Source organism: Equus quagga, chromosome 1, assembly GCF_021613505.1.
Source record: "Equus quagga isolate Etosha38 chromosome 1, UCLA_HA_Equagga_1.0, whole genome shotgun sequence".
Classification (NCBI taxonomy): domain Eukaryota; kingdom Metazoa; phylum Chordata; class Mammalia; order Perissodactyla; family Equidae; genus Equus; species Equus quagga.
This window is the reverse complement of record NC_060267.1, coordinates 118657717-118801895: the sequence shown is the minus strand read 5'-3', so window position 1 is coordinate 118801895 and position 144179 is coordinate 118657717. Positions and strand designations below refer to the sequence as shown.

The window sequence follows — 144179 nt, the reverse complement described above, 5'->3', positions numbered from 1 at the left end:
ACTACATGTAGTACCAATGTTTTGGCGTCCGTAATAGGGGAGGCTCCCTCTTCTAAAATGTCCATAAGAAGAGAAATGTACATGCTTCTGGAACTTGGGAAGCATGGAAGGAAAGCAGGTGGCCAGTCGCTGTCCCCCTGAAGGCCACATAGATCAAATCGCCAAGAAGATGGAATTGTGTGAATGAATACTTAATTTCTTGAGTCAAACCAGACTTGGAAATGTGACTTTCTGTACAGGTTATTGGATTGACAGAAATGTACGTACAGATAAGTGCTTCTTATTTATAGTTAACATAGCTGTACTAGTCAGGGTCCGTCAGGGAAACAGACCCACTTCCAGTATCTCAACAGAGAAAATTTCATGAAGAGAATTGGTTAAGCAAATACAAGAGGAATCCAAAAACAAAATGGGGAAACTGAGGTAACAGAACTAACTACAGGAAGCAGCTGCCCCCCCCTAAGTTTGGAGCAACAAGGGGAAGAAGTTGAGGTTCTCAAAGCCAGAAGCTTGGAGGAGGGACCCCCTGGAGCTAGAGCTCAGATCTCAGAGGAGAGGTGGGGCTGTTTGGGGTGCTAACACCTCTCAGTGCTCTTCCGTGAAGCTGGTCCTGGGAGTGTGGAAAGAAGCTGGATGCTAGAAACGATTGCTGCTGCCAAGGTGAAGAGCCCTATTATTCTGAGTTATGGTCCAATCGGGATTCCCACTGAAACCATTTATGGGTATTTGTCCTTCGAGTTGAGATGCTATATGGATGTGTTTACCTCCTTGCTTTGTCTCAGTCTCTAAGAACTTTGTTGTCCTCATCCATAAAATGGAACTAATAATGTTTGCTCTGCCCATCTTGACGGTATCTTTGGAAAATAAAGGAATATTAAAACACTTGATAAATGATAAAGCAGCAAATAAATTCACAGTATTCTTATTTTTTTAAGTATTACTTTACTTCAAGATGTAATATTGAAATAAGAGAAATCTAAGACAAAATTGCTTATAATCCCATCATCTAACCAAGTAAATGGTTTCTTTTTTTTTTCACATACTCATTGCTTTATTTACTTCCTGATATTATTTTCATTTAAAACTTGAAGGCCTAGACATTTTGTCTTTGAGGACATGAGTGAACTATTTCTCAATTTCACTAAAATAGATACAAATAAGTTTTTTTTTTAAGAAATAGATATACAGAAGGAAGGAAGCAATTTTAAATAAAATCAGACTATTAACAAATAGTGTTAAGGATATTTTAAAGCTGCAGATCACAGCACTGAAAGGAAAGCATACTGTGTTTATAAAATTGTCAACAGAAATATAATTCCATGCTCCTTGAGCCTTTCCTCCCAATTATACAGCTTTTATGCAGGTGAAAGTGAAAATATTTATAAAATAAGATATGGTTATGGTACCTGATGCAGAAATACGTTTATCCTTCAAATTTTATAATACTTCTATGTTGAAATTGAGCTCTTGGTTTGTAATACCATTAAGAAAAAATGTCATCAAACAATGTGGAGTGGGTTTTAAAGTCACCATTTCAAGTATTTGGTTTTGAGCATTGACAGTCCCTGAAAGTATGGATAGGTTGTGTTCTCTGGATAACAAAGTGTCATTTTGATGCCCTTTTTGCTTTTGGATTTTCATTTAGTAAAGCAATGTATAAATTCAGTGACGTATCTATTACCAATGGATCTTTTTTCCCAAGTCTCTTCTAATCAGAAGTGACAGTGGGTGCCTTCTTCTATATTTCCTAAAAAGGCACACTTTTCATGATACTGTTTTTAATTTGTTCATCAAAACATAGAGCGTTGGCGTATTATCTTCTGTAGACCCCAAGGTGTTTTATTCGCTAAGCTTCTCTATCCCCATCACCAAAAGTGGGTGGTAATACACTATTTTGCCCTTGGGATAGCGTTGGAATAGGCGGCCTTTATGTGTATTATTTTCTTAGTCAATGAGCTTCGGAAGACAAAAGCTATCAGTCTGCTACTCAGTGACTTACTCCGACACAAAAATACCCTTAGGGGAACCACAGTGACTGGTGGAGTAGAAGGTATTACTTCATGTTTAGACTTTTCCAGTGAAAAGGAATTGAAAAGTTAAAGCTGTTGTAGCATGGGGGCGTTCCAGGGGGAGTGCCACGATCAATTGGAAAAGGGAAATGTGAATTTGAAATAGCTATTTGGCTTTCCCACTCCAGTAACAGAAAATGTTAAAATTGTATCTGGTCTGAAGCATTCACAGTCACAATTGAATTTCGGTAGAGGTGTCTCACACAGTGCACAAATGTAGGCAGTGTCGTCATTCCACCAGCCCTTTAATGAATCTGAAGGAGTTTCAGGGGCAACATATTGTCCCTAGAACGTGTATATAGATATATATATCTATACCCACACATATTTTTTTCCTCCCAAGGAAATGATCCCAAAGTGAGGGTCATTATTTTGTCAATATAAGTGCCCTTGGGATGTCAATGAAGTATTTTTTAATCCTCATCCCACTCCCTAATTTTTTTTTAAATGACTTTACAAAGTCAAAAGCAGTCTCTAATATGGTTGCACTGACAGTGTATAAGATTTGAAAAAGCTGTCACAGCATCAATCAAACGTCAACTCTACAGAAACTTTTCCATGTCAGTGAAAAGTTACCCATTAAGGCTCAGGATTTTCTGTTTGGGGAAAGCCTACAAGTCACATGGCATTCTCTATAGCTCCAATTCACTGTAATGGAGATCACTGAGGGATATTTTTGTCGTTGGGTCAATTTCCCATTGTACCTATTAAAAGTGAAGTCATAAATTTTTAAAAAAAGTTATTGGAATATGGCCGTCGCCTGCGGAACATGAAGGAGAAGAAAGGATACAAATGGATTTTTAAGAGATTGAAGATAATCTTATAATCAAGAAAAACAATGTATATTCTATATTTCTGTGATTTTTCTTTTACTCTTTTGTTATTTTTTTATTTTATTTATTTATTTTTTTGAGGAAGATTAGCCCTGAGATAACTGCTGCCAATCCTCCTCATTTTGCTGAGGAAGACTGGCCCTGAGCTAACATCCATGCCCATCTTCCTCTGCTTTATGTGTGGGATGCCTACCACAGCATGGCTTGCCAAGCGGTGCTGTGTCTGCACCCAGGATCTGAACCAGCGAACCCTGGGCCACCGAAACGGAACGTGTGCATTTAACCGCTGTGCCACCAGGCGGCCCCTGGAATTTTTTTAATGGTGGTAAATATCATAACATGAAATGTAACATTTTCACCGTGTAATGTGTACAATTCAGTGGCATTAAATACATTCACATTGTTGGGCAACCGTCCATCCATGGAGCTCTTTCATCTTTCCAGTTTGAAACTCTGTTTCCATAAAGAACTCTTCGTTCCTCCCTCTGCTCAGCCCCTGGCAACCACGTTTCTAATTTCTGTCTATAAATTTGACTACTCAAGGAACCTCCTATAAATGGAACCACATTTTTTGTCCTTTGGCATCTGACTTATTTCACTTAGCATAATATCTTGAAGTTTCATCCATCTTGTGATTTTTTTCAAGATATTTGTTCTCAGTACTAAATGGTGAAGATTTTGCGATACAAAAACTCTTCTTGAAACTGACTTTTTTCCCCAAGGCAGTTTTAGAGGTTATTTAAGGCAATATTCAGTTAAATTTAAATCAGAAAAATTTATTAATCCCTACAGACAAATCACTGTCCTACGCCTTCCAGTATAGTAATAATAGCAAGACTCCTTAGGGCTTTCTATGTGCTAGGCATAATTCTATTCAAACAAACTCTGCCTGGATTCGTTTATTTAATTCTTACAATATCCCTACAAAAGTAGTCGATTATTTTCCTCCTTTTGTAGAGAGTAAACTGAGGCACAGGAAGGTTAAGTAACTTGCCTATGAGCCTACAACAAGTCAGTAGTATAGCCAAGTGTTAAGCTCAGGCTGTCTGGTTCCAGAGACTGTGGCTTAATCACTGTATTACGCTTCTTCTCATGCACCCTTGCACCAACAGGAGATGATACTTGAATTGGTTTGAGATGAGGTCTGAGCACTCACAGTGCTATAAAGCTCCTCAAATGATTCCAGCGTATAGTCAAGTTGAGAACTCCTGGAATAGAGCATAGGGAAATAATAGAAAACGAGCCTTGCCACCTGGCTGAATGGCCTTGAACATTAGTCTCCTCAGCGAAGCTTGGCCTTAATTTAGTTAGCAGTGGAGGAATCACGACCATTGAGGGGCGTTATATAAACAGGGTTTGTTTGAAGAAAGTTAATCTGGTAAAGTTCTCGGTTGCCAATTATCTCGTGGAACCTTATGGGAAGTCTTGCTGTTCTTGTTGACTTCGATCCGTGGAGAAGGCGCACCCTAACAGGGGAAAGTATGCACCAAAAAGGGAGATTTAAATATAGAACGGAGGGAATGATGCAGGGGAGAGACGATATCCAAAGCATAGGGCGTCATGGCATGAGCCAGAATGGTGTTTCAGGACCATCCAAGAGGCAACAGAATGTATGAGAGGCATGGACCAATCAGATCAATTGACGAAATTCCTTGATTAATTCTTTAAAATTTATTTTTATGTTTTTGCAACTCAAATAAATTCTGGTGACTATCTTGTTTATATTATTCACTTTCTTCTCTCTCAAAATGCTATACTAAGTATCAGTATCTACAATCTCAGACATGTCACCTGTCTCATTTTCCTCCTTTGTAAAGTATGAAGTCTCAAGGGTCTCTAAGGGCATTTCTGCATTGACTTTATGCCTCTGAGATTTGGGGTTTATTCCTCTGGATTTTTAAACCCCTTACCTCGATGCAGAGCTCCAGGGGGCCTAAGGCCTGAGGAAGGGAGCTTTTTCAGAAGATAATGTTAGCACGTTAGAATTGGACAATAATGGAAGATAGAATCCTCGTTTCTCTTCTTGGTGAGACAGGCCTTGGTGATCTATCTTTTCCCTCTGTCACCCTAATTTAGGTCATTCCTATTGTGAGGCTTCTCAAATAGTACCTGTCTGGATACAAAATTTATGTTGAAGAAGCATTAATGCAAGCTCTTAATAAGATGAAGAACTTAACAGTATGCTGTTATCTGGGGATGATATATTTTATATACTCAAGACATGTTTAATTAGCTTTGCAAGAGTCAAATTGGCTTGGGCAATAACGAAGCTTTCTTTTTACGCCTTTCTATGAAATCTGCTATAATAACAGGCAATATATTCAAGAAATCTCGTTTCAGTTTTGGTGTATTTGTAAATCAGTCTCTCTCTCTCTCTCTGTTTCTGCAAAACTAATGTGTTTTGAAAATTCAGTTTTTGCTAAGGGTGGAAGGCAGGGGAGAGCTCCTTGAGAACTACACAATGAAAAAAATAATAGACCTGAGAGGTGTTAGAGCTCCTCAAATATTGAACATGCATCCTTTTGAAACAGAGTTACTAAATATTTAATATGCATTTACATCTACCAGCACTCACGGGTTTTAAGACCTTTGATACTCACTCCCATTTTGCAGATGAGGACACTGACCAGAGTTCGAGTAATTTGCCCAAAGCTTTAAGTATTGGAGCCAAGACTCAAAATAAACCTTCTGCCCCAAATCTCTGCCTCCTTCCAACAGAAAGATCAAGTTTAATTTATGAAGGCCATTCCCCTACATAATGCATAAAGGAAAGGATGAAATCCACCAAGCCAGCAATACCTTTGAACTTCAGGGGGCGGATGGGGATTGTTTCTGGTGGGTCTACCCATCCAGAGCCGAGGAAGAAATGTAATGAGCATGAGGATTTTTAATTTTATCCCAAATCACTGAGATGTTTTCATGTTTGTGGTCTCACTTATTCTCTCAACATGCCTTTGAGGCAGGTGGGTTGGCCTTTTGATCTCAGTGTATTTTTGAGAGACTCTTGTTGAAGATCACACACAGAGTCAGTGTTGATGCACGGCCAGGAAAATGCTGCTCCCAACGTCCAACCAGGGCAAACAAGAAGTTTTATCAAAATCTTCAATAACTGATATTTTGATGGAGACAAGACTAACGAATGAAGCAGAAAAATGATGATTTGATCAAAAGTGGCAAAAAACGGAATGATGTTATCTGTTGTAACGTATTTTTAAAAAAAGGAAGGGAGCAATTTAGAAATCATTGGAAGAATAAAAATCTTAGCAAGAACAGTTATTTCCTTTGATAAAGACAGGTCTTTGTGTTGAAATTTTGATGTCTAAACTCCTGGAAAATGTCTGGTTTTTTTTTTGTTTGTTTGAAAGAACTACAGGAGGTAAAATATGGGGAAAATCTCTTACAATGCATATTTCTATTTTAAGATATAGAGAGTTGCTACGTTGTTCATAAGGAAGACTAATTGGGATTACAGGAATGCATTGCTTCATTCACAAAGTGCCGCCAAATGTCTGCAGTGTAGTGAGAGAATTCAAGAATAGCGGGCTCAGAATTCCTTTACAAGTTAGGTATTTGACACACGTAAACTTATTTTCTTGCCTATTCCTGCTGAGTTCATTTCCTGGGTGTTTGAGCCTTTAGAAAGCTGAGTAAGCAGAAATAGGCTCAAATCTCTTTGTCTAGCAGTGAAAAACGATAGAGTAGTCTCCCCTTATCCACGGTTTCACTTCCCGTAGTTTCAGTTACCCGCGGTCAACAGTGGTCCAAAAACATTAAATGGAAAATTCCAGAAATAAACAATTCAGAAGTTTTAAGTTGTGCACCGTTGTGAGTAGCGTGACGAAATCTCTCGCCATCCTTCTCTGTCTGGCCCAGGACGTGAATCATCCCTTTGTCCAGTGTATCCGCACTGTATTCGTGACCCCCTCATTAGTCACTTAGCCATCTTGGTGATCAGATCGACTGTCGTGGTATTGCAGTGCTTGTGTTCAAGTAACCCTTGTCTTTCTTAATGGCTCTAAAGTGCAAGAGTAGTGATGCTGGCAATCTGGATACACCAAAGAGAAGCCGTAAAGTGTTTCCTCTAAATGAAAAGCTGAAAGTTCTTGGCTTGATAAGGAAAGAAAAAAAAATTATATGCTGTGGTTGCTAAGATCTATGGTAACTTTTATTACAGCATATTGTTACAATTGTTCTATTTTATTATTAGTTACAATTGTTAGTCTCTTGCTGGGCCTAATTTATAAATTAAACTTTATCGTAGGTATGTACGTATAGGAAAAAACATAGCCTATATAGGGTTCAGTACTACCCGTGTTTTCAGGCATCCATTGGGAGTCTTGGAACGTATCCCCAGTGGATGAGGGGGCACTACTGTGTAACAATAATTTGGGTACGTTTTTAGAATGTATTCTATAGGCCTTTTACCTTTTCCAAAACATTTTTATTTATTTATTCCACAATCATTGAGCATTTCTCAGTGCAAACGCATTCCCATCAAGATTTAATCTAGATGCGGGGACAATAAACAATTGTCAAAGCACATACCAGTCTGGCTACCTGGAATGGTGGCATAGAAGGATTTAGAAGTTACATCTGAGCTTTCTAGGCAAGAGTCCCTCAATATGATACCTTCCATGGCCTCATGCATGGGGGGCACGGGGTAGCACATGAGTCAAATTATACCCTCAAGAAAATGTAGATGGAATAATGTGGTTGTGTGCTTATGAATCACGAGTGATATGAATGTAGTAATTTATAGAGGAGGTTAGAAGAGAAGCGTCTTTAATGGGATGAAATGCTCTGAAGAGATTAGTGGAGCTTGAAGAATAAGGAGTTTTGATGAGCAGGAGGGGTAGAGACCTTTAGTAAAGAGAATGCTAGTACAATATGCCAAATTAGGAACGTCTGCGGCAGTAACTTAACCAAAATAACTGAAGCCGAGCTCATTTTGGAAAAGCCTGGAAGTAATTTGGAAATGTAGCTAATAATTCTAGCTACCAACCAGTGAGCGCTGACTCTATGCCTAGCTTTCCTCAGTGTTTTGCACGCCCTGCCTCTGATTCTCAGGATGATCTTGCAGGAGACACCATTATTAACCCTATCTTACAGTCGAAGACTGTAAATCTCCAAGAGGTGATATCACTCACCCGAGTCACACAGCTGGTAAGTGATAGAGTCAGATTTGAAGCCAGATCATTTTGACTCCAGAGTCCACACTCTTATACCCTCATGGGTTTTTTTGTTGTTGTTGTGGGAGGATGAAACCAGACTTTGTAAGGTCTTAAATGTATGATTGTAAGGGTTTTTTTCAATTTTATTTGGCGTATCAGATAATTCATCTTTTTTTTTTTTTTTTTAAAGATTTTATTTTTTCCTTTTTCTCCCCAAAGCCCCCCGGTACATAGTTGTGTATTCTTCGTTGTGGGTTCTTCTAGTTGTGGCATGTGGGACGCTGCCTCAGCGTGGTCTGACGAGCAGTGCCATGTCCGCGCCCAGGATTCGAACCAACGCGAAACACTGGGCCGCCTGCAGCGGAGCGCGCGAACTTAACCACTCGGCCACGGGGCCAGCCCCATCTTTTTTTTTTTTTTTGATGAGGAAGACTGGCCCTGAGCTAAGATCTGTTGCCAATCCTCCTCTTTTTGCTTCAGAAAGATTATCCTTGAGCTAACATCTGTCCCAATCTTCCTCCATTTTGTATGTGGGATGTTGCCACAGCCTGGCTGGATGAGTGGTGTGTAGGTTTGTGCCTGGGATCCAAATCTACAAGCCCTGGGCCACCGAAGCAGAGCATGCAAACTTAACCACTATACCACCAGGCTGGCCCCCTAATTCACCTTTTTCAAGTGTACAATTCCAAAAGTTTTTAGTAAACTTACCAAGCTGTGCAAACATCACTCTAAACCAGTTTTAGAACATTTTTATCATCCCAATATGATTGCTCATGTACATATTTACTTTTAATTCCTTTCGCCTGCCCCCATTCCCATTCCCACCAACTACTAATCTACTTCCTGTTGTTATAGTTCTGTCTTTTCTGGGTACTTCCTGTAAATGGAATCATATAATATAATCCTACAACATGTAGTCTTTTGTATCAGATTTCTTTTATTGATCATCATATTTTTGAGGTTCATCAGTGTTGTGACATGTGTCCATAGTTCACGCCTTTTTATTGCTAAATAGTATTCCATTGTAAGGATATACCACATTTTGCTTATCCATTCACCAGTTGATGCACATTTAGATTGTTTCCAGTTTCTGGCTCTTATGAATAATGCTGCTGAGAACATTCATGTCCAAATCTTTGTGTATACATATGTTGTTTTATTTTTTAAAATTTTTTTATTTATTTATTGTTTTTGAGATTAGCCCTGAGCTAACTACTGCCAGTCCTCCTCTTTTTGCTGAGGAAGCCTGGCCCTGAGCTAACATCCGTGCCCATCTTCCTCTACTTTATATGTGGGACGCCTAGCACAGCATGGTGTGCCAAGCGGTGCCATGTCTGCACCTGGGATCTGAACTGGTGAACCCTGGGCTGCCGAGAAGCAGAACATGTGAACTTAACCACTGCACCACTGGGCCAGCCCATATGTTGTTTTTATTTTTCTTGGGTATATACCTAGAAGTGAAATTGCTGGGTTAAAAATTGTATTGTTTTATCTCTTGCATTTAAGTTTATGATACATTTTGAACTAATTTTTGTAATATATTATGAGGTAAGTGTCTATGTTCTTTCCTTTTTGGTTGTTTTTCTTTTTTTGCATATAGATCGCTTATTGTACTGTTTGTTAAAAAGGCTATCATTTCTCCAGTGAACTTCCTTGGTATGTTTGTTGAGTATCAATTAACCATAAATATAAGGATTCATTTCTGGATTCAGCTCTGTTCCTTTGATCTGTGTGTCTATCCTTATGCCAATACCACACGGTCTTGATAACTGTAGCTTTTTAGTAAATTTCAAAATTGGGAAGCAAAAGTCCTCCAACTTGGTCTTCTTTTCCAAAATTCCTTCACTATTCTAGATCTTTTCCATTTCCATATAGATTTTAGCATCAGCTAGTCAATTTTCAAAAACAAAAAAAGCTTGATGGAAATTTGAAAGAGATTGCATTGACTCATACGGTATTTGACTTTCTCCCTCTGACTTATTTCACTCAGCATAATACCCTCAAGGACCATCCATGTTGTCACAAATGGCCGTATTTCATCATTTCTTATGGCTGAGTAGTATTCCATTGTGTATATATACCACATCTTCTTTATCCATTCGTCCCTTGATGGGCACCTAGGTTGCTTCCAAATCTTGGCTATTGTGTATAATGCTGCAGTGAACATAAGGGTGGATGTGTCTTTCTGCTTTTACGTTTTCAAATTCTTTGGATAAATACCAAGCAGTTGGATAGCTGGAACATATGGTAGATCTATTCTCAGTTTTCTGAGGCTACTCCATATTGCTTTCCATAGTGGCTGCACCAGTTTGCACTCGCACCAGCAGTGAACAAGGGTTGCCATCTCTCCACATGTGAAAGGCATTCTTAATTTTATTTTTGGATTGTTCATTATTTGTATGATGAAACAAAATTGATTTTTGTATATTAATCTTATATTTTGTGACTTTGCTGTACTTGTTTGTTAGTTCTAAATTTTTTGTGTATATGTAGATTCCTTAAGATTTTCTAAACACAGGACGTGTCATCTGCAAACACAGACAATTTTACTTCTTTCCAATCTGGATGCCTTTTATTTCTTTTTCTTGACTGATTGCACTGGCTAGAACTTCCAGTACAACATTGAAAAGAAGTTGTGAGAAGGCATTTGTACCTTGTTCCCAATTTTAGGGCACTTCCTTCAGTCGTTCACCATCAAGTTTGATATTCATTGTAGGTTTTTCAAAGATTCCCTTTGTCATATTAAGAAAGTTTCATTCTATTCCAGACTTGTCAAAGTTGCCTGTGGCAATTTAAAAAGTGACAATTTTCTTTTAGACTCTTCTACACTGAGTACTCACCTAGAACAAAAATTTAGTAAGTTCTGTATCATTGGGATTCAGAATTTGTACAAGTCTCTTAAGAGATTTTCTCTTCCTTCTCCTCCAGTGAAAGAGAATATTGGAAATAGGTAACTAGATATTATTGTATTTTGTGGATACTATTTGCTCTAGTTGACTTCTGAGCTAGCCTTATCTTACATATCAGCACTGTCCAACAGAAATATGAGATGAGTCTCAAATGTGAACTATGTAGGTAATCTCAAATTTTCTAGTAGTTAACATTAAAAAGGTAAAAAATGCAGGTAAAATTATTTTTAATAATATATTTTATTTAACCCAATATATCCAAAATATTATCATTTCCAATGTCATCAACATAAACATTCTTTCTTTTTTTGTACTCAGTCTTTGAAATCTGGTGTGTGTTTTACACTTACGGCCTATCTTAGTTTGGAATAGCCATGCTTCCAGTGCTCAATAGTCACATGTGGCTAGCAGCTACTGTATTCATTGGACAGTACAGCTCTATATACTTGCATATTAAACTGTAGTTAGCTAACAAATAAAATAAGTAGATCAGTGGAAACATAAATGGCTTGTTATTTGCTGCGTCGTAATAGGTACAGAATATACAGTCTGTGATTTTTGTATTTAAGTAACACTTGAGCACAACTCTAGCATCTTCTAATAGATGATCTTCTTGTGAAATGCCATAAACGACAATAAAGACCATGTTTTAATGCAGTATTTTCCAAAATGCAACTTAGTCCATATTTTCACAGCCTTTGGACACGATGAGCAATATACGGTCTTTTGAACAATACAAATCTAGTAAGATGCCTATGAGAACGTGGTGACTGAGAGATTGAGCTGAGAAAAATATGGCGGGAGTACTCCTTTCAACTTCCTCTTAGGAAACTCTGGATTTTCTCCTGCTAGGAGATCTATATCTCTTGGATATTTGTTCAACGAAATGCATCAGCTTTCTTGCCAGCATAAAGAGTGTTAGGGGAACAAATGGGCATCACAGAACCAGATGAACATCAGCACCGACTGCACTATGACACTCTAGCTGCTAAATCTTTCATGGTAATGGGCTGTGCTGGAGATGGCTGCTGCGATAGACTTCATGCTGGAGGACGTCTGTGGTCATTGCAGGTGGTGCTAATGTCGTCTTATCACTGAATTTGAAGGATCACTGGTAATGAGAGTGGTTAGAGCTATTGATTTTGGACTACATCTGAATGTGAAAAAGACGATGGTTTTGAATCTGGGAGAGCCACTCTCTCAGGGAACAATACCACCCTCAAAGAAGCAGTTTTAAGCAGTGAAAAATAAAGCATTGTTTCTGTGCTCAAAGATGCGCTCCATGAAAGACCCATGTATTCTGAGTCAAGGGTAAAGAGTGCTCTCCTCATGCTTTTGTATTTCATCTTTGCGTGTCTTGGTTAGAGTACTAGTTCGCAGGCTAGAAGAGTTCAAGGGCACAGGTTCAGTCATCACACAGACCAGTGAACTTCAGTATTTCCCAGCCACAGATGCTTTTCCTTCATCCAGCAGCTGTCTTGAATGAGTGCGTAGTTGGTCCCAAGGGAATTAAAGGAGACAGGGGTGATAGATAAGAACCATCCATCACCCCTATTGGCAAAACAACTCATAACCTATGAAGTGTGGGCCAGAAGTGGTACCTTTTAAAGAAAAACAGCACATAGAGCTTATGCCATCAGGAAGAGTCATATGCTTCTAAATTGGATCATGGTGAATTTTAAATGAAAGCATTCCTTGGCGCTAAGGCTGAGAGTGGATGCAAAGCCAGTAAACAAGGCAGCAGAAAAGATTAGCTCTTTGAAATATGGGACCATCAGTAGATCCTAAAAGAATACAAGCCGGTGTGATCAATGAGTGCAGATAAGAATGCTGTTAGACTTAGCATTGGTAGCCAACATCAGCACTAATGTTTCCATATCAATACTTATTTATAGCCCCTCTTTTTAACATTAGGCTTACTTAGAGTGTTCCCAATAGATAGCATCATTTCTGCTTGTACATCAATTTATTAGCACATTTCTTGTTATGTTTACAGTGAATTTTAATTTCCTGTACTATTCTAAAGGGGGTTGTTGATTATATTTTACCAAAAAACAACGGGTACACGTGGCACTCAAACCAATGTCTTTGCTGATTCTTGATTGAAGTTCTCCAGCTGTTTTCTGTGTTTGCTAGTTTCCAATTCAATAGCTGTGTGTTTATCACTGACTATGCTAAAATTGCTCTAGTAACAGAAACCTTGTAGCAACAAGGTGCAGACATCAAGGTCCCTGTCCAGAAAGAGCTCAGTATCTAGCTGGCGAGGAAAACTCATTAAACAACTAAAATATAAAAGGAAAGTTGCTATCATGAAAAGTGGTTTTGCACACGTGTTTAATGTCAGAGATGTGGCGGAGAAAAGAAATTTTGGATAAACTTTTGGTTTTGCTTATATCGCTACCTATGAATAATCTTTCAAGGCAAAAATCCTTCTCAGTTTTTAAGATAGAAAATATCATTTGAAGAAGCTTAAAATAAACATAAGTATCAAATACACTATGAAGTCATTGAGTGAAGGCTATTCAGGCACAGCTTACAGGATATCAAAAAAAGCATACGATGTTTTATACAAGGAGAATTTGTGCCTTGTACTTCAAAAACTTCATGGATTTCAGAAAATGTTTGTATTTCTTATTTGGTATGATTTAGGGAAATATTTCTTTAACATCTCCTTTTCATATTGTGCAATTCACACTAGAGACACGACTATGAAATATTTACACATGATTTTTATTTGAAAAGAAGTAGCTGGTTGCCGCAGGAAAGCTTCATGGCGAAGATTCCTCGCTCTCAAAAGAAAACTGAAGTGAAATAAAAAGATTTCAAGGAGAGTTTAGAGAGGTTTTTTTTTTTTTTCCTTTTTCAAGAGGTAATTGATTTGCTCCCCCAAAGGGTCTTTCTAGAACTCTAGGTAGACAATGCTCTAACCTTGTCAGAAGAGGATAATAAATTTAGAGGTAGACTGGTTTGGAAGGAAAGGCTTAGAATGAACTACATTTTATAGAAACAGAGCGCCGAGGGTCTGTTGTTAGTTTATAGGGCCTTGATTGGATACGTTATTGATTTTGGCTGCTGGCCATACGGTTCATGTTCAGAAGGTATCAAACTCGTGCTGAATAAAATAGAAGCAAACGCTTTAAAAAAAAGAAAACCCAGAAAGTAGCGAGACACTGGCTCGCAGAGCAGTTGTAGTTTTTCAAATGGAACGGGCAGCTGTGCCTTACTGCCTTTAGCCCTCTGGAAGCGGTTATGTGTATTAAATACTGGAATAACTTGATATTTTAAAAGCTTATATGCTCATCCAAGTAAAATGGTTTTAGAAGACTACCGGGAGTTTTTGTGATTTTATAGTTAAATCAATACCCAGATTTATGCCTTTTGGACAGAGAAACTTGAATTTAATTGAGAAAATGGATCTAATGAGGATAGACATATTTTGTGCAGATGTAAGAGAGTTTTTTTCCCCCTTATTATCTGAAAAATGAAACAGGTACTTTTGGTATGAAGATGAATACAGCTTTACAGGAAAAATGACAAATGTTCAGAAACTTTAAAAGAAGATTTGTGATATTATATAGAGGTTGCTTATTGTCTGGAATCTGAAGGAATAATTTTTTGTCTCCTTTAAATTTTTGAATTTAAGATTCATTAATTATACAGAAAAGCACATAATATTTTACTTTGTGCTGCACAATTAATGGCCATATGGTATTAAATTGGCAACCAGACTTTCAAAAATAACAATTTTAAGCAGAATCACTTGCAGTCTAGATTTTACCTTTTCTTATTATGTATTTATTGTGCTTTACACAGACATTTGTATTTTATTCACTAGCTAAACAGAGATAAAATTTAAAAAATTTAAAGGACATTGTTAATTTTTTTAGAGCTGGCTATAAATAAAAATTCTCTAGATATTACTTTCTGTGTTCTCAGAAGTCTTCTTGGCATTTTCCAAGTGGAAGGAGAAACCCTATAAGAAAAATTAGCAACTGCAGAGATGTTTTGCTGATCTGCAATTTATTTTCCACTCACCCTGACTCTCCACAGTCTTTGACCACATTTTGCTTTGGGAAATATTCAAATTCACCATTCTTACACAAACAAAAATTCAATTTCATGGCGATTCTGTCTGTGTAATAAGTACGAGATTAGACCTTGAAATGCAATGAAGCAAATTCAACTTCTAGAAACATATGGACTCAAGTAACTTTAAGAAAAATCATTGGAGGGCAGAATTTGGCTCTGTGATATTTTAATGCAATGAAAGAGTTCCAGAAATAACTGCCTGCTTTCCTGCTGTCCAGAAAACATACATTTAAAAAAAAAAATTTCCCATGTTACTTTTCTCTATACTCCTTACAAATTAAGGAGTCTCTTCTCTCAGGATACTCTACGAACATTATAATTTTAAAAGTGGAATTTGTATATCAAAGCGTCAACGATGGACTCTCCTATGTTTTTCACAAGTGTCGAAAGCTGATCACTGGTAAATTTGGGTGTACCTAAGAGTTATCTCTCGAAGGTTAGCGGAAGCTTTACTTCATTGCTATATATTTCTGCTGGAAGATATTGTGAATAGAAGCTAAAAAAAATCTTCAGACATATCAAACCCATACTGTTCAGAGCATTTACAGGTTTTATGTATAATGCTATAAATAAAAATACACTTTCAAAATGGGCACTGAAGAAAATGGAAAATCTGAGTATTACTTTTGGCTGAAATAATTTTGAAAAAGCACCAAAAAACTGGACACTGGTGTAACTTAAAAGCCACAGTCTTTGGGGGAGTTTTACTCCTAGTTTTTTACTCGAATATGAATGATCTTCATGAAAAAAAGAAAACATGAGAGATATTTATATTCTTCTACTATAACTTCATGTAGCGTATTAAGATTTTTATATCTGTTGTCCTTTGAACCTTTTCTATTCTTTTCAAAGAACATAATCGCTATCCCAGAAAATCAAAATAAGAATCAGTGGATATTCAAAATGAACGAATTTCCCACCCTCCACCATGAATTTTAGGAAGGCACGTGGCATGTTAGACAGAGATACAGAATTAAGTTGAAGACACTTCAAGTTGCAAGTTTCTGTATTTTAAAGCTCTATTGGAAGTAATTTGGTTTGTGCCAACAAGTGATTTGAAAAGGAAGCAACGACTTGGTCATTTTGTCTCCAGAAAGTAACCTGACCAGTTTACCATCTAAATGACAATGATTTAATCTGGACAGCTGATCTGATCCCTTAGAACTACGCTTACCATTACAGAGAGCTTTCTATTGTTTTGTTCAACTCAATTTTATTTTTTACATATTTTGCCTTTATTCAATAGGTAACCACAGGACAAGTGAAATATTCTTAAATTCCTTATATGCTAGTTAGTTATTGGAACTCAAACAGATTTTCTCCCGTAAGTTGTGACTTTGTTTCATGAATGGTCTTTTTTTTTTTTAGGTGACAGTCTCCTGTTGGCCATGGGGAGTTTTCTGCGTCATGCTGGAAAGATTTTATGGTCCCACCTGCATCCATGAGAAAGAGAAAACAAAGCTTCATTTTTAATTCCTTGGAAATTTCGTGCCATTAAGGAAACTGCTATTGCCAGCTTTCTCATGTTATTTAAAGGGGTAAAAATTTCGTTACACTAGTTTGCTTGTACGTGCTATTTTATTTTCTGGTAATTTGAAGAGATATACTATTTAATAACAATAAATTGCTTAGAAGATGTCAGACTCATGTTTGGGTGAGTGATGGCTTTGGGCTGAAGTAAGGAATCTCAAATAAGAATGGCTTACATATAAAGAAGGAGGAAGGGCTAAAGATAAAGGCATACGCCTGTGGGAACTGTCCCTTATAAAGAAAACCAGGTTTTCCCTAAAAGCTCATTGAACAGAACCGTTTCTCATGGCCTATCACAGCCCAAAGGGCACCTGGGAAATTCAGAATTTGAACTAGGCACATTTACGATGCTGAACAAAATCTGAGGTCTTAATCTAAGGAAGGGAAGACTATCAGGGAGATGTATTCTCCATAGTAGTTATTTACTTGTTTATCTGTAATAAACATCAGTTCAGGTCAAATATTAGTTTTATGTCTAAGTTGTGTTTTTCTTTATTGGAACTTGATAAAAGTTCTAAGAATTTTCTATTTTTAGTTAAGTTCGCCTCATAGCATCCTCAGGAATTAATTTCATATTGGTTCTCTCCTACTGAAGATGATCCAGTGCTAGGCAGGGATTAGGAGGGTATATAAATTATTGCTTGCATACTTAACCACTAACAGTCTACTGCATTTTTCTTCTTGGATAAATATAAGCAGCTTAAATTTAGACTGATAGAGACATTATTACCCTATAGTATTAATGCATTGAGAGTTTAATAGATTGTAATACAAGCTACTGTTTCTTCAGCCATTTATTTTTCAGCATGAATTCCCCTTAAAATAGTCTCTGTTCTCTTTGTCACATGGCCTGTGTGATGCCGCATTAATCAATTCAGTTTAATTCTTAAAAACATTTATCGAATGCCTACAATTTGCTGTGGCTTTTCAAAATCCATTTTTAAAAATGGCTTTTGAATATTTCAAGGAATGGTGTAAAATTTGCCCAAATTTTTCACAGCAGTAAAAAACAAAATCCACTTTAACTAAAAAAGCAAATATATGTCATAACTTGTAAGTCACTTTGTGTAGGCATTGTATTATCTTTGACACCCCTGCTCCTAACCCTACTGCTGTGTGTGCTCTTAACACATAGTAGAATTTATATATGCTCAAATGGAATGATTCTTGCAAAACATTTTAAAATATTTTTCTATGAGTTGTTGTTGATTGCTCACAGTAATCATATGCCAAAATGACAAAGCCTGATACTTCTTAAAATTTGGCCTAATGTGTTTTCACTGTCTTGTTAATCACATTTGCCAGGTAAAAACTATATCTCTGTTTAATTTTGTTCTCTAAACAGAATACAAAAGAGGGTTATTATCCTGAATACTCATAAAGCTTTCTCCTTGAAGTGATATTTCCTTACTCTTTTTTCCTTCTTTCTTAAAGCCTCTACTTTAAGACACGGAGAAAAATCTTACAGGTACATGTGGAAAAGTAAGACACGATCACAGTTGAAAGTCAAAATAAGAAACAATTTTAGGCATTTGAGGTTCTAGGGAAATAATCTAACCGTATCCTAACATGTTAGCAAGTTCTGCAGTTATGTATCTGGGAATGCAGAATGGCTGGAAATTAGAATGGCTGATTTAAAAATTACAACAACAAAAGAAAAAAACAAAAAACAACACGAACTCCCCAGGAATGTTACTCAAGGCAAGAACCCCAAACAACAGCCTCCGTTTGATTATTTGGGCCTTGTTTTTGTGAGTAAGATTGGCTCTGAGCTAACGTCTGTGCCAATCTTCCTCTGTTTTATGTTGGATGCCACCACAGTGTGGCTTGACAAGCAGTGCCAGGTCCGCGCCCAGGATCCAAACCTGCGAACTTGGGACCACTAAAGCAGAGCATGCAAACTTAATCACTACGCCACTGGGCCAGCCCCTGGGTATTCTTTTTTATGAGGTGCCCCATCCAGTTTAATCTCTCACATATTTCCTAGGTGATGAGTAGGTGCTGTTTTCTTTTTACTGAATTTCATATTTTTGGAGGAATTATATTAATTTGTGTTTGTTCTCCGGCTTAACCCAAACACCTGTACACCTGAGTGTTTATAAAGATGGTATAGAGCATGGTGAAAACAGAAATTGTTTATGGTAGGAAACTGAATTATTTCATCTTTTGGAAAAAGTCTAAATGGTAAATTTAATCAAATTTTATATCTTTTTAAGTATGTTTTAAAGAACTTAGGTGGCTGAATAGGGAAAGAAAAGTGTTAGTTGCCTTATGAAGCAGTTGTATCTGAAATCCAGGCTCAGACTCAAGCCAAAATGTACAGCATGTGCTTGTACAGCCTTGGAGAATGTACAGGAAGGCATGCAGAGGAGAGGAGCTGAGAAAGATACAACGTGGAGATAAGGAATCTTGGAAGTGGCTACAGATATTTAATAACTCTAGATTTAGGTAAATAGCCATTAATTGTAAGAAAAACAATTATGTGAGTTAGAGGTACTTCATGGTATCTAAAAAGAATTATTTTTTTCAACTCTTCTCAATAGCATATCTATTTTTCTTATAGAACCTAGTTTCATTGTGTTCATAAGCCTACAAATGAAAAATCTAGAAAAGGTTAATCCTCTATCCTTTCAATTATCTACTCAATTAGTATCAATGAGGTCTAAGATTTTTTAGGCTGCCATCTATGAAGAAGTAGCCACTGAACTGGAACCACTTTTAATTATAGATCATAAATCCTAAGTGGACATTCTAATTTCAAATCATGAACCAGGCCAATTCTAACATATTTTTGTATTATAGCTTATTTCCCAAATTCTACACCCCCCCTTTCCTATATATATTATAATGTTTTTAAATTGAAATACATCTTAAAATCAATAGGGACACTTAATGCAGTAGTTTTCCTTTTATATCACAAAAGCTGGTGTTTAATTGGCTTAAGTATAAGGAAATTTGTTATCTCACTTAGAGAGTCTAGAGATGAATAGATTTGCTTTTTAGTTGACACAGTGGTTTAACAATATTAGAGACCTTAGTTCTTTTCATCTCTTCTCTGCCAATGCCATGAATATAGATAGGCATTGATTTAATCATGGCCATCAATTGGCTGTCAATAACAACCAAGACACCTTACTTCCTGATTCATGCCAAATGAAAGTGAGAAAGAGTACTTCTCCCCTTAGCCTAATAGGTATGTCCTTTCTTTCAGTCTGACTGGGTCAGTTGAGATCACCTGGCCACCCTTGGACCAATTAGAGTTACCAGGGAAATGCCTCACATTGATTGGCTCATGCTTATCAGGCTCTAGACCTGAAGCTTCACCTGAGTCCCATGGATCACGTGACCCATATGAGAGACAAGAGGACGATGACTGAAATTAGAGTTCAAGGAGAGAGGTGGAAAGAAGAGATCTGGAAAGACAACTCATAGTGTCCACCTTAGGGAAGTGGATATTTGGGAGCCAACCCTGATCCACAAATGTAGTGCACTTAAGTAAATAAGTAATAAATAAATAAAGGCTGAGACCTCATAGATATTATCCAAGGATTTGGATTTATCCTTTCTTTAGCCCCACTCCCTCTGCAATCTCCTCCAGAAACTCTGCCAAATGACTGGATAATGAATTTCTGATGAGGTGATAATGGTTTGGAAAGACAATATGATAGCCTTCTTCGGATTACTGCATTGTAATAAGGAACTCTTGGCATAAAACTCCCTTCTGATAGTGGTAAAAATTTGGGTCCTGGGTCCCGCTAGGAGAAAGTTAGTTTGAAGATGGGGTGCCTTGATGATTCATGGTTGCTCCTTACATGGGCCCCCAAAACACCTTTGCACATAGTAATTAGGCTTGACTTTTTATTGTTTGCCATTCAAGAGCACATTTCATCCAGAGACATTCCTGTCCCTGCTCCAAGACTCAAATTCAGCATAGTCCTCATACCCTCGTGCATTAGGGATTCACACTTCAGGTAAGAATTTGAGTTCACCGAATTCACCAAGACACAAAATATTTACAAATGGAATGGAAAAGACGTTCATTGCTTTCATCATGCCTTAATATATTTCCTTAGGTGAAATTTAGGAGTAGGCAAATCAGGGAGGTAGAGTTGGGGGTGTAGGGATCTTCAAACCATTTGCACTTCGCAGCACTATACCTACAAGAGGCCATTTGGTAAAATTCTCATTGCTCAGGGGGAACTGGGGAGATGTGCTGGAAGGGAACCCTGTAAGTCTTGGTTATGCCCAAGTCATCAGAGAAGGAAGAAAAGCAGAAGTATCTTGTGTGGGTAACATGGTCTCACTGTATATGATGATATCACCCTTTGAGAATTTAGCCTTAGCAATTGTTCATCAATGCCTTGGCCTGAAATGATTTAAAAAATATTTCTGTAATGTGAAATTTGGAATTTTCTGCTTCTTTCCAACTCCCCCCAAAAGAGATGTTTTATGAATTGTCCTAAAGATAATTAAACAAAAGCTTTCATATCTGACCCCGACTTAAGCAACCTTCCAGACTAGTAATTCTCTATTTCTTCTGGAAAACATAACTCTGGTCACTTGGAATGACGAAGCTATTCTAATACCCCTCTCATTTAATATGTATATTAACAAGAGTCAGAATCAGCTGACTACATTCCCAAATCTGTTAGTGCCTAAGGTACTTGTTATATACGTAACTAATTAAATATTACATAAACTGATAAAATAAAAGCATGAAAAGATTTTTTTTTCCTAAAAACAAAGTTACATATTATGGAAAGGTTTGCTAAGGGCTTAAATTTAAAATTTCTCTCCAATTAGGTGGACAAGAAGACTAAAAAGGCCTGGGGGTTTGAGTACCATAAATATGTAGAAGAATTCTTCACACAGGTTTTTTTAAAGGATCTATAAGATCCTTGCTTTGAGAGCTAAGGCTGAAAACTTTAGGTTATGCACTAAGGAGGCAGGAAATGCAAGTAAAATGATGCCAGACTTCAACAAACAGCCACTTGTCCTTTGGCATTATCCTAAAAGATTAGGGAAAATATGGACATCTATGTATTCTCAGTGAAAAAAGTGTCTAAAGGGAATATGTCTTTTCTTCCACTCTTTTGCTTTTTCTGGACTTCTTTGTTTAAGAGATCAGCTTTTACTGTGATAATTTATATTTGTACATCTCTCTGACTAACCAAATCTCGCACTTCCCACTGGCAGTTCTTTCTGCATAGGGGGTGTCATCATTCACAATAGTTTGTTCAATCAGCATTTATTAAGCACCTACAAGGAACCAGTCTCTGGTCCAGAAGATGGGCAGACAAAGATGAAAAATACATTGTTCTTGACTTCAAGAAGGTCATAGTCTAATGAAGAGAGAGATCTACAATAGGGTAAGTACAATGATAGATGTGTGCCTGCGGTGTAGTGAGACGTACAGGAGGGACACTAAGTTGTCGAAGGCTCCAGATGGACACTGTATAATATCTTGCCATTTGTTTTGACCCCTCTTGGATCTGAAAGAGTTTTGGTGGTCACAACCTGGTACGGTATCTGGTATTAACAATACTAACATTTATTGAGAGTTTCCCTTGCCCTTGACCATGTGCTAAGTGCTTTGCATGCATAATCCCATGTAGTCCTCACAGTTACACCATGAGGAAGACCCCAGTATTATTCCCACTGTATAGAAGAAGTCACATAGGCAGAAAAGGTAATGCTGGAATTCACACCCACTTCTGTTTGTCTTTAAAATGTGTGCTCTAAAGTATCTACTATGGCACCTTGAGCAACTTTTAGTAGAAAGAGATCCTTATTTGTTCATGCTATAGCTTAAAAATTGTTTGAACATATGGACAATATATGTGCGTGTTTGTATGTCTGCAAAATATACAGTTGGATGGTCTCTATATGTACTTGCTGTGAAAAATGTATGGTGTATGTATATATCTATAAACACTCCCTCCCCATATGCTGAGCTTTATAGTTAGCAAGATGAACCAGTTGGCCGGTACACATGCTGGCAGGGCCATCCTAGGAGCAGTTGCTGGGATGGATAGCACCCCCAATTGTCCTATTGTCTTATGAGGGCTCTTCAAAAACAGTTCCAGGCGCTTCTCCAATGCCAGCATTTTCGTAGCCAAAGGATATTTTCTGCTCTTCTCTTATGCTGGGGATGTGTGGAGGGAGGAGGGGGTATTAAAATAATTTTCTGCCCTAGGCTCTGATACACTTAAGACAGCCCTCTTCCTGGAATATATAAATGCCAGCAAATCAGCATTTCTTAAGCTGCAGTATCCTTCCTGGAAATCCTGTTAAAGGACATACCCTGGCTACTTGTCTCGGACTGAATGAGAATATAGTGAGCCTCATGATTTCCACGGCTGAGATATTAGCATAAATCTCCCACTAATGCACCTCTGCCTGTTAGTGGAAGAGTCACTGCAACCCAAAGAAATACATTACATCGAGAAGGGGCTGATGTTTCGCCACTGGGCCATGGCACCGTGCAGGAAGCATTTGCCGAGAGTTTCCAGCTCTGCAAATATGACTGGGGAGGCCTTTAGAATTCTTCCCTAATTGCGTCATGTGAAAAGATTAGATGCCTCCCTACGAAAAATGATTTTTGAGTCGCTCATGGAGCGATGATAAGAACTTGACAGCAGATAGAGCAGTTTCATCTGATGTTTTTTCTTCTGACACCACACATCACAACAAGCTCATGAAGAAGGCAGGGTAATTACTCCCATTTTAAAGATGGGGATATTGAGGTACAGGAGATTAAGTGAGGATGAAATTTAGAACGTCTAAACTGGAAGGATTATCCGAATTCTTCTAGACCCATGGTGCCCACCCTTGCGGCTGCTCTCTGTTTTCTTTCCTTTCTCTCTTTCTCCCTCTCCCTTCCCAAACCCTCGCTCCCCTTCTTTTTAGAAGGGACATTTTTAGGCACGTAAATGTTGTCTGCAGCATTGTACTCAATACACTGTACTTTTGGTGTGTGTTGAGTGAATGTTAAGATGAATGGAAATGAGGTCATATGTGGGACCACGGTACCTAAGACAGAGAGAAGGAGAGTTGCTGGGGCTGCAAGGGAAGGGCTGCCCAGTATCTTGTCCACTCAACTGCCCTTGGCTGCCGCCCTGTCTCCACCAACCGGCCAAAACACCATCCTGAGTACCCGCCTAATGGCATCCAATACCTCGGTTTATTGAGGCCAACTTATTTGCTGAAGGCCAGTATCACTAGGACCTTTACCCACCAGCTCAGGGCTTTGCTTTTAAGCAAGTCTCTACTTGTAAATGAGAAGGACTGTGTCTCAGAGCTGGAGGAAAACTTAGAGCTCACTGAACCGCCTGGTGCATGTTGGAATACCCTCTGTTATCTCTGAATGGGGCTAATGGGCTTCTGCTTGAACTCTTGGGCTAAAGCGACAGGCTGGCTATGTCCAGAAGTTTTTAGGGAAAAGCTCAAATCACAAGGAAGATGTACTTCTGGAGTGGATGGATGGCTATGGCAACAAGATGCTCAGCGGACCGTTTCAACAGTACTGAGGCCTTCATCGTCCTGCTTTTTGTTTTTCTCTCATCATGGAACAGATTTTTGTTGTTTTACTTAAGTTTGGTGTATGTGTGTGTGTATGTGCATGCAAGAAGAGAAAAGATGGATAAAGAGGAGAGAGTTTTGTATTTTGCTTTCTTTTGAGGGTCTGAGTGATGGAATAACGAACTGGAAGTCAATTGTCTTTGATGATAAATGATTTTGAATAAACTTAGATTTTAATCTTGGGTCTAAGAAATCTCAGTCAGATATCGTAACTGTTCTAAGCCCTAATTCTTCATATGTAAAATGAGAGCAGTAATACCTTTTAATGTATTTTTTTAATGAAGATTGAACTAAACAATATATATGAATTCCTTAGGCCAGTGCCTAGCACATAACAAGTTCTCAGGTCAATGGGGACTACTCCAATAACAGTAATAAAAAAATTATAACAAAATAATAATCAAGTTGATAGTTATTAATATATATGTATATATTACATATAACATACACACTATATATAGGCAGTATATATAACACCTATATACATACTAATATAGGTGTTATATATACATATATATGTTATATAACAACTGGGCCTTAGAAAATAGATATCTAATACCTTAGCCTTTTTACAGTCCAGACTCTCCTTTACATACCTTTTATATACCTAAAAGGTGCTAAGAGAAAGAGAAACAAAGGCCTCCTCATCTAAATGGAGGTTTCAGGGGGGAAGAGACCCAAATCAGTGAGTTGAAGAGTGATTTGCAGCTAGCCAGACGAAGGAACAGCAAAAGCAAACGGCCTGCGGTAGAAAAGAACTCCTTGTGTTGGGGGAACTGACTGTGGTCCTGCTAAGGCTGGAAGCTTTGTGCAAAGATCATGGTGCAAATCATGGTGAAGAGCTTGGAACTCATCAGGGGAACAATGCATGAACCTTGAGGTATTAAGCAAGGAGGTGACAAGTTGCAGTTTACATTTTTAGGACTTCGTTGGCACCATGATCCCACCAGCAGCTGCTGTCCTCTTGTTCCATTCCAATATGTAGAAGCCCAACGATGCTTCTGCCCTCTCTATCTATTGAAACACTCCCAGAGAGAAGGACTCCATTTTTTCACTCCTGATAAGGTAAAGTGGCTGATGAAGCTGTATATTTTGTCTTAAGAGAACATTTATATCTTAACAGAGATCCAAGTTGATGCCAAAGGAATGAATCTCTAAGTGTGATTTTTTCTTGCATCAACCACTGTAAGAGCTGAAGGGGCTTCTCTTGGAGAGGAACATGGCCAGCCTAACAGTGTTTGAGAGCTGAAAGACAAGGAGACCAGGGATCACATCCAAGCCCTGCCTCCTAGGAGTGTGACTTGATTATACTTAACCTTCTTAACCCTCAGTTTTCTTGTCTATAAATAGGGACAATAAGAAACCTCACACCCCTACCTTGTCGAATTAACTGAGATGGCGCATGGGAGGAAACACACTCCTGTGCAACTCTTTATATTCAATACCACCGTGCAGGGTCCGAGGGGGAGCTCCCTTCCCATGAATTCTCCTTCTTTTGAAAACATTGTCGCAAGGTTCCAGGATAATTTCAAATTGACTTTCTCATGATCTGTATCATGTCATCTATGTTTAGACATTTTCACACTTTCATCCGAAAACATTTTGGGTGTTCTTCCCTTAAGAAACATATACTTTCTTCCACACATATTTTTGCATGTTACAAACTGTCTCAACGTGCAAATTATTTCCTTGAAATAATTGGCAATTTGGTGTCGACGATGGGCAGGGGTGATTCATCTGAGAGTTCAAGAAAGAGAGACGAGACAGATAGCCGGGATGGGGCAGGGGAGGAGGTGGGCTTCAGAATCCACGGTGACGGACGATGGGATGAGATGAATGTCAAGGAGGCTCAGATGCTCCGAATTTCACTATCAAGATTGGCTAGAGGTCCTCATTTTGCCTTCAGAAGGGGGCCTGGGCAGGAACGAGTGTCTAATGGCGGTAACAAGTTTTTCAATTCCCATGGCATATGCCCTCAGAAAGCTTGCTTATCTCCCCAACACCCGCCCCGCACCCCCCTTCAAAAGGAAGGGGTAGGGGAGCTGAAAAACACTTGGCACAGGTGCAAGAAAGCTGAAAACGTCTGGCAGAGCTCACAGGCGTCTTTTTCCACTCGGCACCAAATGTTTTACAGTCTTCGTGAGCCCATATAGATCCTGGCTTCTGCCCAGTCGTTTGTTTGAAACTGTAGGCTCCGAGAAAAGGCTCCACACTGCAGCTGGCCTTTAAACCGTATTTTACGGCGGAGAGCGTTCAGGGTACAATTGGAATGCGGAGAGCTTGCCTTTGACGTTGGACGTAAAAGTAACAGATTGGAAAGGGGCGGAGCTAACGCTAAGGAATTGTTGGTCTGTTCATTTTCCCCACGAAGACTAAGCTTTTGGAAATTTCACCTCCATCTCAATGATTTCACAGGCTAATTTATAGTGAGGCCCCCAAATGTGACTTTAGCCCAATTTAGCTCAATTTTACTCAAACATAAATCTAACAGTTCCAAGTAATGGAGATGGCAGAGTGGTTCTCAGTGATGTAAATTTCTCGCTAATTTAGGACAATTGTGGCTTAACTCCCACCTACATACAAGTTCATTATGAATGAACATTTAATAGTTAACGATTCGTCTTTCTCCCTCTCTGTAGCCTTTTTTGGTTCCTTATCAGGCTATGGCTCATAATTTCAAAGGACTAATAACTAATTGGTAACTATATATTAATGATGCAAAAGAAAAAGACTCCAACATGAAAGTTAATCAAAACTGAAACTTGAACATGAAAAGTCCATCTTACTCTGACAGTTTAGGGAAAAGCGGGGTTGAGTCCTCCTCAGGCCTCTGGATTTAAATAATGGTTATTCTTTATTGAATACTCGCTATGTGTCAGTCACTCTCCTAAACGCTTCCCACGCACTTTTTCATTTTATTATAACTATGAGGGATGAGTATGATCTCCATGTTCCTGGTGAGCAAACTGAGGCTTAGAAAATTTAAATGACTTGCCCAAAGAGATTATTATGAACATGCATTATAGATTTATTTGTCTGGTCCTCTTTAGTTTTTGGAAACCATGAACAAAATGTTCCACAATTCCCAGAGTGAGTGTGGCACCCACTTCTCTGTTCTCCGCGTTTACCCTGGAATGAAATTGCAAACAATCCCGATACCCCAGGGGTGAGGTGCTTCTCAGAGGTCAAGACTAATTTCTTTTTCAAACAGATGAATTATTGAATATGCGACTGAATCTCTGACAACGAATTAGCTAATATGGAAGTTTACAGGTTCTTTATTATTTGGAGAGCAGCTTTCTCTGAAAGCCAGCAGGTATCCAGTATACCCTAGGATGTCGGGATTGTGTGAAAAGCCGGGGGGCCATCTTGAAACAAGCTAGTTATTACGTAAGTGGCATAATGTGAATGAAACTCCCCAAAGCTGTGACTCCATTCTATTCTTACGAATTACATTAGTAAATAAATGAGCATTTTGCCAATTCTTAAATTGAGAGCAGTTAAAAGAAAAAATAATAAGAGCGTAGATATATACTTAGAGGCATGGAGAGGCTGAGGAGGGGAGAGCAAGTTGCATACCATGAAACAAAGAGAAAGATAAGAAAAGAGAGTGTCACTATTTCCCCGTGGCAGAATCAAAATCTTCTTTTGGATGTCATATTGAAAAGATTCCCAAATTTTAGTTCTGTGAGCTAAAGCAGATGGATGCTCCATGTTGGTGCAGATTCCTATTTGAAGCAGTGTGGTTACAAAGATGGGGTGGGTCATTTGATTTTCTCTGAAAAACTGTCTTGTACAATTATCTAAAAGAATTGCAATACCCAATGAAGTGCATCATCTGTATGCTTTAAAAACATTAAATAAATACTTCAACCAATGTTTCAAATACATTTGCCCTTAATAATAGGCAGGCTTCTTTATTTAATATATGTTTGGAAAATGCTGAGTTAAGTATATTTATACAGATTATTTTTACTGCAGGACTTCTCAGAGCCTTTAGTATGCCCTATGAGCCTCCAAGCAGGAGCAATATTATACCATTGATCTTAGAATGCTTCTTCTGCAAAGCATCTGCTTGAAATTCCTGTGCTGCCAAACAGCCTTAGGGAGATGCTGGAATACTATCGCTTAGCTAAAGAAGGGTTTCACTTTTTAAATTGTATTTAGAGTAATTGTGGCTAAGCCCCCACCTCTGTAGAAGTTCACTATGAATGAATTTTTCACAGTTGACTCTTCTTCTTTTTTCCTCTCTTTAGTCCTCTTTGGTTTCTTATCATGCTTGTAGCACATAATTCCTAAGGATTAATAACTAATTAGATTTTTAGACAACCATAAATTAAAGATGGAAAAGAAGAAATGAAAACGGTAGGGTAAGTTAAAACTGAAATTTGGAGTCTCAGCTCCCACTGAATAATTTAGCTGTAAGCACTTGCTGGAATAACTATGTGCAATTATGTCACCTTTATGGGGAATCCTTGGGAAGAATCCTGAACAGGAGCCGGAGACACCTCTCGGCGCATTGTATTTTACTTCTCAAGTTGTCAGATGGGACTGATGCCTGGGGTCCTGTTCTGAAGCACGATGTGCCAGGTTTGCTGTGCCCTTGTCCTGGAGGACAGGACTGTCTACGCCAAAGGAGAATGGGAACACGTGCAGATCCCCTGCTGAAGTCCTTTCTGATTCGACATCTCCATCAATAAATGGCAGGAAAATTTGTTCTATTGTCTTCCAAACAGAAGTTATTTACTTTGAAGCTAATGAAACTTAAGCTTCCAGGATCCTTGCTTGTGCTGAGCCACTTTCAACCTGCTAATATGTTTTTGTAAAATTGCAAGGCCAGGATATTTTTGTATTCATGATTCTTAAAGAGGTTGTCCCAAGTTTTAAACATCAAGCCCCACAAATGTGGATCTGCCTTCGTCCCAAAGAAAGCCTTAATTGGATTTTACCACCAAAGGGGGGGGCCATATTGAAATTTCACCCATGGCACACACCTAACCACAGGGAACATAATGAAAAGGCTCAGAACACCCCTTCCACCTGCTGGAAGGTTCACTTAAAGGTTTCATACAGTTGGTCAGCTGTAGCTGTGAATGTTCATTTTGTCTTTTCTCCCCTCTAATTATGGGGCCACACAATCTTCAGAGCCTAGAACTCTCCAGTAATTGAAATTTCCCACCCACCTCTAGACAGAGGATTGAAAACCTTGTAGAGATATCTAGAGATAGTATAAGCTTTACAGGACAACAGAAAGCATGAAGAACCTCTGGGTTGTCTCTGGCACCTGCTTTTTGAAAACTCCCTTTTCGTGGCAAGTAAAAGAATCAAGTTTTGAGTCAGCCCTGATGGTCTAGTGGTTAAAGTTCGGCATGTTACACTGCGGCAGCCTGGGTTGAGTTCCCAGGCGTGGAACCACACCGCTCATCTGTCAGTAGCCATGCTGTGGTAGCAACTCACATAGAAGAACTAGAAGGACTTACAACTAGAATATATACAACTATGTGCTGGGACACTGGGGAGGAAAAAAGAGAGAGAAGATGGGCAACAGATGTTAGCTCAGGGTGAATGTTTCTCAGCAAAAAAATCCCAAAAAAGAATCAATTCTGGCAGATCCAGAACATAGCACCGAAAGTCAACTTACTTCTATTTTAAACTCTTCCATGGGACATTCAAGTAGGTGGTGCCATAGTCCTGACTCAATGATGCCAGGAGCTTGTGATATCACCTGCAGAGGCCCCTTCACTCCATCATCATCTCAGTACTCCCACCTGAAACACAGATAGATCCTTTCCTCATCACAAGGTATGTTATACAAAGCTTCGTATACTCTAATAAGCAGAGGATTTGTTAATACTATAGTTTTGCTTACCTCGTATGACCATATGTTCATCCATTGGAAAAGAAAAATCCTGATAATGTTCTCCTCGTATTCAATAATAAAATTTTTATTTGAAAAATAATAGTTTATTTTGACGAAACTAATAGTTTCCTAATAGTCAGAAGAGATTAAATTGGCAGTAGCGAGTTAGAGGATGGCTAGGAAGAAAATCAGAAACTGAACCTCTTGGCCCTTTCTTGGCTGAGTTGTGACATGATCGACACAGAAGAGCCCCTACGAAGCTTTCATGGGGTTATAAGAAACAAATATCACCAATATGTTGAGCAAGTAGTATTTACGGCACACAATCATAAAAGCAACTTTATATTTGTCTCTCACCATCCTTTACATTTATTCCACAGAGTGAGTTCTTCCCTGGCCCTTGGATGTAAACTCAGGGAGGCCCCATGACATCCTGTTTACTGTTCAGAACTAGACAACCTGTAAGTCATAAACACAGTCTCAATTCATAACTTTGTTTGACCAATAATACATAGTTCTGGTTCATTCAGCCAATGTCTTCTCCCGCTCTAGTTGATGACTGCCGTGTGAACTGGCTGCTGGAGGAGAGGTATGTGGACCTTTTCTCTTTCTCTGGCTACCATTTTTCCTTCTGAACTCCTTTGCTCACCGTGGTTGCTGACTCTCCCCAGGCTGAACAGGTTGAAGTGAGAGAGGAGGGGAAAGAAGATAAAAAGCTCCTAATTTGATTGATACCCTTGCAAGCTAGTGTCATCTCTGGATCTGGCATATATGTAAGGTGCCAGTTTCATTCATAGTGTCTTTTGTGGGTTCTTCAGAGACCCCATCATAGGGAATGTTTTCCCACCTGTAGTTTCTTTGACCTGGAAAAATTAACCCTATTTCTCCAGGATGTGGTGTTGCACACCTAATTTTGTTTTTGCTGAAGTCTCATACACACTTTGGGTGGCCCTATGAGACAGGACATGAGGTAGCTCTTGGACCAACTCTCTCCCATGTGCCTCACTCACATCTGAAACACCCACACAAATCCTTGCTCATGCTGACTTGGGAGGGCAGGCTTTCTCTGGGTGAAGGCCACTCTCCCTCACTCTGCTGCCCAAACGGCTCACCCTTCTGATTTCCTGAGTGGGAGTTGGTGCAGTCCATCTCTTTCCCATAAGACAAGGGGCACATGTCAAGCTCTCTGAGCGTTCACACTGATGCCCCTCTGATCAGGTTGAGGAGAAGGGCAGGCACTCCCACTGCCCTCCCTTTTTCAATCCCCAAAGTCTTGAATTGGCCAACCTGGCCTTCAACCACGGTCGTCTTATGGCTTAAGTGGTTAAGAACCAGGGCTTTGGAATCAGATAAACTCCTAAGTTCAAATCTCCACTCTGCCTCCTGTGACCTTGGCATTAGAAAGTTATTTAAATACTGCAAGTCTCACTTTCCTCATGAGAAAAATGGGCATGGTAATACCTTCCTCAGAGATTGTTGAGGAAATTCGATGAGATAATGCATGAAAGACTGCTCATACAGGGCTTGGCACAAAGTAAGTGCTGGTTAAATTTACCTACTGCAGTAAGTATTATCCTAATCTTGAAAGAGAAGGGTACAGTATCACAAGAGAAGGAAAAATAAAGAGATCCGGGAATTAGAGGTGCACACTGGCTGGAGAGTAACCAGGGAATAACGAAAAAGGTTGTCTTAAAAACTGGCTATGATGTGGAGCATTGCAGAGGTAAAGCACAGACATTCCTCATGTGTTATAGAAACAAATGAAGTGGGTAGTGATACTAATAATAATTATAGCTGAGATTTAGTGAAATTTACTGCATGTACTAAACCCACATTAAAGGTTTTGCTGAATTCTCTCTTTTACTTCTCACAAGGATCCATAGGGTAGGTATTATTAACCACATTTTATTGATGAGGGACCTGAGGCTCAGAGTGGTATAGTCAGGAACTCAACGCATTTAGGTAGTAAATACTTGGAGGCAGGATTTGAACTCATGAGGGTTTGTAGGCCTTGACCTTCTTGTCTACTGTGACAGGCTAACATGAAGTCTTTTCATGGAATATACTTGCATTATAATAGTGTATTCTGGAGCAGGCATCTCCTAATAGCACAAACACCCCAAAGACTAGAAGGGAGAGTGCTTGAGACCATTTAGGATGCTCCTCTCGTCCAGAGTGCCTAGGAACTATTCGGCCCCCACTCACAGAGAAGCTAACCCTTCTAAGATAACATTAAACCAAAGGATGTCCTCTACTCTCCCACCTCCCTCTGCCCCTAGGGGGAACTTGAATGACTAATAGTTGCTGCATTTATGACAGATAAAACCAAAGAACTGACAGGGATTTTCCCTGTATAAATGGTATTAGTTATAAAATTTCTGCTCACTTGCTCTAGTGTTTCAAGGGGAATCCTGATCATGGCATTGGTCTCCCTCATGCAGAAAACCCTCAGCAAGGGCAGAGAGCGAAATTTCAGCCATGACCAATAATATATAGACTGGGTTCTAAGCCAATGCAAATGTGCTGAAAGTTCATCAGATGAATTTTCCCTGATTATTCCTATAGGACCAATCCAGCTATTGAGAAGTCAGTTTCCATTATTCTTCTCCATGCAGCAGAACTTGCCAGAGGCCTGGAATACAATTTAGGCTATAGTCTGATGGGATTTGCACTTCGTCCAACCCTGCAAAGTCACTCCTTGGCTATTATTTTTCACTCTATTGCAAATAGCAAGAGGCAGATGAAAAGGTAAAAAATATGTTGGTTGGAAGATACTTATTCTTGCCTACCTAGGTAATCAAGGGGAGACATCAGCTCCAGATTTGGTAAGTGATAACTCACATTTGACTTTAATACACTGTGATAAACTTTGAGGAATATATCTTTTAAAGCATAAAATGCTTTACCTCTGATTTAAAGTTTGGGGGATTGGTCCTGTACCACAGGCAAGTTAGATTTAGCATCTCTGGAAATTCCAGAGCAATTTTAAACCACTCTTTTTGATCACTTGCTGCAGCTCCAGCTTTCAAAGAGAATGAGATGTTTTGGGAATGAATTGTGATGGACTTATATGAAAATTTATATGACCGAGAATTGGATTTGTTCCCCTGGAATATTATAGATTATGTTTTATGTTGGAATTACATCAGTGTGCAGAGCAGCAGAAGGCTGGCTTAATGTAGCTAAAAATATACCTTGACTTTCCACTTGGAATAGAACTCCCCCCCTCCCCAACTCATTTCTTCCCTAATGAAAATAATGGCTTCATGACTCATATATGTGATAGACAGTAGGGAATATTTGAGTCTTAAAATAAGAAGAGTTTGAGAAGGACTAATGGTCCTTTTCTAATTTCTTTCCCATCCATCTCTTTCCTCCTGTTTTCGCTGTCACCATCCTATTTCAGGCCTTCATCACCCCATGCCTTATTGCAAATGCTCCTTTGTCAGTCTCCAGTCTCTCCTTGCCTTAATTTGTCTTGTGCGCTGCTGCATGGTCAGTCTTTCTCCCACACAACTTTAATCGTATAATCCCCTGCTACTCCTCAGTGTCTTTTCATCTGCTCCTAAATCAACAGCAAACTAGCATTCAAGGCCCTTTCTAGATATGACTATTGCCTCTTCTTTCTCCCCCACAACCACTCACTCCACAACCACCACCTTAGTCCAGGCCTCTGCTAGGTCTTGCCTGGAGTTGGTCAATAGCCTTCTGACTGGCCACCTAATTGGTCTCCCTCTTGCTTTCATCTAACCTAGCGTTTCCTGGTATATTGTGCAAGTATCATTGGTAGCTGATCACAGTGTTGATCAAGTATCACAGTGGCTTTTGGTGCTACGTAGACTCCTTTATTCTCCAAATTATTTCTAATACATTGCTGGTACCTTATTGTAAAAATGTGACTAGTAGATAAAAACTATGAATTTAGGCATATTACTGCTTAAAATGAGAGTCATCAAAAATGTGAGCTAAGAGACAATTTCATGAGGTCTGTGGATCTGTTGAGCTCCTTCTCCAACATGTAGAACCCGGTCTCCACCTCACCTCCCAGGGGTAGTTCCCTAAATCACCTCCTGAGCTGAGTGGTTTACTGCCCTGCCCACATCAGCAATTATTTGACTGTAACAATGGCAGAGTGACAGCACTGGCACCATCCTGCCTTCTTGCCTTCCTCCCCCATTGCAGGGACCTGCACCCAGTATTGCAAAGCTGTGCAGAAGTGATTCGAAACGTTAATGCAGCTTTCCGAAGAGCCTCAATTACAAATGATGAGTAGCTTAGCTATTCGGAGACCCGTGTTCAATATTCTTATTTTATTTTTTTAAAAATTTACGGGAACTTGATATTAAATGAGGACTACATAGGCAGAAAGTGCTGAAAGAGGAAACAAAGAGGATGTTGGAGAGTGCTGAACCTAGTGAAAGCTCTGTATCCACAAAATAAGTTGTGGCTTTGTAAATTCACTCTAAGTACATTTGAGGAACAATAAACCATAAAAGAGGTTACTGTGACCTTGGTTTCTGCATAGCTTTTGAGATAAAAGGTCTAAGTATCAGAATGCATTTCGTTGACTGTAGTGTTGTTGACTGATTAAAAACAACTTACGCTCCTAGAACCTCTCGCGGAATGCTGATGAGGGGCTGGCCTGGGTGCTGTGTGCGGGATGGACTTTGAGGCAGAGATCAAAGTGGCTCTGCTAAAATGGAATGCTAAAAGGTAAGCCTTCAGAACCATAGATGAATGGGGCAAAGCTAGTGACATAAAGATTAAATTGCAATACATTGACTTTGCATTTATTACTTATCGGCTACATATCTTAAAAGCATTTTGAAGATGTTTCCAATTCTAATCATTGCCCAGGATAACAACTTTTAAAACATTTGCTATCAGTGAGTGGTTTCCTTTGAATATAGTCATTATATTTTTCTGATTACTTTTGCTTTAGAAATGAATACTTGAACTTTATCTTGATTTGATCATTTTTCGTGCGTACAACTTTTAGACTTTGTGATTCAAAGCACGGGCTTTGGATTGTACAGATCTGAGTTCAAACCTTGTGACAATTGCTTATTTGGTGTGTGACCTTGGGCAAGTGATTTAATTTCTCTGTCTCTATTTCTCCTAGGAAGAGAGGAATAGTAATAGAACCTATTTCACAGGACTGTTTAGAGAATTGCAATAATGTATCTAAAGTACTTAATCAAATATTTTGTACTTGATATTTTTCTCATCTGTAAAATAAATAAGAATAATTTGGTGAAGGGTAGATGTCGGGTTCTCTGGTTCACTCCTAACAGTGTAACAAGAGTGCACGGTGAAGTTGAGTGTTAGGAGGTGGTACTGCAATCCAGGTCCAAGAAATGCTCAGTCTGACCCTCCTACTCACCCCTTTTCCCCACAGAGCTTTGACAGAGGGAGCTTTATGGAAAGGAAAGTAGCTAGATAAGGGAAAATTCTCCCTTATAGCTGTGCCAGCACCAACCAAGATGGGTCTTTCTGACCAAGACTGAATCAGAAAATGTGGTTTAGATGTCAAGGCCTAAGTGAGGACTTCTGCTGTCTACCCCTTGAATCAAGATAGCCCTTGGCTGAGGGGCCTCCTCAGTTGCCAACAGAGATGTGAAGCGGAGAGAAGGAGCCGTGGCCAACTTAGTCTAAGGCAGTAGGCCCTCTGTAAGCCTGGGGCAGAAGGGAAAGTGAGAGCATCCTGCTTCAGAGCTGCTGTTGAAGCCAGGCTCCCCCGACCTAAATTACACTGCACTAAAATGTAGGGCAATGAACATCCTGACCTCTGAACAAAGAGATAAACAACTCCTCCTCTCTTGGAGGCAGGGAGGGAGTTGAAGGGTCGCCACTTCCATAAACTCCTTCTCAAATTGTGGAGTCTTTTGAACAAGGGCTGCTAGACTTAGCAAATAGAAATGTAGGACAACCAGCTCAATTTGAATTTCAGATAAGAGAGGAATCATTTTTGTAGCATCAGTATGTCACAGGCGATGGTTGAGACATGCTTATATTAAAATGTTATTTGTCGTTTATCTGAAATTCAAAGTTACCTGGGCATCCTTTATTTTATCTATTGATAAGGCAACCCTGTTGCCAACAGTTTTTTAAGGTCAGTTTGGTGATGGTTCATGGAGACTAATAGAAATACTTTCAGAACTCTTTCTTTGTTGTTAGAGGTTGTCCTGGGTATTGTAGGATGTTTAGTAGCATTCCTAGCTTCTACTCACTCAATGCTACTAGCATCCTCCCTCCTTCCATTGTGACAACCAAATATGTCTCCAGACATTGCCAAATGTCCCCACCAGGTGGGAGTGGGCAAAATCACCCCTAATTGAGAACCATTACTTTAGACATAGTGGCAAAAGCAGGACTGTGAAGTCTATCAAGATGGTAGACCAGAAGGTGGCACTTTTATGCAAATAATGATGCAGGTCCTGCCCCTACCTCCACTCCTCACCCCCTCCCTACAGTCTGGGTTCCTTCCCAGTAATGTGAGGAGCTGTCTTCCTCTGTAGAGGAGCCCAATGATACAATTTTAGTCCCATGTTGACTATAATCACTAGAAAATCGTTCTGCATCCACTTTGCCTTTCTAAATAGCTCACATGAGGCTATATACGGCAAGTGGTTAGATTTTAACTCAGATATTTTCTTCAAAGAACACCCAACAAACAAGTACTTAGATTTCATCACAGGTCATCAGTTCGTGTGGCCTGGAGGAACTTAGCATGCGATGGGCAAAAGTCTTACAGTCAAACCAATTTACGTAAGTGTGCATATTATTCTTTTGCTTCATTTTATAGATGGAGTGATTTGAAGGCACTGGATAAAGAATTCTGTCCTCCTAACACTTCCACCTACACATTTATCCTTGAAAAAAATGCTAATTTTCCACCACATGATGTTTCCTATTTGTAAAATTTCTCTGCCTGAATATGTTTTCTTACTCCCTTGGAAAAACCTGTAGCGACTTTCACTATATTAACTTTGTCCAGCATTGATAATTAATTTTGAAGGCCTATCAGCTTATGTAGTGGAAAAATTTCATTAGCAAGTTAAATGTAACTTGATTTCTTTCCATATTTTGTAGTGTTTTAGAGAAGCAAGGATTTTATAAAAATCCATTGAGCAAAGCAAAGACAATGTAACTATCTGGTTATATTGCTATGGGAAAAAAAAATCTCTGTTCTCCACTCCCTACAAAGGTTGTATATTCTCAAATCTCTTTTGTCTAGTCTACTTCCTTAAATAGGAATACTCTGTTCCCTAATAAGCTCACCTTAAAGAATAACATTATCTTTATTTGTAATCACAGGCCTTCATCATTGCCGGAAAAAAATTGAGCTTTCTCAGATTCTGATATTTATATTTAATCAATAACCACATTCCTTTTTCATCTGTCTTACCTCTGCAATTGTATTTTCCCAGCTGCGTGTGTTTTATTGTGTAAGAATTCAATTGAAAGAGCCATTCATGTTTGCAAAAAGGATGATGTTTTATTATTGGTTATAAAGAAAAGAAATTTCACACTTTGTATAACCGACCCTTTCTGTGATAGCATGGTGAATTCTGGAAGTGGGGAACAAGTTAATAGACCATGGAAAGAGAGGCCACAGAAAGACCTTGTAGTATTCTGACCACCTTATAAAATAGGACCTGGCAATTTTTACGTCTCTAATTGACAAGCATTCAAGTCACATTTGAAATGTATAATCTTTGCACAATTTAAGGGTATATAGACCAGAAAGAATAAGGGGATGATAGTCAAAATATTGAACACCAGTATGGCATGGCTTGACCAATGACACCAGATACCATATTATTGGGACAGGATTCCAGAGACTCTCTGCAGGTTCTTTTCATGGCTGAACGATGGGAAGGTGGGGTGGGTGCTTAGAGAGGGGCCAGGATCTCTGGAAGTATGGGGAAAGCACTAAGGAGGTTCAAGGTAGCAACTGTTTATGAGCCAGGCTAGAGGTATTTAACATTTGAACCATTGGAACAGCCGTACCACTGTGTCCCAGCTGGACTAAGAAGTGGAGAACTATGGAGCAGTGCCCTGTAGTTAGAAAGTTAGACCTCCAGTCAGAGTTCCCGACACTGCCATTAACTCACTAAACAGTCTTGGATAAGTCAGTTCCTGGGACCTCTATTTTCTCTTGTGAATAACGAGAATATTGGATAAGAACAGCCCTAGTTTCCCTTCCTTTCTGAGACTCTACTTTTTTTCCCTCCTAATGATCTGCAAGTTCCATGCGTAGCGTATAGAGCTGTCCGAGCTTCTGAAAAGCAGAGAGACTGCTTTCCAAAGGAGGGTGGGACACTCTCATGCTCTGTGGCTTGTGAATAATGATAGACAAGAAGCCGGCATTAACCACGGATGCACTGTGCTATCAGGAGCAAGACAGGAGCAGTTAGATACATTTTTAGAGGCAGTTTAAAAATATTTTTTTAAAGGTTACTAATTTTCAATGTTTGGAGGAATTTATTGCAGCACAGAAAAATGTGCTAGTTTGCTATAGAAACAAAACAAGTGTTTTTGCCTGAAATTACTAAAGTCAGGCAAAAACAGATATTTTGGAATTTGTCGTCGTTTGCCTAGATTGCAAAAAGTTCCTTCTAGTCTCTACTTCGCTTTCATGTCCTTTGTTTTGATATTGATATCTTCTGCTTTTTTATATTCAATGAATATATTGAGATATCTCCATGGGAATATATAAGCACACATTAATGAGTAAAGTCATGCCTACCAAAAGTAGAGAAGATTCCAGAGTAACTTCAACCTACATGTGTTTTCCTCCCAAATTATTTGTTATAATTTGTTTGAGTTGAAAATCACTTTCCAAGTTTTTAATCAAATCTTTAAAAAACTGTTTTTGTAAGTATGAAGAAGTGCTTAACATAATTATGAATTACTTTAATTATCAGAAAAAGAAAACAAAATTATGCTTTTTGAAGCACATGCTGTATTAGGAAAGTCAGTGCTGAATACATCCCTGCACATGTATTTCTTTTGGGTGCCTATACAAATGATAAAGTTTAGTAAAATGAACTGATTCTGTTTTAATGTCCTCTTGCTTATTGTACCCAACAGAAATGAGGAAAATGAAGAATTGATTATCTGGGGTCATTTTCTTGAAACTTGCACATAATTCCCATTTATGCTCATTAGAATAAAGAAGAGCCTTTCTGTAACAAATTAAGAATATGCATAACCTGTTATGACATAGTCATAGAAGTATAATAATATGATCTAGAATTACAGTACTTTCTCGAAGTACATCATATTCAAAATTCACGGGAGATGTCTTAGAGACATCTGTTGTAATTACAGGAACATGGTTTCTAATTCATTTAATTCCCTTTCCTACCTAAACTGTACATATAAGTGAATTTTAAGAGACTGTATAAATAAATTTTTAATTACAAAATTATGTTATACAATACATTATTAATAATAACCAACAATGCATAATGTTTATGCATGAGTCCATTAGAAAGACAAGCTAATGTGTGTCAATTCTAAAAGAATGCACTAATTTGTCCTGAATTTGTGAATGAAGTTGAATCCATGATGCAAGCCAATGAGCGCAATAACAAGAGTGTTTAGCATGCTATTTGTAGTCAAGAAACATCTTGTACCTATGGCATTTAAGAGGTTTTTAAGATTTGTTCATCACATGTGATCAAGATCTTATTTTTCAGCGAGCCATGCAGTTGTGGAATTTGGAATAAGACGGTTGAGTTGACAATACTAGCTTTCCTAGACAGGTGCAGAATAAAATGGTTGATAGCATCTAAAAAATGTGTACAGTCCTTACAGATCAGCACATGGAAATCACAGTCTCATTGCAATGCAATTTCCCTGTGCGGCCAAAGGGTCTGCCAGCACGTGGTTCCTTCGTGGCACTAGCGGTAACAGATTTCTGAAATCTCCATGGCCAGCTCCAGACACTCGCTGGTCTCGTGGCAAGATTCAAAAAGGCTGCAGTCCACATCACAGTTACAGTTACAATCATTCCGAGAGTGGCTTTCATCTGAGGTATGGTGATACCTGTGAGAGGGGCAGCACAGGTTGATACACACCGTTTCGCACGTATCCGGGAGCATCAGCAGACAGTCCCAAAACTGGCAAAACAGACAGGTGAGGATGAGAGAAGCGCACTCCTCTGTTTAAAGAAGAAGAAAGAAAATTAACAGGGGCACATACGGGGGTGTTGGGGAAGGGCAGGCGTGTGAGCTGGGATGCGTGATAACTTCATAGCCAACTCTTAATTATTTATCCGTATTAGGGGTTATGTACATCGCTAACCTCTCAAACTCCCCTCCCCCACACCAGCACTCACTCTACTTAAGTAATTGCTTTATTAACTTGCTGAGCATTTCCTATTGATTCTACATAATCTGGTTATTTAAAAAGTGCTGTCACTTTTCTAAACTCCTGTATTTACTTTGCCTGCAGAGGTGCTGGGAAGCCACACAATTAGCCACCTATCTGGAAAGCTTGCAACTGTCTGAAAAATCGCCAGTCCTCCCCAAGTGCAGGGAGCTTTCAGGAGCAATTAGAGTTGGGGACAAGGAGAGACTGTGCAAATTTCTGGCTTCTTGTCACAAGGCTTTCTTATTTGTTTGATGTGGATTCCCACAAATCTGCCACACCCAGATTCAAATGCAAGCGAAAAGCACATTTTGAAACCTAATATAAATGATTTTTTAAATAATCATATTTTTATTGTATTTTATTTTTAATCCCTGTCTCCTTTTTCCTCCAGTTATGTAAAACCTTGATTTTTATATTCAAGTTAAATGAATTATGTCATCATTTGCCTAAAAGGGTATAAATCTTATCAATCCTCTTTAAGAAAATTGGTTTAAAAATTTACTATGCACACTTGCAAAAATCTGAAAAGTATCTCTAAGGCATTGAAGGTAATTGGTAATTCAAGCCAAACAGCTGTGATGGGTTATAAATTATTGTATTTTTTGTTTCCATAAAGGGAATTAGTTAGAAGATGTAGCAGTTCTCTTGTTAAAATTATAACTTTTCTTTTTTTATTTTAAGTTAGCAAAGTCTCAGAAACTTGTGAAGGTTTTGTAAAGGGTGGCAGATGTTCCCATGATAGATCACCTAATTCAATAAAATCAGTATCCTAAAGATAGCCGATGGTCGAAGGTAACATTCTACCATGAATTGGAGCAAACTTTCTCCTCCTTGATAGGCTTATCAATTGATTAAAGTTAGATTTTCATAAGGATTTGTTTTTCTTCCCAGTAAGAATGCTTGCTTTTAGTTTTCAGACTTCAGTCGACTGAGACTGTGTGAGCCCATAGGAGAAACTTGCTCTCTGAGTCGTGTGGTAGGCTGTTCTAAGTGTTCTTAGAGCCCCATTGGTTTACTTCTAACAGTGTTTTCCAGAAAACTGTTTTTCTTTTATTATTCATATACTTGTTAATCTTTAAGAGAAGGGAGAACCTGGAAATTTGCTCTAAAAGGGAAAAAATGTTTTAAAGAAAGCCATTTTAATTTCTCTTAGAAACACTGTACAAAGGCCCAAAGCTAGACCTGAATGTAGGTAAACAGGAATCTTCCTTCCTCCCCCATCTCACCCTCCCTCCATCACTGCCTCTCACCCTCCTTTCCTTTCTTCCCAGTAAGATGGTGGTAAAGAACCACACCATGACTTTTACGACGACTTTAATTGCCATATATTGTTGCAGGTGCTGTGGCCATTACTCAGTATTTATAGTTTAGGCAGCATATCCCATAATACCTTTATGATGTATGTACTCATCTCTTTGCCAGACGGGGTGTATTTTATTCACTTGGAGCCAGCTTCTAGCATATGGCCAACTCACCCATATTTCATAAGTCGCCACAAGCCACCCACAAAAATTCAGGAGTGAGTGAGTACAGTACCTAGACTCTATTTTGCCTGTGCATTTCTGAAGAGAGCATGTTGGTGGTCAAAGATCGGGGGCATGAAGCCTCATCAAGTTTTACCAATGCCAAGACTGCTACTAGAGCAGCCCCTGGCAAGGAAGAGCTTCTCAGTAGAAAATATTCCAAGCAAATACTCCGTGATCCCTTAGGCTCCAGGCTCAAGAGATGTCCTCAGGCAGTGAGCATCTAAAAATGATGCCACTAGATTCTGTCCTTTGTAGAGGCGAGGTTGAGATTTTGGTTGGGAGGTTAAGTCGGGTTGGGTGCAGGGTGACTTGTGAGGATAGGAGCTGGTGTTTCCTATCAGAGTGTGAAGAACCTGCTTGTAAAATGTCCTTACAATTTCCTGAGGGCATATAACCTTTTGGTTCAATTCCTCTTGCCAAGGTCCCCTCAAGTTGGCCGGCTCTGGAGGGCTCCGCTTCTGATGTATACCCTAGATTTTATTTACCAAAAAATATTTTGGCCTAATCCTTTGGCCAAATTGGCATTTGTTTCCTTCCACTTCTGTATTTTGCACTTGAGAATAGAGCCCATTTTTTTTTCTGTTTATAAGTCAGTTCTTTTTATTTGGTTATAAAAGGTGGAGACTTTGCCCAAAAAAACACGGCCACATTAATGAATTGAAAACAGATTTTTCCAAACTTTCAAGTGTGTCCCATGCTTTTCCTAAAAGACAAATTAAATAATTCTACCCGAGCAGGCAAAACTGTTTTGCATATGGCCAATTTTTGTTTGCATAAAGGAACAGAAGCGGTTCGACGGAAAATCTTCAACTGTTTGAAAAGAGTGTTAGACTTCCCCTTCTCCTGAGTGGGTCTATTTTCCCTTGCCTGCACTATTTCTTGGGGCTTTAATGTTTAGTAAACAGGATATTTAAAGTCATAGCCCGTGATTAGCACTCCTTCTGTCATAAGAAAACGTATGCCGTGCATCTAACCACCTGCTCCACATGTCGGCTGCAGTGTCTTCAAACATCCCCCACTTAGCAAGGCCCAATTGCATTATGAATCTCCCTAGCACCCCCATGGTCTGCAAACCTTGCCCTCCTCTGCTTTTCTCTTGGAAACAGCTCCTGAACACTCAGATGAATTTGGCAGAAAACTGGGACTCCTTCTTGTCATTTCTAATTCCTCATCCTACCCTCTCATCCAATTCTCAGCAGAGTTCTGCTGATTTGATTTCCAATTCCTACTTGGAATTCGTATCCTCTATCCACCTCCAGTGCCACCACCTTAGTTCGAGGCACCATCAGCCATCATCAGGGCAACAACCGTAGCCTCCTGTCTGAGATGCTGCTTCCGCATGAACCCATCTCAAATTCATGAGCACCTGTGATATTTTTAATCATAACTTAGAACCACTCACTCTCCCCTTAAAGTTGCAAATCCTTGCCCTAGCCAGCAAGACCCTGTGTGACCAGGTTCCTGCCTATGTCTCTGACTTCCTGTGCTACTCTCCTCCTTACTTGCTGCATTCTAGCCACACTGGCTAAATTTCAGCTCCTGGGATGGGCTTAGCTCAGGGCCTTTGCACATGCTCTATTTTGGCCTGCGTCGCATACTCTACCCTCACAACTTTACCTAACTCCTACTCAACCTTTGGGTCTTTAGCTTAAAACACCTTCCTCTAAATCACATCCTTGCTGAAACTCTCACAACGCTCTGCTTTATTTTTTCTTTGTAGCACTGACCACAGAATGATATTAAACTAATTAGTTTATTTGTTTCTTCCCTACTAGAACCCTAGTTACAAGAAAACCATATATTTTGTTGAATGAATGAATAAATGAACAATAAGATATAAAGAAAGTGCTCTCCATTTTTTAGATGAAAGGACTAAGCCTAGGAGATTATCACTGACTGTCCCAAATCTTTCAAGTGTAAGGTGCCGAAGCAAGGATTCAGATCTAAGTCTTTCTGGATCCAAAGCTTGGGCTCTCTTTCCCATTGTTACACATGTCAACTGCTTCATGTAAAGTAAGTTTGGGGTCCTCCACCCTTTATGTACATCTCACATAGGTCTTTAAATAACCCTGAGCTGAGTGCTATTACTATTCTTGTTTTATCAATGAGGAAACTGTGACTCAGAGAGTTTGAGAAACACTGGGAGCGGTGGGGCTGTCGTTTGAACCCAAACTGTCTCCTCCAGAGCCCGTACCTCTGAAGCAGACTGCCCTTCCTGACTCTCACACTTTCTTCCATTCACGTTGGAGCATGGCGCAGGACGCTACAGGCTTCCTGATCCTGCCCTCCCTCCATTGTCTGCTCTTACCCTCCTCTGCTCTGCGTTCCCAAGGCGGCTGAAGTCTGTCTTCCAGGTTCCATCGAATGGCGTCTGGCTGGCTTCAGCTGATAGGAGACAGCGGCAGGAAGCGGAAGGGTGGGAGGAAGGGAAAGCCCGGGGTATTTCTCCTCCCGCCTCCCTGCTTTGAGTGGTGTCTTAGGAAGTGTTTGTATCTTCCCCTTGGTTTTATCTCTTTTTGACTGCCTTTTTCTCTATGGCTCCTGCTAATGCTGCCTACTAGTGGTATGTCCAGTAAAGGTTAGTTACTAGTGTTCTATGAGCTAATGTCAGTACTAGTGGCCTACTAGCGACTGGGAGGGACGAAGGAAAGAGGTGGCAGAGCTTTCCTGTTGCCGAGTTCTGGGTGGCCTCACCGTTCCATTACTTGGCTTTCCACCTCTTCTGACACCTTGGTGACAAGTTCTCTGTATATTAAATTCCCTTATGGAACCACCTGGTATCCTGGCATAGGCTCTCATCGCTGCTGTCAGAGAGCCCATCTCGCTTTCCCACTTCTTACTTTCTTAAACTGGATTAAAGAAGGTTTAAGATGGATCTAAGACCTGCGGGCCATACAGCCAAAGTGGAATTTGGCCGTGAGCAAGAAGCCATGACAAAACCCTCTTAGGGTTGTTTCATTTCCTTTTACACCCCTAGGGTACCTTCAGGACATCAGGCTGTAACGCGCTAAGTGATACCCTAATGACACTGAAGGACTAATGCAGCCTCCAGAAGTGCTAAATGTACAACTGGGGATTGGCTAATTAAGAGAGAGAATCTGCCTCATTAGAAAGAATCATGTTTAATTATAGCAGAAAAGGTAACAATGCAAAGAGTTTCCAAAAATGCACCTGAGCTCAGCCTCATGGAAACAGTCCTCTGATTCCCGAGTTCTCCCTCCCAGCTGTCCATCTTGACCCCATGATGCCTGGATTAGGAGGAGGGAGGGACAAGAGACAGCTGTAGCTGCCCATTGTAGTTCCTGTAGCCTTCCTCAACTCCAGAAATGTCCCTCCAGCTGCTTTGGGAATCTTTGTCTAAAGCAGTGAGAAAATAGTTCTTCCGGAAGTGATGCCACATAAACCACAATCTCTCCTCCAGTCACCCCAAAACAAAGTAAGGAAAAAAATAAGGCAAAATGAGCCTGACCCAGGCCCAGTGGCACAGCAGTTAAGTTCATGTGCTCTGCTTTGGCAGCCTGGGGTTCGCCAGTTCAGATCCTGGGTGCAGAGCTATGCACTACTTGGCAAGCCATGCTGTGGCAGGCGTCCCACATATAAAGTAGTGGAAGAAGGGCACGGATGTTAGCTCAGGGCCAGTCTTCCTCAGCAAAAATAGGAGGATTGGTGGCAGATGTTAGCTCAGGGCTAATCTTCTTCTTCTTCAAAAAAAAAAAAGAACTTGGCCCAAACCCAGAATTCTAATATGTTAGTGGTTAACATGCTATCATAGAGAATTTGGTGTAATAATGAGATTCATGACACAATGGCTCGGACTGATTCCTAAAAGTTTTTGGTCAAAAAGTATAAACATTAGTTCCCACTCCCCCAAAATTATGTTCTTTGGGGAAAAAAACCCTCTGTAATGTAGAATGGGAATAAATAAAGTATGACTGCATGCCTTTCTCTAGCTGGGGTATCATCCCTGATGTTATCAATTTTAATAGCTATTTAAATATGTCAAGATCTATTTAAGTTCAGACAAGCACAACTAACATTCTAGTCAGTTCTTTAGAACTAGAATGACTAGATTTGGGTGATACTTAGTAAATTTGTGCTTATGTTTTTTTCTGAGCAAATGAACTGAAATAATTATAAAATTGAAACATTTTATAAGGTGACACTATTGCATTTAATTGTATGAAATTTACAGTGTAGAAAATGTAATCATTTTATTCAGTAGTCCATGGTGTAATTAAGACTATTCTTTTGAGGTATCTTGTATTTATGATTTTCCTCTTCCACCTGGTTGAGACGTCTCAAATTCAAAATTATACATCAATTAGGTCTACTCTCAGGATTCTTTTTAAGGAGGCTGTTTTCTAAGATCGTGTGCATCCCTGGTTTTATTATCCATGGGGATGCTTTTGCAATCAGAACACAGAAACAGAAGCAGAGACACAGACAGTGCTGTGGACTTTTTCCATTTTATTAGGGAAAGGGACCACACAGGATGAGCCACAATTTCATAATAAAGTAATGTTGCAGCACATAGCGTGTGATGTGCAGTAAAGATCCTTTTAAATTCCCATCAGAGCACACACCATGAACTGTGCTAATGGATGTAACACATTTTACAAAATCTGCATGTGTGAGGTTTTTCCATCCTGTTTTAAGTGGGGCAATGTATATAAATAATAGATATTAGCAATTAAGCATGCATTCCTATGCACTCATTTATACATTTGAAAATAAATTAACCACAAACTACATGAAAGTGGATGCAATCTTCTCTTTTCCCTTCTGTTTCCCCTGCTGTTCCCGAAAGATATTTCTGTATTTATCTCAGTACGAACAATGACCCCAGCTCTCAATTTCTGCATCCTTAAATTAATTACTATCAAAATTTCCCTAAAAGGAAGTGAGTCTGACTTAACTCTTGATTTCCTTGATGTTTGCTCTTTAGGATAATGAGAGTTTCTTATCACTATTTGTGAGCCTTAATCTGGATTTTTCACTCTTTCTTTTATCCAGGTACCAAAAACTCTTACCTTGGTGTTTTGTTGGGTTTTTTTTTTTTACATTGCAGAGGAGATGAAGGATGGGCTACTACATGTGTTGTCAGTTTAAAACTGGAATTTTTTGCATCCTATTGGTCTCAGCCCAGGCCTTAAGGAAACAATCTAATTGAACCATCCTCATGAATCTCCTTTGATCTTTTGAGGAAAGAGTAATTGGTTCTTTTCCTATGTGAAGGCTCCTGGATATGAGTTGCCATTTGAATGGAGTAGTCATTTTGGCCCTTCCCTAAGAATACAAGGGTTCAGGTATCATGCTAGCTGCCTCAGCCCTTCCCATTCCCCAGAATCCCTGAAACAACAAATCAGAGTGGTTGTGGAGGGACACTGGGTTGTGCCGTGTGGATACATGCAATGGCAATTCCTAATGCTGGGACCATTACGGCCAAGATCCATTGCAAGTAAGATCCATGCGTCCCTGATACAATCTGATAAAATGCTCTAGCGTCAGAATGCTTTTGCAGAGAACTCTCCTGTATTGTCTGTTTTCTTGATTAGTGTCAAACTCTAATAAAGCCAGAAACTTACGAATCATCTCGGATTTGAGGTCGTAACCTGGCAGCCTACAGGCCAAAGTTGGCCCAAAGCTGTGTGTTGTTGGGAGTGTCTGGAGCTTCATAAAAGGAATAGAACTAATGTCAACAGTTAAAAATTTGGAGATTTCAAATAGCACTCTAGATCTGGCAACACTGGGCCTGTATTTCCTTTTGGCAGCTGGAGCTGGAGCTGAGTAGAGGCATCGACCCTTCGATGAGTCATATGTTCTTCACTTTGACATAGTCCTCACCAATCCCTATTATTTACTTCCAGTTTACTTTATTATTCATATTATCTCCTGGCAACCACAGGCAATTGTGTCTGTAGCTTCTGATCAAAAGCATCCATGACAACATTTGAACAAGACACCACATATATAACATATGTTAGAAATCTTCTCTCCCCTTACTTTCTAAAACTGTAATCACAATAAAAGCAAAAATTGAATATCTATTATGTGACAGGTTTTGTACTAGATGCTTTACACATGTTATTTCATTTGATCTTCAAAACACCCTATGGTGTGTTACTAGCTCCATTATATAACTGAGAAACTGAGATTCAGAGATGGGGAAAAACTTATCCAATTTTATACAGTTAATAAATTTCAGAGCCAGGAGTTAAACTAACGTGATTCCAAAGTTCTGTTATACAAAGTTTATTTAATTTTTTTTCTGATTTTCAAAAAGTGGATATGAATTTAAATGTAAACCAGAAACTATACCATATTACATTTTCCTTTGGGAAACTCCTAGCGTTCTTTAAATGCAAATGTAGATATTGAACACTACAAAATTCTTGAATGGTTTATGTCTCTTGTAAAGGTTACTGCAAAGTTAACCCGAGTACAATTCCATGCCTTGGTGTGGAGACCATGACTTTGAACTTGACTATGCTGATCACATAGCACCAAATCAGTTTGAAATTGGCTTTGCAAATGGAATGTGCCTTTGATGTCGTATACAGGGATGGTTTGGTGTAGGTTTGCACTGATCGGAATGCCGAGGAAATGATATTACCTAGAGGAACCAACACTGTTTCACAGGTTGCTGTTGTAAGCATCTTGATATTTTATACAGTCTGTATTTATACATTTCCAGCATCTCAATACCATTCCACTCTCCCTTCATTTCCTCTCATCCTAGACTCATGGACTGAATAGTCCCAGATCTGAGAAGAGAAAAAAGTTTGCCATTTTTCTTTGTCCACTTCATAGCCCCATAGCAAGAATGATTACACCTCGCCCCAGCTTTTTAAAACACGTTGCCTCTGATGCCCAGCTTCAAGAGCAAACAATCTGCCAAGCACCTCATAGTTGCAAAGTGACCTTGACATGTGTCATTCACCAGGGTTTTCAAATCGAAGTCTTCCTGTTTAATATTCATAAAGACTTTTTTTTTTGGTAACAGCATATGTGATGATTTTACAGGGGCTGGGGGTTGAGGAGCTTTGTTTAGAGAAAGGTTGATTCTGAGAAACATACCATCAGTGTCTCTCTGATGAACTGAAGTATCAGTTTGGAGGTAGGAGAATTTCGCTTGGCATTCTTCAAGGGAGGACAGTGATGTGCTGGATTCTGACAGTTTTTTCTCACTGGGGGTTTCCTTGGCTGGTCCATCTGTGATATTGAATTCGGATACTGAATTTATAACGATAGCATTAATGGGTTTCTCCTCTGCATGCTTTTCATTTGTGAGTTGCGTATCTAGATGAGAAAAGAAAACACACATACACAAACCCACGATAGTTGACATGACCTAGTGATCTAAGAATGGACGTTTACAGAAAATTTCAAATTCTAGACTTTAGTAAGAATAAAGTCTTATTTAAAAGATTAAAGCATTATTGAGTAGGATAATTTTGAGTGAAAATATAAGTGAGAATAAAAGAGGGCAATAATCACAAAATTTTACACACAAGTTTCATGTATCACAATAATTTGTAACCCTTATTTCTACTGTGGACTTTTTGTTGATGGGTTGGGAGAATCAAGGAATTTATTCACTTGGATCAACAAACTCTCGAAGTATATTGTCAGCTTCGTGTCATAGGGTATTATGGATCTAAGAAGCAACAAAAGGGTCTTAAATGCTGGGTAGTACTATTCGGTAATGTATGTGATGTCAATCACATCGTTTTATTTCTTCGTTTCTATAAACCTCAGTTTCCTCCCCTGTATAAAGGAGGTATTTGCCAGGTCTCTTTCCAGATGATAGTCTAAATGGCTTTGGGAGTGTGCTTCTTGGGAACACGCTTGGTTTCCGTAGACCCACCTGGCACAATTGTTAGAGATGTTCAGGGAAACTCTAGCAAAGTCCTTGACTGAGATTCTGGTTTGGAGGGGCAGAGAGAAGGCTGAGAAGGCCTAGGTGCTTCGAGTCTTCCAGAGCGCTCGTCTTTATTCATTCATTCCTACATAATAATTGAGGGTCTGTTATATAACAAGCACTGGACCGGGCACTGGGGGTATGGTGGTGACTAAGAGGGCGTGGTCCCTGGCTTTCACAAGTATCAAACAAGTCAGCAGAGAAATAACCACTTAAGTTACAGTATTGAGGAGTGTGTAAAAGAGAAGCGTGCCGTGGAAACGTGTTAGAGAACCAGAGTGGGTAGTGGTGCAATTAATTTGTAATTTATCTATACTCATTAAACAGAGTCCTAAGATCAAGAAAAGTGTTAACAGAAGGTATTCTCAAACACACAGCCAGACTGATTCCGAGGGATATCTTAAGACTAAAACAAGTAACAGTCCTGGTGACTCGGCAGCACTATGAAGAGATGGTAAAAATGCATTCTGGAGAATACATTCTCCTTGTTAGCCCAACGCCTGGTTAATTCAATAATGTTCATTGAGTGACTGAAATAAATAATAACATTGGCAACCTGATTTGATTTGACTATGCTTACACAGCTCAGTGCAAGAAATATATTTTTGCCAAGTCCATTTTCATTGTCCTTTCAAAAGTAGCTTCTTCGTTTGGGGCAGATAGAAATCGCTACTTGGTCCCATCTCCTAGGGCAGCGATTCCCAGACTTGTCTGCAGAGTAGAATTACCTGGGAAATTTTTTAAAAACTTGGAAATTTTGTTAAACCTTGGACTACCCCTTCCCAACAGATTAGATCACAATTCCAGGGGATTTTTGAAGCTCCCCAGGTGGGGCAAACTTGCAGACAAATTTGGGAACCACTGCCACTTTTCAAAGTGGAGGAAGGAGAGAGAACAGGCCCTGAGCTGTGTGCGTCAGTGATTTTCAGGAACCACTCATGAGATCATTACTCTCCAAAGGCTCCGAACGGGCACAGGAGCCTACAGTATGGCATACTCAATTGTCTTAGGCCATTTTTGTTCTCTTCTAAGCCTACAAACGGCTTTGGCTTTCTACAATGTTTAGTTTTTGTTCCCTGCCACTTATGCTGCTGGCTTTCAATCTCTTAGCTGTGATTTGACTCACCCTAAAAAGGATTGGCAGAAATAGGGGTTCAGGAAAACATCTATTGTTGATAGAAATTAACACAATATTGAGTAGATAGCTCAACAAGTTGGGAAACTCTAGGCTTCCTGTAACCCAAGGGAGATTTACCAAATTAATGATATAATGATGATGATGATAAAAATAATAATTAGTTTATTTTTCTTACTTGTGTATCGAAGTGTCCAGTAACCAGCTAATATCACATACAGCCATTCAATTTATGCCTTAGAACACTTAGAGCAGTATTGATATTTTGGGCTAGATAATTCTTTGTCTTGAGGAGATTGTAGGATGTTTAGCATCATCCCTGTCCTCTACCTACGAGATACAAGTAGCGCCCATCACCCTAGGTGGTGACAAACAAAAATGTCTGTAGATATTGCCAAATTTCCCCTATGGGGCAAAATCGCCCAGGTTGAAACTAAAAGAACCCCTTTACACACACACGCACGCACACACACACATAGTTGCATGCACTTTCTATCAATTTCCGTGTTACCACTTATGTACCTTATTTAATTTAAGCATTACAAAGACTCTAGGAGGTAGATACTGTCAGCCTCCTTGAACAGATGGGAAATGTATAAATTGGCATCTTCAGTTAACAGATGAATGATGGTAACCAAAGCTTAGATAGTTTATTTAGATAAGTTGCCCAAGACTTCCTCATTAGGAAATGGTAGAACTGAGATTTGAACCCAGGCCTAGTGGATTCCAAAAGCTTTGCTCTTATCCTGGTCCCTTTATATTATACAACATTTTCTCTGATTTGTTCCTGGCTTTATCTCTGCTTCCTAGCTGCTGAGACTGCTCATCAGCAAAATGCTCTTCACTCTAAATCCAATGATATGTCACCTACCAAAATTGAGCCTTGCAAATAGCTCAGCTTTACAGATGCGTCTTTCTCTGAACGGTCTTTGCAAAGCAAGACTACCTTCTTGCGAACTTGGGGAACCCTGCCTGTTCAGTTGCAGCCGTTTTATACTGTATATTAAAGAGCAGCTCAGAAAGAGCTGATAGATAACGAACCCTTGATGAGTATAGAGATTGCAGCAGCTATTTACTTACAGAATTAATTAACAATCAGTTCAAATTATCACACGTAGTCAGGCTGCATGTAATTTAAATTGCTTTTGCACAAAGTAATTCAGTAACAAAAAAAAAGTTGGATAGAGGTTACTGGAATGTAAGAACATGCGGAGAATACAGTATACAGCCAAGTGGTATATGATTCTCTTTTTAATTTTGCAACAATTATAAGTATAGCATTTTGAATGTAAGTGGTATGCTACATTAAGCAACCATTTGGAGACACTGAGCTTGTACTGAGAGAATTTTACGGAGAAGTTAAGCTGCCATTCATAAAGTTATTTTAATTCTATATCTCTGTTTATATTTTTATTTTTTTCGTTCCCCAGTAGGAACTATCTGTTGCTCATTAGAAAATCATCTGACATACACACATTTCAGAACCCAGTCTGTTCAACCCAGAATTCTGACATCTGAAGTGAGTCACAATTTTTGGGTGAATGTTGCTGACATCTTCCATCTTTTTTAGATGGAATGCTAGCAATAATTTCCCCAGATTCTTTCTTTTGCGGTGTTATTTGACATCGTACCCAAAGTATTATAAAGTAGCATAAGCTAAAAGGAGAAACACATGAAAAGTGGAATCACATCTTCTGCAGAGAAAACTATTTTGGAATTAAATAAGGAACTCGTGAAACTATATTTGGGATGTTATACATAGTTCTTGACATTAACTTAGAGAAAATAATTTTTTTCAACAGAAAAAAACCACCAAAATTAGGACAAAAATTAGAAACTCAACTATACTTCTTAGGAAAAAAATTAAAGTGTATCTTGAAGATCAGTGAAATAGAAAATTCATGTTTGGGCTGGAGGTAATTGCAGAACCAATGGGCATAAACTTAAGTAACAGAAAAGGCAGACAGTTAATTAATATTTTATTACCATTGAGCAAATGTTATTAATTTAATTCAATTAACATTTATTGAGTACCCACATGCAATAGATGAATCAATGTGACAGGAGCTATTAATTTATTTACTTTAAGTTATTAAGGAAACATTTTAATGATTTTCATTTTTGCTCACTAAATGTGACTGTAATTTTTGCATCCATGTATTCTCTATTTAATTCTATATATATAAATGCATTCAAATTATGAATAAGTAGCATCTCTTCTTTCCCAGCTCCTCTGATTCCATTCTTGTTTATTCCTTCCCGTCCCTTCCCTTCCCCTTTCTCTCTCTTGGTTTAATTCTCTGACTGACCTTCCCTGTCTCTATTATTGGTTTTCTTTTTTCTTCCAGTTCCTTCATTATATTTATTCCTCAAGACTTTGTCCTTTTGTTTTTTTTTTAAAGATTGGCACCTGAGCTAATGTCTGTTGCCAATCTTTTTTCTTCTTCTTCTTCTTCTTCTTCCCGATGCCCCCCAGTACATAGCCGTATATTCTAGTTTTAGGTCCCTCTGGTTGTGGTATGTGGGATGCTGCCTCAGTATGGCCTGATGAGCTGTGCCATGCCCACACCCAGGATCCAAACCAGTGAAACCCTGGGCCGCCGAAGTGGAGCTCACGAACTCAACCACTTGGCCCCAGGCCCGGCCCCCTCTCAGCTCCTTGCTTTGTACCCCACCCTTGAAGGTTGTGTTTGTCCACACTCACAACTTAATTATTTTCTTGTTGAAGTTGGCCCCTGAATCTCTGTGCAGTCAGTCAGTCAGCCAGCCAGCCAGGCAAACTTACTGAGCGTAAACAATGTGCCCAGCCCTGTGCAAGGTGCAGGGGAACTCAAACAAGAATGACAAATAGTCTTGGTCCCCAAGAGGCCCATGGTCATCACGAATTGCAGTGTCAATCTTGTAACTGACTACTGGATATTTTATTTGAGATACTGGCCAAATCCTTACAATTGTTATATCTCTTTCTACTTATCCCCTCCTTCTTCTCCCCAGACTAGGTAACTCTGGATATCCCTAGGCAATTCACAATTCAATTTCTTTTTATTGTGTTGTTTTTTTCCAGTTTCCTAAGCTTAAAAATAATCTTTGACTTGTCCCATCCCTCCACCCAATAATTTATCAGTTCTTATTTATTCTTCCTTCTAAATATCTCATAAGTCTATTTCTGATTTTTCATTCCCATCACTATCACTCAGGTGTAATTCTCTGTGTGCTCAAGTCTGGACTATTTCAGTAGCCATTGGTCTCAACTACAGTGACAACCCTCCCCAAGACATCTTATACATTATAGTCAAAATGATGTTTTGAGCAATATTCTTCTGATAATGTAACCAGTTAAAAAAAAAAAAGCAAAGCAACATACACACACAAAATGTTAATAGCTCATCATTACCTGAATATTTTCCTAGTCTCACGTTCTCAAGTAACCTATCCATTCTATTGCCAAATTGCCTTTTGAAAAAAGTAGTTTGTTGCTAAGATTTTCTTGTGAATGGTAAACTCTGGAAGCCTATTTGAAAATTATTAGATAAGCTATTAAGGCAGGGTGATTTTAATTTTAATTCTACGCCAAAACACTTAATGTGAATGTGTATTTCAAATATATGGACCATTTTTAAAGCTATAATGGTGAATTATATTTTCCTTGCATTTAAACTATACTCTAGCTTAGAATTTAATACTGTAATTATATATAGTTGGCATCAGATCAAAGTAGACAAGTGACATTTCAAGGTATACTCTACCAAACCACTAATAAATAATCATGGTTAGTAAAAGTAGTTAATTGAAGTGACACTGTAGAGGGAAAAAAAGTTGTTTCCTTTGTATGTAAAGTTTGTAAAGTTTACACCAATGTCAGAAATGTTTTTTGTTGTTGTTATTATTAGAATATATGGACTGTATTCTCCAAAGCTTGATAAGTAACAACACAATACACAAAATATGGGAAAGCATTCAACATGATCAAATATGGTGGGAATTATTAGAAAGAACTAGAGTTACATTTTCTAGCTATGTAGAGTACTATTATCTTTACATTAAGCAAAATTTGAGAACTGATACTATGGCTAAAGACAGAACAAAATTGCAAAGGTAAGAATTTCTCGGTACTGACAAAAGCATAAAGAAAGGTCATTGATACTCAAAGAAGCTGTGTTTTCAAAAAGAAAAAACCCACATTTTCTTTTTTGGAAACTGAATGGGATAATTTTCTCAAGCTGAGGGATGAAGGCTTCCTAAAATATCCTCACCTTTTTGAAATGAATGGAAATAATTCATGGAGTGTTCCATTTCTACATCCTGTTAGTTAGATTGGACAAAACAAAATCTTGGGTTCATTTAATTCATTTTTTGGAGGGGAAAGAGGAATAAAGGAGATAAATAAATTGCACCTTTTTTCTTTAGTTTTCAAATGCCAGCTCTGGTTGGAAGATGTCCTTTAAAGACTTTCAAGTTAAAGCTGCAGTTTTATATATCGTGGCTTTAATTTGTCTTCTGCAGCACTTCAACTAAAACTCTGCCTCAAAAAAATGTTAGATGGAATGTTTATCAAGGGCCCTGACAAGAGGACATGTTAAGCCTTTTCCATCAGCCTTAGTAAATCTTCTTTCAAAAAAAGAGAAAAAAAGCAAAAGAATATTATTTCTCCAGAAATAATAGCAGTGAGTGTTCAAGGTGAAAAGGATTAAATGATAAGAAAGAACTAAGAGAAGAAGGGCGAACACAGCCCCTCCCCACGCTTCCTTGACATCTGCAAAGCAACTTTGATCTTTGGGGTCTGAAATGGGTTTTTTGGCCTAACTCCTCTAGATAATTACCTCAGTTTTCTGCTCATGACTATATTTTGCAGTGTAGACAGACATAGGCTAAGTGATATACTTTTATAGCCAGATCCTAAGCTGTAACAAGGAGTAATTCGCTCCTAGGAGGTGGTTGAATCTTCTTCAGACATGAAAACAGTTTGCAATTATGAGCCTCCATTTCATTTTTATGCAGTTACCTTCAGTTTAATGTTTGTATAAAGTGTCTCAAGAAATAAAGATTATGTTATTTCAGGAAAAAGAACTGGCTAGCGGTTTTTATAGCTTGGTGCACTTGGCTTGGTGATAGGTTTAGGGCTCTGAAAAAAATAAATGAAGCCAATCAGGCTATAAACTCACGCACAATTGGTATTACATATACAGTTGAATTTTTTTTACTGTCAAAGTTAAAATATAAATGTTAAAAATTAAACTATAATTGTTCAAAATATTCTCTATTATGTTAAAACCATCACAATTTATTCAACCCAACTATTTGAATGTCACTTAAGGTCTCTTACTTGCATTATCTCATTTGAGGCTCACAACAGTTTTGCAAAGTATTATTATCACTATTATATGAATGAGGAAGTAGATGGAAGGTCAGAGAATTTAGTGGTTTGTCCAAGATTGCCCAGCTCGTAAGGGGCAAAGGTAGTACTTGATCTTATGTCTTCGAATTCCTGTGACAGTTCAACTTTACATTCACAAATTGCTTTATGAAACTAGGCACTCTGCTAAGAGATCAGGATTCTTTTCTAGGGTGTAACTCCTTTGTCCCTTCTGACTTTGCTCTCTCCAGGTTAATCGATCTTGCTGATATCTGATTAGGAAGCACTGTACGTATGTGTTTGCTCAAAACCAAAACTCCTACTAATGATTCCGTTTTCCAAACTTACCCCTCAAAGCCCAATGCAAGTGTCATCGCCTGTGTGAAATGTCCTCCACTTCAGTTGAAATTAATTGTTCCCTTTGTGAGCCCCAAGAAGCCTGAGTTAATATCCCCATTATAGCCCCTACTTCAGTTTATTGTACTGTGCTTGATTGTGGATGTATTTCTCTCCCCATTCTGTTGTGAGCTCCTTGAGGAGATGCATGCTCCATTCATCTTCAATTCCCCGGCACCTAGCACAGAGTCTGGCAGAAAGCAAGTGTTAAATAAATTTCACATGACTGATGAACTGACTGACAGATTGAATGTGGGGTGTCTGGGCTTTCAGTTGACAATTGACTCATTTTGCCTGGGACAGGTTTTCTGAGCACATCTTCCATCGGTCTTCCTCCCCCACGCTTGCTATGCCAGTTGATCCTGGTGCAAGTCTAAAAATTCTCTCTTTTGTGCTAAAATACATATTGATTTTTATTTTTATTTGAAAGCAACATTTGCATTTGTATCTGTAAAACTGTGAAGAATATAAAAAGACACATAAAATCCCCTATAATTCTACCATTATTAACACGTTATTGTATTTGTTTTCCAAAAGGAAATGGAAATATCTGGTGTACATATATCAGATCTGGAATTATATATAATATATATTATATTTAGAATATATATTCTAATTATAATATATTACATATGTACCATATATATAGTGCTTCCAAGATATGTTACTCACTCTTCCAGGACCTTTGCATATATTAACTTATTTAATACCCAGCAACCCTGTGTGGTAGTGTCATCCTCAGTTTTTGGTTGAGGACACCAGAGCATCAGGAAGTAAAGTAACTTACCTAAGGTCAAACAACCAGTAAGTGTTGGAGCTGGGATTTTAACGAAAGCAGCCTGGGTCCAGGTCCATTCACCTACCCACTGGGCTACAATGTCTGTCTAGATAGAGACTTAAAAGCAAAAACAATGTTGGATTTTTACTGAATATATTATATGTTACCATTATATCATGAGCATTTCCCTATATCCTAAAGATTATTTAAAAACATACTCAGGTCTCAGCTCAAATGTCACCTCCTCAGAGAGGCTTTCCCTTGCACTAAATCTAAAGCAATGGTTTTCAATCAGGGGAGATTTTGCCCCCCAGGAGACATTTGGCTGGAGACATTTTTTGTTGTCATAACTGGGGTGGGTACCTTTAGTGAGTAGAGGCCAAGGATGCTGCTAAACATCCTACAATATACAGGAACCCCCCCACATCCCCCCAAAAAACTATAAAGAATATGCTATCAAATGCCAATAGTGCTGTTCTTGAGAAATCCTTGTATATGAGGGTCCCAACCCCTCACCGCCAGCCACTTCTATTACATACAGTTTCATTGTCTTCGTAGTGCTTTTCAGTATTCTGAAACTGTTTTTGCATTTATTTACTTGTTTATGGAGTATATGTCTCTTTTACTCTTCGCTAAAATATCACCTTTATGAAAGCTTTGTCTGTATTAATTAATTGCTATATCCTAAAAGAGTGCCTGGGATGTAGTATGTACTTAATGAGTAAGGAATCAAAGAGTGCTTAGCATTTCTTGCACGGTGTATCATAAATTATTTAACAATTACCTCATTCAATAAAAATGTAGATTGTTTCCAATTTTTGCTATTATAAATATTATTAAACATTATTTTGATAAATCTTTTCACATGTCTATTTGTTTATGTAGGTTGAATTCATAGGGAAGGATTTATTGAATTAATGACCAAATTTCTAAAGCTCTTAATATAATTTACTAATTGTCTACCAGAAAGATCACGTCAATATATACTCACACCAACAGTGATTGGGAGAAGTTTTTCTGCTGTTTTCTGGCCAATTCTAGGTTTTACAATAAAATAATTAATTTTTGTCAATTCCAAAAGAATTTTGATTCAAGTCTCCAATTTTCTACACCTGAAAAGATAGTCTTTCACCATCATGAGAGGTAGAAGATTTTTTCCGTATTCATTGCCTTCCTGGGGAATTTTGTTACACAACTAGATTCATGGGTAATTCTGAAATCTCCTGCATTATACGGAATTAGGCAGTTAAAGACACACATTCTGTGTTTATAGATCAATAAGTTCTTGTTGAAAAATATTTATTGGATGATTGATGATTGGATTTGATTTATTTGGCTGGTTCTTGTCTTTGTGTCATGTGGGCTCTGAGGTGACATATTATTTGACAGCCTTTCAGGCCCCCTGTGGGCTTCTAGGCCTTGAAGGGTTAGTATCCATCTGTGATATGCCTGTATAAATTTAAGATAGGGATAAATCTATACAGAGGCCCTGGAGAGGCCAGAAGTCAAGCCACAATAGAAGGAAGAGGCAAGAGGTAAGAGGAGGAAGTGAGTGGAGAAGCAATCACATGCTTGTTCACAGCTCCTTTTGCCCATCGTGTGCCCAATGTATCATGGAATCTATCAAAGGCCTAACTGGGGGCTTAAGACCTATTTTCCTGGTGGACCATCTGGTGAAAGTTTAGCCCAATGGTCTCCAAAGTGGCATATATATACCTAGGGAAGGTACCAGTCTATCCAACGGGGTTGGAGCATCTATCTACATTTATTATTTTTTAAAATCCTGACATTATAGGTATTTTCATATTTTATAATGTATATAGCAGTTAATACAGCAGCATATGTATCCATTGTGTGTGTGTGCATATACATATACATAAGATGGGCTTGCTATTTTCCCCTTTTTTTACTGACAAAGATTTACAATAAAAACTTTGGAGACTACTGGTGTGAGTAATAGACTCAACTCTCTACATCCCTCTTCACCTGAAGAAAATTCAATTTTCTTATGCTTGCATTGGTACCCAGGGTGTGGTTGCTGGAACATTTACAGCCACAGCAGCTGCAGTAGTGGCCTGAGTAGACTTTTCCTCTGAGTTTCTATAGTGGTAACCGGATTAACAGACTCTATTCTGGAAGTACTTGGGTGGCGTAACACCTCCCAGCAGAACTATTCCTGACAAGGATGTGCAGATGGAAATGCATATTTATGTCACTTAAAGCCTACCAGAGACACAAGGATTTGAGCTATAACAATAAATAGAAAAAAAAATCTCCAGCGTTTTTGGTAACCCATACTTAAGTGCATTGACTGTGCTTGGCGAAAGACCTACAGTTTGCTCTTTGTCCAAGCATAAAATATTCAGCATTCCAGCCTGTTAAGGTAGACTATTCTGAATATATTTTAGAGTGTTAAAACAAGCTAGCACAAAGTTAGGTTAAAATTTCAGGTCTTAAAAATAACAGGACAATTCTATGAAGTGTTTGGGCCATTTCAAGGAAAAAAAAAGTCTCCTTTATAAAAGAGTGTTCATTTGTTTCATTTACTAATAATGATAAGTTTTATAAAATTATTTCCAAAGGTCAAATAGTCATTGCAGTCAAGGCTTCCAAGTTTAAAATAGTCTTTACAGCATTCCTTGATACTCTTTCTTCTAGCTTCCTCCTATAACACCTCTGACGATAGAGAAAATGAAAAATGCTCACATCCACAAAACGTGGGTCTGGGAAAAATTTACACTTCATATCAAACCCATCAGAAGTGAGCTGAAGAATCCCATGAGTCTGGCTCTGCTGAGAGTGAGGTGAACATCCTTTGTGTCCCCTCTTCCTGGTTCAGAAATCACCAGAAAACTGTGCTGCCACCTTTTTGGAAGAGGTATGCTTTTTGATCTGACCAGAGAGCCACAGTTTTTTGTCACTCTCACCAATCCAGATATAGTTTGTTACAATAAACAGAAGAAGATTTTCAAAAATTGTTTGAGGCTCTCCTTAGGTTGCACAAAGAACTCTGAAGAAAAGAGGAGATATCTTAAGGAGCAAAAAATTGAGATGAAAAACCTACAGGATAGATCCAAAGGGACACGGTGAAGTAAGAAAGATTCTGAAGAAGTCAAAATTGTAATTACAGAATTAAAATCTAAATTAGGGGCAGTAAAACACAGAATTGACACTGCAGAAAATACCAATGGTAATGTGGAGAGCAAGTGTGAAAGCCCTTCCCATGGTTAAAAAGCAAAGGACAAAGTATTAAAGTTATAATGATAAAAATGATGGTGGATCTAGAGGTCAGGGCACAGAGATCTTACCCAAGACATAAAGAGTTTTCTAAAGAGGGAAAACCCAAAACAATTTAAATATAAACTTTGTTCAAAGATAATCCTGAAGTGTATGTTCTAAGTAGAAACAATTTTTGTGTGTACCTCACTGCTAAAAATTTAGTGAAAAGGGACCCACAGTCCTGGAAAGTATTTGAGTTATGAAAATAAAGATCATTTTCAAGCACCCAGACGAGCAAAACTAGGTCATGGAAGAGAAGTGTCCTGAGGTTGTCACCCAATCATTCCTGCACAAAATTAAATGCCAAACAATGGTGCGACATTTTTAAAACTTTGAGGGAATAAGATTATGCCTTGCTAATTTTATCCTCAGTCAACTTGTCTTCTGTGTGAAAGTACAGTAAGGTGTTCTCATCATATGTGGTCAGAAGAAAATACACTACTCTTAAAATCCCAACAAAACCTTTCTTGAAAAAATTATTTGAAGTCATATTTTCACTTCCTGAGACAGCAAAATAAGATTAGGAGTGGAAGTTTTAAGAAGCTGAGGCAAGGAAAGAATGACTTACTGTCCTGAGGAACCATCAATTGGTACCAAATTGAAATTACAATGAAAGCGTTGAGGTGAGTTTCAGCATTCAGAACTAACTCTGACGAATGGCGACAGAACCAGAAACCAGAAATGTGTGGCAGTGTCGGGTCTCCTTTTAGGATGGTGTCTGGGTGTAATGTACAAGGCAATCTTTGCATCATTAATTTTTATTCTTCATTATGGCGGTAACCTGGAAATTACACGTAAGAAAGATTCTCTGACAAAACCTCCACTCACGAAAGTATTTTCTGAATTTTCCAAATGTTTGTAATGAGCACGTGTTTTCCAAATTTCTTGAATCTTGCAAGTTTTCTTAAATGAGCATTTCAATGGAAAAGGCCTTCATAAAAGCTAAGAAAAACATTTTTCTTCATTGAAGAAATATTCCTTTTCAAAATAAGTTAAAAATAGGGATCTTTAAAATGAGTGTATTAAGGTACTAATGTGATGATATAGATTAGAAACCAAGACGGTCAAATGGAAACATTAGTGGCTGGAGTGGTCAGTGTGCCTACACTGATGCATTGATAGCTGTAGTCTTTGGAAAGTGTTATAAGTATTTCCTTTGTTTAATGAAAGGAATGATGAAGGTGAGTATTGTAGGTCTTTATTCTTTAGTGATTCTCCAAAATATTTTCATAAAGAAAGGAGGAAGAGAAAACTAGGGCATTTTGGAGAAGGCCCTGGAGCTAGTGAATATTTGAATGAGGAACCCATCTCAGAATTATGCGGGATGCTAAAGAGGTCAGAAGGAGGGCAGCGACCAGCACAATAATAACAAGGCTGTACAGCACTTTCAATTCACACAGCGTTTTCATAGCCACAATCTCATCTGATCTGCAGCTCTTTTCCTCCGGACAGCACCCTCCCACACACATACATTTGCGTTTCCCAATTTTGTGAATGGCCTTTACAAGAATCATTCTTTCTGCTTAGAGTTCCCTTCTTCCTGTCTCACCTCTCTGGACTCCGAATCATGACTCAAGACTCAGAGGCAATGATATTTTATTTACACAAGAACTGTTTGTCAATTGCTACTGTACTTGGAAATCCTGCCAGGTACGGGGAAGATGGAGATGAATGAAACCGGTTTCCTGCCCTCATGGACATTTCACTGTCTCTGAAGCCTTCCTTGATTTGCTAAATAGAAGGTCACTTCTATGCTTCCATGGCGTTCTGTTATAAGCATGTCTTTCCCACTATGAGGGAAGCGGCCTATCCCTTGGTATCCTGAGCTTGGTGCAATGCTCGGCATAAAGGTTGAATGAATGTAGACATCTATCAGCTTACTAAGTGGTAGGTATGGAAATGTTTAAATTCTGGTTCTCTAGCTTCTACTCCTATGCACTTTCCCTGTGTTATATCGCATCCCAAACAGGCACAATAATAGCCAGCACTGGTGAAATATTTCCAGGTAAGAAGTTTTCAGGTATGAAGTTCTTTGGAAACTGAATAGTATTATAGAATTTTGGATGTGGAATAAACCGTAGATGTCAGTTATTTTCATCTCCTACACACCAATTCATCCATTCATTCATTCATTTAGCACCTGCTATAATAATAACAATAATGACAGCTAAGATTCACTTCACACTATGAGAAGCTCTGGCTAAGTGCTTTAAATGAATTCTCATTTAATCCTCACAGTAACCCACTGAGGAAGGTCTTATAAGTTCAGTTCTCCTAGTGAGGAAAACGCAGCTTAGAAAAGAAGGGGGCTGTGCCTTATTCATGGTTGTATTCCTAAACTAGTAAAGAGTGGAGTAAGAATTTGAATGTAGGCATTTGGAGGCTGCAGTCCTTCCTCTTGACCACTGTGGTATGTGCGGGAGAGACAAAGATGAGTGAGGCATGGTTGCGCCTTTGGGGACTTTGTGCTCTATTTACAGGAGGCAAACATGTCAACAGATAGACTGCCCACAGGCATCTCTTCTAGGCCATCTGTAACCTGATTTTTGTACCAATGTAATTCCCCTTAATGACTAATGGCTGGTCAGAAATCCCCACTGAGGCCAAGGTTCAAATGGAGGAAAAAAGGCAATGAGATAGATCTTGTATGATGGGAGAGAAGGCAATTTGGCTGTTGTCCCACTCCCTGGGACTCTGATGCATATGATTATGTCAAGCTATCATTGTTAAGGCGGTCTTCAGTATTTACAGGGCACTGCTAAATGAGATGATGAGTGTTGGTCCTCATCCCATCAGCTGGGTAGATTAATCACCTGATTCCACTTTAAGACCGTCTATCAATTAGGGTGTCCTAGAAAAAGGATCACTGAGCCTGGCTGAAGTCCTGTGTGTCTAGTAGGTGAGTTCTCTGGCTCTGTCCCGCTTAGGAAATAACAACAACAATATTAACCATTACCACAGCTGCTCTTTATGTCTTAGATTTCTCTAGGTGATTTTATGTTCCACACACTCTCCCTCCGAGGGTATAGGACAAAGAAGTTCTGCTGGCCTCTTTCTCCAGACATCTAAGGTCTGAGGTAGGAGAGCAGTCAGAGCACTAAGAGTCAGAATTTTGGGTAAAATTGGAGTTGCTCTTTGCGACTGGAGATGAAGACTCTGAAATTCTAGGACCTCGGCTTCTGAAATACTTTTCTGTTGCCGTAAAGCTAAAGCTGGTCATTTCAGCTCACTGGTGTTTGTGTTTTTGTCAAGTGAGTTATATAAAACTATGCATTTTAAATAATTGATACTTATGGATTTGTTTGTGTCTGTGCTTATAATTTAGTACTTCGGATGGGTAGGCTTTCAACAAAGCGATTCTTTCCTACTACATCTGCTTTGGATTAATCTCACTTTAATTGAATGCCAAATACATTTGCAGAAGCTCAAAAGGTTGAAAACAGTAACAGAAGCTCTGAAGGAATAATACTTAAGATGGAACCGTAGGGCCTCCTGGGTTGCATAAGCTTCCTTACCAATGAGCTAATGGAATATTTCAACCTGAAATGAGCCAGCCATACTTTGTTTGAAGTCATCCCTCGGTGATGCAAACAAGCATAAATATACCAGGCGATTCCAATTCAATAACTGTGGCAGACTGGAAAGAGGATTTTTTCTCTATGAGAGCTCCATAAGTCATCCGAAGATATCGCTGATGTTTTCAAGGAAGTACATTTGCTATTGTCAAGGTTGCTCTCAGAAGAATACCTTGATGGGTGATCAGCTAATTGGGTCCAACTGGTATATGCGCATGGTTTATACATCATGCTGGCGTGAGCCCACCTGGATCTTGTTTGATCATACCTAGTATCACACCTAGATACCTAGGAACCAAGGACATACCTAGGTTCTCAAACTTCAGCATTCATCAGAATCACCTGGAGCGCTTGTCAAAACACAGATTGCTGTGGCATACTCTCAGAATTTCTGATTCTATACGTCTGAGTTAGGGGCAGACTTCTAATTTTGAATAAATTACATGAAACAGAGCGCAATGGAAAACCTGGCATATCTTATGGCCAAAGTGCCACCTTCTTCAGATGAGTCTCACTATTCTGTACTATCCTTTTAGTCTGACTATTTCCAGCAGGATGTTAATATGTGAAAAAGACACTTTGCGTCAAAGTTTTCATTTATTGTGCACCTGTTATGAGCCACAAGGGAACTGAAACTCAGAGAGATGAAGCAACTTACCCAAGGTCACACAGCTAAGACTCAAACCCAGTTTGTTGTAGCTCTGAAGTCCTATCTCTTGCCACCATCCATCTCTGCACAGCTTCCTTAAAGTCAGCTGAGACGGGGGTAGAGCACTGATAGAAATACTTGTATCCAGTACTGTGGGCCCATATATGCTTATGAAAGTGTTTCAGTTAGAATTAGAAATGATTCCATCTTTTCCTTTCTGAGCAAAATGTACTTTTCTAGACTTCAAGGAAACTAGTTGCAGTACCTCAATGCGGAAAGATCTACATTCTCTCCTCCTAGAATAGGAGAAATCTATTGACAAATTCTTGTACTCTGGGCTATCATAACGAGTCTTAAAGGCTGGTGCCCTGTCCCAGCTTCAACTCAAAAACTCAAGTCTGAGAAATTTCCTTTCCCGGCCTACTACCCAATTTTAAGAGCATCCCAGAACAGAACCAGGTCAACAACCAGGTTGCATGCAATCAATTTAATTCACATACAAATGAATATTTGGCTGCTGTGGATTCTTTCAGTGTGTTTTTCTCAGAGAGGAGTTTGTTTTTATCACTGTTTTACACCTAATCTTTGATCCTCTTTTATTGTGCTCTTCCTCTGACAGCACTTGGTCAATCTGACTTTTGTACTCTCTTCCCCCCCCACTCCTTGTGGTTGTCTTTCTTTCTTGACTAAAACCTGATTTGCTCTCTGCATTGGATATGTATAAGAGTGCAGCATCCATAGCCTTTGTATATTTCCCCTGTATCTTAACCTTTATTCTTGATCACAACGGACGCTGTAGGAAACACCAGGTGGGTGTAGAACCCCAATCCCCGTGTGTATCTTTATCACTACTAACAAGCAGAGGGAAAATAATTGAGTGTGGATAAAACCGAATTAGTAAACTGCAGGAAATAGCCAAAAGATATTTTCTTCTAAGTTTGTAAATAGGGCTTTGGCATACTGATTCAAAGTCCCAGGTAAGGACTCGACATGGACCAGACACATTGCATTCTTCCTCCATCTTCCAAGGACATGATAACGGCAGATGGATAACCCCAGTTCACATGCAGAAATGACTCCATGCTGCAGCTGATGTTGCAGCCTCAATGGTTGAGCCTTTTTGCTTCATTATGTTCTATCACCTATTCTGGAATCCATTTGGATGGGCTCCAGATGTTCCATAAAAGGTGGCACTTTTTATAAAGAAAAACGCTTAGTTTTCTTGTTGGCAGCACTTAATGAGTGTGTTCTCTGAAGATGGGAGAGCACCCTGCAGAGGATTCATTCAACACGCTATAATTTCCGCCATGCTTGCTCACTGTCTGACTTTACAAGTGCCCCTTTGCCTTCTCAAGTGCCAGAGGCAGTAATGGGGTCAGTTAGAGAGCTTCCTTCAACACTTGCGAATCTACCCTCTGAGACTTCACTCGAGTTAAACGTTGGGAGAAAATTCACCCTTCTGTTTTTTTTTTTTTTTCATTCATTTAGAAGTTCACTCAGCAAAATGCCATTTCCAATTCTGTTCTCTATTAAAACACTGCCATTGATAACATCACCGTAATTTTTACAGTTTTTTTCCCCCTTAACCATCCAACGAAGAAAGGAGATGGATGAAAATGTATGTTAAGTGAAAACATAATATTATATCTTCTTTTACTTTCGTAAAGGGTGTTAAAACAGATTCATTAGTTTTGACTAAATCCAAGGTTTCCATGAGGATTTCGATAAGTGACATGACAATGTTGATACGTGCACTCAAGACAATGGAGATTAAAACTGTTTTGAAAATATATTTCTCTAATATAGCTTGCATGTTGGGAAAGTTACAGAATAAATATATGGTAGATATTTTTCAATGTAAGAAAAGGATTTTCAAGGCAGGTATGTCTTTTCATGAAACACCTTTTGTGCCATGATGAGCTAGCCAACAAAAGAATTTTTTTTTTGGTTTCATAAGAGAAAGTAATTTATAATACTGATATGTCAATATGTTTTTTCAATAAACTTTTCCCCAGATTTTCTTGAATTCTCGTCAATGTAAGAATTCTAATTATATGTCTTCCTCCCACTTTGAAAGTGGCACAAGGTGCTCATTTGCAGTTCTGCTGTTGAAGTCGTCACTAGAAGTGTCACGACTCAGTTAACAATGCTTTATTATTCACATTGATCTTTTTTTATAGCGTTCTTTATCTCAAAAACATTGTAAATCAGATATCTACCTCCCACTCTTTTGTTCATTTGCAAATTTTTATTATTCTAGTTTAAGAAAGCAATGGTGTGTCAAGAGTCAGTGTATACTGTTTATGTTCTCCTTGCTTCAGAATCCTTTTCTCTGTAAAAAGTGAAGATGCCAGAAGCACGCCTAATTCCAACTTCTTTATACACATTTGTAAGAAACTTTTGTTTCTCTTCTGGATCAAAAGAGGTTTGGTGTTTCTTGAATCCATGAAGATGAAACAATGGAGGGAAAATATATTTTAGTGATAAGAACAAAAGTCCTTTAGATTGATGTTTAAAAAAATATATCATTTGCTTCTGCCTCAGTTTCTCCCTCTTTATCTAAGTATATGGCTTGTACTGCGGCAATGCTATTTTACAGTTCAAGATATATAGTGGTGCTATTGTTGAAATAACTTTAAAATGAGCCCAATTTAGACAAATGGTGCTGGTGGAAAGAAGGCCGCCCTCCTAGGACTTAAAAATCGTGGTATCAAATCTTTGTTCCATCACCAACTACCAAGTTGTTCATCAATATGAGGCTTATGTAATTTAAAACAATTTGAAGGAGTTCATGTGAAACATAGCACCTTAATCCTGAATTCATCTCTGTATGGAAGAGTATGGTAATCATGTGAATTCACCAATGTTCATTAAAAGAAGATCTCTCAGAAAATGCCAAAAAATATCCAATCTAACAGATGAATTCAGAGCAACACAGCAATCAATAATTCACTCACTCGTTCAGGAAACATTTATAGAAGTTCCAGTAAATATCCTAACTGCTGGTAGACACAGAAAGATGAATAAGACCTGGTCCCTGCCTTCAGAGTTCACTCTTCAGTGAGGTGACAGGCACTAAGACAACTTCAATAGCAGGTGATAAGTGGATAATAGAGGTATGTACACAGTTCAACATGGAAGGATGGAAAACAGTATTTAGCAGAGCATAAAAGAGCTTTGTGGGGAGAGAGAGAGAAGGGACTGTGGGAGTTAAGGTGAAGCTTTTTATGTTATCTGTGGATTTTAAACTTTAGCCATTGGAGCTGTGGTTCTTGATCTCGGGGGGGTTTAGGGAGGACCCTAAGGAAATATGTGGATCCTCTCCTTGGAAAAATGCACCATATGCAGACATACAATACAGATTCCCCACCCGTGCCCACCCCCTCAACACACAAACTATATCCAAGTTTCCTTAACTCCTATTTAAGAGCCTGAAATAAAGGTTTTAAGTAGCAATAAAATAAGATCATATTTTTGTCTTAGAAATGCCAACATGGAGGATGAATTATAGGGAAAGTAGAGTGAAATCAGGATTCCAGTTATTCTTATTTAACTAGTCTCCTTCAAATTAACCTGTAAACCAAGCACAGACTTCTCCCCTTCACCCACACTATTTTTCTCTGAGCTACTATGATGTCAGTCTTTCTGAAGTTTTCTGCACCTCTTTCTCCTCACCGAAGAAATAGGAGCATTTCAAGAAAAAGGACCAATGCTTTAATGATTAATGGACCAAATGCTGCAGAGAAGGCAAGAATACTCCAGGCTGGAAAACAAACCACTAAGTTTGGCAATTGGGTGACTTTTGCTAGAACAATTTAAATAGCTGGGTAAGGGTAGAGGCAGGTTAAAATAGGATGAATGGGAGAAAACGGAAATAAGAAAGCAGAAAAGTTGAACATATATTGCTCTCTCAATAGGTAGTAACAGCTAAATACTTCTAGAGGCTTTTGATGGGCTATACAATGTTCTGTGAGGCTTTCAATGTGTATGCTTACATAAATCCTCACCTTAACCCCATGGGCTAACAGCTGTTACTATCCACATTTTATATATGAGGATGCTGAGACACAGAAAGGTAATGAAGTAAAGGTAAAAAGTTGTGAATTATAACTACAGCTAGTGAGTGGCAGAGCTGGGATTCAAACACAGGAGTTCTGGTTCCAGAAAAGATGAGCTTTTAACTGCAATCGTGCACTGCCTTGGATAAAGTAGACTTCATAGGTAAATAGTAACATCATAGTAAAAGTAATATAATAAGTAATATTGATAATATAGTAGTATTATAACAGTAATTAGTAAGCAATATAAACTATATGCAAAGGAGGAACTTTGATGATATCAGTTTGAATAGGTCACCCCTTTTATTTGGATAATGTGTGCTAAATATTTCAATATTTGGAAGTGGAAATGTGCAAACAGTAGTCTTTACTACCCCTAAGTTTTAGAAGTTTTGGTATGAAGAAAGACGTTTTGTAGAGGTGAATATCTACAATAAGATCTAAAATACTACAATAATTTAAAAATATTGAAGAAAATATAACACTATATTATTTTGTGTTTCACTGTGCCTGGAAAAATCTTTATAAACAAAAATCTTTTCTCTGATCAAAGTTTCATTTGAAATATAACCCATATTCAGCATAAGTATTTTTTTTCCTATCTCTTAGAAGGAACTGTTTGTCTTGTAACTGGTGTTAAGCTACCCAAAAAATCATGTTTCACTAACAGAGAGGTTCAGAGATGGTCTCTGTTTTTTTAAATATAGCACAAAAGTTTTGGAGAAGGATCCCTGGTATGTTTGTTCTAAGTTGTTTGTCCTTTTTCTGCCTTCTAGTTATATTGAATGAATACGCATAGGAGAGGAAAATATTTCCAAAGTCAATTTACTGGAATTTGGTGAAACACTCAAGATTGTTTGCCTTTTATAAGTATAGTGCTAAAAATGTTAAAAATTAAAAACAAAAAAACAAGAGTTTCATACTTTTATAAAGCAAAATGTATATCCCTCCGATTAATTTTCTTCATTAATCATTCTTTGTTAGACAGCACTCAAGTTTCATTTGTATTATGGTTTTCTTTACCTACTAAGATATACAGCTGGGTTATACCTCAAAATTCCTTAATTCATTCAGTAAATGGTATTGAGGTCTAATATGTGGCAGATACTGTACTAGGTGAGTAGAAACTCAGATAAAAGATGTAAGTCAGTTTTCACACAGCTTCTAGTCCAATAGCAGGGTCTAATAAAGAGATGCTGAGAATTCCATGTACTAAATGCTGTGACAAAGGTTATGGGGATACCAGTGAGGGGCACACAGCTCAGGCTCCGTAACAGAAGAAGTCTTCCCAGAGTAGATGAATTAAGAGCTGAATCTAGAGGAAGAGTAGGGAAGATGCCCTGTTTCTTTCATAAAAGCATAACACTTTTTGCGAAAAATTTGTTTTAAAATTATCAGCATCCTGGTACACATGTTAGAAGAGGAACCAGCAAAGGAGACTGAGGAGGAACAGTCAGGAAGTAGAAGAAAAACCCAGAGACAGCCAAGGAAGGTGAGTGTGTATCAGAATTTAGTGGTCCATAGTGCCAGTGCATATATTAGGGACATTGTATATTCAGAAAGCTCCTTATTTGCGTATAATGGTGTAGCCAATGCTTCAAATATGGCTAAGGAAAATACTGTCAATTACTTTATCTTTAGCTCACAAAGATTTACGTTGGTGACAGAGACTGGCTGGATGCATACTGAGCCAAATCTACTTTTTCTTTCTGGACACACAGTGAAACTACATTTTCCCTCCTCTTTGCACCTAGGTGGGGTGATGCAAATAGTTCTGGCAGAAGGGATGTGGGCAGAAATGATGGGCCTCACTTCCAGGTTTGTCTCCTAAAATATGTCACATGTTTCTCCACATTTTTTCTTTACTTATTGGGAAACTTTGAGCAAAGAATACAGTAGCAAACCCTGAGAAGCCCCCTAGGGATCGCAGAGGCACAAGATGAAAAAGACCTGGATCCCTGAGTCACCACGTGCTAGAGAGCAACCCAGAAAGGTCTACCGGCGTTGAGCTTTGGGTGGCCAAGAAGGGACTTTTACTAAGTTAGGCCACTGAAGATTTGGGAGCTGTTTTTTGTAGCAGCTACTGTTAATAAATCTGAGTAATGTTATGGAATACAACGCACGTGTAAATTAATCAATAAATGTGTTTCAGTGTTTATTATAGAATACCAATGATAAAAATATTTAGTATTTATTGAATTCCAGGATTTGTACAAAGTACAATATATTTATCAGATTTTATCCTATAAGAAATGCTATGAGGTAGGTACTCTTACTGCCATCCCCATTATAATAGTTAAGAAATCGGGGGCTTGGAGAGTTGGAGACATTTACTTAAGATCATAGAATTAACAATAGTGTGGCCAGGATTTGAATCCATGCTGTTAGATATGAGAGCCATCCACTTAACTGTATATTGGCTCCCATTGGTGGATACCATAATACATGTTGAACAACTAATATCTTGTATTATTTCTTTCAAGAAAGTGAACATGGTTTACCAACACACAGTATAGTTCCCTTTATTCTGTAGATGAATGTAGGATATCCATTTCACCCTTAGTATAACAACAGAAATTCTTTTCACCAGTATGTTCCTTCATAAAAATACGTATTTGTTTGTGGGCTGGTGTCAAACTCTTACTTTTGACGAGTAAAACTGTTATTTGGTTCTCAAAACGTCTACCAACTCATTGTTATCATTAGGCAAATAACAGATGATTCATATATACACTCACTTTTCTAACTCTAGCCAAACGGATGTTTGAGTAACAACAGAAACCTCTCTTGATTTCCCTGATATAAGTTGTCTATTTATTATTTATCATTAGTATCTGGTTTCATTTAACAAAACCAAAAGGAGCTGTGATAACAGCAAGCTGTAATGTATTAGTCAAGGATTCTAGTGTTTTGGTGGATACTTCTTCCAATTGGTGGTTTATCTATGGAACAAGTTATCTCATCTCTTCATCCTCCTTGGGCTTTGAAGGCAAGGCTCCATGATGACTCCAAGAGCCAAATACATATGCAAGTATGGGGCAGCTGCATGCCCCCGACCCCCATGCTTGTACAATAGCGTCCTCCTCCCAGGTGAGAGAAGAAAGTCTGAACAAACAAAGCTCTTTATTAAAAAGGTGAGCTTCAATTTGAAGAAAAAGACCACAACATGATCACATTCTGCTCCTTTTCCCCGCTCACGGGCGGGATGGATTGACCCTTACCAGGGACCGGCAGCCCTTAAGCACAGCAACACTGACCACTGCTCTGCATTTGTAGCAATCACTTTTTTACCTCTCCTGCCCAAACAGCCCTATTGTTATCAACTGTAAATGTATTAAAAACACAAAAGGGCATTTTAGGATGTATATCGTGCATGAAAAATATTATTGCCTAACAGGCTCCAATTGGCAAGGGAAAAGAGGTTTTACTGAAGGAAACAGCGGTAGCAAACAGCGAGCAGTGCACAGGAAGGTAATTGTTCCTGTAACATCGGCAGCGCACGTTCGCTTAAGACCGAGGCTCCTGCGCTGCCTCATCCACACCCAGAGGACCTGCTAGACGAGCCGCCGCCGCCTCTCTCCGGGATCAAGCTGTCAACGCAAACTTGCGTTCTTTTCCTTTTTCTGAGCTAAGCTCTGCCCCCAGAGCTCCCGACGCCTTCCTGAGTGAAAGCTCGAAAAGAGCTCCCTTCTAAATTGCATCCCGCGCGCCGCACTCTTCAAACTGACAGAACAAAAGAGCCAAATTCCAAAAGTCTGGTCTGTGACTTGTTAGTTGCGCGGGATGATTACCTCTTAATGGGCTCTGAGAACAGGCTGTGGTCGTCTCGATGTTGCTTAACTAGACCTTGAAGAGTCCTCTCCTAGTTAATTACTAATTAAGGTTGATTTCCTTAGTCAGCGAAACACACACTAAAGTGGGGGTGGGGGGGGTAGAGGAAGAGAGAAGAGAGGGAGCAAAAAGAAGTCCCTACTACGCTCCCTCACCCCTCCCAATTAGTGGCAATGAAATTACTTGGACCAGGAGTCGCAAAAATTCTCGTCTGGAAGGACTAAACAGGCTTGCCGTGGTGTGTGTGTGCATGTGTGTGTAGGTCTTTCTCCCTTTCAGAACTGATGCTACACCAAATAATAGCCCTGTTTTCTTGACGGCTATTTAGCGCTGTGTGCTCCCAAATCCTTATTGTCTGCTCCTTCCGCCCTGCTCCCCCCCTAACCGTTAATGAATATGTTCGACTGGCCAGGGTCACTTTATTATTTTGACATAATGAAGTGGGGGATGCGATTTCCAAGTTCTGAGGCTGACACTGGCAGGGTGACGCTTTCACCTCGAGGTGCCCCAACTGTATACTTCACACACTTGGAAGAATAAATATTGATCTGCTTTCTGAGGATGTGCGCCATGTGAAATGTTAATGCTTTTAAACGACTTCGGACATACAAAGTAGCTATTATTACCTCTATTATTATAAGGTATAAAATCTCCGAGAGTAGCTCATCTTTACCCTTTATCATCATGATTAGTGCAACATGTGTTGCGTGCCCACTGTATTCACACCACCGCTCGTGGTACCGTGATGACATTTGGAGACAAAGACATCGATTCTGAGACTCTCCAACAACAGCGATAAGGACCATTCTCAACAATAAGGTGGATACATATTGTTTTGTGGACTACCAATAATTAATGTTTATTCCTTCATGGGGCCTCGCTTGTTGTTATGGGGTGGGAGATTTTCCACTTGTCTTCCCTGGGTAATTCATTCTTTTGCACAGAGAGAAGGAAAAAGTTGCCCATTGCCTAAAATCCTTCTTGCACTAAATTAAAATCATAATTGGCTATAAAAGTTCGAGGCCCCTAAAAGGGATGGGGTTAATATCCGATCTTTGGTTTGGCAAAATAATTTCCTGGAAAGTTTGAGGTCTAAAAGTGAGTTCCCCCCAAGCCTGGTGTAGGAGATGGTCATAGTTAAATTGCTCTACATAGGAAAAAGCTCAAATTTGTGGTTTGGGTGGTGCTGGTGAAGCTTGAGGGAAAGAGGAGTTCAGCAAGATAACAAGAGGCAACGTCTCAGCGTGGAATAATGGCCAATGAGGAGGCCAAGTGCCACAGTTAACAATATGGCTATCTAATTCTTGATTTTAAGTCACTTACTAGCTGGTGCTTTGATGGTAACACCCTCTTCCCTGTTATTTTCTCACTTTCGTTGAAATTTAGTAAAAATCTATTACACGCACAATCTATTGTTGATGGCATTAAGAATAAAGAGATTGAAGTCATATCCAGTGAAGCCAGCTGAGGCTCTAGGTAGACCTGACTAAGATGTGGAAAAGTATTTGCAATGAGTGACTTGGGATCAGTTATGGGACAATTCTGCTTTCCTCAAGGATTCTAGACACTTGAAGAGAGGGCTAGGCTGACATCTGAGTTATACTTTTATTTATTGTTACTCATTCCACTAATATTTATTGAACATCTGCTATGTGCCAGGGGCTCTGATGGCATTTGGAAATGCGAAAGTGAACAGTACTGAGAAGATTCTTTTACTTAGTACAGCTGATGGTCATAAGTAGTGAGAAGCACATAAATCTACTTTGCTGCAATTTAGAAATTTGTAATGATCCTTTGCGATCTGCCCACAGGCCAGCTTTTCTATTTTCTTCCCCATTTCCTCCTTGCTTCCTTTGTTTTAGGCAAATTAATTTCTTCATTGGCCCCTAGTTTTTCAGATTTTGCTCAAGTTGTTATCACATGTAATGGCTTCCCCTCCTTTTCACCTAGTCAAATCTTTCCAGCTCCTCTTTAAAGCCTGCCTTGGACCCCCTCAGCCTGAAGAAACCTCAAGTTTTTCTGATTTAATTGGTCTGGAGTCCAGGCTGGGCGTCACAATTGGTAACAATTGCCAAGATGATTCTAATAGGTAGCCAGGGCTGAGAACCACAGTCCAAAAGTGTACATATAGTCTTATTGGTGCACTTTCCTACGCTTGCATTTTACTACAAAATTCCTCTGGTCCTTTGCATTTTATTCCATCCCCTATGGGAAGAGAAGGGGCCCTCCTCCTTTTAAAGATGAACCTCTACAAAAGGGGTTTGCATCCTTCTCTCTTTCACCATCCACAGGTGCGTCTGTATCCACCAGCATCCCCTTTCCCTGCATTTTCAGTCTCACTCTACTGACTCCTTCCTCTGCGTGGATGCTGAGGGCACCATAGCCTGAAACCCTCCCTGCACTAATTTCCCCATCACTAATTCCTCAGAGGAGTCCTTAACACATACCGCTTCATTATCTACTCATTCCTTAATCCCTCACAATTGGTTTCCATCCTTACGTAAATGAAAGCGATCTTTCAAAGCTCATGTGGCACTACCTGCCTATTTGTTTATTGGCTCCAAGTTAATCCCACCTGCCAAATATTATTCTTCCTAACATGTAGCTCGAGGTATTAGCTACCTGCCCCATTGACAACCAAAAATAATCATAAAATTAATTTTTAAAAGACCAGACTCCTTATCCTGCCAGTAATTTAACCCATGCTTTAATAGAAACCTTTCTTTTATGTAAACAATATTTATTTATTAAGCAAGCAACATATAGATAGATTTTGGGTTTATTAGGAAGATTAGCCCTGAGCTAACATCTGCTGTCAATCCTCCTCTTTTTGCTGAGGAAGACTGGCCCTGAGCTAACATTGGTGCCCATCTTCTTCTACTTTATATGTGGGATGCCTGCCACAGCATGGCATGCCAAGCGGTGCCATGTCCTCACCTGGCATCCAAACCAGCAAACCCCGGGCCACCGAAGTGGAATGTGCGCACTTAACCACTGCACCACTGGGTCGGCCCCTAGATACATTTTTATTGTGAAAAAATAGCTCAAGCAATACAGAAGTGTAAAATTAAAAGAAAAATCCCCAATTCCCCACTGCTGCTGGCATCACTCTTTCTGCTCTTTACAGAGGTGATTCCTGTTATCAGTTGGAAATAACTCTTTTCCAGACCTTTTGCTTACATTAGTGAACATATGCATGTTTGATTTTCACTTAGTGCAAATGGGCCATCCTGTATTTATTAATGTGAAGCTGGATATTTTCCCTCATTAATATGTCTTGGAGGGGTGCTCATTTAGATCTGCGTCTTCATAGAGAGCTACTGTGCAGTCCTGCCTCATACAGAAGCGTCGTAACATATTTAGGCAGACTTTTATTGAGGAATGCTTAAAAGCTACCTTGCTGTTTATTTCCCACCCCTCTCATATGTGTGATCTTCTAACTAAATGAGAAAGCACATCTCACACTTTTCTCTCTTGGCCCCTTCGTGCATACCGTTCTTTACTTATTCCTGAAAGAAACTTCTGCTTAGCCTCCAAAACCCAGCTCAAATGTTAACTTAGACATGGAGTCCTTTATGCTAACTCTAGCTTAACATGATATCTTTAAGAGATTTCCCAGTCCTTCGAGGACAGAGACTGAGGTTATTGTACTCCCACAAAACTTAACATAGGGTCCTACATGTGGTAGACTCTGAATCCATGTATTGTGTAAACAAGTACACAATTTTTAACCTTTTGTTCTCTAACATGTATGCACAGATAGGCTATAAGCACCTTCAAGGTAAAAACATATCTTAGTGTGCCTTGAACAATGCAGATACGAGATGACTTGTATGCCAGTGCTACAGCAACTGTACTGTGGACATGGGCAAAGATGGAGTTCTCCTCTCATCATATTGCACCAAAAGTGCCTGTCAGTCAGTATAGAAATGTATACACAGAAATAAGGATGAACCTACCAGAATCTCCAAGAGGATTTTGAATTGAGCTGGATAATCCTAAAAGAAGGGAAATTAAAAAATTATTTGCATGGATATCTATTGTTTTGTTTGCTCATTTGCTTTTGCTTGTCCAAGATCCCCTTCCATTATTTTTTTTCAGGAAGGAGAACCCCACTTCCCACTGCAGGACCTATTCTATGTAGCTTGAGTGGAACGGCCTTGCCCACCTCTGCTACATGCAGAGTGACGTGGTAACCCAAGTCCTCTGTATCCTAGCCATAGTGTTTGTATGGGATGGTTGAGAGTCAGGTAGTACCCATCAGGGTGTTCTCTGAGGCTTGAGATTAGCATGCTGAGGATGAGTCTGCTCCTGCTTTGTGTGGTGGAAAGATAATGTACGCTCATGACTGACAGAAGCCATCCTTCCTACCATGTGTTAAAAGTCTGAGAACAAAGCCAAAACAAGGGGCCAAAGAGCCTAGAAAATAAGGTAAAGGCAGAGCACTGAATTCCTCTTTGGGTCCCTGGACTTACTTGCTTCGGAAGCTTGTCTACCTGAACATCCTAAATATGTGAGTCTACAAATGCCCTTTACCGAAGCTAAGTTGTCTTTCCATGATCCATAATGGAAAGAGACTCACAAAATTGTATAGGAAGTTTAATTAATTTTGGATATCTCTTCTGACTCTATTTTCTTCTTATCTCTTTTTAAAGCATGTATCCTGATGAAATTCTCTAAATTTAATTGTTTAGTCTCTGCTTTCTAACTCTGAAAATGTTCACAGAGTGGAAATGTTTAATTTTGTGAAGGTGTGCCAAAAATGATTTATAAAAATGGCTTCAAATTAAAGACTGGATCTTATGCTAAAATGAGTAGTAAGAAACTGAGATGTGGTATCTACTGACCTGGTCTTTCATCAGTCCTATTTAATTTACATCAGTGAAAAGAGGGGATGGGACTTATATACATGAGTACCTACTCAGTTCCACTATTTCATGAAATTTACCCCCTTCATGTAGATACTGGTATCCTGATTTGAAAAATTTTTAAAAATCCAAATGATTTTGAGTTCCATTCTTGCCCAACATCACCGAGCTGGTTAGGTACAGAAGATTCAAGACTAGAATCCAGTTGAGTCTGACTTCTAAACACTCCCTCTTCACCATCCAGGATGCCATACAATTGGGGGATATTGACTGTGCTCTCTGTTCTCGAAGCACATTTCCAACTATTAGTCCACCGACTTGACTTTCATGGCTTGGCCATTACTGTTCTGGGGGGAAAAATCATTTTCTGGGGAAAAGTATATTGCTGTACAGAGAGTATGAGATTTGAATTGGGAGACATGAATTCTAGTCCTGTGATCTTTCCATTAAAGAGCCCTGTGATTTGGGAGCTCCACCTTTCTAGATCTTAGTTTCTTCCTCCATCAAATAAAAGATGTGAGAGCCTATCATCTCTTGAGTCTATTCCAGCACTGTTGCACTGCTAAGTGCTTCCCCAGAACCCTGTACTTCCCAATTAGAGATCATGTCGCCTGTATTCTGATTATATGCTAGAAGCAGTGATGTCCTGTTTGACTCAGCATTCCCCAACCACGAGCCCAGGGCCTGGCAAATAGTAGACGATCAATAAATATTTGTTGAATAAATAGATGAGGGAATGAAGTCTATTCACTTTTGTGTATAAAACACTACTTCTTTATTTTATTTTTCAACTGACCAAAGAGTGATCTTTGAAATTGCAAAAAATACTTCTAATTTTGCTCATGAGAAGTAAAAATAGGTTAATGATAGATTTAAGGACTACCATACTCTAAATATCAGCATGGATTTTAAAGAGGACTTTCCTTTATTCAAGGTTCAAGATAAGCAGAGTTAACTCAAATTTTTAAAATACAAGATGTACTTTAAAGTGTAAAATGGTCATTTTAGGTGGCCATTGTAATTCAGCTTTTAAAGCTTGGTAACTGAGCCATCCTGGTGAACCTTCTGTGTGAATGAAACCTCGCTTAATCTGCTTTTCCTACACTATTTCATCCTGGGAAAGAAAAGCAGTAGCTAAGCCAGAAGCGAGCAGGATAACAAAAAAGGAAGTCTGCGGCCAAAGCAACAGAACTACTTTTTTTTTTTTATCCTTTCACTTGTGTTTGTGAAGGAGAAGTAAGAAACATAATTTTTTGTCTTTGTTTAGACATTGGACAATACAAATCACAAGAACATATATTTTTGACATACTATTTTTTGGTGTTCTTTGGAATTTGGACCCTAATTAAAAAATATGTGTTTCCTAGCCCTTCTTACTGTGAAAATGCTTGGCAATATAAACAGATGCACTGGTTGGCTTTTAATTCTGACACCAGACTGTCTGAAATAATAGCTCTAAGAAAGTGTGAATTCTTTCGTTCCTCAAGCTTTAATTATAAGTACTTAATTTGTTTCTCTTTCTATCGCTGACTATCCTACCAATCTGGTTTATTTCTCATCTGGCAAAACATGGTGCACCTTAGAAGCACCTCATTTTGAAAAGTTTATTCTGCCTCGGAAGACAGAAACAAGCTAAAAGTTTGAGTTATTTTCATTCTCCAGGGCACGTCACTGTAATTTAACAATTAAGATATTAAGTGATGTTCTAAAAATTTCGGTAATATAGGCCTGTAAGATGACAGAATGAGGATCTTGATAAGCAGTTTGAAAACACTGAATATTTCTCATAAAAGTTGATTCGTCATTTGAAAAGTGAGCCAAGTTAATAGGTTACTAACTCATCTTGACCTTTCACAGTCAAAGATATTCCTCACTTTCTGTGTCCACCGTTTTTTACACCTCATCTCCAATTTGCTGCCACAATGTTTTTTAGCTGTGGGACTGACTGTGATGATACTGATTTCTGTAATTAGATGAGATACCACATATGGCACATTAGCCAAAAAATTCATCAGGTGCTGAGAGTAGGGATGTCTTGGAAGAATCACTAAGTCTGATCTTCCTGAACATTGTCGTATTTCCACTTTTAACACTTCATTATGTAGAGATGTGTTTTTATGTTCTAAGGGCAAAAATAAAATCAATGAAAGGCAAATCATCACTGGAACTCATGAGAAACGTAATGAAGAAAGGCTCATGCTTTTCCTTCCAATTGGTTTCTTTCCAAGTCTATCTCTATCTATGTATTTACATTCCGAGATACTTTCACCAATTATTTCGGACTCTACTACTAAAGATGTTTGTATCCTCATTGTATATATGCTGGAAAGAATGACTATGGCTAAAATATAATGAGATTTATATTAGGAATTGTTAAGCCCTATATTTTTATTATCTCATTTTAATCCCCATAACAATCCTTTAAGGTATTATTATTATTATTAGCTTCATTTTAGAGGTGAGGAAATTGAGATTTAGTGTGGCTAAGCAACTTACCCAAGAACACAGAACCAGGAGGCTGTGGGAGCAGAGATTTGACCCCAGGAGGGCCAGAATGTTTCGTGATGTCCCTGCTGCTGCTTGCCATTACAGCTATTAATACACCTAATGCTTTACACACATTCCTTCCTAAAAGGATTTTAGGAATCCTTCCTGAAGGATGCACCCTGTTTATTCCTTCCTAAAAACCCTTAACATGGGGAATATTATACCCATTTTACAGATGGAGAAACTGAAACTCTGATAAAGTAATTTGCCCAAGCTCACTTGTTTCATAAGTAGTGGAGAGAAGCTTAGAATTGAAGTCTTGCCTGATTTCAATAACGTGCTCAAAACCTTCATCCTAAACTGCAGAATAATAACATTTGTTTAAGGCTTTAGAGTTTATTACCGAAATATAGTAGACAGCAAAAAAAAAAAAAAAAAAGATTCTTCAGGGTACAATGACTGAATAAACTATCTTAGATGCCAGAAAGATTAGAGAGAAGGGTAAGGGCCAATGACGTGTATTGCTGTTTTTGACATTTTTACAACAGTAATGAAAAGGAGTCTTGGGGGACATGTATTTCCAGTGGTAAAAGCAGAGCCTGGGGATTTGGGCTCCTGCATCATCTTTACAACTCTCTTTTACAGGACACATCATTTAACTCGTTTGCCTCCAATTAATCTGCCCCCAAATTACGTTGGCCATGATCATATCTCTTCAGAAACACTGGGGAAAACACACGGTGAGACTCTCTTGATCTTTTTTGCAAAAATGCAAGTATTACTTTGTCCATTTTTTCCTCTTTCCCATAAGTAGAAAATTTGTTTATGTGGAATTAGATTTTTGAGAATATGACGTCTCAGTGGCCCTTGGATTCCATGACACGCTTTGGGGCAATAGCTTGGACAGCAATGATAGCTTCTAAGTTGTTTCCTGTTTTTCTTGGTCTCCTTGCAATCCTTGCCAGAGCTTCCCTCCTTCTCTGCCGCATTAGTAATGCAAAATGAAATTCATTGTGCCCATTATATCTGTTAAATGGTTTCCATTTTAACTTGAGAAAAATGTATTGACGTTCATGTGTTTGGCATGGAAAATGTGTATATCTATCGAAGATAGCAACTTGTCTGTTGGAATTACAGTGCATTATGTATAATGCTGCTTTTAGCTGTGCATGTACATTTCCTGGAATCTTATTGTGTCAGAGCTTGGAAAGTTTACACAAGCATTGGTAATCTAATTTTTGTCTGGTGGGTGGCTGTGGAAATATGGAGTATTTGAGAAAGCAAATGTCTTGGCCATCTGTGCCAGGGAGTGGTTTGGTGGCAGGGGTGTCTAGTCAGGTGGGGTAAAAAGCATCCATCAAAAAAAGGTTTTAAAAATATTGCCCCAGGCCTAACCTAAATATTAATTTCCCAAGAGCAGAAAGATATAACAGTTATTGTGACATGGTTTTTAGCACATTTCTGGTTATTCTTTTTAGGAGTTCTGATTGTAAGGTTGAGGAATCTGTTTTATCTTTCTCCTGCCTCTTAACAGTAATCCTCCTCTAGACTACATTGTTTCCTATGCCTTTTGTCTTCTGCAGACATGAGTCTTTGGCTCATGAACATGTTGTTAAGGTCTGTTGAGGATTAGGGGCTGTGACACAATTTTCTTGCTGAGTCTTTTTATTGGGGATTTTTCAGTTGGTTTGTCTTGGAGGTCTTTGAAATGTCTTCTATCAAGCAATGATTTTCATTTTTCTTTGTTCTCCTCAAAATTGGGGTTATATTCTGCTCAACTGTTCCTGGGGTCTAGGTAATGAATTGTATTATTTAATAGGCGAGCGTGAAATTCTGTGTGCAGCTGCTGTACTGCTCTGTCTCTTAGAGTTGCTTAAATCTCACTGCACTGCTGCTGAACTGTGATGTCGTTTTTTGTTTTTTAGCTTGAAGTGTATTTCCGTCATCCATCTAAAGTAGGATTTCTTAACTTCGGCACTATTGTCATTTGGGGCTGAGTAATTCTTTGTTTGGGGGGCTTGTCCTGTGCGTTGTGCAATGCATAGCAGTGTCTCTGGCCTCTACTCATCAGATGGCAGTAGCACCTTCCCTCTGTGTCTCCAGGTGTTCCTAATGTCCCTAGGGGTGGGGAGTGGGGGATGAAATCATCCCGTTTGAGAATCACTGATCTAAAGCAAGGTTGAAAGACAAGGTTGGTGCAATGTAAAGGAATTTCCATAAAAAGCAGTGAACTCAAGCAATGTAATGACAATGCTGAGAGAGCTTTGTGTCTTGGAGGATATGTGGAGGAACTGTATCACGCATCCCTGGAGAAAATACTGCCATAATTGTCTATAGTTTCTTAGACTGAGTAATGGAGGAGGTAAGGGTCACCTTTTAACTGCTTTCCTTCTGATCTGCTAATTATCTCCCCACCCTGTGATGCCTTTTATCTCGGCTCTGCGAAACTTGACTCACATAAGGAAGATTCTAATTCTTCTAAGATTTTCTACCTTAACTACTTTTCTACCCTAACCTCCCTGCTCTTCTGTTTCCCTCACTGGTTTCCTTTGGCGCAAATGGGATCATGGTGCCCATTTATTTCTTTAATCCATTTCACCACCTAATAGTACATTCTCTTCTGAGGATGAATTTTAACAAGATGCTGTCTACTCATAATACACTTCAGTAAAGAACTAATGTTTACCATGATGAGTATCCTCTGTTCCGACTGAAAAGCAGAGATGCCATTGACCACTGCCGTATAGACTTTTTCATGTTGAACTTTTTCTCAATGCCTCTTTGAGTGAGTTCCATCTATTATATTTAATGGCAATCTTATGGGCCTGTCAAAAGGGCTTCTTCTTGCTACTGAAATTGCAATTAAGATAACAGGCAAACGAATGAAGTAATCAAATGCATCTGATGATAATATGGAGATTATTTTTTATTTTTTTTTAATGCTACAAAAGCTGTGGAGGTATGCTAACAAATCTATTTGATCAATATATGGGATGTAAAAAGAAGAGGAGACAAGATTGACTGATGAATAAAATGAAACTGACACAAACAGGCTGACAGCCAGCTGTAAGTCTCTTTAGGGCAAATGCAATTAACTTAGAATAATAGACTCAAATTTGATGGTTAGAAATGCATTTTTATTAACAATCACAGGCTGAATCATTATGCTCTTATGAATAAAATGGTACTTATATTTTGTGCATGTGTGTGCATGCATATATAAATACATATACATATGTCTCTGTACGTATATATCCATGCCTCTCACATTCCTATGTGCTCTGCTTACAATTTGGGTGGAAAAGTTGATTTCTAGAGTAATGTACTTTAAAAAGGAAATTCATTCATAAATTGTCTCCAGGACTATAAATTCTGAATATTCTCCCAAATTACGTATATAAAAATCACACTACTTATCTGGTGCTATTAGACATGAAGCCAGTGAGCCCTGGTCCCAGAACTGCTGGTCCTTTGGGGATTGGAATTGCAATCAGGGATTTACAGATTTCATTTTGAAGAGGAGAAGTCATTACTAGAAACCTAAGCTCATTTCCTCTCCTTTAATAGCTATTTTAAATCATTCATTTAGAAAATACATTAACTATTTAGGGTACTTGCAATGCATTTCTCTTGGCGTTAAGTCTGCATTTTTTAAAGAGTTTTCTTTTCTAAAATTATTTCAAAAGAAGATGAGAATTAGGAAAAAGAAGACCAAATGACTTTTTGGTGGTATAAAATTACTTTTGCATAAAATTTTCCTCTCTCATCACCTAAGAGGAAACAACTTAAAACTTTAACAAAATATTAGAATAGTATTAGCAAACTCCTTGAATGCCAAAGAGATGAAAAAAAAAGTGTGTGACCCTTGGAAAATTACAAACTGGACTTTGAATATAATTAAGAAATGGCATATGGTCGACAGCCTGTTTAAATGAATTTGTTAATAATTTAAAGAGAAAACAGTTTTAATTCTGTAGTGTTTACTTAACATTGATTCCAACCTTAACCAGTAATTGGGTAATAAAAGGAAAAAAGATTATCGTAAAAAATAAGTAACTTTATAGTGGAAATAAGTAACTCAGAATGTGGAGTCTTGCATAAGACAGCAAATTGCTTTCTATATGTATTTTTTTTTCAAATGCAAAATAAAGCTCCCTGAGTTATGTAATTGCTATTCTTCAAAAGGACATCATGAAGGTTGACAATTTAAAATGTACTCTTCCTGTCATCATCCAATTTTTTTAAATGCCTACTGATGGTGTTAAAAACAATCTCCACCGAGGAGGGCTGCCATTGCCAATTTAGGACACTGGCTTTGTTATTAGCGTAGGCATTTTAGGTGATCCTCTTGCTCTTCCCGCCTGCTTTGTTCTTTTGATATGGCAGGGAACTGAAATTGACAACAGCCTCCATTTATATAACAATAACTTGCATTGTTAAATATATATGTGTAGATAGACAGATAGAGAGTTCTTTTATTCCCCAAAGATATCAAAGTTCACTACACACCCTGAAAAAACCCACAGAAATATGCAGATGCTTCTGGGGTGAACCATGGCAACTATTTAAAAGCATAAAGTATTGACAGCCTCGAGATTCTTGAAATAGTTCATAGTCATTTTAAATTTTCAATATTTCTATCCCTTTAGAAAATTTCTGTTTTCTTCAGGAGGAGGAGAGGATAAAGGTCACACTTTGTGACTTGTGCGATAAACCAGAAGCGTTTAGGAAAGAAGCTGGGAATATAATTGTCTAAGTCTACAAGCTTAGGAAACCTTTCTGCTGTATACACAAGGCTGAGGAGGCTGCTTTCTATCTCAGTCATCGTGTGATCCATTGCATCCATTAAAACAACAGAGAGTGACCTCAAAGTGGGGAGTCTGAGGACTGGATGGGCACCACTATAAACAGAGTTACCAGATTTACTAAATAGAAGTACAGACTCCTCAGTTAAATTTCAATTTCAGATAAATGACACATAAGTTTTTAGTATGAGTATGTCCTATGCGATGTGTGGGATAGACAATACTGAAATTGACAAAAGCCTACATTTATATTAAAATATGTGGGATATTCTTAATACTAAAAAATTAAACATCATTTATCTGATATTTAAATTTAACTGGTATTCTGTATTAAAATTTGGCAATCCTAACTATAAAAGCAAGGCTTAGTGTACTGTTTAGAAAGTAGGTTACAATTGGGGTAAAGAAAGTTTTTAGGAAAAAAATAGAACTTTATTTTTTGTTATCCTTAAAACAACATTGCCATCTTAAAGATTTGTAAATCTCTTTTTCTCACAGAATAGTAACTCACAATATTATGTTTAGATGTGACTCTTTGCTCAACAATTCATGATTATAGGTCTCGAACAGAATATTCTTGAACAATATAAGGTTTGGGTCACAGCATAATAATCCATGGATGTCTGTCTGTCTCCCTGACTGCCCATGAAGGATAGAGAATTTTTTAAAAATTTATTTTCCTGAATACCAGATATGGTGCCAAACAGATGGTGGGAACTCAACCCGTGTTACTTGAATGAATTTATTTTCTGATCATTGAATTTATTTTCTCTTCTTTCCCTGACTTTTTGTCATTTCTCTCCATTTTCAGACATAATGATAATATTCCCCTCTATAGTTTCATTTCCATTTCAAGATATTCTTCAGCATGCACGAGATAAAATTTGACACCCTCTTGGCAGTAAGGTAGAGGCAGTATTTCTCTGGCAGCATTTCTTACAGGGCTGGGACTAGTTTAGGTTTAGATGGTTGAGGGTGACTCTCCTGGAGTTGGGGAGAATTAGTGAAGTATTATTTTTTAGCCTACCAGGAAAGTAGGATTATAGAAACATTTAACTTAAGATCGTCAACTGTACCCTTGGGCACTTCATATGTATTCTTACTTGTGTAACGTACGTTATCTATTATATGAATGTATTAAGAGTTTTCTTGGAGGACTTTAAATTTATAGAATTTTTATCTTAGGCACTGTACCAACTTTTGAACCACCGACCCAAGCTGAAACTCCATTGTGTTAGAATTTTAATATGTAAGATTATGTCTGTCTTAAAACTCAGAATTTTATGACCTTTTAATAGAAAAAGTAAGTCTTTTTATCCCCATCATCATTGCCATTGGTTTTGTTCCTGTTGTATACATGCTGTGGGAGTTTGCCAAGGAAATACGAAGGAGGAGGGGTGAGGGTAGCAAGAAGCAGAATGAGATAGAACCTTAAGGAAGAGTCAAGGTTACAAATACACAAAGTGAGATTACAGTCATCAAGAAAACAGAAACTAGAAGTATTCAAAGAACACAAAAATAACTCAAATTTTTTTTCTCTTAAGTTGTAAGTTTCTATTTTCTGTGGTAAAGAGTTGCTTACTCTACTTTTAGATTATATTAGACATTACATTAACAAACGAAGTAAAATTTTCAGTCAAGATGATCAAAATGAAAGTTCAAACAAGTCAATTTAATCCATATTTTTTATTATTTGGAGGGCAGGGAGGAGAGTGGTAGAGGAGATGGGCTAACATTTATTGAGTACCTACTACTTTCAGGCTCTATGCCCAGCAGTGGGAATACTAAACCGTAATCTCTGACCTCAGGACTCTTTGACTCATAGTCTAATGGGAGAGACACACAAAGGAAGTAAAGGATTGTAATGCATTGTAGTTAAGTGCTATAAAGACAGTATATTGTACTGCCACGGTCCCATGCAGAATGTTATCAACCTTCTAAAGAGATTGGGGGAATGTCTTCACAGGGGAGATAACACTTGAGTTGGGTTCTGAAGGAATTTATCAAGTGGACAAAAAAGCATTTTATGTAGAGGGTATAACAATTGCCAAAGCATTGAGTCATGAAGCAGCATTAGAAGCAGACTGATTCGATTGGAGTGTAAGGTTCAGGGTAGAAAGAATTCCAGGAAATGGGACTTGAGAAATACACATAACTCAGAACTTGGAGGCCCCATATATCATAGAAAGGAGAATTTAAAGCAGGAAAATACATGGTCAAATTTAGAAAGAGAATGCTGGCAGCAGATTGGAAGGGACAAGAGCAATGTTTGGGCTCTTGCAATCAATGGTTCAGACAGGAGGTAATGAAGGCTTAAACAAGATATCCATTCAAAATTGGAGATGGACAGGATGCAACAAATTCAAAAGTTAATGAACCAAAGAATTCAAGAGCTGAACATTCTGGGGAGTGGTGATAAACCTGGTTAGTGTATAACAGGATCGTATTGAGTAGGCTGCCATGTGTGATGTGTTTGCTGATGGTGGCCTGTATGACTCAGATGAAAGGAAATCAAGAGAAAGAAAGCAAATTAACTTTGTTGATGGTAAATCAACTTAGAAGGAAATGGGCTGGGTTGTTTTACAAACATTATTCCAATTGATGACTTCACAGCCATCTTTTCTTCCTGTGAATTTTATCCCAGTTACCTGAAGAAGAAACTGAAGCTCAGAGATGCTATGTGGGATGTAATAAGTTCATAGAGCCAGAAAACTACAACGCGGATGTCTGTACTCAAGTTGGTCTAGCCACAACATCTCTGATCTTTCCTTTAAATTTCAAAGCCTCAGACTGACTTCGGACAGATGTGCGTGTTTGTACCAAGTTGAACAGGGATTTAAGTAATCTATCCAAAGGTATGAAGTAGGTTTCAAGAGCTTTGTGTCTTTAACATTTCCTAACCAATTCGAGAGGACAGAACTAGATTCATTCATTCATTCCCTCAAGATTTCTTTTCTGCCTTCTTTCTTATTTGAGTCAAAATTTAGAGCTACCTCAGGCTTTCATGTCTAAGGGAGGAAACTTAGCATGCTGTGAAAGTATGAACACTGGTTTGGATGAAATTTAGCAGAAACTAACAGATGCCGCCATTGTTGTGACCACCATGTCCCAGGAGAAAAGGGAGCAGAAAATAATTAAATTTCTATTTATTCCCTTATATCTTCTGTGTTTTGATTAATCATCCTTTTCCCTCTCTCCATCAGGGCTATCCCTGTAGGTCTAAGTGAATTTTTTCCTGAAATATATCATTGCAGGTGCCCCTACTGTGAAAATGGAAAGAAATGTAATGTTTTTGGCCATGGGAGAGCTGCCAAGCCCAGAGTACCAGTGTGATGAGAGTCATCCTCCCTTTATTCCTCCCTTTCCCTTTTTTGGATGTTGATGAGACACTAGCGTGGCATGAAGCCTGTTTGCTCCTTGCTGTATTTATTTTGTTAAGATTAGAGTTGCTAAGATACGGTAGTTATTTCAAATGGTAACCGCTGATGCCAGTGGTCATAAAATAAAGAACTAAAATTCCTTTATTTGCTAACTCTAATGAAAAACATTCTTGAGGAGGCGAGGGAGTTTTCTGGCAAAAAAGTGAACAGTATGCCAAGTGGCCTATGTTATAGCACATAGTTAGATCCACTGATCCAGCTGATGTTGAGCTATTTTGGTTTAAAATCTAGGGAGAACTTCTAGTTTCAAGTTGCTTATTAAGTTATTGTTTTTAAACAAAGGGCATGGTCAGGTTGTGCAAATTTTATGTCCCCTCTTCCATTTACTGGTTTAAGCCAAGGGATTTCTTTTACAATCTGTTCTAGTTATTTTTCTCTGTTCAGTAAATATTTTGAGAGATTTGGAGTTTCAACACTTTCTCGCAACTTCTTGAGTCAGGCCTCTTAATTCTTGAGTTTGGGATTCTTGATTCTTCTCATCTTGTGTAGCTAAAGTCTGAAATCTCTCTCATTGTACTTATTTATTCTATTCTCTTAGTATATAATTTTTAAATTACTTATAACTTTATTGGTGTCAATGACGTTTTTTAGGTAATTGAGAAGAGGCCACACCCTATGTTTCAGATTTTATTGTTATTGACAAGAAAACATTCTGTATTTTTATTCATAATGAATCATTTTTTAAAAACTCAGAATGTTTTCCAAATTTCAATCAACTCCAGGACATTCCTTTGAGCTTGTAGGTAAATATTTTCAACTAATACTTAAAAGAAAAACCATTAAACTATTTGGGCGGAAAAATAGTCTCTGAGCGGCCAGTTTGGCAAAAGTTTGTTCTGTGAATATGTGTAATTTCAAATTACTGTATGTTTTTGTTTCACAAAAATTTCCAGCTTCCCCAGAACACTTCAAATACTAATATCCAGAGTTTCCACTGGCAATCCTTTGTTTGTCCTGGAAGCATCTTGCAATCTGGGACCAAGAAAATATTGTGTTCCCTTTGGATTTATAGACATAAACATATGTATTTTTCTTCAGCACACTGTTCTTTTCAGGGGAAGCCAGGTTTAGTGGGCAGATTGTCAAATAATAAGAAGACTTCATCAAAACTATATAGCACATTTGGCTAAAAAAGTGATCTTTGATAAAATTTAGTCTATTTAGAGAAAGATAAACCATAAAATAATGATATGTGCCGGTGTGATCTGATTAAAAGTAATATTTGTGAAATCACTGTTTAAATACCTTTCCAGAGACGCTTAGAGACTACGCTGTACACTATTGAATTGTATTCATTAAGCCAAACTTGTAATACCCAGTGGAGCCTTATTCCACAACAAGCCTGTGGTTAATTGTAATTCCATTAGAGAAATTGCAAAAAGGTGGTTTCTGCCCACATCTTTGGAGACAAAGTGACTCCTCAGGTTCTGTGGTTATTGCTGTCTCAGGATTTTGAGATGCCAGTGCTTTGTAGAGTTTCACTTCTACCATCTGCATTCTTAGAACTTCATGTCCAGAAGGTAAAGTGATTTGCCACAGCCTTCAGTCTTCATATTCTATGTTGGGAGTTCATCTTAGCCATAATAAGGGCACTGTGTGAATTTCGTTTGATCTGACTGTGCATAATGAGGTCTAGGATTATAGGTATACTAGGTCTCTGTCTACTTGCATATAATAGAGTGTATATTAGATTAATTTATTAGTCTAAAATTTTCACTCACCAAAATAGCATTTTACTTGCACACTCTTGCTCTGGCTCAGAACAAGGGTGGAGAACACATCCTTGCTACTTTTGGGAGAGTTTAACTTTGTGACTTGACTTGGCCAAGATCAAGAATATGATGAGAGCAATCTACCTTCAGATTTGGGCTCCTGCCCTTTGCGTTGAGAATAACGTGCCTAGATAGTTGCTAGTCCAAGAAAGATGAGACCTGGACCCAATCTGCAACTTCAAGCTAAGACCTACTGCACCCAGCCTAGATTAGCCAAATTGCAACTGACTCATAGATACGCAAGTAAGAAATAAATGCTGTTGTCACTTGCCATTGAAATTTGGGGTGGTTTGTTAGACAGTATTTTTATGGCAATATCTGACTGATACAGTGTGCCAATTCTAGTTCCTTAACCGGAGTCTTCAAAATAGCATTCTGCGTAGGTTAGGAGGTGCTGATCTAAAGGGTGACATCTTTTCTGTTCTTAATTAAGTCTTTTGGTTCTATGCTAGCTTTGAAGCTGCAATTTGACTTCAGCTCATATAGATTTGATTTGATTTGATGCAGTTATGTGTCATATGTAATTGATCAATCTTCAAACCTGTTACTTGGTGAAAGAGAACAAAATAGAAGGTTTTTGCAAACTTGAAATAATTTTGGAAATGGAAATACACATAGTCTGAGTGGAATTCTTACTCAATATATCCATTAGGCTTAAAGTAAAGTAAAATATTACATGCTGTGATTTTCCATTTGGATATGGTGGGTCATGCTAATGTCACGTAAACCTTTCACAAGTGCCACCTCATTTACATCAATGAATAACCTTCTTTTGATGGGTAGAGTGGGGAGTCAGTCTCAACTGAGGATATAAGCTGTTATAGTAATATCTGTCAAATGGATTATTGAGCTAAGTAGTTCCCTTAAGACGGGTTAGAGAGTAATAGGTTAGACTCATGATTCCAAGGTTATCATCTCAAAAGTTAAACAAAGCCAGGCAAACAACATAAATCAATAAAGTGGGCCAGCTAATAGGAATGAGACATCCACGGTAAACTGGAGAACATGTGTCACACTTATAGGAGGGAGCTATTTGCCTCCAACTGGCTTTGTGTGTAGGCACTGTATTGCCTTTCATTTATTCAAAAAAAATGTTTGGAACACCTGTTACATGCCTAGCACTGTTCTAGATTCTGTGGATACAACAACAGAAAAACCAAACAGAAATCTTCATAGAGTTAACATTCTGTTCATGAAACATACCATAAAAAAAATGAAAGTAAAATGAAAAATATTTTAAGTTGTGCTAAGTGCTAAGGAGAAGAAATATAGCAGAAAAGCAAGACGTGATATTTTAGAAAGGGTAGCAGGGTAGATCCTTACTGAAATATTTTAGTAAAGACCTGAGTGAAGTGGTAAAGTGAGCATGTGGACAGGAAAGATCATGTCATTCGTCGGGAACAGAAAGTGCAAAGATTCGGAGGTAAGTGTATGTGTGGTGGCCAATGGGAAGGTCAGCGTGGAAGGAGCTGAATAGATAAAGGTGAGTGCGACATGAAAGGTTGTCGAATACCCAGAGCCTTGACTGCTGTAAGTGGGAGAGGGCAAGGATTATCTGTCCACCTTATTTCCACATTCAAACTGTTTCATCCAGACCTTGAACTCTGAACACGAAACATCCAACAAGACCATGTCATAACCCATTTAGAGGAGTTTGAAACTCTTGCATCAAGTAAACCTAAGGGAAAAATTCTGTTCTAGGAGATAAAAATATTTAAATATATTAAAAATGTACAATCACATCTAAAAACAAAACAAAATAAAATCCAGAAGCTTTTCTATGATCATCATTGGTATAATATAGCTAGTTCAGCAGAATAAAAAAAAAAAGAGTTAACAAATGCAGAAATAAGGTTAATTATGAATCTATATAGTTTGATTTAAATAACAGTTATTTAGTAGGCATATTTATATTTTTAATATTCTTTTCAGAACACTACATTTTTTGGGTAATTGTACATAACAAAACCAAGTTCCAATTACAAAAAAATTGTATGCTAAATAGTAATGATAAAACATTAGTGTCAATTGCATGATTTTAACAGCTATAAAGTCGGTACTTGAATTCTGTTGAATTTAATGGATAAATTAAAGTCATATTTTAAGACTACTTAAAAGAATCTTTTTTAAAAAAGACTCAACCCCAAACATTCTAAAATTGCTTATTTTTATTCAATCTTGTGCAATTATTCTCAATTATTATTTTGTTTTATACGTTTTACGTTATTATAAACAGATGTGAGTACAAACTGAAATAACATAATCCATCTTAGATACAAAGGATATAAAAGCAAAAATAAACTTTTCTGGGGCTTTCCTTCCCCTGAACATTGGGAAAAATTACTTTTCACTTAGAAGACTTTTGGAATAATAAATACAAGTCTGTTTTCCCTAATAGGTGGCAGAGATAGTTGCGCTTAATAACCAAAAAGTGGAAATAAGTTTTCTTCTAAAAAATAAGGATTATCAAGAAGTCCATTACTTAAGTTAATTATAGTGGTGGAAACAGGTAGTTTTTTTCTCAAGATTATAAAATGAAACTGAGAAGTCCTACTGTCACTCAACCACCCCAGCTCAATGGGGTGACCAGTCACCTCTCATAGAGATTAAAGTGTGGGTAGTTTCTTGCGTATTCTTCTATACATGATTTATGCATATAATAGCACCCCCGCTTTTATTTAAAAAGTGAGAGCTTATTATATGCAATAGTTTTTCTTTTTCTTTTTTTCTACTTTAACATTTCTCTTTAATAATTTCATAATATTCCTATGCATGTGGCCGGTAATAGACTTAGGGCATTTATATTGTTTCCTATAATTTTATAGTAATAATTTTTGGAATGAGTCGGGAACCAACTTGAAGAAGTGAGAAGCGCAGATGAAAGATATGGATCAATTAACGGTGCATAGTTCAATTAGTGAAAATAACAAGCAAGTGAAGTTCTTAAACCAGGCTGATCCCTTAGTATCGAGGAAGTTATTGTGAGATATGTCATTACGAGAAAATTAAAAGGAATTTAAAATACATATTAATAAACGACAGCATAAAAAGTAGAGTGTACTAATGACTGATAATCTTCTTTTTTTAGTAAAACAAAACTATGAAAAATATTTTGTAATTTTATAGGCATCACAAGTACACAAATAAAGGGGCCAAAGATGAGTCTGGGCTGTTCTTGACATTTGGTTCATGATAAGCAGGAATAAGTCCGTTGGTTCTGTGATTCGGGAGTCTGTAAGCAGCCTGTTCCTCAACTGTGCTTCATGTTCTCTCTAAACACTGGGAATTAGGGACAACGCATAGCAACTGAAGGAAGCCTCTGTCAGCTTTGAAAAATACTTTAACTCCTTGGTTATGTCTAGATTGTGGAGCCTGAGAATTTTATGCAAAAAAACTTAATTATCTAGAGAATTAGTACAATTTGTAAATTACACTCAAAATCAGGATCTACCTTCTCCTCTCTCTCTATTAGAATAGAACCAATTTAAGGTGTGAAAAGGGTAACCGAAATTCTTTTTTTGTACAAATAATAATAATACATCAAAAATTCAGGGTTCCCGGTAATGGTGCAAAAACTAACAAAGTCAAAGAATTTTATCTATTAGTTTCCCCATGATAAGGAATAATTCTTTATGACAGGTACTTGTAATTCAGATGGAAATATTAAGACTTTAATTATATTATAAACTGTTGCTAGTGAAAATAAAGCCACTTTCTTGGAATCAAGATAACATTTATCTATGTTTCAGGTTCTCTGAGTCATACAAAGATGTGTATATCTATGTATCTATGTTCCAGATTCTCTGAGTCATACAGAAATGTACCCATAATTTGAGGGACATGGTTTGGCCTTTTTACCAACACTCCCTGTGATGATCTATTGTGTAAACTAATTTCTAAGGTTTCTGTAAGATGGAATGCTGACTGTAAACAGTAACTATTAAAAGCTTATGTTACCAATTCTAATTTAGGGAGGTATATTCACTCTTTGAGAATCTCAGGACCCAGTTGTTCAGTTAGTTCTTCTAAGTGTTGTATATTGGAACGCTAGTGACATTAAAGAAATTAGTATAATATTGGAAAATCTATGCCACTTTCTGTTCCATCAGTAAAATAAATAATGCATTATACAGGAAAGCCTAAGGTTATAAGATATGCCCCTCCTTTTCTAGAAGTGTGGAGAAGCAACGGAAATGGTCAAATGATAATATATTGGTCTTCTCGTTTATTCTGACTGTGAGAAATTCCCCTTTTAATAATTTACGTCCAAATTAAGAGCTTCTCAACATGTTTAACGTAATAATACTACAATTCAATGTAGACAGGCTATTTCCTCTATGTTGGTAAATAGAAGCTTAAATAAACTTCTTTAGATGGATACTCGCGATTTTAGCAGATGCTTTTAATTCCCTGGAAGTGGATTAAAATTTGTCCTCACTGTGAAGCCCAAGAAAAGCCACACTTTGTGGGCTAAGCAAAGTCCACAAAGAGAGGAGGGCAAGATCAGTGGTAGGAAAAATATCTAGTCAATATAAAGTTCAGAGGTTTGATGATGAAAATCAAATAGAACATAGATCTATGAAAAAAGAGACTATTTGTACAGTGTTTATGGAAGTGTAAATCAGCACAACTTTTCTAGAAAGCAATTTGACAACATATGTCATGATTATTATAGAGGACTCGATTGCCTATCCTTTTGTCCAGTGCCTTTCATTCCAGTACTTTTCGTCCGTATTGGAAAGGGGTTTCTTTGGCAAATTCTTTCCACTTCCTGAAAACCTGTTATATCTAGTCCCTCAGGCAGTTCAAGGATAGACTTCTTTGGGAATTTTTTGATGGAGCTAACAGGGAAAACTCTCTTCCTTTTGGATTATGAACTTTAAACAGTTACGGTTTAGGAATGTCAGTGGTCATTTTTCCTCTTGGAGAGAACCTGTTTGTGGCAGGAGAGAATATGAGCAAGAGGCAAAAAAAAAAAAGGAGAATCATAGACGGGAGGGCTGTAAGATGGAGGGAGAGAGAAAGAGAGAATTGGAAAATAAATTTGAAGTCAATGCCATTTACAATAGCATCAAAAACTGTTAAATACTGAGGAATAAATTTAAGGACATATGTGTAAGATATGTGCGCTAAAACCTACCAAACAACTGATTTTTGACAAAGATGCCAGCTTAATTCAATGAACGAAATGAATAGTCTTCTCAGCAATTGGTACTAGAACATCTGGCTATTCATATGGACAAATTAAATAAATCCTAACTTTCATCTAACATCATGCACAAAAAATTAACTTTAAGTGGATCATAGATCTAAATGTAAATGCAAAAACTGTCCTTTTCTAGAATAAAGAAAAAGTCTTTGCCACTTGAATGTTAGAGTTGGCAAAGATTTCTCAGGACACTAAAAGGATGAACCATAAAAAAATTAATAAATTGGGCTTATCAAAATTAAAATATCTGCTCTTTAAAAGACATCATTAAGAAAATTTAAAAAGTCATATGTGGAGAAAATATTTACAGTACACTTATTGGACAGATAACTTCATTTGAGAATACCACACACACATACACATCTATATGCACACACAGATACTCATAAACTCTGGATGCAGCCATAACTCCAGATCAATCCCTAGACTATCCGGTCATACAAGCCAGTAGAGTCTCATCTTTAAGTTAGTGCGATCTGAGTTTCTCTCAACTGCGGATGGAGAGTACTGATTGGCACAATCTTTTGAAATATTCATATGCTCTAACCCAGCTTTCACACTGTTGGAAATTTATTGAAAGGGAAAAGAAACTATGCAGTCGAAGCTTTATGTATGAGTATGTATCGAAGCATGTTTTAAATATTGAAAACTCTAAAATTATATAAATAGCCATCACTAGGGAACCTTACAATAAAATGTTATTTATGCAATAAAATATAAAACTGGAGAGAAACACACAAAAATGCTGACAGTAGGTGATGGCTATAGATAATTTCTTTCTTTAAATTTTTTAGGGCATACTCTAATGGTGAACCTGTTATTTTTATAATTAAATTTTATGTGTAAAATTGAGAAACAATTAAAAAGGTAAAGAAAGCTACAAGAGATCTAATAGAGAAAGATCCTGAAGTTAGCGTTAACTAACTAGAGCAAGATAATGCACGTATCAGGTCAGTCCCTACTTAAAATTGACCGGTGGCGCCCAGTAGTTCTCAGTTTGTATTCAAACGTCCCAGGATGGCAGACAAGATCCTTTATTATGTGGCCCTTTGTCCAAGGGCTCTACAGCCTCAGCTCTAGCCATTTCCCAGGATGCATTCTATTCGTAGTCAATGTTAGAAACCTAAAAGAAAGAGTAAAGGTTGGAACTTCACGTTGTCATTCAAGAACAACTGACCTGTATCAGTCTAAATAAAGCAATCAGTTGTCTTCCACTCAGGTCTTGGTCATGTTGGAAGAAAATGGAAGCACTTGAAGGGCAGGGACCTGTCTGCTCGATTCATGGCTGTCTCTGAAATTAGAGCTGAGCAGGGCTTTCTAGATTACCCCTCTCCTAGCTAATTTTTATTTGCTCCTCCAGATTCACTTTCTACCCTTTTCCAACCATCTCTGTGTAGTGAGAGTCTGATGTGAATGGACTGCACTGGTACACTCTTGTATTAGATTCTTGTGGCTGCCATAACAAGGGACCACAAACTAGGTGGCATAAAATAACCAAGATTGATTGTCTCACAGTTCTAGAGGCTGGAAATCCAAAATCAAGGTGTCAGCAGAGGCATGCTCCCTCTGAAACCTATAGAGGAATCCTTCCTTTCCTCTTCCTAGATTCTAGTGGCTTGCAATCTTGGGCACTCTTTGACTTGCTGTTGTGTAACTCATCTCTGTCTCTCATCATATGGCATTCTCTCGTATGTCTCTGTGTCTTCATGGCCATCTTCTCATAAGGAGACCAATCATATTGGATTTAGGGACCCATTCTGCTCCAGTGTGACTTCATCTCACTAATTACATCTGCATGTTCCTGTCTCCAAATAAGGTCACATTCTGAGGTACTGGGGACTAAACCTTCAACATGTCTTTGGGGGGACACAAATGAACTCATACCAGTTTCCTTGCCTTTCATCTTCTGATTGTGTTAAGGCAATGGCAAGGAGTTCCTATCATGAGATTAGAGGGTGGGAGGAGAGAAATGTCTTGGTATTTTATTTATTCCTCAATATTCTTCCTTTCAGGTTCACCGGGGGCAGCATCCCTCTTGAAGGGTCATAGCCTCTGTCAGACCACCATCTCTATACAGCTGCTCTCTCCAGATGCAGCACCTGGGGGGCCCATAACTGCTGCCTCCCCTTTCACTTTCAGATGTAAAGAATGCTAATGATTTTCTTCCCTATTTTTGCTAGCTCCAAGGTACTGAGCTCTCTTGTTGGTTTCCCTGACATCTGCCTACACTTTTGAAAATAGTCCGTCTATAAAACTCTCTTCCAGTTAGAGAATGTGCCATCTTTTTACTGCTGGAAACCCGACTGATAATACTCCCATTTGATGGATAAACAAAATCCAGAGGAGAGAAGTAATTTTCTCAAGGTGATAACATTTGCAGAACTTGCAGACCCCAGATTTTTTGAAAAATTTCCTTTAGTACCAAACAGACCTTGCAGAAGGAGTTACTCAAACCGTAAGAATATAGGTACTTCAGTGCTGGATTTAAAGTTTAATTCCATCAATTCTGGATAAAAGCACAAAAATCAGATGTCCATAAGCAGAAAATATTGTATTTCAGTTTAGTTCTCTTTTGCCTTGTCTGATATTTACTCAAAGACTTGGAGTGGTCAAAGCTTTGAATCATTCACAAGAGTCAGTGCTAGATTTTTAAAATCAAAGGCATGACTATTGCTCTTAAGGAGTCAGTACACCATAGCTTTTTCCTGACTGCTCTGTTGGCTTGTCCCTTCTTCCTCATATTCTAACATCTATGCTTCAAAAACAGTGCATGTGGAATACACATCTGCTAGATCTGAAACCTCAGCAACTTCACTCTCTCCATCACCTGTGGCCTCTCAGCATCTCAGTTGCAACTTCCCTTGATGGTTGTGACTGTATTTTCCTTGCTTCATTCTCTACCTCCTGACTGTTAATGTAGATTTGAATCTTCTTTTCTGGGTATTGACCCCATCATCACCCCTAATACTTTGTAATTGTTATACTCATGCACCCAGGATGTACAGAGACTGGATAAGATAGTGGTTAAAAGCATAGGCACTGGAGTCAGACAAACCTTTGAGCCCTGTGACCTTGGAACATATCTAACCTCTCAAAGGCCTATTTTCCTTCACCTGGGTGGCAGAGAAATAATACCCCTTCCAGTGTTGCTGTGAGGATTAATGAGATGCTGCATGTAAAGTCCTCAGCACGGTCTTTGGTACATAGAGGAGTTCAGTGAATGAAAGCTGTTGACATAAACTGGTGTTGAATGGACTTTCTTCACGTTCAATAATTTTTGCTTTCAATACAACCATTAAACAAAGATGAAAGAGCAAGAGCCAAATGAGGAAAGATTGGGAATCAATAGATGTACGAGTAACTTTAGAGTGAAAATAGGCACTGGACTTGGAATAAAATTTAGCTCTGAGATTCCTGGGAGCCAAAGCAAAATGGAAAATAATGCGTTGTTAAAACTCATCATCTGATAAAGTAAGTCATGATGAGGAAAAAAATCTAAGTGGAATATAACTTGAAAAGCATAATGGAAAATGTCTTCAACAAAATCTCTTTAAAAGATGTGAAAACATTCTTAATAGGTCTCTTTCTTTAAAAAGAAATAAGACACCTTTAGTAAATGCAGAGGGGTTTATCATGGGGGATGATTTAGGGGGACCTGGAAGGCCATTTCATTTGGGCCTTATTTATTGTCAAATAAAATAATTTAAAAGTTGTTTCTTTATAAGTTTTGTGTAACATACGTAAAGATGTACTGCTGGATTCAAAACAAATAATCATTCACTCTGCAGTTTTATGCTTGTGTCACGTAACTGGACTTTATGATTTGTGCATGCATTATGTTTATCCTGCTTGAGGTTATTTGACATTCTTCGGTCTGTGGCTTTATACTTTTTATTAAATTTGGAAAATCTTTAGTCATTATTTCTTTAAATATATTTTTTTCTGTCTCTCACCTCTCTCCTCTTTTTGTAAACTCCAATTACATGTTAGACTGCTTGATATTGTCCAATAGGTCAATAATGCTCTGTTTTTGTTTTCAATATTTTTTCTCTGTGCTTTGCTTTGAATAGTGTCTGTTGCTATTTTTTCAAGTTCACTGCTATTTTTTGTCTTCAGTGTCTAATCTGCTGTTAATTACATTGGTGAAAATTTTTATCTTAGGCATTGTATTTTTCACCTCTAGAAATTCCATTTGGTTTACTTTTATTTTAATCACCTCCCTTCTTATTACATTTGTGTCTTCCTTTACATCTTTGATCATAAAAGCAAATTTATAATAATTGTTTTAACATCCTTGACTGTAAAAACCTATCATATTTGTTATTTATGGTTCTGTTTCTAATCAGCTGATATTTCCTTCTGGTTATGGATCACATTTTCCTGCTTCTTTGAATGTCTACTAATTTTTATTTTATGCTGGACATTGTAAATTTTATGTTATTGAGTGCTGGATATTTTTATACACCACTAAGTGTGTTAGACTTGTTCTAGTGGCAATTAAAATTAATTGTGATCAACATAATTCTTCCAAGTTTTACTTTTAAGTTCTTTTAGGGTAGGTAGACTCTAGGGTTAATTTAGCCCTTCTTCTACGATGTGACCCTTCTGGAATCTCTCCTGAATGTCCGTGTATTCACAGAAGTTTTTCCACTTTGGCTGATGAGAATTCAAGTAATTCTCAGCCCAAAGTAATGTCTGGAAAATGTTTGGCCTTCAGATCTTTGGTAATTGCTCTTTCCCAGGAAGTTTGTTGTGCTTAGGCTCATCGGGTTTCATCCTGCTATAGAAGGTATGCCTCGAGGGACTTGTATGCAAATTTCTCAAATATTTCTCTGCATAGCTTCCTCCTTTTGGGCTCTCTGCCCTGCAAATCCTATCCTATTTGGCCTCCCCAGTCTTCAGTCTCTAGCTCTTCAGCTCAATGACATTACCTGGCTCTATTTGGGTTCCGCTTTCTATACCACAGTCCAGAAATTACCCCCAGGCAGAAGGTCTGGGTGATGGTAGGATTCACTTTGTTTCCTTCTCTCAGGGATCACAGTCATGCAATTCCTATCATCCAATATCTACAATAGTTATTTCCTACGTTTTGTCCAGTTTTCTAGTTGTTAATATTAGGTGGAAGGATGATTCAGATTCTCCTATTCCCTCATGTCTGAAAGCAATAAGTTCATTTTGAATTATTATTTCTTTAAAAATTCTCTAATTATCATGTGGCTAGCACAATCATTTTGCATTTTATCTTTTTGCATGAAGCCTTACTTTGAAATGATTAAAAATATAAATATTTAAAATGCAGCATAGATTTTGCAACAAGGTCTTGGTATTTCTTCATTTTTTAAAATATACAGATTGCTTCAGGAAAAATGGGAACGGCTTGAGCCTCTCCTGACCTCCCTTGACTTCTAAAAGGCTTTGCTATTGTCAGGGGGATACTAGTTGTTTCCCTTGTTCAGTTTATTTTGGTCATTTTCTGCAGGACCTCATCATCTTTATATTAGCAATCTGCTTTTGTTTAATCTTCCAAGCGTGTATTTGTTTTTCAGGGACCATCTCACAGCAACCAGGCTCATTAGGTGAATGTCTAAGAACTGAATATCACTTTGCTAATTCACAGAACAACCACAAAAATATAAGTGCCTGAGTCCACATGACCAGTGCCTTCTCTCCCTGTGGGAGAGGCAACCTGAAGACTCATTGGTGAGCACGGAATTTGAACAAAGTGAGTTAGGTGAATCAAATAGTTGCTGGCATCGGACTATACATTCCATCACTCATCTATGCAACAAATATTTACTAAACACCTACAATATGACATTTACTTTGCTAAAGACTCACTTTGTTAAATGCAGTGAGCAAGGCAAATACAGTCCCTTGCTCTCAGAGTTCTCAGGAAAACATTAGACAGGGAGTAATAGCATGTGATAAATCTTTTGATAGGGAAAGTACAAGGAGCTGTGGGAACTCTTGGGGGTTGTGTATCCAGTGAGAAATTAAAGTAGGCTAGAATTCAGGTAAGACTCTCCGGGAAAGTCATGTTTAAGTTGAGATATAGGGGATTAAAAAGAATTATCTAGATGAAGAAGGCAGGAAAACTAACCTATTAAAATATTCCCTGAAATATGATATTCTTTTCACTAATAGTAGGCAGAACCAGGGTAGAGTGCAGGTTTTGGAGCAGGTGTGAATGATGAAAGAGATAAGAGAGGAATTAGGCAACTCTTTTGACTTTGGGACTTTGATGAACACTGCCCCCACCTTCCCCCAACCCCAGCTCATGCCACCTCGCCTCACCACCCTCCATGCACATAGTAATACACAGTTCATGAAAGAACCTTCCCAACCATCTTGTGACTTCTGAGGTGGGATTGAGCTATCAAGAGTGGAGATAGTTGGAGACAGCAGTCCATGGATCTCTAGACCTGAAAGGGCCCCGAACTATATCCATTCCTTGGTTCAGAGGTCTTGGGAAGACTCAGGAGGAATTGTAACCTTGAAATATGATTCAGCTGAGGGCAGTGGTTAAGAGCCCAGCTCTGGAGTTAAAAAATGTGTTGCACGGTCTTCAGCAGATCTTGCACTCAGTTTACTTAGATATATAGTGAGGATAATAATTGTACCTATCTTCTAGAGTTATTGTGAGATTTAAATGAAGTGATGTAAATGAGATTGAAATGAGATGTGTTAAACACAATGCCTTAGATCTAATGGGTGTCTAGTAAATGATAGCTTTGTTATCTTTTTATCCTGCACCAGGAACAGTACCCCAAGAGAGAGAGTCTGGAGAGAGACTGTCTGAGAGAGAGTCCATTAAAATCATTCATCCATTAACCAATCCACAAATATCAAAAGCTTTTTCCCCACTCTGAACAGCCTTACTTCACACTCATCTGAAGTGCTTTATGAAGATATTTGACACATTATGTAAAGACATTGGAAAGATATGATCAAGTTGCTTCATTAATATTTTTCCCAAACTGAATGGCAACATTAAATGGATAAGGGACATTTTCCATAATGTCCTTTGGACCTTTCTAAATGAGTAGGTATTTTTAGAAGAAAAAGAGAATGTGAGACTTCTGTCTTTTGAAGCAAAAGTTGATTCAACAAAAATCTCTAACATTATTTTGTTTTTTATATCTTTTTCTCCAATTATGTAGCCTTAAACAGGATCTCCCTTTATTACAAAGTATTTATAAACATGTCTGTTCTTTTCATTGAGGAACTTATTCTTAGCTACACATTTTTGTGAATTGATTCAATCTTTTATAACTTGTATTTAATTATTTATATCTACTATCAAATTTTTAATTTATAAAGTTGAATGACATTTTATTTAAGCTGTAATTGTTTTTTAATCTAAACTGTTTATGGCAACTATGACTCCTTTGCTGTTTTACTTATCATGGAGATATACAGTTTTCTTTTAAAATACATGTATTTATTTAATCTCTGAAATATGAATCAGTTTTTGAGAAAATTAATAACTATCAATCCAAATGGCATATGAATATGTCAAAAATCAGTAAGGTAGAAGTTTGGGAACATTGAACCCATGCATCTGTCTTCGTAAGAGGCATGCTCTGGCACTGGGATGGCCTTATTGGAGCTCTATTGGCTGAGGAGCCTTCCCATATGGACACACTTGGATGGATGCTGCCAAAATGTGCCTCTCGTAGATTTCCTTAGTCGAGTTCTCATGAATGACCAATTCTAGCTTCCTTCTGAGCAATGTTGTATCAATGGATTAAGTTGGGTCATTCCCCAAAATTGCTAGCTAGGAGGGTGGGGAGCAGAGAAGGGAGTGTGAAGCTTCTGTTTTTATAAGTTTTTTTCTGACCAATTATACAATGATTTTACACTTATTTTCCCTTATTTCTCAGATAGTAAAGGAAGCTTCATTTTTATCAAGGGCAGAATGAAAAGTAAGAACTCATACATCTTAGCATTGTGAAGGTATTTCTATCACATTTTAAAATAATGTAGTCTAACTTTATAGAATTGTGGACTGTACTCTCTAATACAGATTTTTTTAAAAAACAGTATTTTCATGGCAGCTGCATAGCAAACATTTTAAGACAAAGACCCTTGCCAGGTGAGAGCTAAGTTGCTTTTTAGGAAACAAATTTTGTTACGTAAAAATGGGAATCTGACATGAGTACTAATCTATTCAAAGGCTTATTTCACCTTCTGAAAGGTGGACTTGGGCATTTGAGCTTTGGCTCTAATTTCTGAGCCTTCCTTTTTAAACCATTAAATTCTCAGTGTCCCCTTTGGTTTTTTTTCAACTGATTAAAAAAAATGCTTTTGATTCTGGCAACTCCTCTGGAGAAGCACCTCAGTGAAGTTTGCACGTTATATTTGATTATCTGCTTCAGAAATATTTTCCTTTCATTTACAAAAGAACTTAAATTATTATTGCCAAAGATTTTGTATCAATAGATTTATAAAATCTCAAATTATGAGAATTACTTTTTTCTGAAGCACTTATTGTGTGTGTCCTCTGTAAATAAGTAACAAGGGAAGCAAGTAAAACATGGTGCTTTCCTTTGGGTCAGAAGAAGGCTTCAGCCCCGTGTATATCACAAGGTTAAATGTAAAGAGAAATTGAGAAAAATACTGTTGTGGTGGGAGATCTTACTATTCCTTTATCAATCTGTCAAAAGTTAAAAAAATACATATAGTTATGCATAAGTAAAGAAATAAAGATTGCAATAACAAAAGTTACTTGGCTGAATTATGTCAGAAAATACGTATTCTTTATAAACATCTGTGGAATATTTATTTGGAATATCCACATTGAATATTTACAAAAATTAAAAGTTACTCACCCATTACATGTGAGGTCATAAGAAAAATACCAATAAATTCCACTAAGCAGAAAATGTGCAGGCCATATTTTTACTACAGTGACATAAAATTAGAAATTAATGATGGCAGTTTAAAAAAGAAATACCTAGGGGCAGGTCCAGTGGCGCAGGGGTTGAGTTCCCACATTCTGCTTCAGTGGTCTGGCCTTCACTGGTTTGGATCCCAGGTGCAGACCTATGCACCGCCCATCAAGCCATACTGTGGCAGGCGTCCCACGTATAAAATAGAGGAAGATAGGCATGGATGTTAGCTCAGGGCCAGTCTTCCTCAGCAAAAAGAGGAGGATTGGTGGCAGATGTTAGCTCAGGGCTAATCTTCCTCAAAAAAAAACAAAAAAGAAATACCTAGCCAATTGAAAGTTTAAATATCATCCTCCAAATTGTTATTAGGACAAATAAGAAATTAAAATAAAATTATACTGTATTTAGAGCACAAAAGCAGTGGTACTAAATATCCAAATTTAAAGCATGAATCAAATATAAACATCCAGGGGCCAGCCCCATGGCATAGTGGTTAAGTCCAACACTCTCTGCTTCAGTGGCCTGGGTTTGCCGGTTCAGATCCTGAGCACTGACCTACAGCATTCCTCAAGCCATACTGTGGCTGCAACCCACACACGAAATAGAAGAAGATTGGGACAGATGTTATCTCAGGGCTAATCTTTCTCAAGCAAAAAAAGAGGAAGATTAGCAACAGATGATAGCTCAGAGCAAATCTTCCTCAGCAAAAAAAAAAAAAAAAAGTATGTGTATATGTGTGTATATATATATATAAAAGTAAACATCAGAAAATTCCTATTATTAGGACAGCAACTGGAATAGGTATTCAATTCAAGAAAATTGAAAAAGAAAATGACCCTAAGAAAAATAGAAGGAAAGGAAACAGGTTCAAGCAGAAATAAGAATTGGACAAGAATACAAAGAAAAATAAATCAAAGAGTTTATTTTCCCTCCAGGGAAGGAAAGACATCAAGAACACAGACAGAGTTCTGAGAAATATAATGCAAACCACAGAATTGTGCAAATAAATAAGAAATTTTAGATTATTTTAAAATTTGCAATACATAGACAAGCAGAGTAGACTAACAACTTTGGAAAAAGCAGTCAAGTCTCAATTACCAGTTGATTTTACAGAAGAATCCTTTCAATTTCTAAGGTACAGCTAATTGCAGCACTTTAGAAAATATTTCAAAGCAGGATAAATAAGTAAGAACAGTTTCCAAAATGATTTTATAAAGAATATGCAATTCTGAACTCAAAATGATAACTTAAACAAAAAAGAAAAACACAGAGCCATCGCATAAAAATACAGGATCTGTTTCAGGCCTGTTTTGTGTTTCACCCCCCTGTGGATCAGTGGCTGACTCAGAGTGTACGTCTTGGGCTGTTTTAATTATTGAGTCTTCCTCTGGCCATGGGTGACTGCCTCCTTAGTCCTATTCCAGAGATTGCAAAAGGCTGGCTGGAATTTCACAGCTTACGAGCGCTTTCAGTATGTATATACACGAGTGAAAGACTTCACAGGACAGATTTTTAATGCATTAAAATTTTATTCCTAAAATTAGATCATAGGTCATTTATCAAAGCTTGGGAAGTTGTTTACATCTTGAGGATCCCAGTTATTCATCATTGATCTAGCTTAGGGTTTCTAAACTCAAAATGACCAGGGTCTAGGCAGGTATGTAAATGGTGAAAAGGGCCTGGTAGGAAGCTAGGCACGCTGGAGAATATTATGCATGGATAAACAGGGTTGTGGCTAATCGGTTCCAGCTAATTGGTGACATTTGTGATGTAGATTAAGTATCATCAGCTATTTGCTTTTGAAGAGAAGCCAGAAGTCTGGAATTTCTATGAAAATTTTCTGATTCTTAAATATTGATGATTAATTCAAAGATTTAACAAGGATTATTCTGCAAGAATTACGTGGTACTGGACTTGCCAGTGTTGACCAAATGTGATCCACGGGCTACCAGTTTGCAAATTGTGACGGAGTCCATTACCCTCATCTTACAGCTGAGAAAACTGAGACCAGGTAAGTAACTAACCCAGCTAAGGAGTTCTCACAGAGAGTTGGGGGCAAGGATGAGCTTGAATCTCAGCCTCTTGACTCAACGGTCACCAAGGCTGTGTTACACTGAAAATCCTATGAGAAGGTACAAAAGAGTGACCTGCTAGCCCTCAAAAACAGTGATTTAAGTTGGGATGGTTCAAAAACTTTTTTTAAAGGAATAATGACAATCCCCATCATAAGCCACGGTTTGCCTGGCATATTTATTATGGTCAACTTTATTGAAGTATAGTTTACATACAAAACAATGTACCTATTCTAAATGTACGGTGGAGTCTTGACAAATGAAAATACCATCATGATTAAGATGCAGAACACTTCCATCTCCCCAGAAATCCCTCTCCTGCCCCTTTGCAGTCACCACTCCCCCAACCCACCACCAGCCAGCCCCAGGGAACCACTAATCTGCCTTCTGACACTATAGGTTAAATTTGCCTTTTCTCGAATTTCGTATAAATGAAGCCATACAGAATGTACTCTTCTGTGTCTGGCTTCTTTCGCTCAGCATATTTCTAAGCTCCATCTAAACTGTTGAGTTCATTCATTTGTAATGCTGATGCATAGTTCACTGTATGAATAAACCACAATTTGTTTATCCATTCTCTATTGGTGGATATTTGAATGTTTCCTGTTTTTGCCTAATATGGAGAAAGCTACTGTGAATATCATGTGCAGATCTTTCTTTGGACAGATGTTTTCATTTCTTTTAAGTAAAAACCTAGAGAATAGGGTAGATTTGCTGGGTCATATGGTAAATGTATGTTTAACTTTGTAAAAAAACTGCTCAGCACGTTTTAAATTGAGAGTTCAGGTAGAATATGTAGCATTTCTGGAATGTAAAAACCCCTTTATCTTTCCTCTAAATTCTTCCATGCTTTTCTCCACGTTCTCATTGAAAAGCCTAAATGAATATTTCCTGTGTCACTAAGTTAGAATTTTCTTTCAGCAAGATTTTGGGAAGGAAAAGAAATGGAAAAGAGACCAGAGGAGATCACTGAAATAAATAACTACAGAGACAGCTAGCAAGTAAAGTTGTGCAAACGCTCTTCAAAGAGCCGTTCATGGCCATCTGCCTTCTAATTCTTGCCATTAAGGCCTCAATCCAGGTCAAATAGCATCCGCTCTCATTCTATCTCCAAATATTCTTCTCATAGTTCTGCCTACCTGTTGCCAAAGGAAGTCCAGCCAGAGACCTGAGTTTTGCCTGAGAAAGGCTGTCTGAGCAAGGAAGATGAATAAGATCGTACGAGGACTGCCAAATCTAAGATTTACCCCAGTGATCAGTGAGACTTGAAAGGTATGCATGAGGGTTCATGCAGATGTGAATGCTCATCCCAGAGGTGGAATAACGAGTATGCTAAGCCCAGCTAGTTCATTAAAACTTACTTAACTCAACAATTTCTCTGAAGATTACTCTAAAGAAAATATGTGTTTATGTAGTACTTATCACCTCTTTTTTCTCCTTAAAAATGACATGCTAAGACCTTTAATCCAAAGGAAAATCTTAAAAGCTCCAGGGTGAGATCACAGAATTGTTTCTCTCCAGGAGTATTTTAGGATGATTGCCATCACCCAGGAGATGCTTCACAAAAATCCTCCCTAAAACAGTAAACTCCAGATAATACAGGAACATCATCTAATTGGCAAAAAGTCTGTCTTTATTTCAAGTCCGAGGTATGAGGATACTTTTTAAAAAAGAAGTATGGGCTCTTGTTTTGGTTTATAAGAGCATTTTGATAGTGTTGGAGGGGAAAAAGCCGATGCACAGAGATACTTGGCACACATATGCTGCCATTCTCCATGTACTGTGTCAGTGGCAGGCATTACTAATCGATTGTAGTTTTTGAAAGGTGGCTTTTCAAGATTTACTTAGTAGTCAAATGTACAATGTGGTCCACAATTTGCTTTTTGATAACAAAATTTATTGGCCTTTCAAAAGCAAGAGGTTGCTGTCAATACTGTAAATAAAATGAAGACATAGCTGCCTCTGTGTGTGTGTGTGTTTGTGTGTGTGTGTGTGTGTGGAGAGAGAGGTGATTTTTTTTCTTAGTCTCAGGGAGTTCAATTAGGCAATTCAGATTATAATATTTTGCTGCTTTTGATTGCAGATAAATTATGACTGATCAAAATAAAACAAGGTTTAGAGTCATCATATTCAACAAAATAAACAACTCTTTTGAAATATAGAGTGAATATCTGACAGAAATGAGCACTGATATATAATTTTTAATGACATTGTTCATCAACTTGGTGTTATAAGATATATTTCAAAAATATTTCCTGCAAATAATTAACTTTAAACTGACCAAAGAACTTAGGGGCCTCCAAATTGAATATGCATTAAGGAATATCCTAAAAATTATTAGATATTGCAAGTGATTTAATTTTAAAACCCAAATTTCTTACTACTCTTCCTGTAAACTCTGGATTAGTTCTGTTAAAGATTTTTTTTTTCACCAGTTTTACAAAATGAGTTGTATAAAAAGGGAGAATAGGGGCCAGCCTGGTGGCGCAGTCGTTAAGTCCGCACATTCTGCTTTGGCAGCCCCAGGTTCCTCGGTTCAGATCTTGGGTGTGAGTATTTCCTCAGATTATCCAGCCATGCTGTGGTAGGCGTCCCACATATAAAGGAGAGGAAGATGGGCACAGATGTTAGCCCAGGGCCAGTCTTCCTCAGCAAAAAGAAGAGGGTTGGTGGCAGATGTTTGCTCAGGGCTAATCTTCCTCAAAAAGGAAACAAACAAAAAAAGGGGAGAATAAAATCCAGCACCATTTGAAACTACTTATCTGTAAGAACGAAGATTCGCAGTAGTTTGTCTTCCAAAGGAAACTGCTGAAATAAGCAGCCTCTTTGGGTTGATAAAAGTCTGCAGCTGTCATCCATGACTTCCACACAAAAATTCCCATAGTTATCAGAAACGCCTCCACATCATTCTCACTCATCTTGTATAAATGTTAGAAATTTTACTTTACCAAAAAGTTGATATTAATAAATTTTTATCTGTTTTTATATATTGTGTTTCCAAATAGTATTTATGATGATTGAAAATACAGGCCCTGGAACCATATATATATATATATAAAATAAGTGCTATTTAAGAACCTGGTAAGTAAAATAAATTTCATTTGAAATAAGGACTTTCTGCTAAAAAATTCTAAAACCCAAGTTTGACCTGTGAGTGTTTAATTAGGCAATAATTACTTAAAATCAGATGATTCATTATTGACGCAATTCATGTTAACTAATCAGCTTTGATAAATATTCTTAACCAAAATTAAGTAAATAAAATTTCCCATGATTTTATTTCCCCACAATTAATTTTTTTAATGTTTTGGTGAAGAATAGTTCAAACTTTTAAAAAACATTTATGTATACTCTTTTTAACAAAATAACAATCATAGATAGTACGATATCAGCTCTATGTAGACAGAATTCTTGTCAATGTTGTTCCCGCTGTATTCCAGTATCTAGAATAGTGCTTGATTTATAGTACGTATTAAATAAATATTTGTTCAGTGGAAAATACTTGTTTCTAATAAAATTTTTTACTTCATATATTTGAAGTTATTTTAAAGGTGTTAAATATTACTCTTCCAATATTACATATCATCATTTTTAATGGCTGATTAATATGACATCTTATTAATATATGTATTTTCTTCATCCTCTTCCCTATTGTTGGATATTTATGTTACTTCTATTATCTTGGTATTTTTAACAAATATTGTGACAAGTACTCAGAGCAAAATATTTGATTTACCTCTGACTATTTTCTTAAAATAATGCCCAGATATGGCTGGTCAATGAATTCTATGGACTTTTAAGGCTTATGATTCATTCAAGATTTATTTAGTAAATATTTACCAAATATCTGACCTATGCTCTGTGCTGGACACCTACCTGGGGATACTATATGAATAAAGCAGGTATAGTCCTGTCCACATAGACCTTATAGCCTAGGGCAGAGGTAAACTATGGTATGTGTCAAATGTGGCCTACGGCCTTTTTTGTTTTATAAATAAAAGTTTTGTTGGAATACAGCTATACTCATTAGATTATGTACTGTCTATGCTCTCACACCACAACAGCCAAGTTGGATAGTTATGACAGAGACTGTATAGATTACAAAGCTGAAAATAGTTACTATCTGGCCCATTACAGAAAAAGTTTGCCAACCCTTGGTCCAGAAGATTGTAACTTTGCCAAATTACGCTCCATAAAGTTTGTGTTTTCGCCTATAATCTACGAGAAGCCTTCACATTAATAAGGCAAACATATCTTGGTTTCACTGGGTTTATTTAATTTTTCTTAAGGAACTCCTTACAAACGAGTCATTTTTAACATAGCTTGCATGAGTAATCACCAAATCTGAAATTAGTCCAATCAGAATTATTGAGATTTGCTTTAAATGAAACATGAGAAATATTGTAATGGACTGAGCCTGTGTAATGGACTGAGCCCTCAGAAGCTGTATCAAACTTTCCTTACAGACTCATAAGGACCAAGAAGGCTTAAACAACTAATGTAACCCATATCTTCAACTGCCTGGAAATAAGATTTTAAAAAATGCTGGAATTATTGAAAGGGATAGTATATCATTTTACATACGAAATCCATTTTATTTATTCTGAAACTAACCAACATTACCTTAATGACTTCTGTAAACGGAAATATCAGTTATTTGACTTTTTCCCCCTAGCACTGGCCTCACACAGGCACGCTAATGATTATTTGTCAAAGTCACACTGTTTGCTTACAGGGTATGAAGGCTTTTTAGACACTATAATGACGGCTCTTGATTCACTTGATAATATTTAGAATAAGCCATAAAAGCTGATCTCTGAACGAACAGACCGCTTTTTTTGGCTTTTAGTGCTATTACTGCTGTCATAAGTGGAAAATTGGCCTAATGTAAGCAATACTGCTGTGTCACACTGCAAAGTTGCTGCTTGGTTTTATGGTTTATTTCTTCTAATTAAAGTATGGCCAGGTATGAGGATGGCTCCACCACCTCCCGAGCTACGGAGACAGATGCCACCATAGTCTGTCGTTCACCTGAGGAACAGGGAGATATCTACTTAAAGATGGGTGGGAACTTGCTTAATGTCATAGGCGTGTGCTCATTTGTTACATAACGCTGTTGAGTCCTATTAAATGCCAAGTGTAGGGGATGAAAGAGAGAGACAGATCTGATTAAGATGGAACTCAGTTTTAATCAGAGATTGATGATTGAGGGTCTGCTGGCTAGATTTCATCGACCTATTCAATGTTTTAAGTTACATTTTTATTGAGATACAATTTTATATAGAAGAAAATGCACAAATCTTAAGTGTACAGATTGGTTTAATTTTTTGTGTGCACCCATGTAACCACTACCCATCAAGATAAAGAACACTTTCAGCACCCTAGACAGCTCCCTTGAGCTGCACTCGCAGTCAGTACCTTTGCCCCAAGAGTAACTACTATTCTGACTTCTACCAAAATAGATTATTTTTGCCTGTTCTTCATATAAATGGGATCATCCAATGTATAGTCTTTTATATCTAACTTTATTTTCTTAACATCATGTCAGTAAGAGTCATCTACATTTTTATGTGTACCAGTAGTTCATTCTTTTTACTGCTGTGTAGTATTCCTTTTAAGGATGGCACCACAATTCATGTACCCATTTTGTTGTTGGGGTACATTGAACCTTTTTCCAGTGATTGGCTGTTTTGAACAAACCTGCTTTGAACACTCTTATATATGTTTTTGGTGGACATAAACACTCATTTTTGTTAGGTATAGACCTGGAGTAGAATTGCCACATTGCAGAATAGGCATATTTTTAGCTTTAGGTAGACACTGCTTAGCAGTTTTCCAAAATGGTTCCAATTTATACATCCATTAGCAGCATATGAGAATTCCAGTTGTTCTGTGTTGTTGCCAGGACTTGGTATTGTCAGTTGCAATATTGCTTTAATACATTTGAATAACTTTATTTTTTATTTTTATTTTTTTGAGGAAGATTAGCACTGAGCTAACATCTGCTGCCAATCCTCCATTTTTTGCTGAGGAAGACTGGCCCTGAGCTAACATCTGTGCCCATCTTCCTCCACTTTATATGTGGGACGCCTACCACAGCATGGCTTGCCAAGTGGTGCCATGTCCGCACCTGGGATCCAAACCAGCGAATCCCGGGCTGCAGAAGTGGAATGTGCAAACGTAACCACTGCACCACCGGGCCAAACCCCATTTGAATGCCTTTATATGCTGCATATACAGAAAATTCAAGAAAAATATAGTTGACTTTAGAATACATTTTCTGTGTACACCTGAGCGTGGGTGGAGAATATGATGGTGGGAGGGGAGGAAGTGAGAACACAAGTTTTAGAATCAGAGGCATTTAGGTTCATGTCTCCATCTCTACCAATGTATAAATGGATAGTCTTGGTAAAGTCACTTATGTTCCCTATGCTTCAGATTCCTCTTCTGTAAAGCATGGCAAAACACCCCAAATCAAATGGCTGTCATAAAGACAAATAAAATAACACATGTAATGTAGAAAATTAGTGTCTGGCATACGGCTGGGGCTCAACGAATAATTTGTGTCCCCTTTTCCTAGTGGTCTGGGCAGCCGAGCAAAACAGTGAAGCTGCTCTGAAAAGATCCATTTCTATAGAGTTGCTTATCAGCACCTTATTTTCTACCTCGTCAAGTGTTCTGCACTCCTTAATATCCTCTCACTTGCCCAAGTCAGACTCCTGAATGTCTTCCCTCATTCTGTCCTCTGCCTCACTCACTACAGGCAATAATGACAACAATGAGTACCATTTCTGCTTTTTATCTAGCAAATGCTATGTGCCAAACACTGTCAGAAGTGCTTTACAAGTATTCTTTCTTAAGAACTCTCTGAAGTGCATATTATTTTTTCTATTTTACAGATGGGAAGAAACTCTGAGAGATTGAATTATTGTTGATCACATATAGAGTGGGCAGTAGGACTAAGATTTGAAACCAAATCTGTTTGACTCCAATCCTTATTTGATTAACTACAATTCTATACAGCAAATTAGTAAGAAAGTCCCCTTGAATTGATCTCCTACACATCCCTGAATTTTATCTTATCCCTTATGTTGCATGCAAATCTTGTACACCTTCTCAGGTTCCCTTGACAATGTTCTTGCCAAATGTGTCACCCTGCCATCACCTTACTGGCACCCTTTGTGAGCTCCCAGTCTAGATGGAATCAGAGGCGAAGACTCAGCGTTGCATGTGTCTCTCGTACCACATTCTGAGTCCTATTTGCATTAAGTAGCTCCTCTATTTCTGCATTTACATGAAATTCACACTATGGGGTACAGAGTCAAGTTTCTTGAGTAGTTGCCTAGGGGCTGGATGACGCACTCAGGCACATAACTCCTCACCCTTTTTCCTTTCATGGGATGCTCTAGAGTATGATTTCTCCTTGCATACCTTCTCAAGAAGTCTCTTGGGCTGCAAAACTCCACCCTCCACCTGCCAACCCACCTGCCAGGTCATGTCATGATTCTACTTTGCAAAGTGGTGGCCAGCACGGTAAGGCAGCATAATACATTATATCCCATTGCTTTGCATCCTTTCCTTCCTTGCTACTATATTAGTTTCTTGGGACTGCTATAGCAAATTATAACCTTGGTGGCTTAAAACAACAGAAATTTATTCTTGAGGCTGGAAGTCTTAAATCAGTTTCACTGGAATAAAATCAAGGTGGCAGCAGAACTGTACTCTCTCTGGAGTCTCTGGGGAGGTGTCATTCCTTGCCTCTTCCAGCTTCTGCTGGCCATGAGCATGCCTAAATTTTGTGACTTCTCCCCTCCAATGTCTGTTTCTGTGGTTGCATCACCTTCTCCTCTTCTGTGTGTCACATCTCCCTCTGCCTCTCTTATAAGGACACTTAGGATTAAGTTTAGGGCTCACCCAGGTAATCCCAAGATAATCTCTCCAAATAAAGTTCCTTAATTTAATCACATTTACAAACACCTTTTTCCTTACAAGGTAACAGTTATAGGTTCCAGGGCTTAGGATGTGATATCTCTGGGTGGCCATTATTTAGCCTCCTGCTTTTACATTATTTCTTTACCTCCACCACCCTAGTATGCACCTCTCAAATAAGCCATCAGCACTTTACTCTTGCCTCAAGCTCTGCTTTCTAGAGGAGCTAAGCTAAGGCATTGTGTTTTTCATTAACTTAGTTCTAACCATCACTACTTCTTGCCTATATTCCTGCTACTCGAGGTCACGTGTCAAAACTCACATCTGTTCATTTCACTCCCAGTATAAATTTCTTCAAAGTAATCCCCCATGGATTTCGTGTCAACATGCGAATTCTTTGGCTTATACAAAGGCATTCAAAGGACTTCCTGATCTGTTGTGTTACTTCTCAAACTTTGTTATTTGACTCTCCTCGGTCTAATTAATGGTTGAGATCACAAGCTTCAGAGTTAAACCACATTGGCTTGAATTCTGCCTTTACCATTTACTAGCCAAGTAATCTTAGGTAGGCCACTTAGTTTCTCTGACCCTTGCTCCCTTAAAGTCCCTTTCACAGTGATTGGGGTGATAAAATGAGATCACATAAATGTCTGGCATAGGGTAAAAGTTAAAAAAAAAGTTTCTCCAGCTTTGTCAAATCACATGGAGGAATCTAAAGGTTGGGTGATATTTTATGTCTCTAGATATTTATCCATGATGGTTCCTCTCCCTGAGGGATCCTCACCATCATTACTCTCTTACCTCCCCCCCAAACTAACTCTTTCTTGTCTTTGGAACTCAGTTCAAGAGTTCTCTTCTCTGCAAAGCTTTCCCTGACTCCAGTGGTTGTCCCAAATTTTTGCACATGGAGTTCACTGGGACTTGTTTGAAAGACAGATTATTTAGGCCCAGCCACAGAAATTCTGGTTCATCCTATCTTGAATGGAGCCCATGAAATCTTCAGTTTTAAAAAGCAGTTCGGGTGATTCCAGTGTGGGTGGCCCCTTGATCATACTTCAATACTCTGTGAACTGTACATGGCACGTCCTGGCTGGGAATAAGCTCTTCTGGACAGACACATCACTCAAGAAGATCTGTCCACACACATGGAATCTAATGAGTTCTCCCACCGAATTCCCAAATGTCCACATGTCTTATCCCTACAATCTAAATTTTATAAATCAGATCATGTTACCCACACATGATAATGATTTCCCATTCCTCTCGAACTAAAATTTAAAACTTTCTGTGATCCAACCTCTGATCCTCTGTGGCCTTAACTCTTTGCACTCAGCCAGATGCATCCTACCTCCCTGGCCTTGAACATGGCAGCCTTCTCCTGACTCAGAGACTTTGCACTTGCCTGTTTCCCATGCTGGAAATTCTTTCCCTCCAGATATAAATATGGCTCTTGCCTTCATTTTATTCTGGTCCCTGCCAGAATGTTACCTAACCAAGAGGCCTTCCTTCACTACCCTATTTATGCCCTCCCTGTCTCCACTCCTTAGCACTTCTCATTATCACACATACTGTATACTTATTTGCTAGTTTGCTTATTGCCTACCGTTCTCCACTAAAATACAAACATCGAGGCTATTTTGTTTTTTCCTTCCACAGTGCCTAGAACAGTACCTGGAAAAGGGAAGTATTCATAATATTTGTAGAATAAATAAATCTGCTAATACTCTTTCACCAGTACAAAGTAGGAAAAGGGGGAATAAAAGATGAGGTTAGCAATTCAGTGTCCAAGGTAGGCCTGTTGCAAAGACTAACCCTGGTAACAAGATAAAATGGAGCAGGAGACTGAAGAAGCAGTTGAATACATCCTAAGCTCAAGGCTTTTGAGGCTAGTGGTTTGGGAATCTCAGTAGGATTCTCTCCACCCATGGCTTTTGGGGTGATTGATAATCAAACAACAGCACGAGGTGGTTGGGAGCATCAGTGGTCCTGTGGCAGGAGATGCCCGTGAATCCCAGCTTTCTCAGGAAGGAGGACACTGGAATAGATCTGTGGAAGCCTTGTAAAATCAGCAGTCCTCTGATTGATTGCTCTTTGGTTGGTCTGTGTTTTTAATGCACTGTGCCTGGCAGATAGTATGTGCTTGGTAATGGTGGGATGAATGGGGCCTGGATTTGGCAGAAGTTGAGACTGGATGGTTGCTGTCGAGACTGATGGATATCATTATTCTTCCCGGATATTGTAGTCATGTGCAAAGAATAAGGACTTTGAAGACAGGCAGAGCTGAGTTTAGATCCCACACGTGTCTTTTACTAGCCTGAGCAAGACTCAGCCTCTCCTAGCCTCTGTACCTCGTCTGCATAATGGGCATCACTGTGTCCCCCCCCCCCCCCCCGTGGTGTTTGCACAGATTAAAGGAATTGAGTCCTGGGTCAGGCTCTTTGTGGTTATTATCATAATAAGAGTTGGGGTTTGGGTGTCTGAATTTCAAGGGGGTTTCCAGTTAGAATGCTAATTTCATGCAGAGTAGAGAGAATAAAGAGTAAGCGATCCTTATTTCTTAAAATAAAAAAAAAAAAAAGGAAAGGAAAGGAAAGAAAAGAAAAAGGATCTGAGGCAAATATGGCCAAATGTTAACATCTGTTAAATCTGGGTGGTGAGTAAATAATATATTTTTAAAAGAATGTGTAAAATGTCAAAAATTAAGTAGTTAATATATGTGCTGTTAATAATCTTGCAAGATTATTAACTCTGCTTCTGATCCCTGATCGCTAGTCTTCCCACCATCCTACCTTCTCACCAAACTGTTTTCCTTGCTGTTTCCTTTGGGTGGCAGAGATACCGGCTAACGGCTTTTTCAAATCCTGAACTGAACTTGGTTTTAAAGCCCAAGTAGACTTGTTTTCACGAGTGCAACTCTTAAAACTGTAAACTTGCTCTAGTTAAAGTTCCATGAAAGCAAGGGTCACGTTGTGCTTCATTTATAGCTTTTTTCTCATTAGAGAGACTTAATGAAGGTTGACTAGCAGGAAAAGTGACAAGGCAAGGATATTTCTTGTTGCTAATCCCTATGATTTATTTCTGTAATCCTGCCCTATGATTTTATAGAGTGAGGTTAGCTCAATTCCAAATTGTAAACTAGTAAAATTTTAGTAGACTTTTCATATATTTCCTGCAAAACTCTGTTAACCTTTCTGGAAAAAAAAAGCAAAAACAAAACCAAAAAGAACAATCTCTGTCCTTGAAGAATGACTAACATCAAGGGTACATGGAATTGGTATAGCTGATCCATGTTTTTGAAGTTTCATTGACAACATTATGTGGATTGAATTTAAATCACTATCGTTCCAAATTACTTGTTTCTTACTAAGGAAAAGAATGTTCTGGAAGTTATTTTACTTATCTCTGTAGGAAATATACCAGTGCAAAAAAGTATTTTTCACATATTTTACTGGTTACCATTCTAGGGCTCTGGACCATCTGGGATTTGCACCCAGCTTCCCCACCTACCGTGTGATCTTGGGCAAGTTAGCTTACATTTTCTAGTGCTCAGTTTTCTCATCTGTAAGGTGGAGATGGTAATAGCAGCCATCTCATAGGATTTTTGAGAGAATTCAGTGAATTAAAACATGTAAGTGCTTAGGACAGTGCTAGGTGAATTGTAAGCATACAGTATATGTACACTGTTATTGTTATCATTATAACTAATAAATTGAGTTATTAATTTCTCCAAGCAGAACTCCTGTCTCACTTCTCTGGACTGACCCAGAATCTTGAACATAGCTCTGTTCCTGTACTTGTCACAGTGTATTGTATGTTTTCTCTTTCTTTGGCCTTATCTCCCACTACACTCTGAGATTCTCCTGAGAAGGGACAAGATAATCCCCTTAGCACACTGCTGGGAAGATCAGTGGCCAAGAATGGCAAATCTTTGGCAAACGTGCTGTCCTTTTCCCCTCTGGTACTCGTGACAGTGTTGCTACCCTTATCCCACTCAGAGTCCTCGTCGACACAGTACTCCTAGGAGGCACTGAAATAGATGAGAACTAAGCAGTTCAAGATGCTATGTGTTTGTTACCATATAGTAGATGCTCATCAAATATTGAATAATATAAAGTATTTCCCTTGCCTTTTTATTTATAGTTTAAAAATTTCAAAGATGATTTCTTTAGAGCAGTTTCAGGTTTACAGCAAAATTGAGATGCAGGTACAGAGACGTCCCATATACCCCCTGCTCCTACGCGTGCACAGCCTCCTCCATTGTAAACATTACTCACCAGAATGGCCCTTTTTTGTTTGTTTGTTTGTTTGTTTTTACCAAGGATGAACCTAACCTTATTCCAAGATGCATAGTCTGCAGATCTTGTCTTTGGCTTCCTGAAAGAATGTAGGAGTGTAGTATCTTTTGTTCTCCCATCTTTCACCTCTGACTTAAATTTTGTCCAGTGTTTTATTTTTATTGAGTCATCATTCATTAAAGTTTGCCTGTCACATATAAGACCTGATAGTTTCAAAGATAAATAAATAAACGATCTCTTCCCTCAAGAAGGTCAGCATTAATATAATATAAAATTATTATTTTATGATTAATTTTGTGTATTTCAACCTCTCCTGTTACACTAGTAGCTCTGTGGCCCCCTTATGATGCGGGGCAAGTTACTCCATGTCTCTGAATTCAAACTTCTTTTTATGAAATGAAGATAATAATACCTATCTCATAGAGTTGCTGGAAGAATTAAGCAAGATCATACACTCTAGGATTTTCTTTCATAATATTGATAACAACTGTATTTACTGGATTATTTGTAATATATAGTATCTGCCTTACTAGACTTGAGCCTCTCAGTGTTGTCACTATGCCTGTGTTGTTCCCCCTGATAGCTATAGCTTCAACCATGGTACCTGACACATAGTAAACCCAATTACTGTTACTTACTGTTAATCACTATTAATGATAGTAAGGATGAATCTGGAAGCAATTGCAAAGACGGAATTCAAGCTGTGTGTGTCTGGCTGCTTTAGTTTCAGAGACATTGGGAAAAGAAGGTCATAAGCTGGTGGTTTTTTTAAGTAGGAGTATTATGTATCCGTTATGTATTTTTATGTTTTTTTTTAAAGATTGACACCTGAGCTAACAACTGTTGCCAATCTTCTCTTTTTTTCTGCTTTTCCTCCCCAAATCCCCCAAGTATATAGTTGTATATTTTAGTTGTGGGTCCTTCTAGTTGTGGTATGTGGGACGCCGCCTCAACATGGCCTAATGAGTGGTGCCATGAAAATCCTATGAGCTGCAGTGGAGCATTGTCTGAATCAGCACTGGAAGGTGAGAGGGTGGCACAAAAACACCAGGCAGGGTTCTGCTCTGCTGCACCCAGGGTCACTAGGAGTCAGAATCCCCTCAGGTCCTACCAACAAATTATATGATGGAAGGAGCAGATGTTCAGTGTTGGCCAAACCTGCCTCTGCCCCTTGTTTTTCAGATTTCTGGAAGTGTTTTGCCCATTTGTGTTCTTTAATTCAAGAGGCCTTAACATTATTTTTTGTACCATGAAAGCCTGGTGAAACCTCTAGACTCCTTCTCAGAATGATGTTTTAAACACATAAAATAAAACTATTTTTTAAACAAATAATGTTTTAAAAGCATAAAATAAAACTATTGTGATATTGCCCATATTTATGATCGAAGAGAATTCTCAGTTTTAATTAGAGGTTCGTGAAAACAAAACACTTGTGTTTTAGTTGGGTGTTAGAGTAATGTAAATCAGTGGTAGCTTGGTTTTTGTCTCCAAATGAGACTTTTTGTTGTAGATCTGCTCCTTTTTCCCCCATTTTCTCTTTTCAACACAACACTTGACTTCACTAAAAGTAACAGGATTTTTTTAAATGATATTAATATTCACCAGACAGTCTTAAGGAAAAAAAATAAAGATGAATGAGTGTCTGAACCTTACTGAAAAGAAAGAAAGAAAACCTTCTTATGAGTGTGGTTATATTTGCTAATTGGTAGAATTAACTGTACTACTTTCTATTTGATCACTTTATTTAGTTTTGTGTTACACATTGAGACCTAAAGGGACTTCTGAAGCCAGAGAGAGAGCAGAGTTATCTAGTGAAAGAAGGAGCATACAAACATAAAAAGTTCAAGCTATCACTCAGGAATATGAATATAAGATCAAGGATGGTACTTTGGGCAACAGTTGAATGAATTTTTAATATTTATCCATTTTTATTACAGATACAGCTTGGTTTTACCTGGATATTGTCATATTTTAAGTTTTCTCCTCTTAGTTTCTTTTTCTCAGTGCTTTAGAATTCAAAATAATATCGCTCTAGCATTTAAAACTCAGTTCATAGAAATGTATATTTTTTTAGAATGAAAAATGTCATTCTTTAGAATGAAAATTATATTGATTTTTCTCATACTGTTCTTTATAAAATGTTCTCTCTTTTTGCTGGTGAAATCTATCCACTCTAGCTCATTAATAGACCTTACAGTACAATATGTGAGGATGTTTAGATTCAATTATATTTCAATTTGACAATATTTATAAGCACTTACTGTTGACAGACACTGCTGTAGGTCTGTAGGGGAATCTAGAAAGGACTAAGAAACCACACATTCCCTGATGGCTTCAAAAGGGTCATAAAAAGGCAGAAGGAGACCTAAAAAGTTACTATCAGAAAAAAGGTAAAATAATAATAACAGTCATTCTTATTGGGTGCTCAGTACTGTTCATTCATTATTGCTTATTCTGCAAAGTAGCTTTCGGCTGCAAATAACAGAAAATTCCAACTCAAACTGGCTTAAAAAATAAGGTGATTTGTTACTCACAAGTCAATTTCAGAGATAGGGTAGCTCGAGGATTGATCAAATCAATGGCTCCACGACATTTATAAGAACCAGTTATTTTTCCATTTTTCTCTATGTCATTCTGGTTTCTATGTGTGGCTTTATTATCAGTCTTGCTTCCCTTTGTGATAATAAGAGGTTTCCCCATGTTCAGGCATCACATAAAGACTTGACAGCATCCAAAAGAGGAAAGAATGTTTTCCTGTGAACTCTTAGAAGCCAAAACAAAACAAAAACAAACCAAAAAGCAAAATAAGTGACAAACCAACTCACCTTCCCCCAAACAAAACATAATAAAATGAAACAAAGCAAAACAAAAACCTTTACCAGAAGCTCTCAGCAGACAACCACTCATATCTCATTGTCCTGAATTGTTTCACAAAATGTTGTCTGAAATGATCACTGGCCAGGGTGATGGGACCACCACCACTGGGTTAGACCAATCAAAATTCATCCCACTCCTGGGACTCATAATGGAACCCGCCTCCCTGGAAATGCATGATTACATTGAGATAGGTGGGTTGATGAACAAAATTTAGCGTCCTTAAGAAGAAGGGGAGAGGGGCCGGCCCAGTGGTGCAGCGGTTAAGTTCACACGTCCCGCTTTGGCAGGCCGGGTTTCACCAGTTCGGATCCTGGATGCGGACATGGCACCATTTGGCAAGCCATGCTATGGCAGGTTTCCCACATATAAACTAGAGGAAGATGGGCACAGATGTTAGCTCAGGGCCAGTCTTCCTCAGCAAAAAAGGGAGGATTGGCGGCAGATGTTAGCTCAGGGCTAATCTTCCTCAAAAAAAAGAAGAAGGGAAGAATGGATGATGGGTAGGCAGCAAACTCTGTCTGATGAGCAACCTTTACTATTTTTTATTTATAATTTTTGAAACTGAAACTCAATGATGTTAAGCGATTTGACTAAGATCTATGTTTAATTAGTAGTAGATCCAGATTTTAAATACAGGTCAGTGTGGTTCCAAAGACTCGACTCTTGACTGCATCATTCCCAAGGGTATAAATACTGCAATGGAAATATTTTAAAGTGCTGTATCTTTTGATCCATGATATCTTTTGATTCATGAGGAATATCTCGGGCAGAGATGTTGCATTTTGTTCTCGATATAAGACCTTATTTTATGAAACTGAATATAGTTTAACAAAAACATACATCTCCTACTTTATTTTCTCCTTACTGCCCATACTTGCTCATTATATTCCTTCATCTTCATGGGAATGACAAAGCTAAACTGTGTTTAAAAATAGAAACAACCCTGACTTGCAAACCTCACAACCTCTTTCTACACCATTTAAGGTTGCATCTAAAGTGCGTGTCAACTTTTTGAAGAGATCAACAAAATCCTAAATCTGTTTTACATCTTGCAATTCATTCAAAGCAGCAGCATTTTTACTGATGGAGAGAGGGTGAAAGGCTTGCTCGTCAAGACATTTTCTTCACTTCGTAACAAGGCAAAGATAAAATGAATGAGTTGTTTACACCTATCATGAACCTTAGATTTCCTTTTCCGGTAAATCCCCAAATAAGTTGTCATTTAAAACATGAGATGCTGTGAAACTTAATTTAAACCCTATCCTTCTTTTGCCTCTCCAAATCTTCAGCTTATTCTTCCTGACTAAAGAAAGAACTCTAAACATGAAACAAACTCTAAACATGATACTTTTCTCCCTACTAACTATTGCTTCCAGAGCCTACCAGAAAATATGATGGACCTCATTTTAGTTAATCAAAGTCCAAGAAACACTCAGTTCCAATTTCCAGAACCTTTCACTTCTAACACCTTGACAGTGGTTAACATACTTTTCCAAATAAGGTAGCCTAAAGAAAAATCATTTAGTTATTTAACTCACACCGGGTGGCGTATACTCTATACTGCCTGTGTTTCTAGTTGAGCAAAGAACTTCATCATTTACTCAATAGCTTAGATGCTGTCGTTGATGTCTCCATCTCCTTCATCCTCACAACCAATTTACCGGGAAGTCCTGGCTTTTCTCATTCTCAATGCATTTCAAAATTTCTCTTCTTCACATCATCATTCTTTTTAATTCCTACTTCAGCTGCTGCAAGGTCTCCTACCTGCTTTCCACCAATCCACTTTTTCTCCTCTCCAATCCACACTGCTACCAGAGTGGTCTTTTTAAAAGGCATATCTAAGAATGACCTCTCTGTGCTTAACACAGTTAATATTTTCCCATTGTCCTTAGAGCAACTTCTTTCCCATGGCTAATGAATACTGTGGGATCTGCCTCTCCGGTCTAGCCTTTTGCCAGGCTCTGGTCCAATACCTCCCAGAGTATCGTCACTTTACCAATGTTTATTGATTGACTAATTAGAGTATATATTATTCCTTATCAAATGGTTCTTCTGAAGTGACATAAACCTGTTTCTCTCTGAACTCTGCTTACTTTAAATAAGAGAACAAACAATTTATATTTAAGCACAATTCTCTGCTTGTCGAATTTAATATTGGACAATTTTAATAAATGTCCAAATTGGTTTGCCTGGCTCTGAGTAATTAGTTGCTGTAAAATGAGTCCTTACAAAAACAAAGTGAAAGAACCAAAGAGCCTACCTGTTTACTTAAATATGCTGGGGAAAGTTGAGATAGAGCTTGTAAGATAATTGCCACAGACCACGAAAAGACTGGATGTCTTAGTGGAAATGAACAGTTTGGATATTTGAGCCACTGGAGGGCTGTAATTAGACTATACTTCTGTTTAACCCCCAAGTTATTCATTTAGTTTCTCTTACTACTAATACCAAATTCATAAAATCTCTGTAGTTTCAGTTGGTTAGACAGAAATATGAATGCTTATTATTGCATATGTCTGGGTGCTGTGTGGAGCAGTAAGTGTGTTTGTGGAATCAGAATTCTTCGAGTTGCATTAAATTTCTTCTTGGAAGGTAGAAAAATATTTGACTTAATTTCCTCTGTTATATAGAACGAGGAATTAAAGTCCTTCCTTCAGCGTTTTGTTATCGCTGTTGTTTCTCTTTTGTGGGAGAGATATTAAGAAATCAGGTGATTTGTAAAGTATCACTTGATTACCCAAAAACAAAATGTTTATAATTTTAACTAAAAAATATTGTTGTTGTAAACTCACGGGCTTCTGATTACCAAAGGATAATTGTATTTAATTCGTGATTGAAAAATACAATGGATTCAGTATTCGTGATGGCTCTCTGAAATACGTTATGTTTACTTCTGGTTTCAAGCTTTTACAGAGTAGTGTCTTTTATTCTTTGCTAAATCCTACTATTTAAAGATTTAAGAGAACAAATTTTTTAAAATTCTATATATAACAAGGAAAATCAAGGTCACATCTAAGGTTGACAGTGGGGTGCTATCTGCTGAATATGAAAAAACAGGGCTGTGTGTAATATAATTTTCTTACTTGAGAGATGATAGGACCAGATAGGGATATTTGAAAATTAAAGTTAGATTTGGCATCCAAACATCCTTAGGTTTGCAGGTTTTTGATCTGTTTATTAGCCATGCAAAAATATATTGCTGTTTCTTAATCTGATCAGAGTTGATTTTGCCACTGGAGTTATTTCTCCCCCATACTTTGATGTGATATGTTTTATTTTCAAGTGCTTGTTTTACAAAGATCAGCAAACAAAATAAGATTTCCACTTTCCTCCTCCATCAGCCATGTCTTTTGTTTAGTGAGCCATCTTCAATGGGAAGATATTAAAATGATTAATCCTTATACCTTGCCTGTGTCTTAAAGGACTGGATATTATGAGAGCTGAACTCCAACTTTTATCTCTTAAATATGAATGCAGTAATATTACAAAGTTGTAATTCGTTCTGAACTATTTAATCACTACAATCTGTAGATAAGTCGGCTTCTGAATCTTCGCCTGATGTCATAACTAAGTCCTCTTTCCCATTCAAATCACCATGACTGCTGAAGAATAGGTGTGTAGAGAATCCAACTAAATGAATAATAGGTTTAAAGATGCATCATCTGTATGACTTCCCCCAAACTTTTCCAGTCTCCTTTAATTTTAGTTGTCAAAATGAGTGCAGATGAGGGGTTATTGGTTATCTACCTTCGAGTATATTTCAAAGAAGAGTCTATGATGGAAAAGCACTGGATTTGGGAGCAGAATATCTGGCTTGAGACCTGGTCCTGTTGTCTATTACTTGTGTGACTTGGAACCAGATTATTTCACCTTTTCTGACCTTGACTTTCTTCAAGTGTAAAACGAGAGCATGATAAGGCCTTCTGCACATGCCTTTTATGAAACTGAACTGAAGCGCTGATGTGTAATACGTTGTGAACTGTCACTTGAATGCCACAGCTAAGATGTGAGGATTCCACAAGGTGCTTTTAGTTAGTCCTCTTATAAGGAAATTCCAATACATGCAGAGTGTATTCCTTTGAAATTTAAAAGCAAAAACTTTGAAACAACCTGAATATTTCAAAACGGGGAATTGGTTACATATATTTTATTATTTCAATAGTGGAATACCATGAGTATACCATTTAAATGATGTAAATCTATGTTTATTAATCTGGAAATGTATTCATATTCATTTATGAGTAAGGAAGACACAATATTAAATATATTCCATCATCAGATTTTATTAAAATTACTACTTCATATGTGTGTGTATACAAATACACACATACACATTGATATGGGGAGATAAAACATATAAGAAAAGATGTACAGTGGCTATCTCTGGGTGTTGAAATTTGGGATAATTTTTTGCTATATTCATCTTCTAATTTTTCTAAAATAAGCATAGAATACTTACATAAGGCCACACAAACACACACACACAGACACACAATCCCAGTTTCTTTCCAGAGGCTTTCTATAAACTCCCTCTCTCTCCTTCCCCTTAATACCTAGTCCATGGCCAAGGCTTTGAGGTCAGCACACTTGGGTGCTAGTCTCTTTGTTTCCAATGCCCTGGCAACCAGTATCCCAATCTAGAAATCATTCTTTCTCATCTGTAGATGCAACAACCTTCCAACAGGTTGCTCTATTTCTACCCTTCATCTCTGTTTCTACGCTTCCAACCCATCCTCATAAAGATCCTCAAACGATAAATGTTTTCTAAAGCACAGAGTTGATTCTGTTAGCTTTAGGTCCTGCCTGCCTTCCCTCTCCAAACCCAGATATATTTGATAACTTCTCTTCATTCTAGAACATTCAGTTTATGCTCTTCAGCCTGGCATTAAAAGCCTTTCATAATGTAGCCAAGGTTTATTTCCTGTTCTCCCATACATACCGTTTTTCCAGCCAAACATAACTGCTGTGCTCTAAACACCTGACATACTTTTCTGTGTCCACTTTAAACCATCATATTCCATCAGTTTGTAATGCTACTGTCTATTGAAATTCTACTCATAATTTACAGCCCAGCTAAATTCCCAATTTTTCTGAATTCTGGTTGTGCTCTTTCCTACCTCTGGATCTCATATCATCCTTGAAATTTATTTATTCATTCATGTGTTTATACCATGTTTGGGCATCTGCTCTGCTCCAGGGGCTATCTGGATGCTCAAATACAGAGCTAAGTAGCCAGATACCCCTTACCCTTGAACAATTAACAATTTAATGCTTAACATTTTTCCTTTATTTAAATCTATTGACTTATGGTGAAGTTTCCTTGATTACTCCCTCCCCCTGCAACACCACACATACACTAATTGCAGGTACCTTGAGTGTTATATATGTTTGATTCTCTCTCAGAAACTACTATGTTGTCTTACAAATAGAAGATAGTAAAAAAATGTATTGTTGGAAGGCCAGAGAGAAAGAAGGAATAAACTATTTTGTTTCAGTAAGATAGTTATTTATATAACGTATGTATTATATACATATATATATAATACCGATATGTATATATATTTTAACCATGTAACTTTTCCCTCTATGGTGTTTTTGAAAATTAAATTTGATTCCTAATTAGCGTTATTAATTTGGTCTCTAAAATGATGAGAACAAGTTATTTCTGCTACTTGTATCCAGGAGAGTCCAACATGAGATCGATTCCCTTAAGTAAAACTGAAGAAAAAAGTTCATTCTTCTATTAGAGAATAAGTTATGTTACAGAACTCATACTTGGCAATTTGGCCTAGAATTCAGAGGCCTGAATGTTGCTTCCTAATTAATGGGTTGGCCTACAGAATTTAGAGGTTTAGTAGTGTACTGAATTTGGACATTCCAATGTATTCATACCCTATAAATATACTGTGCTTCCAAGTTGTGTTGTTACTAAAGAAAAAAGTCCTTAGTGCAATTTTCCCTCCTCACTAAAGAAATAATTCACTTAGCAATTTTCCTCGGCAAACTGAGCTCCCTTACTATCTATTAAGTATATCTATTTCTTTATGTTATTGTTTTTCCTCATTTTAAAATGAAGGTATTGTTTTCCTTTTTTTCTAAAGAAAAAAAGATTGGGTAATAAAAAGTATTTACATAAAAATCTTTTAAGAAACATATGTAAGAAATCTAAGTTAATATTTTTAAATGAATCCTGCACTTTTCAAGTGACTTTTTAGTATAGTTGTTTTAGCCCAAATTTGCTAAATCCATTAAAAAGAAACCAACAAGCTCTGTTTTAATCTCAAGGGAAACCTGCGTGTCTCTAAGGAATTGGCTGTACTCATATGGTTTGGTGTGTGAAATTTAACACTGACAAATTCCATCCAGATTGGTTGTGCACTTTCTACCGAATTTCAAACACAGCTGAAGAACTTGCTTTTGTCTGAATCATATGGCAAACAGGATGTGTTGTTGCTATTTTGTTTCCTCACCTGAATTATAAGTTCCTTGAGCACGGTAGTCATAGTATATTATTTGTGTAAGTCAGTTCCTTGCAGGAAATCAAAAGATTTCTTGATTTGGGTTACTTAATTTATATTATTTTATACAACAAATGCTTCTTTTATAGTATGAATGGTTTGTCTTAGCGATCTGAATTTTCACTTATTGGTCTAAGAAATTAGTTTTAAGACATAAGTTTAGAGTGGAATCTTTTTTTTTAATTAATTGTGGTCTGAAAATAACTTTTGATATATTTTTCATTCTCCAGAAAAGTTTATAGATTTAAGTATATGAGTGTGTATATATATATATATATATGTCTATATAAACTTTCAATATTTTTATGAAATTCACATTCAAGATGCTTTAGTCTTAATATATATCTTTTTTTAATTCTAGAATAAATATTATTTCCTATCTATGATGGTGAATATTCTAAATATAAAAAAGAAAATAAATTTGTTACATGAAAGAAGAGCTAAAATGTAGATTTTCCTTTCCTATTGTCTGTTATTTGAGATTAGACATCATGAAGCGCCTTTCTTAACTTCCGCAAGGTAGCTGTTTCTTTTCAAATCGTATTGGTGTGGAATTTCAGCTCAAGAGGAAGAACTGCCTGATGTCTTATTTAATGCTACGCCTCTCTGAGTTGTCCTCTCCATTTTTTCTTGAAGTTATACACTGGCAAAACTACTGTCATTGCCCTTGCTTTTCATCTTTGCTGCACATTTACTTTCCGACAGGCTTAAATAATGACTAAAATGGTTGAAGTGATTTATGCCTGTAGAGTGATGTCTTCATTTGCTCTGTTCACATTCCTTTTTTTACTAATGGTCTGGTGAACACCTAGTGTAGGTGCATTTTATTAGAGAGTATATTCTCTCTAAATGCTGTTCCTAAGCTGAAAGAAATGGGCCATAATCATATAAAAATAAAGTATCTCTTTGTAGAATTTACAAGAAATGGAATGTCCTTATTCCTGAAGCATAGAACATGAGGCATTTTTTTTCTTTCACTACAAGATTGCTCTTTATACTAATGTTGATTAAGTGTACCACATCAACAGCTGTTGTGACATATAGGAAAATGAATAAGTCTACCGACATCTCAGTTGAAAGGAGTAAATGTCTTGAAGTTTCTAGTTATCTATGATTTTCTTCTTCCTGTTGAGACGGGAGAGATCAGTTCCCAGTCTCTACAGATTGCTTCTCTCCTAGTTCATAAAATTGCAATTAATAATGGTGAGCTAAGATCATTCTGGATTTGATGTACTGCCCTATCATCATTGAAAGAGAGTCTTTAAATCTGCTGTTTAACAACGTATAGGGACTTTGCACTGATTAATTCATCTGGTCATAGTCTCAAGGCTGACATGGCATCTTCTAGGCCTTCCATTCCATAGGGATCAACGTCATCATTTTATAAGAAATGAACTTACTACTTTATAGGCTTACTTGCAAAGAAATTTCAACCGTCAGCTGTAGAATGTGCCACTGGAATTTAATTTGTTGACCTATGAGAACACAGAAGATCTCATCTTTTACTGAACTTTCTAAACATAAAATAAGATTATCAGAGAATCAAAATCTGACATTTGAACTTCAGTGGAAGGCCAATACATCTAAAGTAAGTACTCTCCTTCCTGAAATGTGGAGCACTCCATCAACAGCACATGTCAGGTTCTTAAGAAAATATTATCCCTTGTGGAGAAAAGTACTGGAAATTGGGTCATGGGTACTGGCTCTCAGAATAGACATTATTTTGGGGCCATACAGCATCTGTTCATCCCTGATTCTGGTGCTAGGACCCTGTAAAGAAACACCTCTCTCCCTTTATGTGTAGTCTTGTGGTGCTGTCAGTCAAGGTTCCCCGCCTTGCCTAGCCAGGAGGGCGACTCTTGGCCAACGCTACTGAACCTTCTTCCTTGGGATTTAGAATCATGAGTATAGGGGGATGAGAGGACAAAAAAGCATGTGGATCTTATTTGCTCTGGGAATGTTGACCTGAATATATTGTTAAGTCTTGTTATCTGAATCGCCAGAGCTAGATTAGTTTCTGCCTCTTCTGGACCCGGATTTTCCTTCTAGATTGTGAGCCACCTCCAAGCCTTCCAGTAAACTCCTCTTTTCATTAATTGAGCTAGAATCAGTGTCTGCTACTTTCCTCTCGAGAACTATGTGATGATTAATTTTATGTGTCAACTTGACTAGGCTAAGGGATCCAAGGTGGCTGGTAAAACATTATTTCTGAGGGTGTCTGTGAGGATCTTTTAGGACTAGACTAGCATTTGAATTAGTAGTCTGATTAAAGAAAATCCCACTTTCACCAATGTGGATGGGCATTACCTAATCCATTAGAGGCTAAATAGAACAAAAAGGCAGAGGAAGGGCGAATTTGCTCTCTCCGCTTCAGGTAGGGCATCCATCTTCTCCTGCCCTTGGACATGATTACTTCTGGTTCTCAGAACTTCTTACTTGGACCAGGATTTACATCATTGGCTCTTAGAACTTGAGACTTAGACTGGAACTGCACCACTGGCTTTCCTGAGCCTCCAGCTTGCAGATAGAAGCTCCCGGGACTTCTTAGCCTCCATAATAATGTCAGCCAGTCTCTCATAATAAATCTTTATCTATCTATCTATCTATCTATCTATCTATCTATCTATCATCTTTGTATCTATCCATCTTTTTGGTTCTGTTTCTCTGCAGAATCCTGACTAATACAAACTGTTAAAGCTTCATTTTGTAATTGTTAAATTTTTAAAATAGTGTGTTATTCTTTGATAGTCTTTTATCTTACATTCTTTTGAGTATGTAAGGTATGTCCAGGGTAAAGAGTTTATTGGAATTCAAAATGCTGGCCAAGGTCTATGAAAGCTTCTAGGCTCTGTTCCTGGGCAAACTCCCCACACTTATCAAATGCCAACTTTATTTTGGGTCAAGATGCTCCAGCCACACGTTTTCATTCACTTCTTTGAGGATGAAATGTTCTTTTCTGCTCCATTTCTTCTACTTGAAACTTTGTTTCATTTCCTTTACTCTCCCCATCCACAGATGCATTCTCAATCTTCAGGTCTGAGCAAAATTTCTAGCAGAATTTCCCTGTCAACATTACTCAGAGTGGACAACTGATCTCATATATCCTATTGCCCAACTGACAATTTTCCTGGGGATGCCTCCTAGGCATTTCACCCTTAACCTGACCGACCCAGATCTGCTGGTTCTCTCGTATCCGGCCGGGTTTTCTCTCATTCTTATCCATTCAGCATTATCATCATGCACTGTCTCAAGCCAGAAGTCAGCCCTAACTCATTTCTTTCTATTGCCCCACGCCAAGGCACCAACCAGTTCAGTTGGCTCTACCTCCAAAATAGATCCCAAATCCTATTCTCCCTCTTTCACCTTCACAGTTTTATCCTACATTTATCATCTTTTGCTCGGTCAACTACAATATCCTCTATTGTACTTCTGTGTACGCTCTTCACCTCATACAATATAAGGGATTGCTTATATTCCCCTGCTTAGAATCTCCATTAGCTTCTAATTCCAATTAGGAAAAAATATCCAAATTCCTGACTGTGGCCAGCAAGCTCCTACATTATTTCCAACTTAAGCACCTTCCTTTCCCTCCCTCCCTCATTTTCTTTTAGCTTCCTTCCCTTTCTCCTTCCTTCCACCCCTCCTTCCTTCCCATCCAGCCATTCTGAGCCATCCTATCTTTGCACAGGCTCTTCTCCCTGTTGGAATACTCTTCCAAGATTTTTTGCACAGCTGACTCCTTGTCGTTTAAGTGTCAACTCAGATATCTCTCCCTTAGAACTTCCTTGACCACTGATTCTAAAGTGCTTCCCCATGCCGATCTCTATCACATCCTCTTGTTCCAAAGCTTCAAAAACAATTGCCCTTGTGAAATTATCTTGTTCTTATGCTTACTTTACTTATTTATATGACTTGCCAGGGCATATTTTCACATCTAATTTCTCCTTTCAACTATGTTTAAAAACAAAAAAGCATTCTATTTGGCTGTTACTTTTTTCTCTCCTGTAATTTGGTTATTAGGTAACACATTTTCACAAGTAATGGAGACTACAGAAATAAGAGCTAATGATTCTGCCTCCTGTGTATACATGTAAAAGGAATCTCATGATATGCTATTTGTGGAAATTAACAATTTAAAATAGGCATTAGTGTGGCTTAATTTTTAAGCTGGACAGAAAAAGGAGCCCTTTTAAAAATGAGAATTATCTGAGTGAGGGAATTAACATGGATTAATATTTACTCGTTAAAATAAAGCACTTAAATACACGAGTTCCTTGAGGGCAGGAACGGGGGCATTTTCATTGTCTGACATCTTTGTTTCTTTACCTAACATGTTGTCTGTGAGTTCAAGAGGAGCCTCGTCAAATGGTTGCTGAATTGAATAAAATACATATTTTGAAATTGTCTTAATGCTCATGATCTGAAACTATTTTTTGAGCAAATAAAGTAAATTGTCTTCACTTAAAATTAAGGGAAGTCCAGTGAACTTACGAATGTCAATAAATGGAGGTAAGATTTTCACTTTCTCCATCTCGTTTGCAAACAGACATTGGTCAGGAATGAGATGGAATTCTTGTATTATGGACCTGAGGTTTTACATTATATTGAGAAGGGAATTTTTGGAACACGGCTTTAGGTACCTCTAGGCTATTTTGCAGTATCTTGGATAATCAGTCTCTAATATTCATTAATTCTGATTAAATGATAACCAATGCATTCCAGATGCCAAGTCACTGATGACCCAACCCCTCTACATCAATACTAAGTAAATTTGGGGGAGTTTCTTCTAAAATGTATCTAAATGATGATTCTGAAATCACCAAAGACTATGGTCACCATGTCACTGCTTATAGAACAGAAGCTATACTTAGCTCAAAATAACTGCAGAATTCTCTTCTCCCGTGCTCTTTTATTCCTGGCATTTACGAAAGGTGGGAAAAAAGCTTGTTCATGGCCCTCCACTCCCTTTTTTTTAATCAAATCTTTTCTCTAAGTATGAATTTTCCCATTGGGGGCTTACACAATTTAGCAGTTTTTGGACCGAGTCAACACCTGGTTAGAAGATTACAGAACTACACTTTGGTACTTTGAGGCTGCATTTTTAACTCAGGATGATTTTGTTGGTCCCTCTATGTGTTACACCCATAAAGAGAAAGCTTCACTAAAACAATTATAGGTAGCTAGTCTTTTAAAGGCTGGTTTTATTGCAATGTTGTTAATTTCACATTTTTTAGTCAATTTCTTGACGTTGCTCATACATATAAATATGTGTGTATATCTATACATACACAAATATTTTACATATATTCATTTATTTTATGTGCCAGTGTAGTAATGTTTATGGAAAATTGGTTTTCAGGAAATTGTAACAGATTTTGTTTAGAGGTACAATCTCTTAGAAAGAAAGTTACGAACTGGTAGCCTATGGGCTGAAATAGACTCACAGAACCTGGTTTCATTTGTCCTGCATGGTACTTTATTATTGTTATTGTTGTTATTACTTAACCTTTAGAAACCAAGGGCATTCACATAGAAACCCGGATTTCCAACTTTTTCTGAAAAAATCGGGAGACACTGTAAGAAACTGTGTGCAGTTCAAACAGTGGTGATGCTATGATTTTAAACTGCAAATGACAACAATTTAAAGGCTTCCATCCCTTCATTTTGATATTTCTCTTCCGTATCAAATGGTGTTAGGTGCAGGAACTGAAATGCTTACCCAGAATGCTCCCTGGCTTAATGGGGTATTACATGCCATCTTATTCCACCTGTAATTTTCCCCCCAATTTCTATGTTATATCAATTTTTCCTTCATAAAGTTTTTCACATTCAGGCCTATTTTCTTCCTCTCCTTGTTATGACTTTTATCCAGGTCGTGTTTTCCTCACTTCAGGGCTACTGAATGTATTGCTGTCTTAGCCATCATCATCTCTCCTGCTGTCGCCTTTCCTCTCTGCCTGCCGCATCCCACTCTACACACCAGTTACAGATTTATATGCCCAAACCATTCTTCCATATGTTAGTCCTGGTCCTCAGACCTGGAGTGACAACCCAGAATCCGTGTCCAACTACTGAACTATAGTCGGAACTCAGTCTGTCTTTCCCCCTCGTTTTGAGTTAATCCATCCACAAATAACTAGCCAATCTGCCCATTTCCCTAGCTCCAAAGCAGGCATATTCCAGCCTCTTGTGCCTCTGCTCCAGCATTATCTCCTTCTTTCCTCCTGTGCAAGTAGATCATGACTGCCTTCAACACTGGCCTTTCTGGTCCACCGTGGTCCACAGTTGCACAGTGCAGCCCCTCTTGCCTGGTGCCTATATCAAAATCACATTTTCTTTCTCTGATTGTCTTAAAACAGGGTTTGCCAAAGTCTAGTCCCTGGACATTTTACTCCAGAATCACCTGTTTGGCTCTTAAGTATTTATTCCTGGGCTCCACCTGTATCCTCCTGAATTCCTTAACTTGGGACCCAGGAATCTGATAAATCCAAAATTTGAGAAGTCTAGAATTTAAAGGCAAGATAACCAATAGTGGTACAGGATTGCCTGATGGTTTGTTAGAAGGTAAAATAGAATTCAATTAATGTTACAATGAGTGCATTTTCAGGTCTGCCAAAGTGTTTCTCAGACACTGTTCATCCTAATTGTTGATAACAGCTGTGGGTGTGGCTTACACGGCTCTTTGACACCATTGCTGAGGCCATCAGGCCCACGATTCGTCCAAGGAAAAGTGGAAGGCAAATCAGAGCTTCTTTAGCTTTCAGGCAAAAGCAAGACAATTACGTAATAAACTTGTTGACTGCGAGACTGTGGTTCTTTTTTTTGAAATTTTTCTCTACCACACTCATGCCTTATCTCCAGTAATGCTGCTATTAATAAATGTTGAATCACATTGGATAAACTGAATGAATGTTTGAGGATGAGAAGTGAGAATGACTATCAGTACGAGGTTGGCAACGATGGCGATATTCTTGCTGAGGTTACATTGCACTCTGTGCTTTACGTAGCTTGTCGCAGTGGGTGCCTGCTCCAGCCCTGACAAGGCATTGCTGTGACTCCCTACATTTTCACAACGGGGAGTTTTTAGCTGAAGTTCCAGCGGGAGGCAAGAGACTGTGGTGTGAGAACCAACCACTTTTGTCATTCAGGAACTTTTTTGAACAACTTTAAAGCATCTATTTCATTCTTTTTTTAAAAGGGAAAGGGCTTGATAAATTTAAAATAGTGATTGATAACTGTTGGAGAAGTCACTGTGATAAAGTGGTTTAAGGCTAAGAACAGAATTTGGAGCTAGAGGACGCGGGTTCAGGATTCTATTTGCCACTGAGCAGCTCTGCAAGTTTGAGCAAGATCCAAAGTCTCTCTGAGCCTCAGTCCTTTGGTCTGTAAAATGGGGACAATACTACTACTGCGTACCAAGTTGTTGTAGGGACCAAATGAAGGAATTTACATAAAATACTATAAAAATATACAGTGCTATTCCTATTGCACATTGTTCAAAGTGTCAACCAGGCTCTCGAAAGACATAATATTATTTTGAAGCATGCTTTAAAAAGAGGGAAGGAAAGAGAAATAATGAAATGTCTTCTCCATAAATTCACAAAGAGCTGTTATAGTGCCCGGGTAAGGAATCTGGGGCTTGGGACGTTAGGTCACATGGCGAAGTCACACAAGTAGGGAATAGCTGAGCTCAGATTTAAAAACCATGCCTGCCTGCCTTCAAATGCTGTGGTCTTTCCACTGCACCATTTTGCCTTCTTTTTTTTTTTTTTTAACAAAGCAACATATACGCTTTTTCTTAACATTAAAAAAAGAGATATTTAAATTCGAAAACTAACTCATCCTGATAATTCCCAATTAAGATGTTGTCATCTAGCATCTAGTTCAATTTCCTGTTATGAAATATAGTACATATAATTTGAGCGTAGCTTAAATGAAGTGTCCAAATGGGATAAAACAGATCACCTGGGAAATTAGCATTTACAGATTATAAGAATTCAATGCCTAAATTGTACTTAACGGACACAATTTTTTAAAAAGAAAATTCTTCAGGAAACAGTTGATTAATCTACCAATTTCATCACTATTTCTAGATGAGACACCTATAGCATGAGCAATTAAAGCAAAATGAAATCATATAAATAACACAAAATAGTCGTGAAGAACATCTCTGTCTTCACGGATTTGGGGTTCACAAGTAAAACAAAGGAAGATCAATTTCTTACTTCAACATTGTTTTTCAAAATGTTCTATTTAAAGATCTTTTTATAGAGAGAAGTTAGAGAATTTTCTCGCCCTGTGACTTTTTGAAGGAAATGATTCCTCAAATACTTCATGTCTGTACCAACTTTTATCCTAAAATAGGGTTTCTAGTAGAGACGAGCTCCAGCTATTAATTTTGATTACTGGGCCATAGGGCAGAAGGAATGATCTTTTTAACAAAAGGTAAACATTTTTAAAATGAGGGTGAGGGTAGGGCAGGATTAAGGATAAGAATGAACGTGAGGGTGTGCAGGAAGGAGGAGGTGATGATTTAAGCACTGTAGGAAAACTTCTGAGCGCAGGTCATGCCTTGACAGGTAACGGAAACATCTTTCCTGTGGAACACAGTGTAAGGTGGTGGTTACATTCACGTGCTGTGGAGTCATACAGTGTGGGATCAAATCCCAGCTCTATCACTTCCTAATTTTGTAATTTTAGGCAATTTAGTTAAACTCCTTGAGCCTCTATTTTCTCATCTGAAAATTAGGAATAATTACTGCTTCCTGGGGTTGCTATGACGATTCAGCATAATCATTAATACACATTGTCAGTGTGGTTGATATTATTATTATTGTTTTGGTGTTATAGGCCTTACTTGACATTTATGAAAGACGCCTATGACCTTATAAAACAATTTTGAGAGATGATAACCACGTAAGAGCTGTCTCTACAAGTGAATGGATTCTTGAAACAGTGTAAAAGACACATATATCTATTTCGATAAAATATCAAATCAGTTTCCTTTAAGAGACATTAAAACTGTTCACAAAATGAAAAGATTATAAAACCAAACCTTCTAGTAAACAATCATGAGTTTATACATTTTTCAAAAGTGCCCAAATTTGTATTCCATAGGAGAACATATCGATTTGTGAGTGTATTTCAGGCAACCATCTTAACGCACGCCGTGCCTGTGGCCGACAGCATTGTCCCCTGGGAAAGCGGCTTCTCTAATTGCAGTGAATGGCGATTCTATTTGTAGATATTACTTCCTACAGCGTGCATGCCTTTCTGTCATTATTATTTAAAAAGTACTTGTCCTCAACTTTTTAGTCTTCTTGACTGTAAAGGAGAAAATTCTACAACACGACAAGAACCCCACAGATAATGTATATCTGTGTTGAAAATGTGTATTGTCTTACCAACAATTAATCTATATTTACTGCGACACAGGGAATACAAGAAACAGTTCAATACTGAAGGGCCTCAAACTACCACTTAGCCCTCTCCCCCCAAAAAAAGAAAGAAAAAGGAAAATCAGAAATACTAATATCATCTAAACTGCTGGGGCATTTTCCTCCTTCTCCCACACTATCTCTTGTTTATAAAGAAAAGCACAGTTTTCACATTGATAGAAAGTTGACAGCAAGAGGACTTACCTTCCTTCAACCAAGAAACGTTATTTTTATCATTTTCAAAATGCTCAGCTGTTTTTACTTTTATCTTTTCCGGCTCAGTTTCTGACATCTAAGTGGAAACAGAATTTGTGATATAAAAAATTCATTAAGAACCCAAATTTATAACATTGAGCTTTATATTTAGAGACTACTGCCGTGCTATAGGGAATTTTATCTCTATAGTTTTTCAGTTCACTGTCTAATGCTAAGCCTTCCCTTTATCCACGTGCAGTATTTTAAAACATTGACATTGAAAACTAAACTTTATATGATATTTCATTTTTCCCCAATAAAGATTGCTATAAGATCTTATAATTTCTGAAGACGAAAGAATAACGTTAACAACTAGCTACAGATTTGTAAAAAACATTCAGTTGCTGTTTTAATTTTTTTTCATGGTCTATAGAAAGCATGCTGCAAAGTGGCAGAAAAAGATATAACGTAATAATAAAACACAGAAGAACCTTTTTAGCAATTTATTGGGTCAAATAATAACCTTGCGACCTAAGCCAGGTCAAGTTGAGGTCCCCGACGGTGTTGAGGAGACCTATTATGCCCCTTTACGGCATTGCACTTGACTTCCATGGCACGCAACCAACAAGCTAGGATGCTCCACTTGAATCAGCACCTCAGTATACTTACCTGTGTGTTCCAAAAGGAGGAGGCCCAAGGCGTGGGACCGGGGAGCAGCGTGGCGATGCTCTGGGCAGCCTTCCTTGTTGTCTCTCAATGTCCAGCATTCCTCTACCCTGCCAGAAGTGAGCGAAGAAGCAAATACACTCCCTCCCTGGGTGGTGCTAGATTTGTATTGCTGCCAGAAGCATCCAACTTGCGGCTGAGAGGGTTTTTTTTTTAAGGTAATATAAAGCTTGTGGTTCAAAACAATAAAAACCTTCTCCAGGCTAGCACTTATTTAAAATGACACTCTGCAAAATAGAGTAAAAATAATGAACTCTTTTCAAATTGACAGAGTTTCTTCAGTCCCCTTCCTTCCACAGCCGCCATTCATCACTTAGGATTAATATTAAAGGGTGTAGAAAAAAATACACTGAAAAATATACACAGACTGTATGGGTTAAAAAGAAAAGGAAAGGGAACCTCTATAGCTTTATTCTCTGGAAGTTCATCCTGCAGCCGATATTTTGAAAAGCAAGTTTCTCTAACATTTTATAGGCAAGAAGAAAACATTTCAAGTTCTTTTGCTAGTCTGCAGATATTCCAAAAAGGATTTGGAATAACATTCCAAAGAGGATTTGTCATTAGATTCTCAGTCAAAGATAACACTATTTTCAAAGAAAGGTTAAAAACAAAAAAAGCATAACCCTTAGGTATGCAGGCTGATAAGTAGTCCAACAGTCCTAAATGTTGTCATTTTTTTACCTTGAAAATTAATCTTTATTTTTTGTCCCGTAATGGTTTGCTTCCTCCAGTGTCTCTACCTGGACCGCGATCTGTTATCTGATCACCTTGTGTCCATTTCACCTCCCTTCCCAATTCATTTCTCATTGTACTTTGCTCCCAGTTTCCATAGTCTTTAAAAACTACCTTGATCAGTGAGATAACTTTCAGTTCCTTCCATTATCAATAAGATAAATTTCAGATTCTTTAGAGAGCTAAGGAAGACCTTAAACGGTCAGATTCTATAACGTAATTTTCAAACTGTGGCTCAAAGTCTTAAGATTTCTCTGAGGTGACTAACCTTTTACTCCAAGCTAATTGTGATGCTGCTGTTCCCTAAACTTACCTGCATCTAACATTCCAGAAATATTTCCTCAAAATTCCCTCTCCACTCCCACTTTGAAGCCTTCTTGATCTCTCTGGTCTGGAAATGATCTTTCCCTTCTCTGATTGGGATGGACTTGGGACTCCTGGTATAGTTGTCTCCATTTTAGTCTTATGTAAACATGTCTTAGCTTCCCTACAAGACCCTAAACCCCTTGAGGTGTCAGCCTCTATCTCAGTATGTTATGCATCTTGCTCAGTGTTTGACATGATCACCTACAGATTAATAATGGTTGAATAAACAAATCCAGCGTATCAAAAACGACAGTGTTTTCCTTTGTCCCAAAGTCATAGGATACACCTGACTACAAAGTTCCTGTAGGTTGTCTCTTTTCTATAGTAACAACATTTTATGTCCTTTCTTCATACATTTGGAGACCTAAACTAATTCCTTTAATAGTTTAGTCTAAGGCAGAGAACCCGTTCCTGTGAACTGCAATGCTTCTGGGTTTATCGTGAGGCCTTTCTTCCGATTCTGTGATCACTTTTATATATTTACTGATGTCCAACTGAACTGTTTTCCAATGATCTGACCCAAGCGCAGCCCGTAACTCAAATCCTTATGTGGACAAGGATTTGAAGGTTGTATGGATTACTCTTGATTATGGCTTATTCTTTGATTATTCTTGATTTATACATATTTTCCACTTGTTTTACTTTTGCACTTAGTGTTATACAATTATTTGTGGCCCAGCATTAAGAAAATTGCAAATTTTAAAATCCTTTTGCAACAACTGTTCTGAGGAGGAAATTTTTATGAAGATAAAATTCATTTCTAATTTGAAAATATCAAATTTGGGCTAATAAATTTTCAACATGTCCTAACACTTGGATTTTTTCTAGTGTTTTGGTTTATCGTGTTTTTCTGCTTAGCCTCTCAGTTCCATTTGATTTTGCTTTTGTCCTTTGAATTGGCTTTTGTCTTCAAGAGTGTGTGCCATTACTCGAGTTTTCTATATGGAATTTTCTTTCATTTTGAAAAGCACCATTTTTCGAAATTAGACAACTTGTTTTGAATTCTATTCCTGTGTTTGTGAGTATTAGCAATCATTCTTTATGAGAGTTGTAGATGTTAATAAGCATCATATTCATCTACTTTATCAGTAAAGATGATCAAAATAGGCACCAAGCACTTTTTCCCAAATCAACTCTATATCACTAGTGTCCTAGTTGGACATTAAGTTGGCCATACTGATGCCAACCTTTAAACCATTTATTCATCCACCTAGAGAGGTACTTGGGCCACAAAATTCTCCCTCTGGGTGACAGAGACTGGTGTGGATTGGAATTTTAATCTCTTGAGCTGAACTGGACCCTGGCATGAATGAGATGAACTACTGTTGATGGTAGCAAGTAGAAAGAAACCAAATCTGATGAATCCCAGGCAGGGCAGACTGGGAAACAATAGATAGTCCCAAACAAAGCTCAAAAGTGAGAGGCCAGCCTCAGAAGTCAAGCTAGTCTGACTAGAATCCAAAGAGAATAAACATGTTTTTAAAAGAATTCCCTGTCCCACTTATGTTCGTTGCACCCATTTGAAATAATAAGCTAGATAATTCAGACCCAGGCATGCAGTCCTGAGGCCCAAGTTTTTTTGTTAAGTTCTGTTTTCATTTCTTTTCTAAATAGAGATAGTTCAAATGTGCTCTTATTTTATAACTCTGTTCCTTTTATTTTGACGCATACATCAATATTTCTAGTTCCTAATCAAAATCTGATCCAGAGATAGAATTTTTAAGGGCAAAGATTCCAGCAGAAGGCAATCTTTGCCAAGAGAAAAACCTGCAAGATCATCAGGTATTTCATGTTTTTGCTTCTGTTAAAATTATACAGAATGCGGGATGCTAGAGCCTTCTTTAACAAACAAATAATTATGTGTTATCATATTAGTCTTTTTTGATTGTCTTCAAAATCATCACATTGTCACTTGCCAGTCTTTGTAAAACACTAAAATTATATGTTTAATGTAATAATATGATATTAATCAATGTGTAGAGAGGTCACCAACTCAGATTATTGGATTTGAGGACTATAATTTGTAGAGTAGAGCTTTCTGAAGGATTAGTGGATTGGATCCAAATGGAAATGGTATAGGAAGGTGTCCTTTGAAAGTATGTTTTTGCTACAGAATGGAATCTCTATATTATTTGCTACAGTTAATTAAAGTATTTTCAATAGTCATTCTAATAACCAATATCTGCAATTAAATATTTCACATTTTTAAAATTGTCTTTGAAATTTTGTGGGCTTGATACAAAAATACATATGGACTAATAAAAATTGGCCCAAAGAATCAAAGGCAAAGGTAAATAAAACAAGAAGAAAACTCCTTATTTGTAATATGGCCTTTCCCAGGAAAGGTCACAGAAAACACCACAAGGCATACCAATTCAAGAATTTATTAGATGTTAGATCTTGTCAAAAATTTGGGTTTCAGAAATAACACTCACGGATATAAAATGCATTAAATTTTATCCTTGTTTCATGCCAGATCATTTTCAAAAGCTGTTTACCTTGACCAAATGACTTTTACGCCGTCTAGAGTTGCTTTTACTAACTTAGACCTTCGCTGGCATTGACAAAATGTGGAAGAATAGACACGTGAATGCCATTGCTAGTGGGTTTAGCATGAAGACTTTTGGTTCCTCAGGATTACAGTATGCTTCCTTAACTTAGCACAGTCCACTTAGTGTAAATATTGTTTCAAGTCGTGTTAAATGTAATAGCTTTACAGCTGTATAATTCCACTTACACACTCCTTCCTTTGTCCTACTATTTTCATATATTGTACTTCTACAAACGGTATAATCTCACAGGCAGTGTTTGTGGGTGTGTGTCTGTGTTTAAACAGTCGGTTGTCTTTTAAAAAATTAGGAGAAGAAAAAATATAATATTTTTAATGTTTACCCACATAGTTGCCATTTTTGGTTCTCTTCAATTCCTCCTGGTAGATCTGAATTTTCATTCTTTTTCAGCCTAAAGAATGCTTTGCCTTTTCTTGGAGTTCATGTCTGCTGGTGTCAAATTCAGCTTTTGTTTATCTAAAAATGTCTTTAGTTCACTTTCATTTGTGAAAGATATTTACCCTGGATATAGAATTCTTGATTGCTAGTTTCTTTGCTTCCTTCTTTCCTTCCTTCCTTCCTTTTTATTTTGCCATCATTCCTATCATTGTTCTCCTTTTTCGCCCTCTCTGGTCATTTTATTTTTTTTTCTTTTCCTTTAATTTTCAGCAGCTTGACTATGATGTGTTCAGGCGTAGTTTTCTTTGTATTTTTTTCTGCTCAAGTTTTGGTGAGATTCTAGGTTCTGCAAGTTGATGTTTTCCATCAAATTCAGGATATTTGGGGCCATTATTTCTTCGAATATTTCTTCTGTCCCCTTCTCTGTCTTCTTTCCCTCTAGTATTCCAATTACACATTTATTAGACCTCTTAATATTTTCACATAGGCCACAAGGGCTCTGCTCACTTTTCTCACAGCCTGTTCTTTCAAATCTTCAGATAAAATAATTTCTGTAGATTTGCCTTCCAGGTCACTAGCCCTTTCTTCTATAGTCCCCAATCTACTCTTAAGGCAATCTTGTACATTTTTCATTTTAGATACACTTTCAGTTCTAGAATTTGCATTACATCTGGTTCTTTCTAATAGTTCCAACTTCTTTGTTGATAATACCTATCTCTCATTTATTATCACCATCTTTTCCTTTAACTTATTGATCATATTTATTATAGCTAGTTTAAAGTCATTATCTGATGACTCCAACATCTGAATTTTCTATTAACTGCTTTCTTGATTATGCATTACCTTTCCCTGATTCATCTGATGTCTAATAATTTTTTACTATATCCTGGACATTTTGGATGATATGTTATAGAGAGGCTGGACTATGCTGCATTCTTTTATAGGGTGTTGAATTTTGTTCTACCAAACAATTAAATTGCTGATGTATTCTTTGTATCCTGTCAGACTTGGTTTTATGTTAAGGTTGGGTCAATTTTAGTTATTTTCTTAGTCTTATGATGTCGTTCATGCTAAAGGATCTGTTATTATGACCAAGGAGTGTGCTTTCCTAAGTCTCAACTAAATGGCCAAGGTGCTCAGTGAGATATCTCTCCTCTGGTTGGAACAGAGTGTCTTCTAGCACAGTATTAACTGTGTTACATGCATTTAGTGTTCAGCCCCACAGAAGCTACTTTTTGCAAGATACTTCAAGTCTCATCCTATGCATGAACAGCCCAGCCCTTAGGCAAGAATTCTTGTGACAATCTCTGCCACATCCCTGCTTTGTGCAGCTCCCTCCTCTCCAGAACCCTGTACTGAAAATTCTAGACATGTCAGCAGCTCAAACTACAGTCTCTGCCTCTTCAGCTCATCAAGTCTGCTGCTCTACTTGGACTCCATGTATTCACGCTATGTTAGGGAAAGGGCTCACAAGTCAAGAGCTGGAGCAAACGTGTAGCTCATCTTTGTGTTTCTCTAACCTTAGGAATTACAGTACTGTTCTACCTGTTGTCCAAACCTTAAAAATAGTTTCCTCATTTATTTTGTTTGGTTTTATAGCTATATATGAAGAAATGCAAGTTCCATACCATTTATTCCATTGTGACCAAGAGTTGAAGGAATTTTAAAGATTTCTTTATCCCCATC

At 37.9% G+C, this 144179-nt stretch overlaps 1 protein-coding gene across 1 annotated transcript; it reads right to left on the bottom strand.

Moving 5' to 3' along the window:
• Positions 1–39953: 39953 nt before the first annotated feature.
• MDFIC2 (MyoD family inhibitor domain containing 2) lies at positions 39954–138520 on the bottom strand. The gene is made up of 4 exons (XM_046657371.1): positions 138391–138520; positions 137731–137818; positions 49029–49250; positions 39954–40213 (listed from the first exon to the last, which is right to left on the bottom strand). The coding sequence occupies exons 2-4, from the start codon at positions 137816–137818 to the stop codon at positions 39954–39956; spliced, it is 570 nt and encodes a 189-aa protein (XP_046513327.1). The 5' UTR covers positions 138391–138520.
• Positions 138521–144179: the final 5659 nt, after the last annotated feature.

Bases quoted from the DNA above. Each gene is read 5' to 3' on its own strand.
- MDFIC2 (XM_046657371.1), bottom strand. From the start codon at position 137,818: ATGTCAGAAACTGAGCCGGAAAAGATAAAAGTAAAAACAGCTGAGCAT. The intron at 49,251-137,730 runs GTAAGTCCTCTT...TTTCTCATCTAG, and splicing joins CGTTTCTTGGTTGAAGGAAG to ATACGCAACTCACAAATGAA. The intron at 40,214-49,028 runs GTATGTTTCTCA...TTCTTTAAACAG, and splicing joins TCATCAGAGAGACACTGATG to AGGAGTGCGCTTCTCTCATC.